The sequence below is a fragment of the Tachypleus tridentatus genome, chromosome 7, assembly GCF_004210375.1.
Source record: "Tachypleus tridentatus isolate NWPU-2018 chromosome 7, ASM421037v1, whole genome shotgun sequence".
In the NCBI taxonomy this organism is placed as follows: Eukaryota; Metazoa; Arthropoda; class Merostomata; order Xiphosura; family Limulidae; genus Tachypleus; species Tachypleus tridentatus.
Genome location: NC_134831.1, coordinates 171547575 through 171691753, shown reverse-complemented (window position 1 = coordinate 171691753; position 144179 = coordinate 171547575). Strand labels below are relative to the sequence as shown.

The 144179-nt window shown below is 34.5% G+C and overlaps 1 long non-coding RNA gene and 1 pseudogene across 2 annotated transcripts; both read left to right on the top strand.

Annotated features, from left to right (window-relative positions):
• The first annotated feature begins 5384 nt into the window (after positions 1 to 5384).
• On the top strand, positions 5385 to 10406 carry LOC143257226 (uncharacterized). The gene is made up of 5 exons (XR_013031739.1): positions 5385 to 5542; positions 7043 to 7125; positions 8555 to 8617; positions 9646 to 9687; positions 10117 to 10406. It is a non-coding gene; the product is annotated as an uncharacterized LOC143257226 (long non-coding RNA).
• A 38520-nt stretch (positions 10407 to 48926) lies between these two features.
• LOC143257224 (suppressor of lurcher protein 1-like) lies at positions 48927 to 137860 on the top strand (annotated as a pseudogene). The gene is made up of 15 exons (XR_013031738.1): positions 48927 to 49160; positions 93982 to 94105; positions 94555 to 94639; positions 98801 to 98981; positions 103133 to 103347; positions 106353 to 106568; positions 106976 to 107205; positions 108531 to 108578; positions 120832 to 121018; positions 124240 to 124433; positions 128593 to 128631; positions 130820 to 130988; positions 132163 to 132362; positions 133347 to 133382; positions 136403 to 137860. The product of XR_013031738.1 is annotated as a suppressor of lurcher protein 1-like (transcript).
• Positions 137861 to 144179: the final 6319 nt, after the last annotated feature.

The following is a 144179-nucleotide window of genomic DNA, read 5'->3' as shown; positions in this document are numbered from 1 at the left end:
TTATTCCAAGTTTACTCAGAAAAGTACCACGTGACATTGGAAACAGTAAATTCAGTTTCGTTATTGAGAAAACCTACAGATTTAACTAAGAAGAAATGTTTGGGTATCATAATATGTCATGTCAGCACATCTAACATGAACATGATACATTACATAGAAACATCTGATATGATAATTGAAAATGAAGTCTACAAATCATTGTAAGTTCTAAATGGTACTGCCGAAATAAACACTAAAACTGTGTAGGCTTATATGGCACGAGGCTATATATTACTGATACCTAGGATACACATTGATGTTCATTGATTCTTGGTGGAGCCGTAATTCTGTTTATACTAGTCTTAAAGGCAATGCACTCCTCCTGGAGGCTGTAAATCAATTTACTTATTCACAAGATATGCAATCGAGAAACTTTGTTATCATCTGTATTTTGAGTACGAGAAATTTACAACTTGTTCGAAAGCAATTCGAAAACGCGCTTTTATACATTGAAAAAGGTAAAATTTAACCGTGATAAATTCAGAGATCCAGTAAAGATTATTTAGTAGATGAATGGTTACTGCAGAAAACAAACCAACTGTGATAATTCCAATGACCAATCAGAGATGATTAAATATTTGAGCCGTAGCTATAGAAGACTATTGAAGATTATTTCTTCAACTCAGTTACAGAAGATTAAAGACAATAACTAGACAGAATCCAATTCTGAAGACCAATTAATCCGTTTTAGAGATTGTCTTGGCTATAAGTTTGGGGTAAAGACTGAATCAAATAAAGTGTAACGTATTGAAAACTGAGAGCTTATGGAGGTGAAATGATATTGTTTAGTGGAACGTGCACAATTAGTAAAAATGAAATTACCAAAGAATATTAGAAATATGCTAGATGTTAATGGTCTATCCTTAAACAAACCTCTTATCATTTAGATTGTTTATTTTGAATTTCGCGCAAAGATACATAATTTAGCAATGTAAGACTAGAGGGAAGGCAGCAAGTCATTAACACCCATGGCCAACTTTTAGCCTAACCTTTTACTAACGAATAATGGAATTGACCGTAACATTATAACGCCTCCACGGCTGAAATGGCGAGCATGTTCGGTGTAACGAAGATTCGAACCTACGACTGTGAATAAAGAAATTTTGGTATTGACGTAAACTACAAGGTTTATATTGCACCAGAAAAAAAAACGTTTTAATATTTTGATTTACCAAACCATCAGAGAAACTCTAAATCTAAAGAAGACGAAACATTTTAGTATCTTCCTTAACTGTATACGGTGTTAACTAAGGAGCTGTGTTCATAGTTCGTTACAAATTTATGATATATTTTTTTGTAGGCATTACGAACTTGCATCAACTTTAATTTAATACATTGAAGATTTGATATCTATTACGTGATGTCTGTTATTCAAGTTTACGAATAGTTTTTAGGTGTCAAGTTGATTCATAAAAACAAATATTCTATGCGTGTTTATTTTCTGTTAATGATGCTTTTCGTAAAATATATATTTTAAATGTAGGTCTTTTAAGAAAAATTAAATAGATTTAATAAATGGAGGCCAAAACAAGAGGGTTTCTTCCAAAATACAGAAGAAGAAAAACTAGAGTTATTTTTTCCTAGAATATAAAGGTTTCGCCCCACCCTCGGTAACTGACAACACACTCACTGATAAAAATAGCATGGCAACCGTTAGAAGAAACATCGTGTTGATTGATAGCGTTGAAGGGTATCCTATTCTGAGGAAGATATTAAAAGGTTCACTGAAGGTATTTGTTATTGTGTAATGACCTCTAGCGGCTCAGAGGCATGTCTAAAGGTGTATGACGCTTACAACCGGATTTCGATAGCCGTGGTGAGCACGGCACAGATAGCCTATTGGATAGATTTACGCTTAAATACAGACATGGTAATTTTTATTTTTTTAAAATTAATAGATACATTTGACTAAAAAAATATTTATTTATTACTGCATTTACACTTTTTTTTTTCATTTATTTTAGGTGGTACAGTTTCGTTTAAAAAATTTAAATAGTGGTAAATGAAAAATATTACTGTCATAATAATTGGTCGAAAATTTTCGAGGTTTAACCTGTGAAATAATACTTTAAAGATTTGAAACAGAAGTTCTTAAACACAGAATATTGTTCATCTGAAGAGGAAACATAATTAATGTTCATTGACAGTGGCGCCCCCAGTGGAGATCAGTATGTCTGCTAGAAAATAGGTTTCGATACCTGCAGTGGGCAGAGCAAAGATAGTCCTTTGTGTAGCTTCGTGCTTAATAAAGAACAACTGACAGTGGCTCTAGGTTTTATTTCAGATTCGAAGCAATGTACGAAAATATGAGAACAGTTGTGTTCCCCTAGCGATCAACTGTAAAGTTACGGACTTCTAATGTACAGAACTCAGATGTTGAATTAGACAAAACAAGGAAACGATATCTTAATTAGCAATAGGATAATCAAAAAGGGAAGTCTAGTGCCTCATATTTTATCCGTATTTTTGTATATCTCAACTCCCTCTATGAAGAAGTGGAATGTTATTTCAAAATATTGGGTATGTTTAAAAGTTCCAATTAAAATGACGACTATTCAGTTTCCTTTTGTTTATGATGAGTCATGTCTTCGCCTTTTACTTTTATCGCTAGAGAAATAAAAAAAGTAGCTTATTATATTTCATCGATTTATTTACATTGTCTTGAATTTGGAAGTAAGTCTCATCAATTTCAATATCATCACACCTGGAATAAAACTTAGTTTTAGTTTCCGGTGTAGGGGTTGAGATAAATCTCGCAGTCACTGTGGCATATTCTCAGGTCGCTGAGTTTACGTTAGCGCCACCTGTCAGTCGAATTTGTAGATAGAACACTAATCATCATCTGGAATTGAAAAGACTGTTTGACTGAATAGTTATTTAGAGCAAACGGATATTAGGCTATCTGCTGTGTCCATCGCGGAGAATCGGGCCAAGGATTTCACCTTGGCAAATTCTACTACTGTCCTACCGGTGAATCAATTGAAAATATATAAGTAATATAAAACTCTATTATTATCTAATTTCATCAACAGTTGATGTATAGATAGACTGACAATCAAATCTATAGAAAAAAATATATGCCGTTCATTTACTTAGTTGTATTAGATATGTTTTCTTTACAACATGTTTTGTTTTATTGTCTTTACAACTTCGTGCGTCCTCTCGAATGCACTCATAAAACTTACACATTTTCATCAATGTTAAAGGTAACAACATCCTAAACAACGATAATCTCATAAAAAAGGAGCTTTTGTAGTTTGTTCAAAAGTAACAATAATATTATATCTCTCTGTGCCTCATTATTTAGAACATCCTTATTTTATCTTTCCCTTGCAGCAAGCAGAAATATGTCGGCTGCTCTATCGGCTACTACTAGAATACTTTTCAACAGGAAGACGTCTTTCTAACTGACTATTACCAGAATACTTTACTGTAGGCAGAAGTCTGTATTACTGACTATTACCAGAATACTTTACTGTAGGCAGAAGTCTGTATTACTGACTATTACCAGAATACTCTGCTGTAGGCAGAAGTCTGTCTTACTGGCTATTAACAGAATACTTTACTGTAGACAGAAGAAGTCTGTCTTACTGGCTGTTACCAGAATACTTTACTGAATACTGTCTTACTGGTTATTTCCAGAATACTCTAAAACAGGCAGAAGTTTGTCTTACTGATTATTATCAGAATACTCTAAAACAGGCAGAAGTCTGTCTTACTGGTTATTACCATTACCAGAATACTCTAAAACAGACAGAAACCTGTTTTATTATCTTGTACTGCAATATTATAAAACAGGAAGAAGTCAACCAGTTTTACCAGTTTCTATCCGTATTATTGTCCGTGAAAAGTCAATTGAAATACAAATAACGATTTCTACTGCTGAGATAAACATGTACAATAAATATCACGGAGCGTTTGTAATTTAATAAATTATTGAATATATTTGTAGTCGTTATGACTAGTCGAGGGTATATAAAAATGGGACCAAGTAATTTTAGTATTGCTATTTGTATATTGAAAACTAACTATCTCTCTTTCTTCACAACCGTTACTGATTTGAGCTAATGGTCTAATAACCTTTCTTACTTCTGCTGTTCTTGTTTGAACATATCGAAAAATTAACCTTTGTCCACTAACAGTGTAAAAAAACAAATAAACAATAATTTCGTCTACCTTGAGGCATACTTACAAACTTGCTGATTTTAGTTGACGGTAGTCTCTTTTTGAAAATATTTTTCGACAGTGTACAACTACTAATAATTTTGTAACGTCTTTTATCGTTAAGTAAGATCTTTTGTATAGTTGATGAAAATGATGTGAGAATTAATCAAAATAACAATAATAAAATCTTATTTATTTTTTAACGTTTGCTACAGCCATTTTCACCTGTAGGCCTAATTCCAAATAAAAACTTCTCAACAAAATATACGACAGCAGCTACTGTAGACTTAATTCACTAAGATTATACAATAATATTTAATGGAAGTTTGTTTACTGATAACAAATGCTGAATAACTTATTGATTAGCTTACAGAAATACTAATATTTATCTATTAGTCTTTTCGCGATCATCAGTTACCCGATGATCATTTACTTGTATTTATATTGAACTCTCAGTTTTGTCGAGCATGTAAAGTGTCTAAATTCCAGGACTCTTTGGTGAGCTTTTCACATCTGTTAACATCATCTGTCATCTTTCTAACATCTGAATTAAAACACTGAAAATATAGCTCACAACGAAAAGAATTTCTGAGTGAAACTAAAGAAGAGTGTATAATAACATGACAACCACACTAAATATATGCTACAAATATAGTTAAAGCTGCATAGACGACGAAAATATCAAAATTAAATAAATGGTTGAACAATCGCCAATTCATGATGACGAGAAACCAACTTGAAGTAAAAATGTATTCTCAAGACGGCTGGTATGGGTATTAACACTTTAATTAAAATAAAGTACAGAAGAACGTTTCGACCTTCTTAGGTCATCTTCAGGTTGCAAGCTCTCTCTTTGTTAATCTGAATATGACCTAAGAAGGTCAAGACGTTGTTCTGTACTTTATTCTAATTGGAGTGCTAATACCCATACCAGCCATCAGAAGAACAATCCCCAAGTTTCTATATATACATTACATCAAGTGCCTACGAGGCCTTTTGTTCAATACCAAGATGGTATACCACGCATGATACTAGAAGTTCAACCTTGAATCCCGCCAGGTGGAAATTATTCCATAAACGATTGTTACAAAAGTTGCACCATTTGGATGTTTTCTCACAACAATCAGTTTTTATGTCATCACAGTTGAGCAGCGACGTCTTTTTAAGCCACTTCTGTAAGATAACAGAATCCTACATAAGACACTTCACAACAATGAAATTCCTGTACAATAGCTTTTACAAAGAATATCAGCAGTTACGTATCAGAATACTGCTGCCATGATGACCAAAATGTTTGTTAGTGTTTTGTGTCTTCTGCTGTATTATTATACCCTAACAGGTAAGTTTCTATCACAATCACTGATTATTGATGAGGAATACAGAACATTGATCCGTTGAAATATGTCGCATATGCCCCCACTAAAATAAATCATTCGTTATTCTTATAATTCCTTTTTGTTATTTATTATTAAATTGTTTGTTTGTTTTTGAATTTCGCGCAAAGCCACATGAGGGCTATCTTCGCTAGCCCCGTTAATTTAGCAGTGTAAGACTAGAGGGCAGGCAACTAGTCATCACCGCCCACCGCCAACTCTTGGGCTAATTTTTACCAACAAATACTGGGATTGACTGAAACATTATAACGCCCCCACAGCCGAAATGGCGAGCATGTTTGGTGCGACGGGGATTCGAACCCATGACCCCCAGGTTACGAGTCGAGTGCCTTAACCATCTGGCCGTACCAGGCCTCAGTAAATCGTAAACGTTATGCCGCTATCTGTATGCAAGATACATAAGGAATCAGTTAATTGCTTAATAATTGGCCCAGCATGGCCAGTTATTTTAAGACACTCGACTCGTAATCTAAGGGTCGCTGATTCGAATCTCCGTCGCACCAAACATGCTCGCCCTTTCAGCCGTGGGGGGTTATAATGTGACGATCAATCCCTCTATTCGTTGGCAAAAGAGTAGCCCAAGAGTTGTCGGTAGGTGGTGATGACTAGCTGCCTTCCCTCTAGCCTTACACTGCTAAATTAAGGACGGCTAGCGCAGATAGCCCTCGTGTAGCTTTGCGCGAAATTCTAACCAAACCAATGATTTGCTGCCACCTTTTGAGAAATATTTTGTGCATGTGAGTTATTATATAATATTATTATTCATTTAAGTATATATATCCTTATGAGAAATACAGATATGCATACTGAAAGTAATTCACGTATTTTTAAATCATCCTGCTTTCGAATCGTATAATATACCAACTTCGTTCTTTGCTAGTTTGCAAGTAGAACTGAGATTGTTTCTTTTTTAACTTGTTTATTAATCTTAATGCATAAGATTAAACGACTTTTGTTTGTCTATCTCTTCATTTAACTTTCAGTTTATAAGCTACTAGAATAATTAAAATGGAACTTATGTAACAAAATAAAATTATCCCCAATCTTTAATTGTTTCACGTTACATAAAAGTTTCGTTATTTTTTTATAAGGCAGTAAATTTAATTCCGAAACTGAAGTTAGTGTTAAATAACCTTCGAAAATCAGGTTAAAATGCTTTTAAACTCCTGGACGTTGCGTTGTCGGTGAGCGTGTGTTAAGGGTCGATCTACTAGTGGCAAATCTTCTTTGAATTACGTCTTCTTGAGCGTCAATACCGACTGTGATGCCACATATTGAGCAATATGTAAACCTCAGTAGAGAAAACACAAAATTTTCTGTATAAAAAGTCTCATCACGGAGAACGAAACGTCGTTCACTTTAAAACTTAATTTAATCCCAGTCCGTAGAAATACTATTAACTAAACAGAATAACTAAAATCAAATTAAATTCTCTTTTCTTCTAGACGCTAAATCGATACTAGATGGCGAGGAAGAGAAACCAGAAATGGTACAACACGATTGGGAAAAGATAATTTGCGTTGGTACGGTATGTAAGATAATGATGGTTATAGAACTGTTAACAAGGTATTAATCATTATTTTAAAATTCTGCACAGTCACGTGTCTTAGAAAATATTACAACAGTTTATCGCGTCTTTATGAATCGCTTCAAAAGTTGTGAACTATGTAATAGCTTCTACCAGAATAGGTGCTAAAATTAACTGAATACTATGAAGTACTGATACATATAGTTCGAATCACCATTTAACAAGTCTGTATGTGAATACACTTATAATCAGCAAATCACTAGACTAATATGAGGGTCACGGGTTCGAATTCCCGTCGCACCAAACATATTCGCTCTTTCAGCCGTGGTGGCAATATAACGTTACGATCAATCCCACTATTCGTTGTTAAAAGAGTAGCCCAGGAGCTGCCGGTGGATGGTGATGACTAGTTGCCTTCCCTCTAGTCTTACACTGCTTATTTAGGGACGGCTAGCGTAGATAGCCTTTGAGTAGCTTTGCGCGATATTCAAAAAACAAACACTAGACTGATTGTAGGGGATTAGTGTTCGGATCTGACATCCCTATGCCCTCCTCGTGTTTTTATTCTGTGTGTTAGCTAATATATTTGAATTTTAGGGGTATTCACGACTAAAATATACTTCAGTAACTCAGGTTTAAATGACTGGAAAACGTATTGTATTCTCATAACCTCACATCACTTACAAGTGTCACAAGAACGCAAAAAATAAAATAATTTTTATTTACACACTGTACATTTTTTATTGATTAACTTTTTATTAGATAATAGCTAAGATTAGAAGGCTTATAGTTTCCACTGGCTTTGTTTATTTGTTTTTGAATTTCGCACAAAGCTACTCGAGGGCTATCTGTGCTAGCCGTCCCTAATTTAGCAGTGTAAGACTAGAGGGAAGGCAGCTGGTCATCACCACCCACCGCCAACTCTTGGGCTACTCTTTTACCAACGAATAGTGGGATTGACCGTCACATTATAACGCCCTAACAGCTGAAAGAGCGAGCATGTTTGGCGCCACGGGGATTCGAACCCGTGACTCTCAGATTACGGGTCGCACGCCTTAACATGCTTGACCATGCCGGGCCAAAAAATGTACCTCCCAGGGATCGAATTTGAGGCTTTCTGGGTGGAAGGCGAATGTGATAATCACTACACCACAAACACCTACCAGTGGCTTTACTCTTATATCTCTAGACAGTGTTATAAAAGTTAAATTAGGCCAGGTAGCACAAGTTTTATTTTATATCTCTAGCCAGTGTAGTAAAGGTTAAATAAGGTCAGATACCACTGGTTTCAGATTATTATTTTCTGTCTCTTGTAGTTATACACCAATAAATGTTTTATAAAACATCTCATGTTTCTGTGAATGGTAAATATCACGTGTGTCAGGAAATGGTAATTTCATTTTGTTCTTTACTTTTTTATGTATTTCAGTGCAAAGAACTTTTCATGAAATGTCTGGCTACGTGCATTGAAAAGACAAACGAGAGTGAAAAAGTAAGATAATATTATTAATATTTTTAAATGTTATTAGACAGTTTATGAAAGTTAACTTTAATAAATGATTTTCTTGTCAAAACTGCCATAATTTTTTTCACCATGCCTTGTTTTAAATGTTGTTAATGTTCGATTTTCTACATTTTCAACTTGTTTAATCTATCTTATGCTATTTAAGATCAGGCTTTTCCTATTAGAAAAATAAACCTATCAAAAAAGTATCCCTAGTAAAAGTGTTTTATGTTGTTGTTTTCAAACGCAACGATACACAACGGACGTCATGTGCTGTACCAAAAGCCTTTATTAGACTCCGAATTTTAGGGTTATAAGCTCTCAAAGTTATCGCTGAATCACCAGATGGGGCACAGTGAGGGTGTTTGTTTTTTTGTGACAGCTTGCACCCTCAGTTTCGTTTCGTTTTTTTATTACAAAGCTAGAATTGTGTCTTTTTTGCTTTTTCCAGTTGGTCCTGTATGGTTTAAGTACAGAACTTTATATTAACGTAACTGAGCTACTGGTCAGGTAGAGAGGAGTTGTCCAAGTTTCGCTCATCCATAGAGAATTCTAGTAAAATAGAAACATGATACCAGGGGGCAATCTGGATTAGTAGCTTTGGACTTCTAGTTGGATTATCGCGAATTCGAGATTAGCCTGCATCATGACGTTGTGTTTTTAAACAAGACACTTGACACAATTATTCCAGTCCACTTACCAGTTTGATGGCTACCAGCTGTTACACGGAAGTTAATCTGTGATGGAATGATAGAATGTTTCGCCATTGTTATCCGCTTGAAACCGGAGATCAAAAGTACAGTCCTTAAGAGACACAGATATAATATTTTTTAAAACAGATATCAAGTTGTAATCGCGAGTCAAATAATATTGAACTAAACAGATATTATGCTGTATAATTTCTAAACAAAGGATAAGATAATAAAGAATCTTAGGACTAATGAAAAGTAACAAACATGCTGACTCAGAAAGTTAGGCTAAATATTTTGTTTAAAACAGGATTTTTTTTCTTCCAGGAGGATTGCATAATTTCCACGTGTTCTCCTGCTTTCAATCAGGTTTGTTAATAGTATTAATTATAGATAATATTTATAACTAACTGTGAATTTGAAACGTTGTGGTAATAATATTCCATTCGCTTATATTCGTTCTGGATGTAATTCAAGGTAACACAGTTTTATAGATTTTTCTTTAACAATCTAGAATAATACCTTATCGTCTGCTACGTTAATAATGTTTCTTATATCAGTTAACGACATTGAAATAGACAATTGATGGCGTTTGAAAGTTCAAAAACTACGTTAAATTGATATTTTATAAACGCTTTAAGTGTCATCATTTAAGGACCTAAGTTAGTATAAAACTTTATTCATGATCAAAAATCTAATATTTGTTGTTTTTTATTTCAGTTACACGATATTGAGTTGTTTTTGAAACCTACGATATATTTGATGTTTCTAGTGTTTTTATTGTTGTTTTTTTTACAGTGTATGAGTGAATGCTGACCAGCAAGTAATAGAGATTGTGGACAAGTTTCAAGTCGTTCTCTTTTGTACTAGAATTTATCAAATGACCACACATACAGGGGCATTTTGAAATGATCACGTCCACAGCATTTTCCTAGGCTACAACTTTAGAGATAATTGTGTTTATTAATTTTTCTATTAATGTTATGATAATATTTTGTGCAGGTTAATTGGTCTCATAGCTAGTAAGTTCATCAGGAAATCATTAATGTATTCATATACTAAACAATATAAATGCTTTAGTTAAACAGCGTTCGTGTTCAGACGAACTGAGAATCAGAAATTTTTTTAAACAAAACACGAGAACCTCAGAAAAAATACAACTAGAACGCACATGTAGCTACAGACCTTTACGGGTTGTAGTCTTTTTTCTTTATTTATGGGAACTATGCCAGCTGTACGTGATATGAGATGTTTTAGATCAGCCATTTTTACACAGTATTGTTATTGGTTTTATTTGAGTTAGACCCTCAGTGACACAGCGGCAAGTTTGGCAACTTATACCAAGAAACCGAAATTCGATATCATTGGTGGGCGCAACAAAGACAACCTATTGTGTAACTTTGAGCTTGGCTACAAAGAGATATATTAGCAGCCTTCCGTGATGATCCCAGATTGACTGAGCTATTGGATTCAAAGATGGACACGTTTCATACATCCACAGCAAAATCATCTTCGTGTCGAGGGTTCGAAACCTGTCATCGAACACTAAGAAACGTGTTTTATATACACTAAAACTAGTAAGAACTAAGTTAACAGATAACTAAAGGTGTGTTTTTTTTTCGTTTTTCTGATCAACAAATATATAACTGCAAGTGAAATAAGATTTTAAAACACAATTATGCATATAATTATTCAAATTAATTTATTTGTTTTATCATGAGGGAAGCTTGAGAGCTTAAAATGTTAACATTTGACGTTCGATTCATGTGATGGACAAAACGCAGATGGTTTACTGTGCAGCTAGCTTTACGATTAACACCAAAAAACCAATTCCATGCCAGTTTCAGGTCTGAGATTAACACAGACCATAAAATATTAAGAGATTCTACTATTTACCAGGGCTTGGCATGGCCAAGCGCGTAAGGCGTGCGACTCGTAATCCGAGGGTCGCGAGTTCGCGCCCGAGTCGCGCTAAACATGCTCGCCCTCCCAGCCGTGGGGGCGTATAATGTGATAATCAATCCCACTATTCGTTGGTAAAAGAGTAGCCCAAGAGTTGGCGGTGGGTGGTGATGACTAGCTGCCTTCCTTCTAGTCTTACACTACTAAATTAGGGACGGCTAGCACAGATAGCCCTCGAGTAGTTTTGTGCGAAATTCCAAAAAAACAAACAAACAAACTACTATTTACTTTGTTTAAGAAAGTCTGGAAAATATTTCTAATGCACATAGCATTATAGATAGGTATTATTAAGCAACAAAGGATCCTCAGTAACCGCGGATGTAATTTGATCTCAAATCGGTCAAGAGCTGAAGATATAAGCTAAAAGTTTGTAGGTGAAATAAACCTCGGAGTCACTCTACGAGCGTTTTACCGCAGCTAAAAATGATCTGTTCTAGCTTCATCCTTCTACTAGTTTATGAACTAGTGTGCATCTAGTGCGCAGAAAGTTTAACTGGGGTGAAAATGCAAACAACCGATGTTTATAATGCGAAACATCTAAGTTTAATTAAGTGAGTAGGAATATTTCATTTAAAAACGCGTTTGTTAAAGATAAAGGAATATGATGTTATGATTCAGTTAGTTTCTTATGTCGCTCTTTCTCTCTCTGGTTGTTTGGATATATATGTGTGTATTACCCAGGAGGGTCAGGTAAACTTGTCGCTTACGAGATGCTGTTTGTTTGTTGAATTTCGCGCAAAGCTAGCTTAGGGCTATCTACGATAGCCGTCCCTAATTTAGCACTCTAAGACTAGAAGGAAGACAACTAACCATCACCATCCATAGTTAACTCTTGGGCCACTCTTTTATCGACGAATAGTGGGATTGACCATCACATTATAACGACCCCACAGCTGAAAAGGCGAGCATGTTTGGCACGACGAGGATGCGAACCCGCGCCCCTCAGATTACGAGTCGCACGCCTTAACACGTTTGGCCATGCCTGGCCCAAAAGAGTAGCTCAAGAGATGGCGATGAGTGGTGATAACTATCTGTCTTCCCTCTTGTCTTTCACTCCTAAATTAAGGATGGCTAGTGTAGACATTCCTCTGTAACTTTTCGCGAAATTCAAAACAAAGAAACAAACTTTAGCGAAGCTAACGACAATAGATTAGTCCAAAAACTACTAATATATTACTAAGAAAAGACAATAAATATTAAGGCACTTTACCAAGAAGTCGACAAGAAATATCGGAAAAAGTTGTTTATAAAAGGTTTCTAATTTTTTAAAAATAGACTTAAAAATCCTTAAGTGAATTATTATCCTATGATATCAATGGAAATGTATTTTGATTGGTTGAAATTAATATGTTAATTCGTCATGGAGAGACAACTAATTCTACAACAACTCCCACTATGAATACACTAGATGGCGCTTTCAAGTTACCATCTCTGAATAATTTTAAGTAATTTGATATACTTGATGAAGGTTTCGTTTTTAGAAACATTATAATTAATTAGAGCTACGTTAACTAGAATTCTGGGGTGATGAGAGGTCAATTTGCTTCAAACTGTAGAAATAAGTTGATTAAAATATAAGACCTAAAATGTACTTTGAACAAAGTAATTTCAAAAACGGTTATTTTTTCTTTCGACTAATCTGAGGCTTAACTGTTTTCATAATAACTTGACATTATTAGAAATAAACATTTGTTCGAATTGTTATGTCAAGAACAAAAAAACTTCAATAGATCCAAATAAATTTCTTGAGCAAACAGATTGTCTTTGCGCGGCGCCATCTACCAAGAGGAATGATAATGAAATGTTTTTATAATTATTTGGTTAATTAGTTCTTAGAAGCAGTATACTAACATATTTACATAGTATACATTTTATTTCTTTTGTAACTTATGAATACCGTAAGGATGTTTGGTGTGTGTAGGATTAATCCGCACAACGAACTAACTATGTTTCGCTCAAGGTCTAAGTTTTAATATTATCAACATTCAAACTTACTGCTGACCCTAAAGACCCTACTAATTCCCTGTCTTTCGATACTGTCACCGGGGGGAGGGGGTAACCTTGAGGAAAATCAAAATTCGGTTCTTTACGAATAATAAGAGAATAAGACCAGAGTTACATAAATTTTACACTTATGATCTGATTGTCTTGTCTGTTTAAACTTTAAATTAATAAAAAACAAAGAAACTAGAAAATAAAAGAAAACGAAGAGAAACTTTGCTAAAAACATACAGTATTTTACCCAGTTTCTTTTTATCTTTCCCTTATAGTGATCTTTCAAAAACTATTTCAACGTACTAAAGAAAAAACACAATTTTTAATAGAAGAAACAACAAAGAACACGGAGTTATTGAACAGACAGATAAGTACACTAACGAGAAAAGAAGAGAAAATTAGTCTCCCTCGTCTTTGAAAAGCTCTAAAAAGATTTTTGTTAGACTAAGTTACTAATGAGTCAAAATAAGAATATTAACAATTGACAAATGTAATTATCCCGTGATAAGGAATTATATGACGAAATCGAGAATATTATATGTGATTTTCAAACAATTCCACTCTCACACCAGTGCCGACATCGCATAAAAGGCACAAAGTTAAGAAAGAAAAACGTTTTAAGTAAGGTCATTAAAAAAGGTTTAATGTTCCCCTTTAACAAAGGAGAAATAGTTTTTTAAATAACTTCTTCAAATAAATATTTCAGTCAAAATACTATAGTTTTTCTAAAAATACGTTGTTAAGCATAAACCTAAACAATTGGCTATCTGTGTTCTGCCACCGCGAGTATCGAAACGATATTTTTAGCGTTATAGATACTCAGATTTACCACAGGGTCTCTGGGAGACAAATACAAAGAAAACAATCCTTTTTTAAATGTGTGTTTCGAATCTCGCGATTTTGTCCATGGTTTCTGTTACGATAACTATGATACGATAATTTCTTTCTTTTTTTCGTGAAATTGCTTTCTTCCTACTTCTTTTCTTTTGTTATGGAACAATCTAAACTGTATTCTGTTGTATCATAAAATCGGTCTTCAGTCTTTGATTGGTAAAGGTATTTCGTTTCCATAGATAAATTAAAACACAGAAATAACTAACAAGTCCAATAATCTAACCTTAACGTTCATGAGCTTAAGTAGTTTAGATAAGAAATAAATAATTAACAAATAGGTTAGGAAAACAAAGACACGATTAACAAACGCAGTAATCTGGCCCTGACACAGTAAGAATCACGAGTTCCAAACGCTTAGTTAAAACAAATAAACATTTCACAAGTCTAATAATCTAACCTTAATACAGTAACAGTTAACAATCGTAATAATCTAACCGTAACATGGTAATGGTTATGAATTTCAGTAATTTATATAAAATAAAGAAATAATTAACCACAATTAATTTAGATAAAACAAAGTCACGACCAACAAACCCAGTAACAGTAACTGTTAAGTTCCAAAAGCTTGGGTAAAGTAAATAAACAATTAACAAGCCTAATAATCTAACCTTAATACAATAGTAGTTAACAAACGTAACAATTAACCCTAACATTGTAACAGTTAACAAACCAACTAATCAAATTGTTTGTTTTTTAATTTCGCGCAAAGCTACACGAGGGCTCCCACTAATCTAACCCTAACACATTAATAGTGACAAATTTCACTAGTTTGTGTAAAATAACCACACGATTAACAACAAATAGTTTAGATGTAATAAAGACACAATTTAAAACCTAGTAACGTAGCCCTGACACAGTAACAGGTAAGTCCAATAATCTAACCCTAACATAGTAACAGTTATCAAACAACCTAACCTTAACGTTGCAAGAATTCCAATAGTGTAGTTTAAACAGAGAAAGATTTAACAGTTACAGTAGCCTAATTGAAATACAGAAACATTTTAAATGAAGGATTTCAACTTTACCGATGGATCACTGGTCCGAGAAGAAAAAAATTAAGATGAATATTCTAGTATGTGAAAGCTTGGAATAAAATTCCGCCAATATTTCTGATGTGTAACAATGGATCTTGTCGTGATATAATTTATTAGACATCACAGTCAGATTAAAAAAAAATTGTTCTAAAGAAACTGGATTTAGGAAGTTAATATTTACCCTTGAAACAATGTTGATATTTTTTATTATTTTAATTTTCTTTTTTGAAGTCTACTAGGTCATGGAAAATTGTACTTCGTGTTGCAAAATCTCTCTGGAAATTATTTAAAAATCTTCTATAGTAACGTTACCTTTCGATGACGGTAAAATATTCATTGTAATATTTCAGACGTTTAGACATATGCTTTCATCGAAAAGTATTTTATGGTCAATAAATAAATATTTTAACGACTAAAATAAATATTATAATATTCGAAATATTTTTGTAAGATATTTTAAATTAATATTTTAAAAGGAAATATTTTATATATACAGCCTCTCAAGAAGGAAGAAGAAATTAATATTTTGTGAAATAAAATGACATCAGACAAAATGACGAAATCTAGTCTAAATTTGATGAATGGGCTAACTTTTGTTAAGCGCAAAACAACACAATAAGATAATTGTGCTTTGTCCACTACGGATATTCAAACCAGATTTTTAGGGCCATAAGCTTATAAACTTACTGCTGAGTCACTAGGGTCGATTTTCATGAATGAAAATACTTTAGTATCGACTAAAATGTAATGTTTTAATGGCCAACACGAATAACAGTCTTGTTATAATCATTCATAAAAAGGAATTGCAAATCACCAGTTTGAATGGTATCTTAAACACAAGGAGGATAAAGTCCACTTCTTTAGTCCACGTATTTAGGTTATAATCATATCTAATTTTGAACGACTCACTAGAGGAAAGATATACAACCAGCACCACCCTACACCTTTGATCACCTTTTAAAACCAAATCATGGAATTGTTTGTTTACTTTTATAATGTTCCTTGGTGAAGCATATAACGCTAAACCTGGAGTTCGATCCCCGTGGACAAAATGCGAACAGCTTATTGTGTTATGTTGTTAATTTTAATAGTATGCATGAACTAAGGTTTAGGTATCGGCTTTACATCAAAGTCTGTTTCGTATTATTATGGACGTATCAGACAACACTTCAATTAGTAGGCCATTAGCTGCCATCTCTGATTTTCTACTGCCAACCATAGAGAAGACAGTTTACTAGAAGCACTCACTACCAGCTCTTGGGCTGCTCTTTACCAACGAGTAATGGGACTGACTGGCACATTATAATACTCCAACTGCTGAAAGGATGGGAATGTGAGTATACTCGATGACAGATTTCAATCCTGCGACCCACAAATTGCGAGTCATGCGACTCATCCATCAGACTATACACACCAAGCTATTCACTGAATCGAACATGAAAATGACTTCGTGTATAGCATCCTCTACATTCATTGCACTGTATGATAACCTTGCTTGTCAACTTTATTTTCATATATATATATTTATTGAACGGGTTTTACTCTAAAGGTTTGTTAGCAACAAAAGGTCTTCTTCCAACTGATTACTGAGATAAAACTGGTAACACGCGTATGAGCAGATGATAAAAATAAACTATAACCATGCCAACAAACCTTATTTAGAAGTAACAGGAGTCATGGAGAGATAAAAAACATTGATAGTTAACACGAGACCTTAATCTTCGGACAATTAATTAGAATGTTGCTTGCTCATAAGGACGAGGGTATAATTGAGTAAAATGTTAGATATGTATATGTGCCCCCCAATGGCTCAGCGGAATATCTGCGGACTTACAACAATACGTATATGTGTTAAAAATACACTATTCGAATTAAGGAATTAAAGATCAAATTAACTCTTTCCTGGATACCTTAGCAGAAAGACTGAGGACCTGAACGCTAAAATTAGGGTTTCGCTAACCCTAACTTCAGGGGAGATACAGATAGCTGGATGTGTATAACAATTAAATAGTAATTTTACTTGTAATTCAGGTTTAAAATATATATATATTTGATATAAATTATTCTGTTCCAACTAAATATTTTTTTTTCTTTTCATCTTTATTAATTATAAATCTTTAAATAACAAAAAGAAATTATTAATAACAAAAATAAAAACAAGTTTTTGTGAGTACGGTTTATTAAATTAACCACTATTCTTCAGTAAACAAAATGTCTGGTTTCTGTAAGTACCGTTTATTATGTTAACAACTATTCTTCTTAATTTTAAAATGACAGACTACTGAGAAAGAAGCTAACAAATTGCACCCTCCGCCAAACATTCAGGTACTCTTGTCTGATGAAATACTGATAGTTTATTGTTGATCGTCAGTGACATAACGTACTCGCTGCTTCAAAAAGTGGGGCACACATTTAGAGGTAATAAGCCCTTAATTTTAGTATTTAGCCTTTTGTAAGCTAAGCACTTGACCACAACTGGCCCCATTCTTCAGTATACAAAGCATCTGATTTCATGTATTATAATGTTCATAATTCATTTGTAAAGAGTGTTCAATTTCGTTCATTATAACACTGAAACACTTTAGTAAACTCTATATTGTTTTAATAAGCCTTGTTTATAACATCACCCAAATTCTTTAGTGGAAAACTATCTAATTTTATGAGTTTTTATCAGTTTTGGCAGGTTTTGTTTGTTGTAATACCTAGTGTCAAAATATCACCCAACTCCAAATCTTTGATCGAGTAATGAGATTCGACCATCACTTTTACAGCACGTGAGGACCGGTTGTGGTCTAGAGGTTAGCATATCAGAATGTGTATCCGAGGACGACTAGTGTAGCTAGTCCTTGTATAGTTAGCAGAGACGGACGACTACTGTAGCTAGTCCTATTGTGTAGCTACTAAAGCAGAATGTGTTTTTGTCATGAATAATCACGAATTCTCAGATTTAGAGTCCAGCCAGGCTAACAAATAGGCCTCGTATTGTCTTTATCACATCTTGTTGTTTTAAAATGTATATTGTATTAAACACTTCATGATGAATAGCTAAAACATTTACTGCGTATGAATTATATTATTTAAGGGTTTATTTCATTGTAAGCCCCACAACGCCTCCTAGTGTCTATTTAACTGACATAATAGAACGTGCTAACCTCTCGGATCTTAAACAGGAAGCGATACATCGTTCTAACCTTCTTCGAAATAATCGCATGCACTTTATTAAAAACAGTATTCTATACGCCTCCTCTTACAGACTTCCCCTGGGCGCAAACCTTATGTACGCTATTACCCTCGAACTAGAATAACTTATTATGACGTATCCTTATGTAGAACTTTACAACATAGTGTGAACATTTTTTTCATTGTTTGTTTTGTTCTCGCATTTTTGATGACGATAATTTTGACGTCCACGAATATGCTGGTTTAACAAGGATCACTAGTAATTAAAGTTTCGATAAGCTTCGATGGTTTGTTTTGTTTGTTTGTTTTGGGAATTTCGCGCAAAGCTACGCGAGGGCTATCACGCTAGCCGTCCCTAATTTAGCAGTGTAAGACTAGAGGGAAGACAACTGGTCATCACCATCCAACGCCAACTATTGGGCTACTCTTTTACCAACAAATAGTGAGATTGACCGTCACATTATTACGTCCCCACGGCTGAAAGTGCAAGTATGTTTGGTGCTAAGGGGACTCGAACCTGCGACCCTCACATTACGAGTCGAACACGTTAACCCAACTGGCCATGCCGGGCCCAGTTTGGGTGGTAAACATTTTCATTTACTAGTGCCTTTGGCGAAGCTTTATTAACCTTCATACACTTAAGAAGGTCGAGAGAATCATATTTATTTGTTTGTAAGAGATTCAATCGATCCGAAACATAGGTGTTGTATGTTTAAGGGACTCTGATTTAAGCGCCCCCAAATGGCACAGTGGCATGTTTGCAGAGTTACAACGCTAGAATCCAAGTTTTCATACTCGTGATGGGCAGAGCACAAATAGCCCATTGCATTGCTTGGTGCTTAACATCAAACAAAAAACAAACCAAAATTGATTAGATAGTGCCCCTAACAGTGAGTTAATCAACTTCAGGGCCGCACACTTTATGTGAATTATTGCGGTTTATTAATATGCAAAAGCTAGGAAAATAATGTTAAACAAATTAATGAAAATGTAGTTTTATCAGTCATTTCTTCTTGTGACGTCATTTGTCGTTGTTCGCAAGCGTTTCAAAGACATTTGATTGATCGCTATGAAGCTGTACGTTCTCCTAACCAGCTGGTTTCCTGTTTCTATTACCATTTGCTGGAGAATTGATTAACAGTACTAGGCCTCGTAATGCAAATATTATGTATAAAAAGCACGAAGAATCTGTATGGCAACATGATTTTGTTTCAAAAGCCACCTAGCGGGAAATCAAATAATACACACATACATATGTATATATAGAATGTCATGTGTAATATTGGTGTGAGAATTGTCATTAACTGATCAAAGGAACAAATATTTTGTAGTTATGGATGAGGTCCCTGCTTTTAGTGACCCTAGTGGTGGTGAATGAATTCAGTGAAACCTACTTAGTTTATTTGCTTCTTTATTCAAATTATACAAAGCTACTTAAGAGTTGTCTGCGATAGCTGTTCATAATTTAACAGTGATATCGTAACTTTTTATCAGTGAATGGACCATCAAATCAGGGATGGACCATCAAATTATAATGCCGCCACGGCTGAAAGGGCAAGCATGTCCAGCAATAGGGTTTCGAACCTACGAACCGCACATTACGAATCGAGAACCTTAACCATCAACATACATACTTTGTAAAATTACGATAAGCCAAACTATTTTTTAACATGACGCTACTAGTGACATTTTCATGAACGTTTAGTTATCATTAATTTTCGACCTTCTACTTAATCAAAATATCACACTAGGTAACCTAAAAATGTGAGGTTTTTATGTTAGGTGATTTCTATAGTGACATTTAACTGTCTAAAATGTGCATTTTTTTCGAAGTGTTCGATTAATGTAGGCTTATCGTGGCCTAGAAGTAATTTGTTTTTCGTTTTAGAATAAAGCCATTTTAGGCTATCTGTTTTGTTCATTGGGGAAAATCGAACCCTTAATTATAGTTTTATAAGTGAATAAACTTATATTTGGACCACCAGAGAACGGGTTTTGAGTATAGTGTATTCAGGCTGTAAACTAAAAATTAATGTCTCATGGCCAAAACTTTGGAGTATTGGGTGTTCCATAAGATTGGTATTAAAATCCTTATACTCTGTTTAAAATAAAGGCATTGTCTTATGTATTACTACCCTCTAGCAAATTTTAATTTAATTTATTTTATTTTGACAACGTTTAATTTTTACACTACAATTCATATAAAGAATATTAAAGCCCTTATCCACTTGAATTACATTAGCGTATATCAAATTTTACCAGTAATGTTATTGAAGAATTAAGCGTAATCTTACAAATAAGTTCTGAGTTAATAATGTTTTTAGAACGTCAATTTTAAATAAAAGACAATAAATAGTCAATATCCATCGAACGCTAAATACAATTAATTATCAATAAAACAGAATAATAATTCATTTGAGAAAAATATTTTCTAAGCGACACCTGGTAGCAGAAACCTTAATCAACTATTGTAAATTCTAATTTCCTTGTGTGGAAAGCTCGTGTCTGGATAACCGACAATTTAAGTGAACGCTCTCATCCTATACAAACGTGTAGGTTGCAGTTCCCAATTACTAATTCCTGCCAAAACAAAGGAAAAATACACTGTGAAATAAAAACTGTCGTTACAGATACCATTCATTAATCGGTTTTCTTTGCTCTGTTTTAATGGTTTCTTTAGCTTATCCATTGGGGGAAAAATAATCGCATTTAAAAAAAAAAATCTCAATTTCTACTGATTACACCGAACTCTCGTTCACTAGTGTAGAGAGCCATCAGACTTGATTAGGCTTAACACCTACCTTTCAATTCCAGCACCATTATTAATATGAGACTTTCAGTTCTCTATTCTCTTTCTTGTAAAGAATAATAAAGTTTTAAACGTAGTAGATGCACTGCTGAAGAGAAGTCATGTTGAAAAAAAAGAAAATTATTTCGAAACACTAAAATAACGACCCATCTGTTTGATAATTGTATATAATTCAAAGAGAAGTCCGGCCCGGCATGGCCAAGCGTGTTAAGGCGTGCGACTCGCAACCTGAGGGTCGCGGGTTCGCATCCCCGTCGCGCCAAACATGCTCGCCCTCCCAGTCGTGGGGGCGTTATAATGTGACGGTCAATCCCACTATCTGTTGGTAAAAGAGTAGCCTAAGAGTTAGCAGTGGGTGGTGATGACTAGCTGCCTTCCCCCTAGTCTTACACTGCTAAACTAGGGACGGCTAGCATAGATAGCCCTGGAATAGCTTTGCGCGAAATTCAAAACAAACAAACAAACAAGCCATCCCTCTGGTGAGTGGATCAAAATTTAGGGACAGCGGAAAGAGCATTAGTAGCTCTGTCATGAAACTGAAATGCAAATATAAAAATATGTTGGCGAAACGATCTTCATTTGGTTATGAGAAAGAATAAATATGAACATATCGGCCAAACAGTCTTTATCAATTCAAGAGAAAGAAAAACATAAATGTTCCAATCAAACGTTCTTTCGCCATATCAGTAAAAAGACAAATATCAACATTTTGGCCGAACAATTTTTATTACGTAAGGAGAGGGAAAAATACGATCGTTTCTGCCGAATAACCTCCATAATAACCTCCTGAATAACTAATACCAATGTCAAAAGAAAGAAAAAATACCAACTATTCAGACAAACAAAATCTTTAAGTTCAGGAGAAAGAAGTGGTTAACGTTTCGCCCAAATAGAGCTCATCAGGTTATAATGAATCCAGTGAAGGTTTGGTGCCGAAACACTATTCACAATCTTTCTCTTTGGATTGGTTTTAATCAACTTTTATAGATTCCTTTAATGTGTGCTGAATGATTCATCAAGGCTCAGGCCTGATGGAGGAGCCCGAAACGTCGTCTCAAAATAAAAATAAACTGGGAGAGAAGTACATATGAAACAGGAACTGTAGTTTTTTCTCACGATGTAACTGTATTTGTTTTTTAGGTGTAGTGTTGTGCGAAGGAATTAATAGTTAGTGTAGAATATATCTTAAATCAGAAATATTCAGGATTTTTTTTTCTAAATTTTTTATGCTGTTCATGTCTTATCAATAGCCCGGATACCCAGAGGTCACAAACACACGCTAATCATGTTATTTAGTTAAAGATTACAACTATCTCTAAACCCTGAAATCTTCTTCTAATTTGGTCCTGTGTCTGCTCCTTGGAGATACTTGTGCAAGTTCACGAGAACTGGGGCACGTTTTCCAGAATGTTATTGGTAATAATCTTTGACTTATGTAATTTAAAAGATTGTGGAATAGCGCACTAGAACATCAGCCTGACATAAACTAGTTTACCGGATATCAGTGAACCCGAATATTGCACCTGCTCAAAACTTAGCTTTACCAGTTTACCAGATATCAGTGAACCTTTACCAGTTTTCATAGTATACTTCTGTATTGTTTTAAAAACTATTTAATCAGTGATGGTATGAATATCAAATCTGAATGTATACAAATAGTAAAAAAAGAATGAGTCATAATTTACCGAAATTCAATAAAATATTCTGTTTTTTTCCTTCCCTATAATTCAGTTGTGTCTTTACTTTATCGATTGGAAGAAGCGAACAGTGTAGTTCAGCTTCGTATGGTAACTACAGTAGCCAGTATTTCACTGTCTGCTTCATCTTATCACCGCCCTGTTCACTGTTGTGTGAGAAGCGTTCAACAGTACCTTTTAATTTGATTAGCAAAACCCAACCAGCCATAGACTGAGGGTAAAAGAGAATTGGTTGCGTGGATACCATTTTCTACGGAGGCTAAAAAGGAGCAAGCTCCATATCAATACATATTTCATCAAACTCTATGTATTATTTTATCTCAGATATTTTTGACATTTGATTTTTCTTTCATTTTCTTGGGTCTGGCTAACAACTTTCACTTTAGAAGAGGCTAAATCCTACGGAGGATAAAAAGGAACAAGCTTAACACTGCAACTTTTTTTTCCCCCCACGAAAAGCTCTGTATTGTTTTATTTTTATTGCAGTATATTTTATGGCTGTGTTTCTTGTTGTTGTTTTGAACCGATTAGCAAGACTAACGACAGAAAACAAAAGGAAAGTATTTTAACGTTACTGCTAAGATTGTTTTATTTTTGCCAATAATTTATAGTGTGGATAAATAACTGTAGTTATTGAAACACTTTCACCAAATATTCCAAGTACAGACTCGTGTTATAAACTGTTGAACAACCATTATTTTTCACACCAAGTAAAAAAATGTGTGTTTGTGTTTTCTTATAGCAAAGCCACATCGAGCTATCTGCTGAGCCCACCGAGAGGAATAGAACCACTGATTTTAGCATTATAAATCCGTAGACATACCTCTGTACTAGCGCGGGCCCGGGAAAGATAATTAATAGATAAAGGATTATCTAGTCTCAAAATAATAAAAAAAGAGTTATCCGTTGTGAAAGGAAATATTTATTATTTTTTTAAATTTTGTTTAAGTATAACAAAAGTTTCATGTATTATTTTATTTTTTCTGGAAATCCACGAAATCTCACACATAACAATCAGGCATTGCTTATGTTTGTTTAAGACACTGAAGTAGAATTTGTTGTTGGTAATGATGATGTAATATAACAATTATTTTGTCTCTCTTAATGAGCTCTACGTGCTTTGTTTCCCACAGTGAATCGAACCTCGAATTTTAGCATGTTGATTTCCTAAACATTCTAACTTTGTGGGGACTTTTTTTTTTCAAATTAGAAAGCATAATAGACTAGTTATGAAATTATTTTTTTGAATGAGTCATTGTGTTAATCATAGAGACACAATGAACCAAATAGCACGTGATTCTTATAAACAAATTTTAATAGTTATGATTGGAGGTTAGGTTTGGCTGTTTCTTTGTTTTAAATTTCACGAAAAGCTATTAAAATGCTATCTGCACGAGCAATCCCTAACTTGGCAATAATAGACAAGAGAGAAGGAAATTAATCAAAACCACCCACCTCTAACCGTTAAATTACTATTTTACCATGAATAGTAGGATTGGTCGTAACATTAAATCCCTCCACGGCTGAAACGACGATCATGTTTGGTGATGAGGTTCGAACCTGCGATCCGCGAGTTGCGACGTGACTGCTAACCTTTATATGTAAGCAGTCATTTTATTGCAAATTTTACTATAAATGCTAAAACTAGCTTCAGAATTGAGGGGTAAGTTAATCTGTTTGTCCATGTTAGATTAGTTCAAGACTTGACAGTGGGTGATGTTGGCTAGTTGTCTTTCCTTTAGTCTATCAATTTAAAATTAGCAGATAGGCTTAATGTAGCTTTACGTGCAGTTCTAACTGAATACATCACACATTAAAGATACAAGCTAATTTTTTATTAGGTTTTGACGACATGTTTTCACGTGATGTAAAATAAAACAATCAATTTAGTATTATATAAAAGTAGCACACATCTGCTATCCGGCTTCAAGTATGGAGTATTAACACGTTTCTGTGTCTCTTGCTAGTTTCCTTCATCTTTAAGTCCGAATGTGATGTAGCGGTAAGCCTGAAGGTATGGCAGGTTGAATTGTTAAGAATATCTTAATTACAAATTTTATCCGTTTTAACCCTTCAGTTTAGTTTGTAGAGTAGTCGCTTGGCATCCGAATATTCTAGTTTAACTCCTGCCCGCGAGAGGCGCAAAAGTAGGATTATCATTAGGGGCTTGCTACGGTTGAAGTTACCCCAAAATGTACCTTATTCTCTCCCCTATCTCCATCCACTTCATCATACAAACAATGCTTTCTTGTAAATATAGTTCGTTTCCTAAATACTTCAAGCTCATTTAAGGCCCGTCACCAGAAAATAGGCTTAAATAATGACAGGACTCGATCTGTGCGGGGGGCACAGCACTGATAGCTCATTGTGCAGCCTTGTGAACAGAAATAGACAAATTTTATTTTTTACAAATTAAAACATGAACAAAATAACTAAAATAATGCAAGAAGTTACGCTGAAGTTGCTTACGTGTAAAAACGCTTTTGTTTATTAATTCAAATCTCAGCAGTGGAAAAGACTAACGAAACGGGACTAGTGATTCAGCTAAGCCTATAATGTGATAAAGAAATGGTAGTAATGATGCAGTAACGAAACAGTATTAATGATCCAGTTAAGTCTATACTGTGGTAGCGAAACAACATTAATGATACGGCCAACATTATAATGTGATAACGAAACGGCAGTAATGAACCAGCTAAGGCTTAATGTGGTAACGAAACGACACTAATGATCCTGTTAAAGTTATAATGTGATAACAAAACGGCAGTAATGAACCAGCTAAGGCTTAATGTGGTAACGAAACGACACTAATGATCCGGTTAAAGTTATAATGTGATAACAAAACGGCAGTAATGAACCAGCTAAGGCTTAATGTGGTAACGAAACGACACTAATGATCCGGTTAAAGTTATAATGTGATAACAAAACAGCAGTAATGAACCAGCTAAGGCTTAATGTGGTAACGAAACGACACTAATGATCCGGTTAAAGTTATAATGTGATAACAAAACAGCAGTAATGATCCAGCGAAGGCTTAATGTGGTATGAGTTTAAAAGACAGCTTTAATATTTTTCAGATAGAAAACTTCGCGAGAACTAACGAGTTGGATCGAAAAAAAACTTAGACATTAGGATTTGTTTGTTTGTTTTTGAATTTCGCACAAAGCTACTCGAGGGCTATCTGTGCTAGCCGTCCCTAATTTAGCAGTGTAAGACTAGAGGGAAGGCAGCTAGTCATCCCCACCCACCGCCAACTCTTGGGCTACTCTTTTACCAACGAATAGTGGGATTGACTGTCACATTATAATCCCCCACGGCTGAAAGGGCGAGCATGTTTGTCGCGACGGGGATGCGAACCCGCGACCCTCAGATTACGAGTCGCATGCCTTAACACGCTTGGCCATGCCGGGCCAGACATTAGGAACTGGTTATTTTGCTGTGAATTACACACGTTCCTGTACGTTTGTTTTTCTTGGGGGAGGGGCTTATCTCTCTAACGAGCCAAGAGATGGCATTAAATTGAGCGACTTAACTGTGGCTTTTGTAGCATCCTCAGGTGTTAAATAAGTTGCGAATTTCAAAAGATAACGTCACGTGTTTTTTTTGTAACGGAGATTAACTCAAGCCTAGGAAATAACTTCAATTAAAAAAAAATTAAAATAGTTAACACCTGTTCTGGAATTCACCTGCACGTCCCCAAACTCACAATCAAACTTCTTTTGTATATTTATGTTACCGTGGAGAAAGACATGTTTTCACGGTGGGTTATATTCAGCCACACATCTAGAGCCACAGCTCGGAACGATACTCTTTGCACCACACCCTGTCTCATATTACTTTATTGAAAACAATTCAGACTACAAAAGATATCATAGAAATAAACTGACGTGTTATTTTGTCAGTAGGATTTATTCCACTGGCTTAGGCCTGGTATGGCCAGGCGGCTAGAGCGCTTAACTTGCAGTCCGAAGTTCATATCTCCATTCCACCAAACGTGCTCGTCCTTTCAGCTTTGGGGACGTTATAATGTTACAATCAATCCCACTATTCGTTGGTAAAATAGTTGGCGGTGAGTGGTGATGACTAGCTATCTTCTTTCTAGTATTACACTACTAAATTAGGGACGGTTGACGCAGATAGCCCTCGTGTAGCTTTGCGCGAAATTGAAAACAAACCCAGCCATTAGTCTTAGGTAGAAAAACAGCTTAAATATTGTTCGTTTCAGAACTGTCTCTTCACGTATCCCATCATGCTCTCAAGAGTACTGCTGAATCACAATGGAGACTCAATGATAAAAAAATCTTTATTTTCAAAGTTACTTCTTATGTTTCGGAATTAATTAGCTACTTTGTATTCTATTGAATCTTATCTGTTGTTTGTGCTAGTTCTATTCTCAGCCGAAATAAAAACAAAACCAAAACAAACTAGTATTTAACACACGTCATTATTCTCGCAATAGTAACAGAATTAACTGTAAACTTGACAATCTTAAAACACACAAGAGCAAATGATTTAAAAATTGAAATAAATTATATCATAAGATATCACTACTTTAAATCAACTTATTCTGTTACTCGCGTTTCCCTCTTTCTATCATCTGCATCATTTCGTCTCTCTATTATCCAATAAGTCGACACTTTAATTGCAATTTATTCGAAGTCGTTAATACATGACACTAATGATACCACCAGTTCAAAAATTTCTATGTAATGAAACACGGGTGCAGGGAGTAACAAAATGTTATTAGGGCTACAATCAGAACTAACTTAGAGTGATTAGAGTGGTTGGTTTTCTGGTGATGGTATTAATTAACATGCATGAATAGTACAAATTTTAGTTGGACTGTAATACGACAAGCTCCCATAGGCTCCTATCCCTAGGTAATGAGGTGAAATATTTCTTATTACGAGATAATGTTCAACTATTGCAAGGGGATCTTATCTGATGGCGCTTGAAGTGATGCTGATACCAATGTTAGTAAGAAATCATACGATTACACGTGTCACATTCTTTCTAGATAAACCAAATAAAACAATTTTTTTCGTAAATTAGTTCTTTAAAACTTGCTACTTTTATTTGTTTGTTGTTAAGCACAAAACGTTATAATGAACTATCTGTTCTGTGCCTAACTCGGTTCTCGAGCTTCAATTTTTTAGCCTTATAAATCCTGAGCGTAAAAGTGACTTAAAATCAACGTTAGTTATAAAATTATTCCTTTTAAAGAAATATCACTGCTATTCATACAACCGTTTCTTATAGGGGTTATTCTAAAGAGTTAGTTGTTGAAATTGTACAAAAAATAACAGGTTACTCCGTTCACTTAGATAAACTTGTTTATGTACATGTGTTTTTGTTCCAGTTCTGTCCTCAGTGTAATTAAGAATCCTTCTGTTAATTCAGTCTTGTGCTGAACATACGTTCTCACTCGCGCAGTCAAGTATTATAACGTTCCCTATTTTCTAATTGCGAATATTAAAACATAAAATAGTGACTGATCTAATGAAAAATCTTAGAACATAAAGTAGTAACTGGTCTAATGAAAAATCTTAAAACATAAAGTAGTAGCTGATCTTATGGTAACTCTAACAGTCTTAGAACATAAAGTAGTAACTGATCTAATGAAAAATCTTAGAACATAAAGTAGTAGCTGATCTTAAGGTAACTCTAACAGTCTTAGGACATAAGGTAGTAATTGATTTAATGGAAAAATCTAACAATCTTAGAACATAAAGCAGTTACCAATCTAATGGGAAATCTAACAGTCTTAGAATATAAAGTAGTAACTGATCTAATGGAAAATCTAACGATCTTAGAAGGTAGAAAATACAATAATAACTGATATAAAAATGAAGATAAATTATATTTGAAAAATTATTTTTAACCAGCTTATTTTATTATTTGTATTTACCCCTTCTATCATTTGCTGCCTTCCAGTAGCTCAACGGAATGTCTGCGAATTCACACTGTTAAAAACTGGCTTTCGATACCCGTGGTGGTCAAAGCCCAGATAGCCCATTATGCAACTTTGTGCTTAATTCCAAATAATCAACCAACCAAATAATCTATCATCTGCATCATTTAACCTCTCTATTATATACGACACTGATGTAATATTAAGACTACAATCACAAACAAGTTAAAATGATTAGGGTAGTGGAATTTCTAGTGATGGTATTAATTGAGCGAAATAAAGACATTCATGAAAAGCCTAAATGTTAACTGAGTTCTCGTCACGAAGAAAATAGATTCCCACCACTATAGGTAATGAAGTGAAATATTCCTTATTTACAGGGCCCAGCATGACGAGGTAGTTAAAGCACTCTACTCGTAATCCGATGGTCACGGGTTCGGATCCCCGTCACACCAAACATGCTCGCCCTTTCAGCTGTGGGGGGCGTCATAATGTGACGACTAATCTCACTATTCGTTTGTAAAAGAGTAGCCTAAGGGTTGGCGGTGGTTGGTGATGGCAAGATGCCTTTTCTCTAGTTCTTACAATGCAAAATTAGAGACGGCTAGCACAGATAGCCCTCATATAACTTTGCGCGAAATTCAAACCTTATTTACAGAATTTTTTGGTTTATTTTATTCGTTGCCCGGTAGGTCAACAGCAAGTTTATGGACTTAAAATGCTAAAACCCAGGGTCTGAATCCCCGCGCTGGACAGAGTGCAGCTAGCTCCGTGTGTTCCTTTGCGCTAGAACAAATAAACAATTATATCCTTCATTAGAGTAGTTATAGTGATAGGAATGAATGAACTTTGACCTCCTTACTTTATGGACATGATAATTAACGGATGAAAGAGGAAGGGATGTCAGTTACTCTCACAAGTTGCTCGATGTGTTCTTCCAAACGACTAGCCGAACCGTGCAGTAAATTAGAGCCATTAGTGGTCTAGTTATCTGTAAATATAAAACTCTGCCCAGGTGGGTGGAAGGTAACAAATTAGCACAGTTGTTTTAAGAATTTTCGCGAAAGCTGTATAAATTTTCGCGCTGAGTTGTCCTGATAGACAGCAAATTAATAACAAAGTGCGAAGTGCGTTTTTACGGTAACAAGCTGCAAACCACAAACTTTCGGATTCATAGACACAGAACGATAACCAATCAGCAGTTGTTGCCGCTAATGTGTGCAATCCTACAAAGGTTGAGGAACTGACTTTCATGATTATAACGACTCCGGTGGCGTATCGCAGTTCCGATCCACAACTAGATAGAATACTTTTATTTCTGACAAATCATATGAAGGTTTAATTTAACGGCCAATATACACTTTGTAGAGTCCTGATATTAAACATTCTAAGTTCGTTGATGAAGTGTACAATATTTTAAATGGTTGAGATTTGAACCCTGTTTCTGAACATACTCACACTTTCAAACTAGGTAGCGTTATAAAGTGACGGTCAATCACAAAAGAGTTGCCATAACGTTGGCGTGGGTGGTGTTGACCATCTGCTTTCTCTCTAATGTATTGCTTCTAAGTTAGGGACAGCTAGCCCTAGAGATAGCCCTCGAGTAGCGTTGGTTATAAATTGATTTTGAAATGGCTAAAAACATTGTTTATAACAGATAATGTTAAGTGCAAATAAACGAAAGTCAGAATTATATACTAATAGAAAGGAATTATTGCTTTTTTGTTTTTATGTCAGATTAGATCCTCGTATATTAAGTATAAATTTCTATTATTTAAAACAAAATACTCTCATAGTAAAATTCCATTCCATTCTTGTATGATTTTTATGTGGTAAATATTAAAAAAAAAAGATTATTGTTTTAGTGAATCAGCGAATAATAATTATCGAAACATTGAGTATTATTGATTTAATATATTAAGCCCCCTAACTGACTCAGCTAAAATTCGAGTTTCGATACCAGTAGTCGGTAAAGTACAGATAGCCCATTGTTCTGAATAAAAGTCAACACCTCAAACAACGCGCCATATTCGTAATAACTATATAAAATGATATGTATTATTCGATTATCTCTAGGTCCATGTTTAGAAGGATTTCTTGACAAATATTCTACTAAATATCTAAACAAGTAAAGTTCTGGGATGAAGCCGAATGATAAGGCCGGTTGTGGACAGCCTGAAACTAGGCCTAAATCTTTTCCGTTTCTTCCAACTAGCTAAAAATGATAAAATTACTGATTCACCAAGTTTACAATTTATCTCAAAACGGCATCACTTCTTTTTTAAAACAGTTACACCGACGAATGTTATTAAATTGTTTAAATCAGGATTTTTCAAACTTTTTCTAATGAGCAACCCCCATGTTGAAATTATTCCATGCTGTGACGGATTCCCCCCCTCCCCACGCAAAATGAAAGGAAATTATTGTAGATACTGTGAAATAACAATTATCGAAATAATTTCGTATGACATCGCGACCACTACAATAGTTTTGTGATCCACAGTTTGAGAAACGCCGGATTAGATTGTGACATTTCTGGTGAGTAAGTTTATTTATTTTTTTCTACATTTTGTTTCACTGTTAACAAAAGTTCTTTTTTTCTCATCTTTGTTTTTTTATCTTCTGACATTTTGACGAAGGTTACCTAAAATTTAAAGAATTTCAATATGAAATCTCTGTATCGTATCCATTGTTCTTATTGCAATATCTACAAGCCTAGTTACAATTTACTGTGATGTTAAAAGTTTTGGGACTCGTGAATCCCCAAACCATGCAATTGCTAGTGTAACTAAAGCAGTTTATGTAAATAATAAAACACGAACCAACTTCGAAGTAAAACTCCACGACACACGTTAAGATCGTTTGAAATCCATAACCGTATTTGTTTTCTGATATACGGAGATGAGGGCGCGTGTATTTTACTGGATTTTACCAAACGTAGAAATGTTCGATGTTTGTCAGAAGGTACGTGTGTCTGTGTAAAGGTAGGTGGGAAACTGTTCTTTACATTATATATATATATAACTTCAATATTATGAAATCACACACAAAGTATCTTGAAACTTGCTTTTCTTAATGCGACTGAAGATAAAACACAGGTAAACTTTAAGACTTAAAGAAATGTCAGTAAGAAACTTCTGAATGTTGGGTTTATACTGCCATGAATTCTACGAAGGTAAGTTACGAAAAACACTGTTAAAAGAAACCGCTAAATAGGGAAACACTAAAAACACAATAGCTCCAGTTCCATTACAACTTTTTTAGAAATAAAGAAAATGTCAGGTTCAGCTTCATACGATAAACTTTTGTTGAAAACGTCAATTATTCACTCATTTGTTTATATGAAATATTCATATTGAAATATGATTAAGTTAGACAACCAAGTATTATTTGCAGAATATAAAAACGATAAACCTCAACCAAGAAATATCTGCTTAAGTTACAATTTGGTGTAGACAAAACCAAGATGTCGTTTAAGCATTTTTGTTTTTCATATTGACTGCTATTGACAAAAAACGTATTTTTTGTTTCTTTTTTTATCAAGAGCATTTATTAGCATCAAGTTGAAACAACAACGCGGAAGAATAATCCGATAAAACAATTCCGTATTTTAGCTACATTAATATTTTAAAGAGCTCTTGCAAGTGGTTAGACAAATTCATAGTTTTACATCTGGTTTTGAGCGAATGCAATATTTTAGCATCCAATACACAACTGCCACTGTTCCTGTTAGTGGGGTTCCGTTGCTTCTACCGCTATAATATTGCTTCTGTTGCTCCTGAAATACAATACCAACCTTATTCTTCTCTGCTGTAGGAGTTGAACTAGAAAAGAGTAGGCCTATCAGACATCCAAAGAGCGTTAACAATTAAACTGTATGGAAGGATTATTATTTTTTCCTCCATTACGAACTTAAAGACTTAACATAAGTATGTACCAGAAAGTGCTTTTATTTTTTATTAATATATTATCCATTTATTAACATATCCCAATCCGACAGAAGGAGGGATACGTTTTTGTTTTCCTTGTACAGGTATTTTTAAAAACCTTTTAACAGGTAAGTGTTGAAACTTAAGCAGTTTTGCTTTTTTTTTAACATTAAATGACCCTACTATTAATGTGATTATATTAGCTGGTTTGGAGCCATTCCAACTGCTAGTTAGTTTTTGGCCGGACGGTATCAGTGTTGTAATACGATCTGAAAGATTAAAAACAAACAAACATTATTTTCTTGAATTTTTATTTACTATGCTACTTCCATTTTTGTGAGACAGAAAATTTAGTATATTGTAAAATACCCTGACACCTCGTGGAGAAACAATACATTACTCACTATTGAGCACACAGATACACTTTGTCAAAATCTACGTACAATCATGAAAGCACACAAATTATCTTCTATAGACTCCTAGATAATTCGCTAAATTATTTTGCGAAAATCTAGTACAAAAAGTACCTTCTGTGTAAATTAAATCTAGTGACTCTCATCAGTAATATACACGTTAAGAACATGCTTTTAATCACGCCCCCTAACGCCAGACTATGCATTAACTTTAAGCTGATACCACAGCAACAAATAAAGTATTTATGTAAATATTATCAGTTAATGTTACTACAAATGTGATATGATAAACACATATGAAGCTGTTCGCCATGTACAGGATATAGCAACACCGAGATCGTTGTTATGGTGATTTACGAATAATTTCTGTTAATATGATAATAAACTTTCACCTCGTTAATTTTCAAAGAAGGAATGGTTGACCTAGCCCGGCTATAGTTAGAACAACAGTGTGACTAAATATAATAACAAAAAAAAAAAAAACATTAAAAGTCGAACACAAACAATGTATTGATATAGTTATAATTGATAACATGTTTCGAATTTTGAATTTTGTTTTTCAACTAAAACTTCCCTCGCTGTGCACTTTGACTTATAGATAAAGTCCCGTGGTTATCCACAATGATTTTCTTCTTTGGCTGGGGTCTCAACCATGCGTAGTAACGTATATGACGTATTCACTATGAGATTGTTAGATGGAGTAACAAAGAGTTTTATTGAGTTATATCAGACCCAGCTGTTATGCTACTAGACCACTTCGTAAGTTATTTGTAGTAACGCATAAATTGGGAATTCGTGGTATTATAAACTGATTGGTTCCTCAACTTACAATGTTAACATCCGAGGTTCGATGCCCTGCAGTGGACAGAGCGTAGAACAAGTTGACGTCGTATAGTTCTCAGTGTAAGATGTCTTGTGACAAAGTTAACGGTTAAGTGAGAAATATTTATTACTGTTGTTGTTTTATGCGATAAAACGTAATGGTAATGGTATTTTCTTTACCCTTTATAGGGTCAATATAACAATCTTTAATCTTTAGCTACTGACCTTTGTCCGGTTTTTTATCTAATAACAAGAACGACCGTTACTTTATTAGTAGAAAATGTGTTCAGGGGTACCACGGTTCGAGCCTTAAACCCACTGATTCACAACCTATCTCCAAAGATAAATACAAAAAGTGTGTTTTTTTAAGATATGAAAATGAATGCTCGAACCTTAGATGTACTGATCCACAGCTTAGCACCAAACATAAATACAAAAAGTCCGTTCTTTTAGACATTAAAATAAAAGCTATTTACTTTTAACTTTTGCGATTTTTTTAATTCACCAGGTTTTAAGAAATAGCGAGATCCGTCATCGTTTTCATTGAATTCGTGCATATCTTAAGTGTTGGAAATAATTATAAACCAAGCCGTTCTATTCAGTTCAATATCAGTCTTTCCCTGATGGTTCAGAGGTAAGATTAGCAGCTTATGACGTACAGGTTTCTATCAGGCATTATTCTTTCTCGTAGAAAGAAGTTGCACAGATGTAACACGTCAGAACAAACACAGACAATATACATATATATATTGATATTAAAAAAAAAAACAGTCAGAGAGTAACCTACTTTTCCATTGTATATTATGAACACCAGAGGGTAGCACAGAACGTATACGACTACCTGTAAATTTTCGCATCAAACTTCAGTCATATCAGATTCATTACAGGGCTATGCTTCATTTTCCACTTAGCGTGTGCCATTCCAAACCCCGGGGGTCTGTGAGGGCAATTGTTACCCCCTTGATAAACATACAAATAAAGTTACAGCTTGAACAGCAAAGGCCTATGAATTTAAACTTCATAAAAGTTGTTTTGGTTTTAATAACTGATTTTCCATAATTCAGCAAATTTCGAAAATAATATTCTTTTTTTATACCACGTAAAGATTTTTTTACAAGTCGGGAAGAAAAATCAGATTTTTACTTATATCACATTATTATTTCCTTTCCCACAGGCCCGGCATGGCTAAGCGTATTAAGGCGTGCGACTCGTAATCTGAGGGTCGCGGGTTCGCATCCCCGTCGCCCCAAGCATGCTCGCCATTTCAGCCGTGAGGGCGTTATAATGTTACGGCTAATCCCACTATTCGTTGGTAAAAGAGTAGCCCAAGAGTTGGTGCTGGGTGGTGATCACTAGCTGCCTTCCCTTCTTACACTGCTAAATTAGGGACGGCTAGCAAAGATAGCCTTCAAGTAGCTTTGTGCGAAATTCAAAACAAACCTTTCCCACAATGAACGTTTTTTTATAACTATATTTGTTAACAAAAGTACAAACAAATTGAAGAAAATGAAAGAACAGTTATGTCAAACTGATATGTATCCTCATTCAACCTGACTTTATTTGTGAAATATACGTTTTTAAGTCTCAAAACTACGTGTTGTGGTCTTTGGTATATGTTTAGTGTCTGGAACATCTCGTTTCAATGACTAACAGTAACCAGCCATCATGCTGATGTTCTGACTTCCCCGATACATCCTCTCCATTGATAAATTCTGTGAGGTTTTGTCTTTGTTTCTTTGCAACAAATTTACCACAAATATAACAGAATATGTTTAGATCAATTACACAACCTGTTGTTGCCTTAGCGACGAATAAATAATATTGAAAAGACAAAATAATGTTAAAGTTCATCCGTAAGTAAACACTATTTACAAATGACACGTCATGGGACTTGTTAAACGTGTATATAGTAGCGGTGTGTTTCTCGTGGGCTTTAGAACGATGGATAAGTCACGATTGGTCTAGAGAAATCTATAGCCAGTGGTTGTTAACATTTAAAGAATAACTGAATGTGACCCAATTTCAATAAAAATGATTCACTTATGTAAAAGTACATATAGCGGTTTGTGAAAACTTTGTACGTGAGGGTAAAAAATGGATATCATTTGGGATTCAGCGTACAGTAATTACTGTAGAACATGTAAAAATGTCAAGGCAACAACACCATTGTAGGTTTGTGTTATTCATCAATTTAAATTTTAATCTTATGACTTGTGCAAAATTAATAATAATAAGAAATTATTTAAAGAAAAATACAACAGAAATAATAAGTTGTGAAGAAGTGAATAATTGTCAACATTTGTAAAAAAATCAGAAAAAGTCTTCATACATCAAGTTTCTAGCATCATGCTTTTATATAAAGATTGGACCTCTTGAACATCTACTAGTTTCAGATAGGGCGCTAGACTCTTAATCTGAGGGGCATGGGTTCGAATATCCGTCACACCAAATGTGTTTGCCCTTTAAACCATGGGGGCGTTATAATGTTACGGTCATTTTCGCAATTTGTTGGTAAAAGAGAACCCCAAGAGTTGGCGGGAGGTGGTGATAAACTAGCTGCCTTTCCTTTAATCTCACACGGCTAAATTAGGGAAGACTAACGCAGATAGCTCTCGTGTAGCTTTGCGCGAATTTCCAAAACCAAAAACGAACAGTTTCAGATAATCTTTTCTCACACATATCGATTTTTGATCAAGCCAAAACGTTTCGCTATCAGGAAACCAGCAGAACTGTTTAAAATGAGAGACACAGCTTGGAAACTAACAACAGTATATTTCATGAAAGAAGATACTAAGCCTTTTTACAATCTCAGAAATATACTTGATGAAAAAATTAAAAGGGGGTTTGCTGATGAAGAAGATGGACACTGATGAATTATTTTTATGTTGAGGAATAGTGTGGCATTTTTAACTGTAGGAATATATTCACGATATTCATAAAACATGTGGTGTCTCATCTGTTGGTTTCAGTTTTGTTCATCAATATTTCAGGTTGGTGTCCAGTATACATTTCGTATTTTATTTTCTTTCTCCAGCGTTAGATTTCAGCTCATTTTTTTCATTTCTTCTGATATATTTCGGGCTTCAAGTAGTGATATAGTGAGAGATAGAATATTAATATACAACTTTTAAAGATAGACAGTTGTTTCGTTGATATACAGCTAGTTCAAAAATAACTGACAGTTTAACATACGCAGGTCCATTGTTTGTATTAATGAGTTTGTTTAGAATGTGTGATTTATTTAAATTTCAAAATAAGTCTCTGTTTTTAACGTAATTCCAACAAAGTTAAATGTATTCTATTTGTATTTGTTTTCATGTATTTATATGCATATTAATTTGTTTTGTGTAACACTACCTTAAAGAATCACACACGGACTCATTTTAAACCGGTATTTATAATGATACGATGTAAACCTAACTAAAACTTGCTAAACAGTCTGAGGTATCAAAGTTTTTGTGTTTTGGAGCGTAAACTAAATTTTCAATTCTTGAATTATATCTGCGCATATGAACAGCCCTTCAGTCAGTTTATTTCATCAACCAATTATTATTTAAGCTGACATAAAGAACTGGTATACCTGAGGTAAGATTTCTAATCTACAGTCCGTCCATGTCATAAAAATCATTAAATTATTTGCATCTCTTTCTATATATTTAATTTATAAGTCGTTCTTTCAACAGTTTCACGTGAAGTTTCTCTTAAACTTGCAAATTCGTTAACCGTATCGTGTGTTTAATTTTTGTTTTTACAAACACGTGTACATATTTTAATTACAAGTACTACCGGTGAATATGTTAAAATTTCATTATTAAACATTTTGTTATTATTTCCAAGATAAATCCAATTTTAGTCTACTCGCTCAACTGCTAAGAATACTCAGTAAGAAAATTCACTAACTATGGTTGAATGAATGATTCTATACAGGAATAATCAAAGGTAACAGCACTGGAAAATCAGCAGTGGTGTTTGAATGAATAATTTGTTTGTTTTGAATTTCACGCAAAGCTACACGAGAGCTATGTGCGCTAGCTGTCCCTAATTTAGCAGTGTAAGACTAGAGAGAAGGCAGCTAATCATCACCACACACCGCCAACGTATGGGCTACTCTTTTACCAACTAATAGTGAAATTGATCTTCATATTATAACACCCCCACGACTGAAGGGGCGAGCATGTTTGGTGCGACGGGGATTTAAACCTGTGCCCCTCACATTACGAGTCGAACGTCTTAACCCACCTTGCCATGCCGGACCTGAATGAATATTTCTTTTCAAATATAGACATCAGTAACAATACTATAAAGTTATTCAACTGAAAGCCATCTAAGAGTTGATGGGGACGTTGCTGATTGGCTACTTTCTCTCTGGTCAGTATCTCAGAGTTAGTGACCTGAGCCCTAGAAACACAGAGTGTCTTTAAGTTGAAATATGAGTATATTATTTGACAAGCAATATTTCTGGACATTATTATTTCAATAGTTATGTCATCAGAGGTAAAGTCATAGAAGTCGCCCTTGACGTCGGGAAGATTTGGAAGTGTGTCCTTGGTTCGTTTAACGAAGATAATACATTCTCATTTCTGAAAATAATACAATTACGTCAATAATGACGTTATCGATAGGGTGTGACCTGGTTTAAATCTATAGGGCACTCATCCAAAACAATATGAAATCGTTTATATTGTGAAAAGTATTTTATTAAATCAACGTTTACTAGAGATTGCAATTATTATAGGCTAAAGGTCTCAGCAATAGGAATTTTTAAGCATGAGCATCCGCAGGTGGAGTAAGCCTAAATTTTATACTTCCTGTAGATGCCGCTGAGTTGTTCTAGTAACATAAGCTGAATAATATTAAAGGAGTGGAGAATAATTTATCCAAATTTTCTAAGAAATTTCAAATCAAGATTTCTACAGAAAAGTGAAAAACTTGAGTTAAAAATAATGAGTAAAAAAGAAGTGTAATAATTACAAACTATATGATGTATGTATATATATATACATAGAAAACTACAAACAAAAGTAATATTGACAGTACAAAATATCTTAACAGTAGGACTTCGTTTGGTTTATTATGCGTAAAACTACACGAGGGCCATCTGTATTAGCCGTCTATAATTTAAAGCGATAAACTAGAGGGAAGGCAGCTAGATAAAAATACTCACCGCCAACTAAATTTTGAGATACTCCAGTCAAACTGTTGGATTAGACCGTCACACTTATATCGCTTCTATGGACTCAAAGTAAAAACGAAATGTTTTTTTTTTTTTTTTGTGGCAACGAGATGCGAACTATGGACCGAGAATAGATTACTTACATATGTTGGAAAATTTTATACTGAGCGGCTATGGACAATATAACGTTCCTGAGATTAAATTAACAAAAATGTAGCACAGCAGCGTAAAGGAAATATATTATATACACAAGGAACTTTCACAATACCAAAGATGCTCACAATATAAGTTAACATGTTTTAGATAGTGACTGTTTTTTGTTTCTATTGTCAGTAATTCGTTCAACCAGAGAAAATCAACACATGAATATAATTAATTCCCCTTTGTTTCAAAAATGGAACTAAAATATAATTTCACGTGCACCTTCTTCCGTAAGTTAACATTATTTCAGCTTTTAACGACACACTTCTATGACTACGCTTAAATAAAAATCCACTGATAATTATGCTTGGAAGTCAGGTACAATTAAAATAATTGAAATCTAAGCGAAATTTAAATGATGTCAAAACTCCGTGAGTTTTAACTTCAGTTGTATTTCGTTTTCCTTCAAATGACTTTTCATTCTGAGGCTGATTTTTATGAGATAAAACTTCTGAATTCAGTGTTTTAATGTCAAAACCTCGTGGACCGTGATGATCGTTTCTGAGTAGGTGGACAAAGCTACACGAACGGTGATTCACCCATTGTTGTATCCAGATTTCGAATTAGTAGACTATAGGTAAGCCAACTAGTTAACAGCACTCACCGCCAACTCTTGGACTACTCTTGTCTGATCGAATAATGGGAATTTAGTCTTACTCCTATAGCGCAATCTTGGTACCAAAGTGCAGAAAGTGTTTTGAACCAAGGAGACGCGAACCATGAACCCTATAACGTAAAGTCCAAGGTTACCTAGTGTAATCAAAGATAATGAACTGAATCAAATAAAATCTTGAACATTGTATACTCTGACACATATGTTTAATTTTTACTTCCTCGACTTTTCATCATGTGGTCTGTTAGAGCTCCACGAATACAGACCAAATAAACACAAAATGCACCAGAACTGGGTGTGCATCTGCCAGAGTCCCCTGGTGTGAAACAAAAGGATTATTCGCAACTTTTGATTAATACGTTTTATCATACTAATAACAAAATACATACTTCTATCATATACAGGAATTACAGTTGTGTTGAAGGACCTTATTTGTTTCACAGATGAATATTTCCATTTGTTCATGCAACTGCTTTGGTACTTAGATTCACGACTTTGGTACTTAGATTCACAACTTTGGTACTTAGATTCACAACTTTAAGCTTAAAAAATCTGTGAAAGTAATCTATCTTTTCTATTGTTTGTTACTATTTCACGAACTATTTTTAGAAGCCTAGATATCTTAAGTCATTTGAGAGGAGGAGACGCCACACGTGTCTGAAACATTTTATTTTTCGCAAAGCTACATAAGGGCTATCTTCGCTAGCCTTCCCTAATTTAGCAGTTTAAGACTAGCGGGAAGGCTGCTAGTCATTACCAAATATCGCCAACTGTAGGGCTACTCTTTTACCAACGAACAGTAGGATTTACCGTCACGTTATAACGCCCTCACGGCTGAAAGGGCGAGCATTTTGGTGCGACGGGGATTAGAACCCTCGACCTTTAGATTACAAGTTGAGCGCCTTAATCACCTGGCTATGCCGGTCCCGCACAATCAATACATCCACAACACCTGCATCTAATTATAGTCAGCTTCTATGAGTTTGGAAGGGTGTACAATACTAGTAGAAAGAAATTAGGCTTAAGGTTATTGTAATATTTCTTTGTAAGATCTTCTATATTATAAAATTTCAAGAAAGACAACGAAAATAGCCGATTTCAGGATTTTTGCTCTACCGTGAAACCAATATCGGATAATTATGGTTCTTGGTCCCGTGAGGGATCACAGCAGGAGTCCGAAGTGGAAATGATTGGATCTTCCACAGGTTTTAAAATATCAACTTTAAACCTGATGAAAAGAATCTTCGTTGTAACGTATAATCACATGTATTTATAACTATACGAAATGTTGAGAGATAAAAAAGGTACTTCAGTGTGTCTTTCGAGAGAACATTAAAGGATCTCGTGTTTTAGAGGTTTTATGTTGGTTGAATAAAGCAAAGTTAGCAAGTATTAGAGCGAATATGTTTGTGACCAGTTTTGGAAGAATTTGGATGTTGGTAGGATGTATTGGTTGTTAGTGTTAGCATCGTGTGGATGAAAATATAATACATAATACCTAACAAAGACATCCTAATGGTTGAGGATAAACATGAAGACTTGTATGGCTAGAATTCAGGATTTGATACAAGCGATAAAATACAAGCTACTCGAGGGCTATCTACACTAGCCGTCCCTAATTTAGCAGTGTAAGACTAGAAGGAAAGCAACTAGTCATCACCACCCACCGCCAACTCTTGGGCTACTCTTTTACCAACGAATAGTGGATTGACCGTACCATTATAACGCCCTCACGGCTGAAAGGGCGAGCATGTTTAGCGCGACGAGGATGCGAACCTGCGACCCTCAGATTACGAGTCGCACGCCTTAACACGTTTGGCCATGCCGGGCCTAATAAAAGAAATGAACACGTATTACTCAACACCAATAATATCCCTTGTTAAATAATTAATTTTGAACATAAATAATTCATTAGAAATTTTATTTTCTCTGTACGAAACACTTGGGCTCCAACATGGCCAGGTGGTTAGGGCACTCGACTCGTAATCTGAGGGTCACATCAAACATGCTCGTTCTTTCAGCTGTGGGTACATTATAATGTTCGATCAATCCCACTATTTGTTAGCAAAAGAGTAGCCCTAGAATTGACAGTAGGTGATGATGACTAGCTGCCTTCCTCTAGTCTCACACTGCTAAATTAGGGACAGATAGCACTTTAAGCTTTGCGCGAAATTCAAAAACAAAGAAAAAAAGGAACAAAACATTTATAATGTTTATTTGAACGCTTGCAAGATTTCGTGAAGACACATAAGTTGTGTCGTATCAGACGACGTATCGATACAATGTTAGCTTATGTTACTCGAATCGTTGTATCGCCAAACCTTTATTAATGTATTTACTTTATCTGTCAATTCTCGTGCGACTAAATCATGTTATTTTTTCGTTATTGTTTTTTTAACTATTATTTATGGCAACTTTATTGATGTAATCTTCATTAATTGAATTGATATTTCCTAACTAATTAGTTCAAAATAGAAAAAGAAACGTCTGGTCCGTCACATTAAAAGGAAGTATTAGCTAATAAGACTACAGATATGCTGTGACGAAGGTAAGACCGTCGCTTCGTTAATTACATAGTGACCCTTAACACTAACTAGTTTCTATCAGCACACTCTGAATTGTAATCTCGTTTGGTTACTTCACCCATGTTATTTCAGAATGTAATATAATCCTTGATAATATCCAATACGAATGAAGTCCTTAATTATGAAAAAAACACGCCCCGGTCGGTTGACTTTTCGAAAATTAATTGATTTTAAATTAGATAACATGCTTCTAAAAATAAGTCAGTAGTCCGCACAGGTCTCTCTTTATCTAAAGATAAAAGACGAGACGTCGCTCGTTCTGAGGTTTCCCTTTGACATCTTTGAGAATGATCTTCTGTAATCCTTTTTGCGATAATAAGCATGAATTAGGAAGGAGGCCACACAGTTGGGGGTAACATGTTCTCAATTATTCACCCCTTCGTGAAGAAAGGTCTCGGGTTGTAAGGTTTTTTATTTTTGTCTGTCATATTAGCAGTCAAGATGTTTAAAACAAATAAAGAGAACTTTTTTTAAAAAACGCTCGGTATTGGAGGGATTACAGAAAAAAAACTTGTAACTGCATCTCAAATTCCAGGTAAATAGCTACCTATTTTAAGCTGACGATGATAGAGGGCGCTACATATTATTAAATGGTGAAGGTTAAGCCTTTTTATTTTTAAGTTCAAAGCCATACAATTAGCTATCTGCGTAGTATCCACCACAGGGAATGAAAACTCGAATTTTAGTGTAAAACTCGAGTGGATCAGTGTACACTTTATACGTAAAAATTTCGGGGCTCGACACCCGTAGTGGACACAGTCCAGAGAGCCCATTAGTCAGCGTTGTGCTTAAATACGACAAAAAAAACAACAACATAAACATCTCTCTTTGTTTAGGATGCCCTCCCTGGTGAGATTGTGGACTTCAATTTCTAAAGTCCGAGGTTCGATTCCCCGCAGTAAACATAACTTTGTTCTAAAATAACATTATTCATTTAACGTTTACTTTAACGGCGATACTTCATGTATTATATCAACCACCATAAGTATGTAATGATATTTCTATTACAAATTCTGTTATTCAAATATACATTAAGTTTCGATTTAATTTTTAGATGATTCAACTCTGTAATTTATCAGATGGAATGAAGAAACAAACATTGGCGTGATTCTAAACAGCTGCTGCCTATATAAATCACCAGCACGTGTCTAAATACTGTTTCTCGTACTTGACCTAAGTACATCAATAGAAATCTAGACAGACAGCTGGACATAAAGTATTAATAACTATCATAAAGAAAAATTATTATAATTACGCCCTCTTTTGGTGAATTAAAATTGAAAAAAATAGCACCTTAATTTAAAAATTATAAAACGTGTATTATTATAACCATTTCTATTGTAAAAAAAAATCTTCATCAATATATTACCTTAATATGTGGGGAGCGAGAGAAAAAATGGATGCGAAATAGTAAGATTTATGAGTTTAGGGTGAATATTATGGTTTATTATGGATACCTCGTGCCAATCAGAAGAAAAATCAAAGATATCTTATATGAAAATAATAATGTCCAAAGGCTGATTAACTAACTTTGAAATAACGTTTTTTTTTTAGCTTGTAATAATTGTGTTGTGAAAGTTGAGATACACAAGTCCTTTATCAGGTAAATTTAATTACACCACTCAATAGACAATTGTAAATTTCTCGCTGGACCTACAATACGTGAATATGTCATGTCAAAGGTCCCTAGAATTCAGAAATAGACATCCCTGGTTTTGAAATATTGTTAATATAAACTAACTAGCATCACTCGTCCCAAAGACGTATTTTCTCTAAGTTATGAAACGAATGCACCCGCAACCGAATGTTCGAAACTTGTTCAGTGGTATCATGCACCGAACACTGTATCGTTTGATTCATGGCTGCCCCCCGCTAGTACAGCGGTAAGTCTCCGGATTTACAACGCTAAAATCAGGGGTTCGATTCCCCTTGGTGGGCTCAGCAGATAGTCCGATGTTGCTTTGCTATAAGAAAACACATGATTCAGGGCTCGACGCGTTAACCACGCAGATCCGATTTTAAATGCTCGTTGAACTAAAACATCAAAGTTTGAATGCGAGAGACATAAAAGTGACCCCAATGAAATAGCGGTGTTTCTAAGGGCTTAAAACTCTAGAAACTTAGTTTAGATACTCGTAGTGGGCAAAAACAGACAGCACATGGTTTAACTTTGCACTTAACTACAAACAAGTGCTTCAAAAAAACACACTTTCATCTCTTTAAATGGAGAAAAGTGTTTCATGTTAAACACAAAGCTACACAATGTCTTATTTCTGCTCTGCCCACTATGGGTATGGAAACTCTGTCTTTAGCATTATAATCCCTCATACTCACGTTTAATCAATTCCTCTGGTTTTGAATAAAACTGGCTAAAAATTATCCTTAACTTCTGTTTAAATCAAACTGTTTACACAGATCTGAACTAAAAGTATCCTAGAAGTTAATAAAATGTGGTCCTCTGGTGAATGATAGTTGTCAAAGCAGTGTATGAAAATACTAAGGAAAAAGGCTTATGAAACATTGATACTCATGAAATCTCATTAAATAGACAATATCATTTTGATGAATCAGAAATATGACTGAAACATAAAGAAAATAGTAAACGAAATTTAGTATTCGAAATAGTGGAGAAAAATAGTGAACAAAATAGGAAGAACGTTTAAAATACGTGTGAGATAGCGTTTGAAGGTAATCATAGAAACTTACTTAAGAGTACTCGTGGAATATGAGAAAAGTATTCAAGAAATTTCATGGAAGAGAAACAGAAAACATTAACCTTAAGAAAGATCGTCATGTTACATGATCTCAACCAAATTTTGTTTTTCAAAAAACAACCCATCAACATTTGTTAAAACGTTGATATATCTTCTCCTAAAGTTTTATTTACTCGGGGCATGATTTGAAAATAGGGTGAAAGCAAGTTTCATAGTTGTTTGTTTTCTTTCAGATTATCAAATTCAAAGACGATTGTTTATAAGAACCCGACCGACAGTGAACTAGGTTGTCTTACGAAATTATGTGAAATACCACAGAGAAATGTAACTGTAATTTATCGACGAACACACATGAAGAGTGAAACATTTTCTGCAGCGTTTACAAGGGTAGTTGTTAACCCGGCGAGTTATATCTTATCAACGAAGTAGGGAATAATTGAGATATTTTATGATACACTTATTAAGAGATAAAAGGATTTCAACCTTCAATAAAACTACGCTACTCTATCCGTAACGTTATTGAAGTTTCATGAGCATGTCGTAATGTCGTCAGTGGTTTATTTTTCAATACTTAGTTTGTACAAACATCGGGAAAATCGCTTACAGAGATTGTGTTTTATAATAATAACATTATAAATATTTATAAAAGATTCGTACTTGAGAGAAACACGAAATAAATCATTGTTAGGTGACAATCTCGTCTCATCTTGTGAGAGAACTTAATTTTATGTAATTATACATTTTTCCATTTTCTTTCGAAGTTAAATTAATTTGTTTCCCCCGTGAATCAGCGTTAAGCTTACTCAATAATTCGAAGTTTGATTCTCTTCAAACGACACAGAGCTGATAGCTTATTGTTTGTGCAAAATGCGACAACGTAGCTACAATTAAAACAAATCCATTTATTCATAGATAATATTTTTCAATGTTATCATAGATTCCTAGTGAAACCGTGGGTTTATAGCAGTACCACAGTTTCACATAGTTTCATAGTTTTCTAGTAAAACTGTAGGTTTTTATTGGTAACAATGTTTTCCTATTTTGTCGTACTTTTCCAGGGGTGCCAGAGTTTTTCAGTGATTGCTATTCCATCACTAAAAATGACTCCCCTTTCGGCCTTGGGGGGTATATAATGTGACGATCAACCTCACTATTCGTTTCTAAAATAATATTCCAAGAGTTAGCGGTTTGTGGTGCTCACTAGTTGATTTTTCTCTTGCCCATTACTGTTAAATTATAAACACTTAGCGCAGGTAGTCCTCGAGTAGCTTTAGGCAAAATTATAATAAACACATAACAAAAAACAAACAGACGAGGCTGTTTGCACTATTTTAACCGTGGGGAATCGAAACTCGGATTTTAGTATTGCAAGTCCGTAAACTTATCACTGACCCAGTAGAGGACAATAGTTAGGCTTAAAAGATTCAGCTTTTTCATCAGAGCAGGTAGAATGAATAAGATTAATTGGGCCTATTAGTGAGAATGATAATGTTCAAAAGAGAAATTAAAACTTAATTATAATATAATCACAAGCCCCTAATATAATAAAGCCTCATAACTACCTCTAACTTCTGATCAAAGCTCGGAACTAAAACATAAAAATTAAACAATTAATTAATAAAGCTAATTCAACTCACTAATCACTGACAAATTATGGAATAAAATTAATTTCCTTTTATTAATTTCATTCCATAATTTATCAGTGATTTAGCGCCATCTTGCGGCAATAGGAACTAATTAACCAGGCCATTAAGTATTTTTCAATACTTAAATATATGTTAGTAAAATGAACTTTTTACGTACTAAATTAACTAATAAAATTCTAAATGAATAAAAAATATAATTTTAGACTTTAAATGTTTCCTAGTTTACAAATATTTAATCAAATTTTTCCATTTATGACGTATACAGGTTGGATCAAAAGTTACTAAACAGTTGTTATCATACAATTAGCACTGAATAAAATTCTACGAAGATAAATGAAAAGAATTTAGTTAATGTTTTTTTCAAGGCAACAGTTAAAATTAAAAACTATTCTAAAGTGAACAAACTCTACCGTTATTTTTTACTTTTTACTTCCCAGTTTATGAATTAACTAAAACTAAGAAGTCTTGTTTACTTTGATAATCTCAGGTCCAATGGTTCCTTTAAGTAAGAAGAGAAAAGAAAAAGAACTTTAATGAAAGGTTTGGCACCTGAAAGTAAATTAAAAAACAACAAAATCATGTTGTCTTTGAACGATTTCTGAAAAATCATGTACTAAAATACGTTTAAGGTTTTTACCCACTTTCACACGCGCCTGTTTATCTCTCTATTAGTATTATGACGATATTACTGAACAATTGTTCTATGTTTGTACATAAAAACGACAGTACAAGTGGTTGAAACGTTGTACGTATTATAAAATGTTAAAAATTCCTAACTACTTCGTGTAAGCTGTCAACGAACTCGTACCAAAGGAACCGTTGTACAAACTCACATAGCTGTAGTGTCTGTTGGACGAAATTACAACACCCGGGTATCCCATATGCAAACTCGCACAACTGTAGTGTCATTTGACAAACTTACATAGCTATGAAATCTGTTCCAATTCCTTCAATGTCCGATCAGTAGAAATAAGTGTAAGTTTATTTCTCGATAAAAAAAACTAACACGCGATCTTCATTTAACGTTTTAAAAATACGATACATTACTTTTGTTAATAAGTAGAAAAACATATCTCGACTTCTGATTCAATAATTCAAGAGATAAGAAAGTACACACAAGAGTTAGTACGGAAGTAGCTGTGTTGGACTTTCAATTGTAAACTACCTACTCTGCCTTAGTGGACTTGAAAGTTTGCCTCAAATCTAGCTTTATTTATTTTTTATGTTTTTCTAGTTGCTAGGTTAATTTCCCAGGTGAATTCTTAAGCAAGCTTCTAGTTTCAGACTCAATAGTAACCTTGTGACTTGATCTGGCACGATAACCTAATGTTTCACTTGTATATCTTCCTCTCTTACCCATAAAAACAACAACAAGAAAAAAATATTAATTTGGGGAGAGAAGAACGGCCACCATCTTTATCTTTGGTGGAAAAATGACACCTAAGTAACAGAATAAAGACTCATACGTATGCCGTAGAAACGTGTAATAGTCACATTACTTGTGTCTCTATGGTCGGTCGTGTATCAGTCACATTACTTGTGGCTCAATGGTCGGTCGTGTAATAGTAATTTTACTTGTGACTCTTTGGTTGGTCTATATCAGTTACTTTACATGTGTCTCTGCGGTTGGTCTATATCAGTTATTTTACTTGTGTCTCTATGGCTGGTCTATATCAGTTACTTTACATGTGTCTCTGTGGTTGATCGCATATCAATTACTTTACGTGTATTTCTATGGTCGGTCGTATAACAGTTATTTCTCTTGTGTCTCTATGGTTGGTCTTGTATCTGTTACTTTACGTGTGTCTCTACGATTGAAAGCTCTAAATATTAAGATATGTATATGACTCCTCCAGTCAATCTTGCCCTATTATCTGTAAAGTTTATTGGATTTGCATTTACAGTTACAACTCCAGCTAGCTCTTTTACAAGATAACTCCTGACACAGAGATTAAGTTCCCTGCCGACGAGATTGCAACAGGAAGGCCCACGGCCATTGGCTTCGCTGAACTTACCAGTCACATTGCGTGGTCCTAACAAGCTGACGTAATAACATCCTCTAGGCGTCGGTTGTACCTCCGCGATCGCGTGCACGCGCGAATAAAACCAAGCGACATATCGATTAGAGATCTTCCACTGCACAATGTCACAAGAGGAAGGCAACTACTAGAAGCTAGAAGCGTTTCTTCTGCACCTCACCTTGAGTCTCTTCACCAAATATCAACGTTTTCCACTTCTGTGAACTACCAGAATAGGAAAACATAGTAAGATAAACCTAACCTTGTTCGTAGCATAAACGATGGCAAGTTAAGTAAACCATAACCATGGAATCATCTCTCGGGGTATTTCCAACTTCTTCTAATCATTTAAGCCTAACCATTCTCAAAGGCCGTGGTTCTCAACCTGTAGTACGGTAAGGAGCCCTAACGGCCCGTAATCATTTAAAGGTGGTCGAATGTTAAAGATAAGGTTAACATAACAGTAGCGTCGGACTAAGTGACAACACTGTCTTGACTTGATAAGTTCCTTACATTACATATTGATTTACCTTAATTAACTGTGGGATCAGCTTGTGCGTATAGATCTATATCTGTAGAATCAGTTTATGTTTACATATATATGTGGGATCAGCTTATGTGTATAGATCTATAACTGTGGGATCACTTTATGTATATATATATATCTATAACTAGTATCAGCTGATGTGTATAGATCAGTTCTTTTTCTGTGGGATTAGTTTATGTATATATATATCTGTGGCATCAGCTTATGTGTATAGATTTATAACTGTAGGATCAGTTTATGTATATGAATATATACACATATATAAATGAGATCAGCTTGTATGTATAGATCTATATCTGTGGGATCAGGTTATGTATATAGATCTATAACTGTGGGGTCAGTTTACGTATATATATATAACTGGGATCAGCTATGTGTATGGATCTATAACTGTGGGATCACCGTATGTCGGTCTGTGGTTTGTGAAAAGTTCATCTTCACCATGGTATTCTTTATTTATAATTAGATATCGACTTGATGTCCTGTCTCCCGGTCTTTATATTCTGTTTTATAATCCAATTACGTCACATCGTAAAGTTTACGCTGTCAGTTAGTGCAGTTTGGTTTTTTCTAGTCCGGTAGAGTTTAGTGTTTTTTATGTATCAACCTGTGTACCATATAGTTCGGTAGAATGTAGTGTTTCTTGTTGACCGCTCTGTGTACACTATAGTGCGGTAGAGTGTAGTGTTTTTATGGACCACAGTGTGTCCACTATATTGCAGTAGAGTGTAGTGTTTCTTATGGACCACCGTGTGCATACTGTAGTCCAGCAGATTGTAGTGTTTCTTTTGGATCACCTTATGTCCACTACAGTTCGGTAGATTGCAGCGTTTCTTATGGACCAGTCTGGATTTACTTATTGTACAAGTTTCTATGACAACCAGTAATAGTGAGTTGATTTATTTATTTGAAATCACCAGAAAAATGTTACTTTATTGGTTCCCATTACAACTAATTGTAGTCATTTACCTTACGTAATGAAAGTAAAGTTTGTAACACAAACTGAACAGTTGCATTCATCATTGAAATTTTAAGTAAAACACGATTTATTAGTCCAGAAAACAGAGCCGGTTTTATTTAAGACAGCATTTCGCAATTACGATATGCTCTTTATTTCCATGACAACGAAGGATACTCGACACATCAGTTCTGTGGTACGTAATAAATTATAAGTGAGGCAGGCAAGAATTGTTAATTGTTGAGGGAAGGAAGTTTAAACTTTAATAAAAAAAATAACACGGTGGACGTGTAAGTTAGCCCAGTGTGGCGTTAATATGGAAATAACAAACGTAATCCGGTGAGCTTTTTTTTTGTTTAATTTCGCGCAAAGCTACATGAGGGCTATCTCTGCTAGCCGTCCCTAATTTAGCAATGTAAGACTAAAGGGAAGGCAGCTAGTCATCACCACCCACTGCCAACTCTTGGACTACTCTTTTATCAACGAATAGTGGGATTGACCGTCACATTATAACGACCCCACGGCTGAGAGGGCGAGCACATTTGGTGCGACGGGAATTCAAACCGGCGACCCTCAGATTACGAGTCGAACCCCTTAACCCTCCTGGCCATGCCGGGCCATCTGGTAAGCAGGGGGCGTTCTCCAGATCCGGAAGGGCATAGTTATTGTACGTTATTGTGTTGAAGATTGTTTCACGAGGAATGATCAGCTACAGGTATGAGAACCCCTGGTGGCATAGTTTGTTGTTCCAACAAATAAATAATGTCGTAAAATAAACATAAGAAGTCATATTCAATTCAGTTTGAAAATGATTCCATGAATATACGGATAATTAATTATTTTTAAAAACCAGATACTACGTTTCTCCATAGTAAGCATCTCCATTACGGAACATTTAAAAGTTTTATTGCATCAAATGTAATCGGTGGGAATTGTATCAAATAATTGAGGTTACAAAGTTTGTACTAGTTGTGCGTTATAAGGCTCATAATTGTTTAATGTTATAAGGTACGTACTGGTTGCTTGTTATACGGTTAATAGCTGGATTATGTTATAGGCTTTGTACTCGCTGCGTGTTATAAAGTTCATATTACCAGAACAACATATTTTGATCATTAGAAGTGTTAATAGAACATAAACAACGACCACGACCCCACACCTGGTCCTTATGGTAGAATGAGGTAATGGATTTTTTAGGAAATACTTTTTGCTGTTCCAACTTATACGTCAACTCACAATCTGCAAGTCGCAGGTTCGAATCCTCCTCATCGAGCATGCTCTGCTAGCCATTTCAGCTAACGGGGTGTTATAATATGACAGGCAATACAACTATTCGTTGTTAAAAGAGCAGCCCAAGAGTTAACAGTTGGTAATGTTCACTACTGTCTTTTCTGTAATTTATCACTGCTAAATTATAGACGGCTAGTTGAGATAGCCTTCTTGTAGCTTTGAGCAAAATTCAAACCAAACCCAGCACTTTTGATATAGCAATCGAGATTAAGAGAAAGAATGTTGTCATAGCGGTTTTATCATATTTTAGTTACTCAACTACTAGTTTAGCAATAATGGTAGACTAAAAGTTGTGTTAGGCCTAATGTTGTCGTAATTGGAAGCCAGTTCTCCATAATTGCTCACCATTAAGACTTGCTAGCAGAGAACCGAATCAATACCAATCTCAGCTTTGTACATCTCGATATTCACAAACCTTTCAGCTTAGAAGAAAAATTAAGTTGTACACGAGAAGAACGTCGTACAGGCTTGTGTTAGAACCTACGGTGTACTAAAAGCACCACTACAATCGTCATAAACTAATTACTAAAGAGCGTATATGATAGTGAGAACACAGATAAGTTAGATAATGTCTGATCGATCTTACAGCTTAACTGTAATTATAAATGAGTGTTTTATTAGAGATATATTAGATGGATTTGTGTTTCACCCAGAGGATCATGTTCTAAAATAATTTTTTGGACATATTTACATTCTTAGGAATGTTACTGGTATCCAGAAAGGTATACAGAATATTAATCAATATAGCAATTAATTGATTTAAGACATTTCATTACAAAAAAATATGCTTTGCATAAAAACAATAAAGAGTCTATTTCAAACCCCCTCCCCTCGAAATATAATCTAATGGCGTAGGTACGAGTTTTCAATCATTAAAATATTGCTTTTGTTAATATGGAATAGACTGTGGTAATCTCATGTGCACTGATGTGTCTGGTGTAGTTACCGCCAATAACAGGAGAAATGGACAGAAAATGTATTGCGGAGTTGAAAGAAAGTAACAACTTATAACAACACATGAAACAATAACCGATTCAAAAACAATGAAACCGACGGGTACACAGGTCTAATGGATAGCGTTTTTACTGGATATTTTATTGTTCTGTCTCAGAATGTGAGAGCACAACATTATATACCAGATATTATGATGCCAGCCTTCACTTTCTTCGAATGTAACTTCTCATTTCATCCACCAGAGGCCCTTGTGTCCCCCCCATCGTTGAACGGATATGTTACTAATTCGCAATTTGATTTCCAGTAACAAAAACACAAGAAGAATAAATATATAAATGGTATTGTCCTATAAATTCTGACTTACTATTTATTTTTTAAAGTAATACAAATTCTCTAAAGTTTTTATAGACTTTGAACATTTTGTAGAAAACAATTAAAGATATATGGAAGCTTTTCATTTGTTTTCTGTAATTATTATTATTATTACAATTAAATATATAATACTAATATACATTCACTGTTGTTGTGTTTTGTAAGTATAATCTAGATAAAATATGTTATAACCATACGAGATATATACAAGTTTTAAACGTTTCTTGAAGAAATACTTCATAAAATGTCCTTAATTTATCTTTTATGTAAAACGTTATTTAATAATTATGCCTACTTTCATGTAGCATAATTCCATAATTAATCTTAGATTCATAACTAAGTATGAAGATATTCAGTCGTTTGTTTTGAATTAAGCACAAAGCTACACAATGGGCTGTCTGTGCTCTGCCATCCACGGGTATAGAAATCCGATTTTTAGCGGTGTGAGTCCGCTGTGCCGCTGGGTGCAAACCAGTCGTAACTAACACTAAAGTTGTAAATTAAAAACATACAACATCTTATATTATTAGGAACGTATTATGTTTGATTTCTTCATTTCAAAACGTTCATCAAGTTGCACATTAAAATATCTAATTTTCTTAACTCTTTTCATAAAATTTGATAACCCGATAATTTTTTTCTACCAGTCATGTATATGAAAGATTAATTAATTATATTTCAGGTTTTTATTGTGTGAGTTATTTTAGAGTTCTCGTAACACTCCAATTTTATTTTAATAATATTAATAAATATATTATTTATATTACACTATTTATTTATTTTACCGAATTTCATCTGTAGTTTGGATATAAATTACTAATTCAAAAATAACTAAACATAATCATACTGTTATCTGCATAGGGATATAATAAACAGTTTAAATATAACACTACAATATTATTATTGCTTTTATAAATAGAACCATGTGGTACATAATATTTTATTAATATAATATCGTCATGTGTTCCATTTATTTTAGTTATTGTGTGTCTGTTCGATAAATAATATTAAGTCATCTTAAATGGGGCTCTATAATTTCTTATTAGCTGTAGTACCAACTGTCTCAAAAAATAAAAACGCCAGTAAATTTACTCATGTTGGTGTGCTTCATCCTAGAAGTGTCTTCTGATAACACGACTCTGATTTCATTTTTTTCTGTACCCATAACGACAGGGCATAATTATATTTAAATTTGCCGATAGTTTATTTACACATATTTAACATTCATTTTATTAACAGTTGGAGTAATAACTGTAATTAATACATCTGATCTTTACTATGTGGTATATAAATAGAACTAACGATAAGTTTATTTATTAGAAATGATAAAACCTTGACAAAGAGATCACTACATTAATGTTAAAACCTTGACAAAAGGATCACTACATTATTGTTAACACCTTGGCAAAAGGATCGTTACATTAATGTTAACACCTCGAAAAAATGATCGTTACATTAATGTTAAGCCTTGACAAAAGGATCACTATATTAATGTTAAGTCTTGACAAAAGGATCGTTACATTAATGTTTAAACCTTGATGAAAAATTACAAAATTAATTTTAAAACTTTTACAACTTTATTAGTTACCTTTACTAGCTGTCCCTAATTTAATTTTGTTTATTTAGAACTAAGTACAAAGCTACACAATGGGTTATGTCTGCTCTGCTCACGACAGGTATCGAATCCCGATTTCTTGTGGCGCGAGTTCGCAGACTTACCGCTGTGCCACTTGGGGCATCTCTAATTTAGGAGTAATAGACTGGAGAAATCACTACCCACCGCCAGCTCTTGAGCTAAATGTTTCGAAAGAATAATAGGTCTCATTATAAAATCTCCAAGTCTGAAAGAGCAAGCATGTTCGGTTATGGGATTCGAACTCGTGACTCACAACTCTGTTATCATCCGAAATGGAGAGGTCATGAGATGTGAAATGTTATATATAAATTATGATGTTTAGCTATAAAATTCTACATTTTAAAACCAATTGTAACTGCATTTCTTTGGTCACTATTTTAATATCTACAGACCTCTACTTTTAGGCTGCCTTTGCTGATTTTAATACATTTTTTCCTGCTAGCATATATATATATATAAAAGTCTGATATATGTTTTGTGCGTTTTTCTTCTTACATTATATCCGCATTCTACTTAAATATATATTTCAGAGAAGTAATTTTGCGTAGGAATATCGATTATGAATTTATAGCTTTGCGTGGTCCTTGTAAGCATGAATCTTTCTAAGCCTAAAAATAAAAATCCACGGAGAGCTTCAATTAGAGTTCCAGGTGAACGCGAAACACATTATGTAGAAAAGATAATACAAAAGAAAATATGAATTCTTCATTTCGAAACATCAAAGTTGCAGTTTTTGTATTTAACAGAAATGTTTGGTTAATATTGCCAAATAAACTGTTGTTAATTTGCAATAGAAGAATAAACAGTCAGAAGAAAATCAGTGAGGAAAGTTAGTGAACAGAGAGGTAAAAGTAGTTCTTTGTTTATCTATAAAATCTACCTGTAAACTTCCTTCGGCAAAGTGAAATTCTTCCTCTACTTTTAATAATTAAGGTTACAAAATGAGTTCTCTCTTAAGAGTTATTGTCAAATAACAAAATAATCTGACATCTGTAGTTACACCATAAAGGATCACCGGTTCATACGTGTGTTTACCGCCGCCGTACCTTATTCTAAACTACTTACAGGTGTAACGACAACCAATCAACGTCACTATACTACTCTGAGGGTAAAGGTTTCGAATCCCGTCCCAACAAACATACTCGCTCTTTCAGCCGTGGGGGTAGTGTAATGTGACGGTTAGTCCCACTATTCGCTGGTGAAAGAGTAGCCGAAGACTTGGCCTTCCCTTTAGCCTTTTACAGCTTAATTAGGGGTGGCTACTATTCCCGATGAATAACTCTACCACTGAGCCAACAAGCGGCCATTTTATTTTAGAACATACTGAAATGTATTGTTTACAAATGCTTGGATATTACTGTTGTTGACGTTCACATTTGTCTCTTGGTTACGTTTTTTACGTCATGGTTTTAATTGGTTTATTTTTTCCACGTTTTGAAAGGGAATTTCCTTACTTTATAATTTAAATTAGTTTTTAATTTTCTTTAAAAGAATTTTTACACGACCTCTATATTGCATATTCAAGCACGAAACTCTACAAACATCAAATTACAAGATCGGAATAAAAGAAATGAACTGTCTTCTGATCAACAAACATATGTAATTGAATGTGTTATGTTACAACGATTTGGAGCCTCGTTACGTGAGATAAAGCTTTATGTGACAAGCGTGAATCTTGACAATAGCCCTACAAAGGGCTTTCTGTTGCAAAATTGTCCTGGTCAAAAGTTACCATTCATCCATGCACGCTCTCCGTACTCAGTCTAGTCTATATGGAAAATGATTTCCTAGCGCTAGTTTTGATAGTTAGATTTCAAAAACAAAACATAGGTTCTGTGTCCGATGATTTAACAATTATGTGTTTTTAGAATAGCATGAATACTTGTTTCATTCTTTATCTGCATGAGATATGCAGTGGTTGAAATTGAAATATGAAAGGATAGCTTAACTTAGCGAACTCATATCATAGTAGCCTATTCCTTGACGAAGATCATTCTTGATTATATTGTTTACTGTTGTTTGGAGTACGTAGGCAGATTTTTCTCCTAAGCTTTGTTTTCTTGAATTTTACACGTTATAAGATGCTGCTCTTTGTTCACCGTTGCTGAGGCGCGTCTTGTTAAAGGTCTTTTTTTCTGGACGGTCATGATATCCCAAGATGATCCATATTCTTTCATTTTTCAAAACCATTAAGAACAAAAGGACACACCTGCGTTTGAAATTCTAAATTCACAATCAGAATGCCTATTTATGATCTGAGTATATGTCTGTGTTTTGAATTTCGCGTAAAGCTACACGAGGGCTATCTGCTATATTTCAAAATGTAAAATGGCGAATTAATAGTCGAAACTTCAGAGAACATTTTTTTCTCAAAGAACCTTTTATAAATGTGTTTTTATATTTTATTAATTAATTCATAATAACAAAGAAACTACTTCATGACCAAAATACGTAAAAGTGTGATACCAAATAATAACGAATTTTATTAATTATAGCTTTATTATACTGAGTTAAATCATTAAATATAAGTGTTTTACGTCATTACAATTTGCATAATGAAATTGGAAAACATCAAATACTGGCCCTCATGTCCCTAACTTGAAAATTTAAGACCGCATAAAGATAAGAAAATATAAGGGAAAGAAAACTAGTATATTTTCCAAAATGTCTTTAATAATTTTGTTGAATTAAATTTTTTATTATTTATATATAAAAAAGAAAAACTTATTCGTATATTGCCACACGCACTAGAAAATGTAAGATGGTTAGTGATTGGTCAAACGAGATGTGATGTGTGATGTGGGTAAGGGTTCTTTTAGGTTTAAGGTTTAAAATGTTTTCGACGCCACACGGTTTGAACTATCTTAACATTCAATGTAAAAGCACTCAATGACGTTTCGTAATGCAGTTCGATCTTGAGTCTACACAAAGTTATAAGCCGACCTTGATCAACTAGTCAGCAAGACGGACTTTGAATCCACGGGCCTATGATGTTCGTGGATCCGCAATGTCCGTTCATTTGCCATAAAATCGCTTTCCTCATTTTATAACGATGAACTCTAATTATTCGATTAGAGTAGTCCAAGATTTGGCGGAGAGTGTTTTTTCTACAACCTTAAATATTCATGAATTTTCCAAGCATATAAAAATATAGATATATTGTAACTATGCTTACAAAAACGTGTTTTGAAAAAAATGTCTTCAGATTCGTGGATCGAATCAGTCACCAAGCATGCTCGCCTGTTCCAGCTGTTGAAGCGGTGTGATGTTACGATCAATTGCATTATTCGTTGGTAAAAGTTTGTTTGTTTGTTTGTTTTGAATTTCGCGCAAAGCTACGCGAGGGCTATCTGCGCTAGCCGTCCCTAATTTTGCAGTGTGGAACTAGAGGGAAGACAACTAGTCATCACCACCCATCGCCAACTCTTAGGCTACTCTTTTACCAACGTATAGTGGGATTAACCGTCACATTATAATACACCCACGGCTGGAAAGGTGAACATGTTTGGTAAGACAGGGATTCGAACCCGCGACCTTCAGATTACGAGCCGAGTGCCTTAACGAACTGGCCGTGCCGGGCCGTTGATAAAAGTGTAGTTCAACAGTTGGCGGTGTGTGGTGTCGACTAGCTGCCTTTCTTCTGCTCTATCACTGCTAAGTTAGAGACAGCTGGCGCAGATAACCTTTGCGCGGAATCACAACAATCTAAACTAAACAATAATGATAAAAAAACCAAGTGAATCAATTTATTTCTTCTTTATGGTATTATTATCTATATACCATATAGTAGCTCAGCACTTGAGAGTTTTTAACTGTTAATATTGTTTCTCTAAGGCTTCCCACTGTGGAATTATCTACGTAAAAATGTTCTATTTTACACATTTTTCATTAGATCTAAAATAAAATCCTGTTTAGTACAAACCGTTACAGTTTAAGTTGGATTTGAAAATACTAAACAAAAGAAAATGTTATTTTTAATTGGCTTATTGATTGTATCTCAACGTTGGAATAGAAAGTGAGTTTCGATCCAATGGTTTGCAATACGTAATTAATTAAATTGGACTTCGACTTAGGTGACGCATGTTATCAGTGTTCAACTCTAGATAATACAGGTTCTGAATACTCACATATTGTTAGTATACATTATTGTGTGTTTGTTTTTTGTTTGTTTTTGGAATTTCGAGCAAAGCTACATGAGGGTCATCTGCGCTAGCCGTTCCTAATTTAGCAGTGTAAGGCTAGAGGGAAGGCAGCTAGTCATCACTGCCCACCGACAACTCTTGGGCTACTCTTTTGCCAACAAATAGTGGGATTGACCGTACATTATAATGCCTCCATGGCTGAAAGGGTGAGCATGATTGGTGCGACGGGGATTCGAACCCGCGACCGTCAGATTAGAAGTCGAACGCCTTAACCCACCAGGCCATGCCGGGCCCTACACATTATCAACACTCGTATATAAATAGCGTAGATTATTACTACCTAAATATATTGTTAGCACAATTAGCACTAACGCAAATAGCGTAGGCTATTAACTAGCAGCACAGAGGTGCATCGGGGAACCGATATCACTAGAAATGCCATTTCGATACCCTGGTGAGAAAACACAGACAACTCATTGCGTTGCTTTGTTATAAATATTTATTTATTTTTTAATAAAGAAACTATTGAATCTCCAACGTTTACGCTGTTTTATGTATTCATTTTTATTAAATTTAAAATTTGAATTCATTTATTGTTTTATAAATGCATACCTGGTGTCATGGTAACAAATTCCAATGTTAAAATGCAGTTTTATCTTATCATACCATACACTATATATAACTCTATGCAGCAAAACTGTTCGTTTGGTTGGTTTTTAAATTTTGTGCAAAGCTACACGACGACTATCCGCACTAGCTGTCCCTAATTTAGTAGTGTAAGACAAGAGGGAAAGCAGCTAGTCATCACCACCTACCACCAACTATTGAGTTTCTATTTTACCAATAAATAGTGGGATTAACCATAACTTTATAACACCCTCACTGTTAAAATGGCGAGAACATTGGGTGTGACGAGGATTCGAATCCGAGACCTCCAGATTACGAGTCGAATTTTCTAACCCACCTGGCCATGCCGGGCCAGCAAAACTGTTATATTAACACCTAGAGTTTCTCTAAGCCTCACATGAGCGGGTTTAAAATTGTTACAAATCTTCCTAAGTTGGGTGTGTTCCAGTGGCTAATGTAATGCACCCTAATCCCGATTTGTGGCTAGTTCCCACTGCCACAAAACTGTTCCGCATTTTCGGACCTAGAGTGGTCTGCAAAAGTGGCAGCTAAATCTCACCCTTCGATTAGAGTAGCCAAAGAGACGGTGGTAGGTGCTGTGAATTATCTGCTTTCACTCTAATATATAATTTCCAACACTAAAATTGTAGTCAAAATCATAAAGGAACACGGGTGCGTTATAAGTGTAAAGGTCAAATTCCCCTATTTGATCAGAGTATCTTTCGAAATGGCGGAGGGCGATGCTAACTATCTGCCTTCCAGCTAGCACATAGCTCTAGTGTAGATCTGAGGAAAGTTCTATAAACAGGAACGCGCCATCTGTCGGTACTTCATTGTAATAAACGACGGATAATTCCTTTATTAAAAGAATATGTCATACATATACCGTGGTAATTACCATTTTCACCAGTTTCGGTGAAATGTTTTATCTGTATAAATAAAGTAAATCTTCACGCATCACGGTTTCTAGTTATTATACGTTTTCCAACACTTCATATTCAGTTCTCGTACTCGTAACAACAGATAGTATGTTTCAAAACGTTAGATACCCAAAGGACCATAAAAACGTGACATAAAAAACGTTTTTTTTAGCGATTTTAATACTCCATCTTCTCGTGCGTTCGTGTGTAAATATACAGATATAATAATGTATATATAGAGAGACAGACAACAGTTACAAGACAGGCGGGAGATAACAACACTAATAATAATTATAATTGTATGTTTGTTTTTAAGCACAAATTGTGCAATGGGCAACCTCTACTGTGCTGACAAAGTGTATTGAAACCTGGTTTTTAGCGTTATGAGTCAGAATAATTACCGCTGTGCCACTGAGAGAGAGGGGGAGAGGGGGCTCATTAAAGTACCAATGCTTGTTATTCGCTAAACTTTTTTGACCGTTTTCATTTCACATACTAACTCCCTCGCGAGTGAAAGGCCCAGCATATTCTGTGACGAGAATTCGAGCCTGAACCCCTCAAGACCCCTAACCACTAGCCCATGTCAAACCTTGTTCCAATCTGAGTATCTGATTGTGTTCTATAGTTTTCATCAGTTTCTCTCTGAGTTTTTGTCTTTTTCAAGTTCGAGCAAACCTAAACGAGGGCTATCTACGTTAGTCGTCCCTAAGTTAGGAGTGTAAGACTAGAGAGAAGACAGCTAGTCATCACGACCCACCGCCAACTCTTGGGCTACTCTTTCACCAACGAATAGTGGGATTGATCGTCACATTATAACGCCCCCACGGCTATAAGGGCGAACATGTTTGGTGTGGCGGGGATTCAAACCTGCAACCCACGGATTACGAGTCGATCGTCCCAACCACACAAGTTTTTGATTACGTTCTGTAGTTTACAATAACTTTTTCCCTGAGTTTCTGATTATGTTATGTTACTTCCATTAGTATCACCCTGAGTTTCTGTTTATATTCCACAACTAGTTGAGTTCCTTCTGCCCGAGTCCTTGTTTATGTATGGCAGGTTTCTCTGTACATTGAGTCCGTTCCACTCAGGTCTTTTCATTGTTTCATAAACCAATATCTTTACGTTGAGTTCGTTCCACTCAGGTCTTTTCATTGTTTCATAAACCAATATCTTTACGTTGAGTCCGTTCCACTCAGGTCTTTTCATTGTTTCATAAACCAATATCTTTACGTTGAGTCCGTTCCACTCAGGTCTTTTCATTGTTTCATAAACCAATATCTTTACGTTGAGTCCGTTCCACTCAGGTCTTTTCATTGTCTTATAAACCATTATCTTTACGTTGAGTCCGTTCCATTCAAGTCTTTTCATTGTTTCATAAACCTATATTTTTACGTTGCGTCCGTTTCACTCAGGTCTTTCCATTGTTTCATAAACCAATATCTTTACATTAAGTCCGTTCCACTCAGGTCTTTTCATTGTTTCATAAACCAATATCTTGACGTTGAGTCCGTTACACACAGGTCTTTTTATTGTTTCATAAACCAATATCTTTACGTTGAGTCCGTTCCATTCAGGTCTTTTCATTGTTTCATAAACCAATATCTTTACGTTGAGTCCGTTACACTCAGGTCTTTTCATTGTTTCATAAACCAATATCTTGACGTTGAGTCCGTTCCACTCAGGTCTATTCATTGTTTCATAAACCAATATCTTGACGTTGAGTCCGTTCCACTCAGGTTTTTTCATTGTTTCATAAACCAATATCTTTACGTTGAGTCCATTCCATTCAGGTCTTTTCATTGTTTCATAAACCAGTATATTTATGTTGAGTCCATTATATCAAATCTTCTGTTTCAAGTTTTAGCCGTTAGGTGCATATTGTAAACTGAAATTATCTTTAAGTGAAACTCAATTTATATTAATTTCTATCAGGAAAATGTTGAGTTCAAGAATGTAATTCATGGTTAGTTACACACATGTAATTTGTCCATTTGTATTATATTCCTGGTTAGTTATTTACTTACACACATATGTAATTTGTTCATTTGTATTATGTTTTTGGGTAGTTATTTACTTACACACATGTGTAATTTGTCCATTTGTATTATGTTTCTGGGTAGTTATTTACTTACACATATGTGTAATTTGTCCATTTGTATTATGTTCCTGGTTAGTTACTTACTTACACATATGTGTAATTTGTCCATTTGTACTTGGTTCTTTTGATCAAATTTAATAACATATAACCACTGCGCTATCCGACTTCATTAAACCCGTTACCTCAATGCTCTGAAATTACCTTTTTACGAATAACCTGCAATACATTTCGTAAACAATATGTTTTACTATTTTGGATTTGGTTTAACATTGAAATATCAAAACTTAACATAGCTATCCTAAACAGGTGGCGGGTAGTTTCTTGGTTTCTCACCGAGTTGCAATATATTTTAGAATATCCAGTAGTACTCAAATGCATCAAAAAGTCACAGTACATACACAGTCATAAGACAAGCAACATAACACGTTAGACGAATTCACGTTAATTTCCATAATCAGCGACCCCAACGTTTAGCAGCAAAGTAAATTGTAATAACTTGGTTCACGTGTTTGTATGTTTGTCTATTTACAATTATACGCAAAGATACATGAGAGCTGCTTCCGCTAGTCGTCCCTAATTATGCTTGTAAGGCTAGAGGAAAGGCAACTAGTAATCACCATTCACTGTCAACTCTTGAGCTATTCTTTTACTAACGAACAGTGGAATTGACCGTAACATATAATGCCCATACGGCTTAAAGGGTGAGCATGCTCGGTGTGTCAAGGATTAGATCGCAAGGCTCTCAGATCAGTACCCTAACTACCTAGCCATGCCGGGCTGAAGTTCATATGTATTGTATCGAAGGAGCAATTACGGTTATTTATTATAGAAGTAGTAGAATGAAAGTAGACTAGTGGAGAAAAAATGAATTACTAGTATCTTATCATACACTTCTCTCATCTTATCATACACTTCTCTCAACTTATCATAAACTTCTCTCAACTTATCATACACTTCTCTCATCTTATCATACACACGTATCGTCTTATCATACGCTTGTATCACAAGTGACTCGCATCTTATCATACACTTGTATCATCTTATCATACAGTTGCATCACTAGTATTTAACATCTTATCATACACTTGTATCATCTTAGCATACAGTTGCATCACTAGTATTTAACATCTTATCATACACTTGTATCATCTTATCGTACAGTTGCATCACTAGTATTTAATATCTTATCATACACTTGTATCATCTTATCGTACAGTTGCATCACTAGTATTTAACATCTTATCATACACTTGTATCATCTTAGCATACAGTTGCATCACTAGTATTTAACATCTTATCATACACTTGTATCATCTTAGCATACAGTTGCATCACTAGTATTTAACATCTTATCATACACTTGTATCATCTTATCGTACAGTTGCATCACTAGTATTTAATATCTTATCATACACTTGTTTCACCTTATCATACGCTTGTATCACTAGTGACTAACATATTATACACTTGTATCACTAGTGACCAACATCTTATCATACAGTTGTATCACCTTATCATACAGTTGTATCATCTTAACATAAGTTCTATCATCTTATCACACAGTTGTATCACTAGGATTTAACATCTCATCATACACTTGTATCACAAGTATTTAACATCTTATCATACATTTGTATCAACGTATCATACACAAGTATCATCTTATTATACTTTTGTATCACTAGTGACTAACATCTTATCATACACTTCTATCATCTTATCATGCACTTGTATCGCTAGTGACGAACATCTCATCATACACTTGTATCGCTAGTGACAAACATCTCATCATACACTTGTATCGCTAGTGACAAACATCTCATCATACACTTGTATCGCTAGTGACGAACATCTCCTCATACACTTGTATCGCTAGTGACGAACATCTCCTCATACACTTGTATCACTAGTGACGAACATCTCCTCATACACTTGTATCGCTAGTGACTAACATCTCCTCATACACTTGTATCGCTAGTGAGGAACATCTCCTCATACACTTGTATCGCTAGTGACGAACATCTCCTCATACACTTGTATCGCTAGTGACTAACATCTCCTCATACACTTGTATCGCTAGTGACTAACATCTCCTCATACACTTGTATCGCTAGTGACGAACATCTCCTCATACACTTGTATCGCTAGTGACTAACATCTCCTCATACACTTGTATCGCTAGTGACTAACATCTCCTCATACACTTGTATCATTAGTGACGAACATCTCCTCATACACTTGTATCGCTAGTGACGAACATCTCCTCATACACTTGTATCACTAGTGACGAACATCTCCTCATAAACTTGTATCACTAGTGACGAACATCTCCTCATACACTTGTATCACTAGTGACGAACATCTTATCATACACTTGTATCGCTAGTGACGAATATCTCATCATACACTTGTATCGCTAGTGACTAACATCTCCTCATACACTTGTATCGCTAGTGACTAACATCTCCTCATACACTTGTATCGCTAGTGACTAACATCTCCTCATACACTTGTATCGCTAGTGACGAACATCTCCTCATACACTTGTATCGCTAGTGACTAACATCTCCTCATACACTTGTATCGCTAGTGACTAACATCTCCTCATACACTTGTATCATTAGTGACGAACATCTCCTCATACACTTGTATCGCTAGTGACGAACATCTCCTCATACACTTGTATCACTAGTGACGAACATCTCCTCATAAACTTGTATCACTAGTGACGAACATCTCCTCATACACTTGTATCACTAGTGACGAACATCTTATCATACACTTGTATCGCTAGTGACGAATATCTCATCATACACTTGTATCGCTAGTGACTAACATCTCCTCATACACTTGTATCGCTAGCGACTAACATCTCATCGTACACTTGTATCACTAGTGACTGAAATATCATCATGCACCTCTATCATCTTATCATACACTTGTATCTCTAGTGACTAACATCTGATCATACACTTGTATCTCTAGTGACTAACATCTTATGGTACACTTGTATCATTAGTCACTAACATCTCATCATACACGTGTATAACTAGTGACTAACATCTCATCATACACGTGTATAACTAGTGACTAACATCTCATCATACGCTTGTATCACTAGTGACTAACATCTCATCATACGCTTGTATCACCAGTGACTAAAACATCATCATACACTTGTATCACTAGTGACTAAAATATCATCATATACCTCTATCATCTTATCATACACTTGTATCGCTAGTGACTAACATCTCATCGTACATTTGTATCACTAGTGACTAACATCTTATCATACACTTGTATCACTAGTGACTAAAATATCATCATACACTTGTATCACTAGTGACTAACATCAAATCATACACTTCTATCACTAGTGATTAACATCTTATTATACACTTGTATGACAAGTGGTTAACATATTATCATACACTTCTATCATCTTATTATACACTTGTATGACAAGTGGTTAACATATTATCATACACTTCTATCATCTTATCATACCCTTGTATCACTAATGACTAACATCTTATCGTATATCACTCGTGCTAACATATTATTATACACTTGTACCACTAGTGACTGACATCTTATTATACGAAAGTATCACTAGTGACTAACGTCTTATTATACACTTTATCACTGGTGACTGACATCCTGTCATACATTTGTACAAATAGTGATTAACATCTTATTATACACTTCTATCACTAGTGACTAATATCTTATCATATACTTGTATCACTAGTGACTAACATTTTGTCATATTCTTGTATCAATAGTGATTAACTTCCCTTTCTGTCTTATTAATAATCGAGAAATCTAAAGTTCGAGCCACTCGATGTTGTGACACGTTATTTCAGTTGTCATGGTGTTAAAATAGTGACAATTATTCTCACTTTTCGTGATACTTAGGTTGTAGCTGGTTCTGGATGATTGTCCTTCTAGTCAAAAGTCTTAAATTAATAACAACTCTATATTATCTATAGGGGTCTCTGACGTGAGTGTTTAACCTTATTTGAAATATTAGAAAACTAGTATCTTCCACAAATTGAAATAAATATGCAGAATACACACTATTCACGAAATTTAATCAATTATCTGGATACTACGCCATTAAATAATTTTAGTGAAAGACTGCACTCAGAGCTAGGATCATTAAGGGTCATCTATTGGTCAAGATAATCTGTTTTATGAACATAATTTTCTTGTCTTTATTTTTTTGAAAGATTTCTTAGACTCCCTTGACATTTAATTATGTTTTAGATGATTTCATTTATCACCAGGTGGCGTATAACACACGTAAGTATCGTAGCTTGAAATTGATCTAACTTTATCTCGTGCTGCTCGTGAACATAACGTGATGATACACTAAACAACGTTTAAAATTGTTTCAGAGTAATGAGGAGAGGAACCTGCACATACAATAAACTCTTTTTTGTCAATATATCAACACCACAGTGTAATTAGCTTAAATCTGTGGTTGATCTGTTACTGGTGCTACGATCGCATGCTGTTAATAATCCAACAAATGAACTAACCTTCATGTCTTTCATCAATCATTGCTAAAACGTAGAATTGTAACGAATCTATGCCTTACAATTTATTTTTACAACTGACAAATTTCGGTTATTGCAGATAAATATACTTCATGTTCTGCGCATGCTCAATCTAGATGCTTTTTTTTTTGTCTTTACATTTTTTTCTTCCTGTACATGTTCACTTAATAAGATACGCCACAATTTTTTTTCTACTGGGTTTTTCTCAAAGAGTTTTCAAATAATCTTTCTAAAGCTTATAAACCATGTGAAGACACCAGAAAACGGCGGCACCTTCATCTATCTGTAATAAATGTTCAATTTATTTTCTCACAAATATTTTTCATATCCCCTCCTATAAAACATGGAATTTCTCTACTTTTTGTTTCGTCAGGTAGACGAACGCAAGTAATAAAAGAACAATATATATAATATGTACGAGTATGTATGTATGTGCGCGTGCGTGTATCATTATAAGACGCATAGATAGCAGTTTATGTTACGGATACCGTTAAAATTTTGTGACTGATACAGTTTGCATTTTTGGAACAGTGGGTGGAGAATATTTGAGTAGCAAAAAATATAAAACGAATTTTAAAAACGTAAAAAGAGCAAGAAAAAACTATTGAAGAAATCCAAGGTGTTCTTAAGGTCCATTGATCTAATTATTATGTCAAAAACTGCTTTAATTACGTTTTTATTATCCGAGCGACGCAACGCTAGAGAGCGCATAACCTTACGAAGCAATTGAAATTAACAGAGATACTTTGAAATGCGATTAGCACTAAGGATTCCAATGAAGAAAATGAGTACATTCAATGTAAATAAATACTCCAACTGTTATCTGTATATTACAGCTGCTTTTTTATATGCAATTCTGAAATTAATTTTACTGAAAAAATTACTTACGTGTATAAAATGCAAACGTAAAAGTAGCCAACAGTAGAATGGCCTAATCTTATGATCCTTAATTTTTTGTTTTGTTGTGCTAACAGATATGATGTGTTCAGTGTGTATTTTATGGTTTTCTTTTATTTTACACAAAATCCAAAATTGTACTTTTACAAATGATTTTCTTACCCAGTTGCTACATAATTCACAGGGTTCTTCCTTTAGAAACGACCTGTGAAGTATAAGTAAAATATGTTGTTTGGAGTTCCAGCCACCATGAGGATACTAGATTCCTACAGATGGATAAACAACGTCAACAACCCCTTCCCCAACAAAAGTATTGGGAGGTGTAAGTGAAGCACTTCATCCTATAACTCAATTGCTGAATTGAGTCACTAGTGATACAAGTTGATACAGTCAACACACCGAGTAGCGTCATCTGTCGGATTTTAGTAGCAGGTTGAATCAATTCTTTAGTGATACAGGGTATTGAGTATTTCACTGGAGAAGTAAAAGTTAGTTTTACTAATCAGGTCATTATATTAATATTGTCGTGGGTAGTATTCAAAACACTATTATCCACTACTAATCAGGTCTTATTTAGATTAATTTTTCACTATTAATCAGGTCTTACGTAGATTAATTTTCCACTATTAATCAGGTTTTAAGTAGATTAATTTCTATTACGAAAAAAACAACACATTGATTTCGTCACTCGGTCGATAGATCACCGATGGGCATTGTGTTCGTTCCATATAATTGTATTTCACTGTTCAGAATTAATTTTTCACAGAAGTTTAATAAGGTTTGTAAACGGCCGAAACACAATATGATTTCATAGAAATTTCTAGAATTTAGTTTTTCTGGAAAATAGTGTTTGTTCGATAGCAGAATGATGAATTTTTATGTAGTATTTCCAATAACGAAGGAGCTAGAAACATATATCTATATTTGTTCTGTAATTGAAACTTGGTATGAAAATTTAACTTTATGAAGCTTAAAAGGCGTTGGTTAATTAGAGAAATCTACAGGCGTAGACTTAATTGTTTACATCGGCCCTAGCATGGCAGGTGGTTAAAGTGCTCAACTCGTGATATGAGGGTCGCAGGTTTGAATCCCTCTCATCGAACATGTTCGCCCTTTCAGTCATAAGGGCGTGATAATTTTACGGTCGATTCCTTTATATTTGATGACAAAAGAATAGCCAGTGAGTTAGCGGTTGATGGTGATGACCAGCTAGCTGCCTTCCCTCTAGTCTTTCACTACTACGTTAGGGACGACTAGCCCTTGCGTGGCTTTGCTCTAAATTCAAAACCAAATAAATTGTTTAGACAAGGTATAAGAAAATTATTTTTTTATTAGACCGTTTTAGTTTAAATTGAAATGTGTATTAAGAGCTAATACTTGCCAAATAAGCAACATGAAACGAAACCTGTTCTGAAGTTATTACGTCCGTGTTGATAATCTGATAAAAAACATATAAACTGAATGATTTGCGCGTGTAAAAAAAAAAGAATCAGATTTCGTACAGGTAAAGAAAGTTCTACAGAGTTTGACAACCAGAAGACAAAACAAAATATTTGTTTGTTGTAAATCGCAAAGCTACGCAATGGTCTCTCTTTACTTTAACCACAGGTATCGAAACTCGATTTTAAGACAATAAACTGTCGTTAATTTTTTATATTCCATTCATCACACGTTGCAAGTCCGTAAACTTGGTGTTGATTCATTCGTAGATCAAAATATCAGAAGAAGGTAATATGTGAATCAAGTTTCACACTTGCTGAGACCGTAATCTTCGAAAGCCATAAATAATGTTAATCATTCTCTTTAGGAGATTAAAGTTCGTTATTATCGTGAATTAACTGGATCAGAATTGATCATACTTTAATAGATCCATAACTACACCTTCCATAAATGTGGCGAGTGAAGAAGTTTGTTTATACCACTCGTCTTAAGCTAGCCTAATCCGGTCTTGATTCTGCTCGATTCGACATTCTGTTGTCGTCCGTGAAGCTCCGGATTTCGTAACTGTCGAACCTCGTTTGAATCTATGCAATACTACAAAATATGTGGGCGCATAAAAAGAATGACAGTTAGTCGCTCAGCGTAGGGGTGTATATGGTAGAGTGCTGCCTTTTCTCTCTGATCAGCAGTTCAAAGTTATGGACGGCAGACAAACAGACAGTCTAGTTAATAACTGTCTCTTGCATATATAAATACCCGATGAAATTGTAATCATTGTCAACTTCCGTATAAAGCAATTTTATTTATGCTAAGGAGCGAAATTATGGCACGAAAAAGTGAGTTTATAAAAAGAGTGTCATTTGGATATTTATGTTTAGAACATCTTGGAAGGAATAAAAAACACCTCTCTTTGAAAGACGTTAGAAGTTGGAAACTTTGCAATGCTAAGAGAGAAGAAAAAAGTGGTCAGTCGAACAAGATATAATGGATGTTTCTTTTTACGTCTAATCTTTTTTCTTGCTCTCTAAGAGAACAAAAACTAGACAGTGATATGTTCTATTGTCTACCAGCTCAAGTCACGCGTGACCAGTCCGAAGTATCAACAGCAGAAAGTTTTCGTTAGACAGGCAAAGATTTTTCTTTAAGTCAGTTTAAAAACAACTAATTTGAGTACATTTTTATTCAAACGGTACTTCATACTGCAAATATAATTTACGCTGGGGATACCAATAGCTTCCATAAACAAGTATATTTATTTTTTGTTGTTTATATCACGATCCCTTTCGGGTTATGTCGTCACTTATAACAGTTGATTGTTATTTTAAATTGCTTTTGTTTTGTTTTCATACTGAAAAGTTTTATTATTAATTGTAACCCATACTTAGATTATACCGAATAATTGAAGGACAACCTAAATCGTTAATTCTATATACTTACACTATAGGTTTATCGTAAACAAAAACATGTAACTTCATATAGGACTAGTAACTCCTATTTGAGAGTTACGGAATTGTGCGCAAGGCCTCATAGGAAGTAAACCGTACATAATACAGTATTTTGTTGAATTGTTCTAAATAAATGCTTTACTTTTCTCTGATAATCAGAATGGATCAGTTAAGTAGAAAGTGTTTAAAACAAGAAGAGTTACTTTGAGTCTTGTTGTTGTGTTTCTCTGAGTTTGTTATGTTTTTTGTGTCTTATTGTTGTGTGTCTCTGTGGCTTGTTGTATTTTCTACAATAGTAACATGAAAATAATTTTGTCTCACGAACTTACGAAGCGAATAGTCTCCCCAACTTGGTTTAGTATGTTTTGAAATAGACGAAAGTTTCCTAATAACGCAAATTATGTAAATCACCGAAGTCATTGGTCTGACGTAAATAGGTATTGATATGCTATAAATGGCTTTTTAATATCTGGCGAAGCATGATTATAATCAACATATGCATGTCATAAAATATTATTACTAGGCCTATCATAGTTTAGAACTCTAGATTCTTTATCTTGTGTCTTAAGGATTTTCAATTATTAGAAGTATATAATAACATGTATTCCAACCACACTATAATCACGATATCCATTGACGACGACATGAATGTAGTATTTGAATAATTTAATTGGTCTAATTTAGTGTTTTATGAGAAGTAAATACTAGACTCCTGGTGTTAATTTAATGTATACTTGAAACAAAAATCTAATAAAAGGAATATTGTTCACCCATAGATTCTAATAACAGTCCCTTATAAACTTTCTTAAAATATGCAAATGATAAAAATATATACCCACGACTTCTATATTGGAGAAACAAGTAGAAAAATAGAAACCAGATTCAAAGAACATAAAAAGTCACCTTCACACGTTTTCGAACACTGCAAGTCAAATAAACACAAAATAACCATAAAAAACACTCAAATACTAAATAAAGAAACAAACATAAACAAACGCAAAATTAAAGAAGCCTTACTTATACAACAACTCAAGCCCAAAATAAACCAATACAAAGGAACAACTTTATACCTATATTAAAAATAATAAATAATAATAATATAATAAATAATAATAATATAATAAATAATAATAATATAATAAATAATAATAATAAAACAAATAATATAAAATTATATTTTCAAACATCTAAGCACGCCCTCTACATTCCGACACTCAGTTACACAACCCTTTCAAACATGTGGTCAGCTTCCGGTCAGTTACCTCTTTCTTTCTTTGTGAACCTGACGATGACCGAAGAAGGTCGAAACGTTGTTCGCTCTTCTACGTAAAAAATTTTCTCAACCCAAACGAGCTATTTTTACATATATATTTTTCTCTACAAGTTGGTTTTCTCGACATCACTGATAAAAATATATTGTTTTGTGCGTTAAGACGTTTTGTTTTAAAATGATAGTTAAGGATAACCTAAGCATGTGTCTTTTATTTAAATTGGATAATCCGTTGATAGCACAGGTATTGAGAGTATAAAGCGGTACTTCACCGCCACCTATGAATCTCCACTAAACAACAGTTGAAGCGACAACAAATTACAAATATTTCAAACGTTTAACAATCAAAAAAGCCGTTTCTGGATTTTAAACAGGCTTTTAAGAAATGAAAATATTACTTGAAACTGACGATGTCAATTGTCCGCAAAATTAAAGGTGGAAACACGATGCTAATGTAGGTTACACACAATACTTCAACTGATTGGGCCTTCTTAGGTTCTCTATATTTTAGGACGATAAAATATAACAGTACCTTTGCCTTTGCTCCACAAAAGATATTAATTAGGGTGAAAGAACGTTTAGTAAACAAGGTATTTTTTCTGCATCCAAATAAAGTGAGAGAATATATTTGTTAAACATAAAACAAGATTCAGTAGGAGTCGCTACTGTACTAAATATAAGTGTCGTTACGTTGCACTAGGAATACACTGAGTCACAGCCTGAGACTATTGTCGTCACGTTACTGACGTAACTAGAATTTAATGTTTTTTATGAGCCTTATTTTTTGTTTTTTTTATAATTTCGCCCAAAGCTAGTCAAGAGCTATCTGCGCTAGCCGATTCTAATTTAGCAGAATAAGACTAGAGGGAAGGCAGCTAGTCATCACCACCCACCGCTAACTCTTGGGCTACTCTTTTACCACTGAATAATTGAATTGACCGTCACATTATAACGCCCCTGCGGCTGAAAGGACGAGCATGTTTGGTGCGACGGGGATTCGAACCCTTGGCCCTCAGATTACGAGTCGAATGCCTTAACCCACCTGGCCTTGTCGGGCCTTTCTAAGCCTAAATGCTAACTTTGATTTTCAACACCATAGTTTTGAAATTAAAAAGAGTATTGATAATTAATACTCATTAATTAATAATTTGTTTTCAAGTACAAATTTAGTACTGAGCTCAAGCTTAAATTTAAAAATCTACAAAAACGCCGTTTAATAATTTTTAACTTTTGGCTGTAAAATTTATTTAAGATCTAAACCATATATGTCAACACAATATTGCTAAAATAATTTTAACTTTGAATTAAAACACTTATACTCTATTGTTTGATAATTGCTAGTATTCTCTTCTTTTCACAAATTATTTGTGAAAGAAATATATGACTTTAGAATTTGGTTTATTTTTAATTTTTCGCAAAGCTACACGAGGACTACCTTAGCCCACCTACGATAGCCGTCTTTAATTTAGCAGTTTAAGACTAAAGGGAAGACAGCTAGTCAGTCATCATCATCCACTGTTAACTCTTGGGCTACTCTTTTACCAACGAATAGTGGGATTGGTCGTAACGTTATAACCGCCCCCACGGCTGAAAAAGGGCGAACATTTTTGGAGTGAAGAGGATTCGAACCCACAATCTCCAGATTATGAGTTGAATGTCTGAACCTAACCACCTGGCCATGACTTGAGAAAGTAAAATATGTCTCTTTTGCACGAGCAATTTAAGTGTTCTAACACTAAGTCACGTGACTTAAGTGTTTTTTATGAACTTTTGGAATATCACATTCAGATTTTAGCACCCGTTATTTTATATTTCCGACCTTAATGACGTTTCAACGAGTTAAGTGACCACATCAAAAGGTCTAGCTTTAACTACTTCGTCTCGCGTGTGTTTTTGTGTTCTTCTTATAGCAAAGCCACATAGGGCTATCTGCTCAGCCCACCAAAAGGAATCGAACCCCTGATTTTATCGTTGTAATTCCGGATACATATCGCTGAACTAGCGGGGGACACTTCGTCTCGCTTTGTGCTAAGTAACGCGATCGGTTATCCTACTTATAGAATCTTACGGTACGCAGTCCGCCATGATAACTCTCAACAGAAATAAAGATATTGTAATTAATTTCAAACACAGATAGAGAGAAATATTTTCTTTTCTATGGATGTAGCAGGCTGTTATCCACCAATCTCACAACAACATAGCTGTTATCCAACCCTCTGTTGTCCAACCCTCTTTTATGCATCTTTAAATCTAATGATGTTTTAAAACATAACAATTAAAAAAAACTGGAAGTGTCAGACATCACTCACGATTCATCGAAGGTCGAGATTGTGACTTGATCTTATTTTTCATTAATTATAGGTCACAAGACTTACTCGCTAATATATCATAGCATAACACATTCCTTTAATTTCGTTCTAAAATTATTTGATCTGAAATAATGTCATGTACTCACATCTCATTGTCAATATGTTGGAGACGTCACTTTATTTGTGCGTTTGTCAGTTTCATTCGCCATGACCACAACTTAACGACACGTGCACGCATCTCACGTGGACAAAGAATGATTATATATGGAATAAAATTCAAATACTTTAGAAACTGAAAGAAGACTGTAGAGGAAAAAAATTATATAAAAATATGTTTTACTTTCAAATCACCGACTAGTTCTTATACAGTTCAGTTCCGGTAGCTGTACATCGAGTTCATCACTACCAGTGGTTTTGTACATTACTTTCGGTGGTTGTACATCACGTTCGTCATTTCCGGTGGTTGTTTGCACACCATGTTCATCATTTCCGGTGGTTGGTTGTACACCACGTTTATCACTTCCGGTGGCTGTGCATCGTGTTCATCACATCCTTTAGTTTAGTGCTGTTTTCATCCCTTTCGGTGTTTGTGCATCATGTTCAATAATTTTACGCTTTTTTACCTGTACAAAAGTAAATGCGCTGGGTCAAAGTTCAACAGTACTAATAAGAGAAATTCATTATAATTTTTATTGCTCTTGTACCCGATGGCAAAGCAGCAAGACTGATTATTTATAACGCCCAAAATCAGAGTTCGATGCCTGCGGAGGACAGTTGTTTGAATAATTTTGTGCTTAACAATAAGAAAAGCCGTAGGCTTACATCAATTCTCATACATAAATAGTTTAACTGAATGATGCGTTTTGAAGGAATGGAGTAGAATGCTTAACAGATATAGGTGTTAATATTATGATAATTCACACACAGAAATGTTGAAAAATTGACATATAAACAACGTGACTTAGTATCATATCTCTGCTACAACAAGGAAACTTTGACCAGAATCTTGAAACTTCTGAAGAGACAGCAGGCATTATTATATTAATTCTACATTTTAAAACCCAATTCATATACGCTAACAAATATTGTTTTTTACCTAGACCTAGCGTAGCTTGATGGTTAAGACCGTAGCATGGAGTAGTAGCTAGGGCTCTGGCATAGTATGGTGGTTATGGTGCTCATGGATTCCAACTCCTTCACAAAATATGCTCTCCCTTTCAGCTGTGGGTACGTTACAATGTGACGGTCAACCTCACTATTCGTTGGTGAAAGAGTAGATCCAGAGTTGGAGGTGGGTGGTGATGACTAGCTGCCTTCCCTCTAGTCTTACATTGCTAAATTAGGGATAGCTGGTACAGATAGCCTTCTTGTAGGTTTACCCGAAATTCGACAAACAAACAAAGCGAGTGACATTCTTTTAAGAAGCATTAGATTTAATGCTCTAGGTATTCAAGTATTTTGATGTACTTTGATTATTTATTGTTTTTATATGCCCAGAAAATTCCTACTTACAAATCTTGACTTTCATCCCTGACGTCAGTTGCCCCGTTGGGGCGTTATAATGGTACGGTCAATCCCACTATTCGTTGGTAAAAGAGTAGCCCAAGAGTTGGCGGTGGGTGATCACTAGTTGCTTTCCCTCTAGTCTTACACTGCTAAATTAGGGACGGCTAGCACAGATAGCCCTCGAGTAGCTTTGTGCGAAATTCAAAAAACAAAAATAAACTGACGTCAGTTGTACTATGATAGAACATCACTTGGCGGCGCTGTCAGTTAAAGAAGATCTGGTAAAGTCGATCGAGTTAAATGGCTGTTTAATTGATAGTTGTTTACTTGCCCCTGTCTTGGTGTGTTCTCTGTAAGTATCATTGTGCATGCTCAACGTATAGTTACTATACATACTGTGTTACATGTACTATACAATCTTGTTTTGTGTTCTAACAAGGATAATATATGCTTAATTGTATTCTAGACTAAATTACGAGGTATCCTCTTATAACTGTATGTAACCCACGAATTCCACACTATATCGTAGCGTCACATTATCAGCAATAAACAACACTGAGCATAAGTCTTCTCCCCCAGTATTTATTCTGAATCAAGAAGGTGAAACAATGAATTAAACTCTATAATATTCAAGGTCAAAACAATAAACTTGTCACATCTATTAATATTCCATTAAGGAATGTTCATGATCTAAAAACACGCAGATCCAAGAAGTCTTGATAAAAATGAAATAGAAACCTTATAACCCGAGTGCTTTCGAAAAGAGGGCCCTTCTTTTTCAGGAGCAAACTGAAGAAGAAGAATCCATCTTTCGAAAGCACTCGGGTTATAGGGTTTCTATTTCATTTCCATGAAGGAATGTTATAGTGTGAAACGCCTACATTGTGGAAAATATTAAACCTAATATCTGTGAACAAAGATCACACCTGACGCTTCTGCAATGCAACAGTTATTTGTATGTTTTGTCTGTATGCATAAGAACCACCTGCGTTTTGAACTGACAAATTTGAGGAAAACCAAACAACAGCGCCCATCACTAACTCATGGACTATCCTAACGGAAGAGTGGGATTTGAACGTGACATTTATAACGTATCCTGGCTTGAAAATGTGTAGCACAATGCTTGAGTCAAAGAGATGTGAACACAGACCTACTAATCCATAGTCCTAGTCAAGATTCTCTGGTTATATTGTGTATGAAGTTTTAATGAGGTTTCGTAAACCTGAAAGGGCTATTCTGTTCTTCAGTATGAGTCTATCGTATTTATTCAAATATTTTTAATCGTGTCTCTACTTTCTGCTGCTTAATTTCACAATTAAAAAGCGGGTATTCGTTAATAAAATTGTTAGATGTTTCCTTATGGATTTTACTTTTGTTTGAAAAGTATACTAAACAATGACGTCACATATTTGATGCGAGGCCTGCACCAGCAGGGATAGATAAAATAGTTATGAACCAAGTATCTACCCATCAAATATTTTAATTTTTGTTTGCTTTATTTCTTATTTCTCTTGAAACTGAGAAGGACCGTGGAACAAGAAAACATTATCAGCTACACGTGCTGATACACAAGTGATAACGTGCAATGATTCCGTGACTGAAGCCGGATTTTCCTTCATTTTCTTCTTTTCATGTTTCGCTCAGCTTGAGGCTATCAGATGATATTCTGCTCTTTTATTGTTGAACAGGTATTTTAAACTGAAGCCACCAGACGAAGGAAGCGACATCTGACTGCCAAGTAATTAAAACCGAAACTAAAACCATTTAGCTACTTACAGAGTTATGTATGGCATAGTGATCAAACTAGTCAAAAATTGGCCTAACGCATGTGTGAAACAACTGTAGATTATTTGTAAACTCACGTGTGAATTACTGGGTTACTTGTGGAAAGTCAGATGTGAATTACTGAAATATGTTTTAAGTTATGTGTGAAATACTGGAGTTTGCGTCAAAATGTGTGGATGTGAAACTACTAGAATATACGTCACATGTGTGTATAAAACTATCAGACCGTGTGCTAAGATGTACATGGGAAACTGTAAGATCGTGTTTCAAGATTGTACATGTTAATCTATCAAACTGTGTGTCACGATGTACGTGTGAAACCACCAGAATATATCTTAAAGTAAGGCAATAATTCACATAAACCTTTTCAGTCAATAGGTAACATCAATACTTACAGAGCTTATCAAACATACTGAGCAAAATCCCCAGTTTTCTGTCTAAGAAACAACAGCAGTCGGTCACATTGCTTAACGTATCACTCACTTCATGGTGTTACCTTCTCTGCCCAAATCATTAACACTATTGATAATGTTGAACGCTACGAGTAAAATAAAACGTCAGAAAGAGACAGAAGACAGCTCAAAGTTGTATTTTTCACTCGCATAGCTTTACGATACTAGTATTTCAGCACCAACATCTATTTCAGCTCTCTCCTCAAAAAGTAGGTTTAACTTCCATAATTTTAACTGCCCCAACAGTTAAAATTGCGGGCCATTTCCATCGTTATATTTCGACTCGAACCTCGGACCTACCGATACCTAGCCTGGCACGCTAATCACTATGAAAACTAATTAATACATATTTAATACATATAAAAAGAGCTCGGCATGTCCTGGTTGGTTAAGACGTTCGAGTCGTAATCTGTGGTTCGCGGGTCCGCATCCCCATCGCGCCAAACATGCTCACCCTTTCAGCCGTGGGGGCCTTATAATGTGACGGTCAATCCCACTATTCGTTGGTAAAAGAGTAGCCCAAGAGTTGGCGGTGGGTAGTGATGACTAGTTGCCTTCCATCTAGTCTTACACTGCTAAATTAGGGACGGCTAGCACAGATAGTCCTTAAGTAGCTTTGCGCGAAATAAAAAAAAATAAAAAACAAACATATAAATAAATATAGAGTAACAGACAACATTCATGCTACTGATCTATTCCTGTTAATTATTCAGCCAGACAAGCAAGTTCAAAATAACGAAATGTTTATTGCTAATTTTTTTCGTTATGCGGAAAACTAGATTGTTGTTGCTGTCGAAGACAAGGATCGAACCTCAAATTTCAGATCTTTAACTTATAAACTTACAGCTACTCCACCAGCGACTAATATATAAACAAAATGAGCTTTCAGAAAACCAAAACGAGGCTAACTACGGCAGAACTAGTTATTAGAATGATTTTTATACAGAAATAAAATTCTGATTAGTCAAGAGAAAAAAAAATACTTTGGTAAATCAATAACTGTTTTTCCTCTTCAACTCGATCTGCGCTTTTCTTTATTTTTTTCTCAAGCCTGCCTTATATTATATAACAGAAAATTGATCGTTTCTTTAATAATAGAAGTTATTATTGGTGTTTTCTATAGCAAAGCTGGTAATTTGTTTTAACCCCCTAGCAGCACAGCGATAAATCTGGAGATTTATAACACCAGAAAAGGTTTCGATACCTGTATTGAGCACAGCATGGATAGTCGGTTGGGTAGATTTGTACTTAAGTACAAACATACATTTGTTGTTGTTGTTCGTTTAACTTATTGCAAACTAATACAAATATATTTCTGAAACCGTTCCAAGAAAGAAAACAACTTTTCTTAAATCGTATCAGTAACATTTGTCATTTTGACCATCTGTTTAAAGTAGTTAATGTGTGTGTGTGAACCGTGAATCCGAATATTCGTGGTTCCTGACCCGTTAACGTAAAGTAACCGTGAATACTATTCAGTGAGACGAAGGTAACTCGAGGGTTAGCTGTGAGTGCTTTCGTTTAATGAGCACAACTAGCTCTTCTTGAAGTTTGTGTGAAGGTCTGAAATAAACAAAAACTAGAAGAGAAATTTTCTACATCTTCAGGATAGCGGTGACACAGCGGTACGTCTGCAGGTTTACAACTCTAAAAAACCGGGCTTCAATAGCCGTGGTGAACAGATCATAGATAGCCCATTGTGTAGCTGTATGTCGAACAGCAAACAAACAAACAATCTTTATTATTATTTCTATCAAACTGACCTACGGTTCGAATCCCGTCAGTTTCTAATAATCTCTTAATCCATTTTGAATCCATTTCTCAGATTCCCTTGTTCTAGTTTCTTTCTCTTTTTACCAATTTAGTAAGAGATTTTGTGTTAACGATATAGGCGTAATAATTGATTTTTCGATTACAAATTCGCTGTTTTCTGTTTGAAGATTAAGTAAAATACATTTCTATATTTTTAGTAGTAAATTTATCCTATTCGCCTATATTTGAACTACTTGATAAATCTCATTAGCGCCTTCTCGATCTTTATATCGACATTAAATAAACTTATCATGGATGAAGAAACCGAAATAAGGGCCTATTAGAAAGGTAATTTGGTGATGCAAAAACAGTGTTTCTCCTTGGTGACGCCAGTTGTATATTAACGAAACTTCGAGTCGTATCGACTTTGTTATTTCCACCCTCTATTGGTGATTTTCTATTTTTGTTAAACATATTTTGTTAAATTCATAGACTGCCCCCAGTGTCGCAAGTTCCTGCTGACGAAATCAGTATTGTTTGTTTGTTTTTTTAACGTAATGGAAAACAGATGCTGTCCAATAAACCCATCAGTTGAAGTTATAATGAGGTGTGAGGTTCTGCTACATGCTCAGGTTAAAAATAGGCAAGTTAGTTTTTGTTTCTAAGTTTCAGAAAAACAATTTTGATGCCACGAGACAAGACTAGTCGTGAGTAAATAAGTAAATTGCGATAAATGATAAAACGGGGAGATCTGGTAAAATTTAGAAAATAGAGTATTTCCTACCCAGGATCGGTAGCCTCCTGAAAAATAAGAAAACAATAAAAAGGGAAAAATATAACAAAACTTAACTATCGTGTTAGGAACATGAAAGGAAAAAATACTAGAAGTATAAATTGACATTTAAGGTTGAGGATCCACAGAACTAGAAGGGAATTATGAATACGGTTAGAAGAAAAGGGTTATGAAATCAGAAAGAGGTTAACAGGAAGAATTGGCTGACAATTTTATTGTTGGAATAATGTCAAGACTAAGAGTGAGGGTTAAGTACATTAAAGAAGGTTAGAAGGTTAGCATTTTGATTAAGACTGTACAGGAAGCTAATAAAATTTTTTTTCGAAGATCGAGAGATGAAAGAACCAATAATAAGAGAAGATGTTAAGATATTCCTGACTCCGAGACTGACTTCTTGACCTATTGATGGTGAAAAGTAAGTTTAGAAAATGAAGCACCAGGATCAGAAAATGTTTATCCCATGGCTTTATTTAAACGATGTCAAAAACTGCATATTGCTAGGTCAACAGATAATGGACATTGGATGGTGTTACCTCTATCTTTGAACAAGATAACAAGAGTTGGCCACGAAGTTATGGGCCTTTTGCTATTAGTTCTGCAATGGAAAACATTGTAATACGTCTGATAACAGAAGTCTCTCATAATTACTTTATGAAATGTGAAATCCTGTGCCTAAAACGTGGCCAAATGAACAAAATGGTCGTTAGTTTGAGAAAAGGAACTTTTAAATTCTGCTGGTTTAAGGTTAGCTTCACATTATACAGGTACAAGACTTTAACCAAACTTCGTCCACTCTAGTCTTGTTCTACTTACAGTAAAACCAAAAAGTGTCTTTTCAAATTGAAACATTGCACTCCGTCTGCACGTAATCATTTGGTTGTCTTCACTGGTCAGTCTTATAGGATCGTGTTCTTTTATTTTCGCGAAAACTTGCTTAGCGATGGATTCAATTTATTATTTCTTTCGTAGCAAGGATGTGAAAAGTTATGAACGTTAAGGGTTAAATCTAAAATATTTTAATGTAGAAAAATATTTCAAGATAAGAATTAATTTGTTTGTTGTTACGTACAAGTCTGTATAGTGGGCTACCCGTACTGTGCCCACCGACCCCCAATTTTGTCACACAGTAAAAGTTACCTGAAAGAGAGCTAACCTGCTTAACTTTGACATAACATTAAAACTTTCAGTTTATTCGGCGGCAAATTACACCATATACGGTTAACAACTTTGTTTAAGTTCACAAAATTCATTCAATTTCAAAGTTGTGTTAATCTTTTCGACGTGTAATAAATTATAGTTGTTTACACTCTGTAAGCCTTATTTGTTAACAAACTATATTTTTTCATAGTCCTGTAACCCTAATTTGTTAACAAAATACATTTGTTCACAGTTCTGTAAGCCTAGTTAGTTAAAAAACAAAGCAAGTATATTTGTTCCCAATTCTATAAGGCTAATTAATTAACAAACTATATTTATTCACAGTTCTATAAGACTAATTAGTTAACAAACTGTAATTTTCACAGTTTTATAAGCCTAGTTAATTAATAAACTCTATTTGTTCATAGTTCTGTAAGCCTAATTAGTTAAAAACTACATTTGTTTATAGCTCTGTAAGCTTGGTTAATTAACAAACTGTATCTGTTCACAGCCCGTGATTGGCTGATAATGTTGAATCAACAGCTCAATTCTTCGGTCAAATCCACTTGCTTTTGATGTTTTTCATCTTGGAACATCTATAGAAACAAAACGTAACTTAAAAGATAAACTACTTTACATTGGACATGAAACTCTGAGCGAATTCTATTTGACATTTCATTCAAACCTAGAACTGGCTAAGTCCTCATTGACGTATGTTAATATTTCTTTTATTCATGGTTCTTATTAGCTGCCCCCTTCAGTGATACATCTTTAAGTTTGAAGGCTTATAACACTAAATACCGGGTTTCGTTACTCGTGATGGGCAGAATTCAGACAGCACATTGTATAACTTTGTGCTTAACTAACCAGCCAACAAACAGATTCTTGTCTGCCTCTTAAGCAATTTTTTTATATAGATACAAGTCAGAAGCGCAGAAGATTATTTTAGGTCAAGTGGTTAAATCGGTCAGCTCGCAATCTGTTGGTCTCAAGTTCGAATCCGCGTAACCGAAAACGCTCGCCCTTTCAGCCGTGAAGGTGTTATAATTTCATGGTCAATGCCATTGTTCGTTGATAAAAGAGTTGCCTAAAAGTTGACAGTGGGTCGGTGTTGACTAGCTGCCTTCCTTCTAGTCTATCATTAGTGCATTATGTCCTCGAGTAGCTTTGTAAGAAATTCAAAACAAGCCAAGAGTCGGTCTAGACATGTTTATTTTTCTTAAGTTTTACCCATGGATCAATAGTTTCAACGTATTTAGATTCTTTAGAACTATTACTAATCATTATAAACTATAAACACGAAGATCAAGAAATATAAACAAGGAAAACATAAACAATGCTATTTATGCGTCCTCAGTCAACCAGTACAATGGAACCTTCACCGGGTGCGAAGTGAATAATTCTGTGATATGCGTTCACGTAAGTAAAGTATTTCATTTCTCTGTTGTCTACCTACAAGTCGAATGTCCTCGTTATTTGCTAAGGGGCACTGTTCGTAGCAGTTAGCAATGAAGAACTGGTGGATTAGTTGTTTTCACTGCAACACGTGGAAAACGTATGTTGTAATCAGTGCACCGACTAGCTTCGATATTTCATTTTGACCAGAGTAAACCAATAACATTTCCATCCATTTAGGATTCTGTGAAACCATGGACTCTAAAGACTGTTTTTAGGTGGACGGCTGGATAGCATTTACTTTGATGTTTTACTGGTAATCTGAATTATGAGAGACAAGGAAAACAGTTTTTACAAAATGTTCTGGTATTGGTGTATTCGTCCGTAGATGTCATGTCTAGCTGTCCAATTTACTGTTTTAACACACTGGTTAAATATACTTTATGTTAATATTAAATAAATCTATTTATAAAGGTTGTACCTATATTCAGCGCACGAAAATCGATAAATTATATGGCCTCGAGAGAAGAAGTTAGAATCTGAGAGACGCAAACTCTCGTGCGGAGAAAAAAAAATTAACATAACGCGAATATCTGGTTCCCATGTCGCTCATATTCTGTTGACGTGTTGTCACCAGTTTGTACGATCGTCGATCGCTTGAAAAAACGGGAATTTGAAATGACTAGTGAATTTACTTAAGGTTATAATATGTTATGGCTAAAATGAAAAGGAAATACGTTCAGATTGGTGGTTTAAGAACCATAAGAACCTCGGATTATATGCTACTACTCCACTAGATGGCGTGGAATAGATATCTCTTAGCCTGCATATTTCCTTTTCAACATTCTATTTTCTTATAAGATAGCGAAACGGAAAAAAAAATTACAGATTAGGATAAGAGTCTAGTTTCATATTGTCAGTAATATTTAACAAGTATTATGTACCTTCAATGTGATGTAATAAATAATACACTCGTCGAATATCATGTGCACGTACTACATACCAGGTTTTGTGTTTCTCCATTTTGCATACAATTACATGGCACGTGTTCTTTTCATGGGATATGAAAAGTCTTCAACGGTATTTATTTTTAGTCCTTTGAGTTAATAAACTGCAGCGGAATTTTAATAATCTTGAAATGCTTTAATTACAATCGTTAGAGTAAAACCAAAATCACACAAACAGGTATGTTGATAGTCTTGAAATGCTTTTATTACAATCGTTAGAGTAAAACCAAAACTACACTAACAGGTATGTTAATAGTTTTGAAATACACTGTGTTTTTTGTTAAGCACAAAGCTACACTACGAATTGGATATCTGTACTGTGCCTAGCAGGGGTAATGAGCCCCAATTATTTGGGGATTTGTAGTACATATTTTATTCACTCAGTGCACTTTGGAAAATTCTTATTGGATGACTGTGTTTAGAAAGGAGCCAATCCTGGTATATAAATTCAGTTTTAGTATCAATGAGTTTAAGCGAAGAACCTCGGCGTCAAAACTGGGAACAGTGTCTCAAGATTTTGGCCCGGCATGGCCAAACGTGTTAAGGCGTGCGACTCTTAATCTGAGGGTCGCGGGTTCGCATCCCCATCGCGCCAAACATGCTCGCCCTTTCAGCCGTGAGGCCGTTATAATGTGACGGTCAATTCCACTATTCGTTGGTAAAAGAGTAGCCCAGGAGTCGGCGGTGGGTGGTGATGACTAACTTAGTTGCCTTCCCTCTAGTCTTACACTAATAAATTAGGGACGGCTAGCACAGATAGCCCTTAAGTAACTTTCTGCGAAATTCAAAAACAAAACAAACAGTCTTAAGATTTAGTTTTTGTCTTTTTTTATGCTTTGTTCAAACTGAAAAATTCCTCATGGTCAAATAACTTTTATTTGTTTACGTTTATTAAATCTTTCGGAGACGATAAGTAACAGAAGTTTTAGGGAAACAGTTAGTCCAATAAGTGACTTTTATGTTTCTCCCTTACCCTCCTGTTATTCTCTCAGATTATGAGACTCCTGTCGAACACGGCGAATAATTAATATTCATAATTAAACAAACAAACTTGAAGATATTTTGTAATAATAGCAAAAACATCCAGTTTTTTATTACCATTAAAACGGTCATACGAAACACTCGCGTCGCGTAACGAGAAATTTAGCATTTATTAAAAATATACAGGCCCTGCATGGCCAGGTGGGTAATCCTAGGGTCGCGGGTTCGAATCCCGGTTGCACCAAACATGCTCGCCTTTCATCCTTGGGGGCGTTATAATGTTACGGTCAATCCCACTATTCGATGGTAAAAGAGTAGCCCAAGAGTTGACGGTGGGTGGTGAAGACTAGCTGCCTTCCCTCTAATCTTACACTTCTAAAGTTGGGATGGCTAGCGCAAATAGCGCTTGTGTAGCTCTTCGCACAATTGAAAAAAAAACAAAAACAAAAATATATAGCCATTTTTAACACGTGTGTTTCACTATCGCTGAGCCACGCCCAGCTATCTGCTGTCAACAAAGAGAAGAATCGAACCCCTGATTGTAACGGTATAAATCAGTAGACTTACTGCTGTGCAAGCGGGGAAATTTTTTAACGCGAATCAACCCTTTTCTCCTTTTATGGAAATTATTATCTATTCTCCATCTGTTTCGGGTTTCAGATTTAAAGTATTCAAGCATTAAAAGACCAGTGGTTATAAAAGATGACCGTAAACTGCTGTCAGTCGTTCTATGAATATAAGGAAAACGGAAGTTGGTAACAATTAATAGATTTATATTTAACATAATATACATCAGTGATGTCCAATATTTTCTATTTATTTGGAAAATTATTTGAGCAATTTTACATGAAATTACTTCTGGTGAGATTTTTTATTTTAGGACATTATTAATTTTTGGTAAAAACAAAGAAACTACTTCATACTAAACCATTCTTCTGTGAGTTGAAATTGCCAATAAATTAGTGATTTAGTCTACGGTGTAAAATCATAAATGATTTTCTGAAATATTTCCTTCTTAGCTCATTTATTCGGCTTATTTTTCTTTTTAGTTTCGAGACGTACTAATTTTGCTAGAAGTTAATCACCAGGGGTAAAATATCTGAAAAATATTTAAAAATTAGGTCATATATTTTCTGTTATTCTTGTTCTTGACAATGAGCTATCTGCGTTGGACCGACTGCAGGAATGAAATATCGAATTTTAGCTTTATAAGCTCACGAGCTTGTCTCGAGATGGGAAGGATATGTTTCAGAATAGAGTAGCAAGAAAAACAAAAATTAGTGTCTACGTAGTGTACGGGATTTTATTTTTCTGTCGGAAATCAAGTTTAATTTGTATCGGTTTCTAGTGTCGAAGCTACTAAAAGTGAGGACTGGTTGATTTCCTATAGGACTGAGTGAAACAAAGTATAGAACACCCATACTCAGATACAATGGAAACCGTAACATATCTTAGTCTTAACAGCTTACGGGATGAATTTTATTTTCGTTACATTTGTCTCATCCTATATGATGATTATCCATCTTTTATTTCAGTTTCCAAATATTATTCACTGTTTGTCGTTTCGTTTATAGTCTTCTGGGACACCACAGTTTGAAATTACGAAGCTCGCGAATTATAATTTTATATATTTTTTTTTTAATTATTTTAATTTATAAGTTAGCAAATGCGACTATTGTTACGAAGTTTGTTTTTGCTATTCGAAATAAATGTTTTGTTTACTCTAAATACTATTTCAAGTTAGCTGTATTAGTTTTATGACTGTTCCCATTTATTGTTTTTTTTTTATTGCGCACAAAACTACACGAGGGTTATCTACGCTGGCTGTCCATAATTTAGCAGTGTAGAGGGAAAACAGCTAGTCATCACCACCCACCGTCAACAACTCTTTTACCAACGAATAGTGGTATTGACCGAACTATATAACGCCCCCACGGCTGAAAGAGCGTGCGTGTTTTGTGTGACGGTGAGTCGAACGTCCTAACCACCTGACCATGGTAGGCCTGCGTGTGTCAGAACTATATTTCGTTATTGTTTGGAGCTTCATAGGTGCCTTTTAACCCCTTTTGATTTGACCGATGTACTTCGGACGTTCTACATGTTTCAAAAAATATTTGCCCGAGTTAATTTGAGTAAACTGTTTTTTTCTCGCCGTGTTTTTCATGTATATATCAGGCTATACAAGAACGTTTATTTCGTTAATGTATAAGTATAGGCTAAGAAAAAGCGAAATACAAAAAAAAACCTCATTTATTTATTTCATTATAAAACGACAACAACATTATTAAATATAACTTCAATATTTCTATATTTTTCTCTAATGTTACTAAACATACAGGTTTTAAAGTTTTCTTTACCTTTCTGATGCCTCACGATGGGACTTGACAGTTTGTAACGAAACAAATTCTGTGTGATAACTGCAACCTCACCCAATCCACCCATATACACAATAAGAGGTGGTAGAGAACACATTGTGTCTAACTTTATCCACCCATATACACGATAAGAGGTGGAGGAGAACACATTGTGTCTAACTTTATCCACCCATATACACGATAAGAGGTGGTAGAGAACACATTGTGTCTAACTTTATTTTCTTCTTTTAATGAGTGTGTTGTAAAAGTGACATTCGATTATTACAAATCGACTTAGCGGTGAGTTCTGTTGATAGATGTCATTCTTCTAGTCTAACAATTTAAAATTAGAGAAGGCTAGCTCATATTACACTCGTGTAGCTTTGCACGAATATCTGAATCAAAACAAATCTATCTTCTTGTTTTTCTTGTAGTTATACAATCAAGTTATTGACGGAAAACTAAATGTTATTAATACGATCTTTAACGTTGAGTTACCAGTAGAATTCGCTCTATTAAACAAACAGTAGAAAATATATTTAGTTAGTTACTTGTCATATGTAGGATTGTCTACCTGTTGTTAGCAGGAACTGTATGAACAAGTTTCGATAAAATATGGTAACGGAATTCAGATGGACCACCTAAAGAGAGTCTATATGGGTTTGCAGGAACTGTACTAATTTGAATGCCATTTTCACTTAACCATCTTAATGACGCAAATAAGGGCTTATTTGAAGGACTGATTGGGAGCAAAATACGTGAAGCCGATGTCGAACGAACGTGACGTTAAATGCCCCGCGTGCACGTGATTTTTCTACTTATTATTTAAATCATTTTGCCATCACGACCTACTAAAATGTGATAAGTACAACACTTCATATTATATAATATTCACAGTTTTCTCTTTTCCACTAATACGGTGTACTTAATCGTTTCAAACTGATCTGGTTTCAGTGATTGAAGTACAGCTGGCTCGTTAGGAGATTGATAGGAAATCCGAACTGGTGGGCGGCTGTATGTTGCAAAATGAAATTCATCACTACCATGTGTAACTAATACAAACACCTCTAACAACTTCCACTGGCCACATAACAAGCGCAGGTTTAATGAAATAAAGCGATTCTTCGTAAAGTCAGAATTGAGAAGCCTAGAAGGTGATCAGATTGGCAGACTTTGTTTATTTTCACAAGAAATTTAGACCAATAACTTCTCCAAAGCATAACTGAACCCACAAAGGTATTTTAAAACTTATACGTGATCAGGGCCTGTAATTGTAGCTGTAACTTTACACACATACAAGATTGATAAATGTAGTTGTGAACTTGTACATTTGCAGGGCCTGTAATTGTAGATGTAACGTCGTGCACGTGCAGGGATTGTAAGTGTAATAACTAGCTAATCAACAATAAATATTATAAATAAGTAAATAAAAGATAGCGTCGAAATAATGGGTCTGAGTGTGGCACATTTGTATTTATTTGACGCTCATATTTTTGATGTAGAACATTCATATTACCTTTCATATATGTGCTCCCTAAATAAGGTGTAATATATCATTTAGTTATAGTTACTTTCATTAAAACTATTCGTTCTATTCTTTAATTTATCGAATCTCATCACGTTTTAGTTTACTTTTTTAGTATTATACTTTCATTATAGAGGTAATTTTGCATTATTAATATGATATATAAAATGAGGACTAACCTAAATCTTTTTAAGCTGGCCAAATCTTATTAGATAATAGTGGGATTATGACCGAAAATACCGAACTAATGAAACAGAACGTTCTAATCTTTATAAGTGGAAACATAAAACCTGATGGTCAGGTTAATATCTAATTTGTTCTTGACGTATCTTATTCTCACTAAAAGATAATATTTAACTGTCTATTTTTGTGTTCATATTTCTAATGTTGAACATTTTTAATATTCCTTATATAATGTTCTGAGAAAAAACGCAGAAAATGTTCCCCAGTTCGATACTCGTGGTGGGCAGAACACAGATAGCTCATTATACAGCTTTGTGCGTGACTTCAAATAAACAAAGCGCAGAAAAAAATTCAGTGGCGTACCGTTTGTCCGATGAAGTGTTAAAAACCATAAGTTTGAGGATGTAGCTTGTCCGTCCCGACTTAATCTCTCTTCCCCCGAATGAACAACGACTGGTTTTATTTAACCAGCCTTCCCACGTATGAGACAGAAGAACCTTCGTGTTTCAGTAATAGATATCGATTCAGTTTTACGTGTCGTATCACAAACTGGCACAACATAATATTAAGGATTCATCGTCTACAAAAATAACACAAGTTATATTAGTCGTTAAATCAACCAATATTATGTTCACTGAATAGTAAGCTACTCGGAAATCTGTCGTTATTGTTCACTCAACCGGTCAGCTGTGGTTGATAAGGTCTGTAATAGGTAAGCATGCAGATTTCTATACACGTGCAGGGTAAATGTAATCTTATACATGTGCTGGGCTTAAAGCGTAGGTTTGAATGACCAAGGTACGTTCCAACTTAAAACAAACTGTGTCTCGCTTCTGCTGCTATAAATACTATTCACTATATTTTATACAATACTCTGATTACAACTACAGAAATGGGAGTTTTAGCATTACAAGATGTTTTAGCTGTCGTACAACTTTTTAATAATAGCTCTAAAAATGGAGATTGTTTGTTTGTTTTGGAATTTCGCACAAAGCTACTCGAGGGCTATCTGTGCTAGCCGTCCCTAATTTAGCAGTGTAAGACTAGAGGGAAGGCAGCTCGTCATCACCACTCATCGCCAACTCTTGGACTACTCTTTTACCAACTAATAGTGGGATTGACAGTCACATTATAACGCCCCCACGGCTGGGAGGACGAGCATGTTTGGCGTGACGCGGGCGCGAACCCGCGACTCTCGGAGTACGAGTCGCACGCCTTACGCGCTAGGCCATGCCAGGCCCAAAAATGGAGATTTAAAATAAAATGATCCCATTCTGTAAGATTGCGACAGTGATAAAATTCAGGGTTCGACTCTCCGCTGTGAAGATATCGTATATGAGCTCATTATGAAAGTTTATGCTAAACAACAACATAATTCATTCGACCTTTCATAGTTCTAGCAGTGTGGATATAGGAGGATATACATAGCGTATATTGAGACCTAGATGGCGGCCAGTTGGACGCTGGTTATACTGTGTTTTATCTTTCATGGTTCTCAGGGTACAAACATCCAACAACATGATATAAGCTGTATTTGTTAAAGAATTACAGAGCATTTATTATTGTCGTGTCAACAGAAAAAAAAAATGTTAATAGCTTGTTTGGATCCTATTGATTTCTGAAGCAGTGGATTCATGGTTCATATTCCATTATCGTGTAATTTCGCTAAAAGGTTTAGGGTAGAATAGCAGTTAAATCGTACTATTCAACAAGGATAGCCCAAGAGTTGACTGTGGGTGCTATTAAACTAGTAGTCCTTTCTGTAATTTATCAGCTCAAAAATTGTAGATGGCTAGCGCAGATAGTCCCCGCGTAGCTTTGCACGCATATTTAAAACAAATAAAGAATTAACAACAAAAATGTTTCAAAACGCTGTTCGTATTCCTGATGCTTTTATTTTCTTCTTCTTTGGTTTGGTTTTTGAATTTCGCACAAAGCTACACGAGGGCTATCTGCGCTAGTCGTCCTTCATTTAGCAGTGTAAGACTAGAGGGAAAGCAGCTAGTCATCACCACCCACTGCCAACTCTTGGGCTACTCTTTTACCAACGAATAGTGTGATTGACCGTCACATTATAACGCCCCCATGGCCGAAAGGACGAGCACGTTTGGTGCGACGGGGATTTTCTTGTTGCTCTGTGTAACTTCTCCAATTTCCTTCCCACTCCAATCTTTCCTTTTCCACCCCTTAATTTATATCAACTTGTTTCTGCCCAACTTTCGGTAATTGATGTTACAAAATTATTTTTTTCTTCTTTACCATTTCATTTAACTGCGTGGGTATAACTTTACAGCAACGGTAAAAACTTGTACTTCTTAACCATTCCGTACAGTTTCATGAGCGTTTCGGATAGAAACGAGGATGAGTGTTAACCTTTCTTGCTGTTCTCTTCCTGTTTATTGTTTCCATGATCTTAGTGAGGCAGACTAGAGTTTGAACTACATGTTACAGACGTTGTGTTCCGTCGCTGAAAACATAACCGTCCACGTCAAGGTAAGTACTCTTGACACCAGGATACAGTGGTATCACGTGACACCGGTTACTATGGGAAAAAAACGTATATAGAGAGATGATAAGAATAACGGATGTAAACAAGTAGATAGATAAGCTGAGATATAAAAATAGTCAGAAATAGGTAATCAGACAGAGATAGATCGATAAATATGTGATAGAGATAGATAGAAATAGATAGACAAAGACGGATAGATAAGCAAACGGAGATCTTGATAGATAGACAGAGAGACAGATATACAAACAGATATTTAGATAGGCAGACAAAGATAGACAGACAGACAGAGATACAAGTAGACAGACATTTAAATAGGTAGACAGAGATAGACAGACAAACAGAAATACAGATAGACAGACAGAGATTTAGATAGGTAAACAGATAGAGATACAAATAAACAGAGATTTAAATAAGTAAACAGAAATAGACAGACGGAAATACATATAGACATAGACACACAGGTAAGTAAATAGATAAATGACAGTTAACTAGAACCTTGTGTTTCTACCAACTGAATAGATTTTTCATCTCGCATTACTAACATTTCTATCACGTTTAGTGATGGTCGCATCTAGGTGAAATGGTTTTAGAAAAGCTGTTTTGCTTATAAACATCACAGTTGACCGTAATGACTCTGTAACTCTACAACCTTAGCATAATACCACCAGCAAGTTTTCCTAAAGCCGGCACTGCATCGATTATTGATGACGAGCGAAGTACTTATCATTCTTTACCACAATGCCTTGCGACGGCACACTGTGAAATCACTAAGGGAATATTGGTTTATCGTATAAATTTGGCATTTTCACACAAAGGGTGACACATGGACCAAGTGGCCAGTTCAACAGCTCCGAGGAGCAAGACGGAGATTTCTCTAATATGGAGCTGTTAAACGGGGTGAGGGTGGGTGGAAGAACAAAATGTCAACACCACCTTTCGTCTACACAGCTACTCCTCGGCGAATAACGTTACTGGCTGCCACTTTTATTAACGCACCCACAGCTGAAGGTACGTTTAACGTGATATTGCAAGTTCGAATCTTGGACCTTTCGATGAGCACCTAGACACGTTAACTATGATATCACGTTTCTAGAGGAGTAAATTAATGCATGTTTTAGCTTGTAAGACGAACTAAACATTTTTTTCTAAACTCTACACTTCGTGAAACTGGACTAACATTTTATATGTTTTGTCTAAATTAGGCCTAACCTTGTGTGTGTGTATATATATTAATTTTTCCACCTTGTAGAATAGGCCTAAAGTTTTATACGTATTAATGTATCCACCTTTTGGAACAATCTTCTGGCGTCATATCAGACATCATGAAGTTAAAATGGGAAAGTTGACGTTTCAGAGCTGATGAGTAGTTATATTTCAGTTGCGATTGTGTTTTCTTATAGCAAAGCCACATCGAGCTATCTGCTGAACCCACCGAGGTGAATCGAACCCCTGATTTTAGCGTTATAAATCCATAGACTTACTGCTGTACTAGCGTGGGGCGTTTTAGTAGCACTAATAGTAATATAAAACTGTATCAATTTCAGTTAAAACATACCATATACTTTTTACAATTTCCAATTTTTGTGGTGTTGATGCGCCACTTAATATAAGTTTACCAGGTCATTTCAGGGGGACTACCCCCCTCATGATGGCTAACTTACTGACATAAATACGTATATGCATAAAAGTGTGATTTTTAATACGAAATTTACTAAAACCTTTTCATTAATAGTTTTATAGCGGAATTTAACTGTTAAAATGATACCTGTAAAATACTCCAAAACGCTGAGCGCAATTTATTTTTACGGAAGTGGGATGTGAACCTTGGATTCACAGTTCAACACACTAACTTTCGTTCCTTATCTTTAAAAACTGTCGATAAAAATCGACTTTATCTCATTATTGAGCTACAGTTAAAACATACATTTATTTCTTGGAAGGCTCTGTTAAAGCCCATGTTTATTTTCAGAACAAAATATTTAATTTTCTCTTTATTTCTTTATCACTTTATCACGAGACCATGGCTAACCTTTTCACGCGTTGATTTTTAATAATCTGAGATCGTCTCTCTGGGTTAATGAACAGGAACTTAAGAAATCCCTGACACCTTATATTTTTTATTTCATATTTTATATATCGAATAAAATTGGTTTAATGTATGCAAATCATAATGTGAAACAGATTTCTTTTGTGTGTGTGTTCATTAATTTAACAGGGATTGCATAAAGATGGGATTGGAAGTTTTAATACAGAGGAGATTCTTTGGATGCTAAATTCAAGGTTAATTATACAGTGTCTGGTTGTTCCAAACCAAGATCATGGAAATTCGAAAAAAACAGGTTGGTGACATATCTTATCTTCTAAACAGCTTAGAATAAAATACACTCATTTAACACTTGATCTGATGAAAAGAAATGTTTTCAAATTGAAAACAAAAAAATATCTAAATCTATATATAAAACTGAAAACAAAACTTTGTAAAACAAAACCATTCAGATCTATATAAAACTGAAAACAAAACCTTGGAGAACTGTATATAAAACTGAAATACACCGCTAGAAATAGAAACGTATTTAAAGTAATTTTGTGCTGAAAAAGTTTCCGTCTGCCACGTATCTATTAGTCCCCTTTTGAGTCATTAATATAAAAAAATATACGAAATCTAAGTTGAAGCTCTTCTTATACAAAGCTATGAGGTGTTGTAAAAGTCTTACTTATATATAAATATATACCATAATCCTCAGTTTACTGAGTGAGAAAAAATTATTTTCCTATTATTCTTTTTCAGTTCATATCACAATCAGTGTTGTTCTTCACCAAAATGCTAAGCCTACTTTCTTCCAGATCTACTCTCGTTTCGGCTGTCTCCGCAGGTAAAATACAGTTGTTTTGCCCTAATCTTAAACATTTTTATATGAAAATAAAATAAAGTGCTAAGCCTACTTTCAGCTGGTCTACTTCCTTTTACCTGTCTTTGCAGTTTTGCTCTAGTTTTTCATAGAAAGTTCGATTCGCTCCCTCGGTGGGTTCAGCAGATCGCCCGATGTGGCTTGGCTATAAGAAAAACACAGTGTTAAGCCTACCCTCTGTTCAGATTATTTCATTTAACAATTTTTTGTAAATAAAATACTTGATTTTATTAATCTTAAATAATCCTATAAGAAAGGAACGGAAATTCTAAGTTTATTCTTTCTTCGATATACTTTCGTTCCGGCTGTATTTGAAGGTAAATCACAATATTTGGTTCTAAACATGAAAATTTTGGTATCATAAGATAAAACTTAAAATATGTAAAATCTGAATTCTGATCATTTTAAGGTACGAAAACATCTATCAAGTGTTTCAAGTTTTCCAAAATTCAGTACTAAATTAACAAAAACAGAAACGAAAAGGAAGAACGCCATCTATGGCAGAAGTTAGTGAAGTTCTAAACAGCTTCTCAAAGTTTAAAACTTCCACAAAATTTAACTCACCGACCTTTGTTTCAGTTCCTTTTGTCTAACCATTATCATTTACCAGAATGTAGATCAATTTAACTTAAATAAATAGTGTGTGATGCTTTTAAGGGTTTCTAACATTAAAAGAAAAATTCGGAACAAATATACGTTTTAAAGGCGGAGAAAAATTAGAGGGTTGTTAGTTCAGGCCTAAGAAATTAATCTTTTATAATTTTTGAGGTTATATTTTAATTTTCAGAGTTTTTAATTGTTTTTTTTAATCAAGCTCAAAACTATGATTTTAGCGTGAAAAGCTAAAACGTATTTTACGTTTTACTCAGATTTACTGCTGAGCCACAAGGGGGCCACCAGAGTAAACCCACATTATATAGGATTTTTAAAAAAATGCAGTATACTGATTTATTTTCTAGAATCATCCATCTTACAAACTCTTTAAGGTATTTTTCACAGATATGTAGCAGTTCCTAGGAATTTCTCCCTTTATTATAAATTTGGCTTCAGATATGCTTAAAATTATCAAGGGTAAGTTCAACAGATAGGAAAGAAACCCTTACCTAAGAAGTTGTGTGTAAGACCGTTAAAATCACTTTGGTCAGAGAAGAATTTCTTAAGGTCAGTGATAATGTCGGAAATTACTTTTGCTTTGAGATTAAGGAATACTCTGGAATTTTGTTTGCATAATTCGAGGAATAGTCAAGGATTATGTTTGCTTTGAGATTAAGGAATACTCTGGAATTTTGTTTGCATAATTCGAGGAATAGTCAAGGATTATATTTGCTTTGAGATTAAGGAATACTCTGGAATTTTGTTTGCATAATTCGAGGAATAGTCAAGGATTATGTTTGCTTTGAGATTAAGGAATACTCTGGAATTTTGTTTGTATAATTCGAGGAATAGTCAAGGATTATATTTGCTTTGAGATTAAGGAATACTCTGGAATTTTGTTTGCATAATTCGAGGAATAGTCAAGGATATATTTGCTTTGAGATTAAGGAATACTCTGGAATTTTGTTTGTATAATTCGAGGAATAGTCAAGGATTATGTTTGCTTTGAGATTAAGAAATGTTCTGGAATTTTGTTTGCATAATTCGAGGAATAGTCAAGGATTATGTTTGCTTTGAGATTAAGAAATATTCTGGAATTTTGTTTGCATAATTCGAGGAATAGTCAAGGATTATGTTTGCTTTGAGATTAAGGAGTACTCTGGAATTTTGTTTGCATAATTCGAGGAATAGTCAAGGATTATATTTGCTTTGAGATTAAGGAATACTCTGGAATTTTGTTTGCATAATTCGAGGAATAGTCAAGGATTATATTTGCTTTGAGATTAAGGAATACTCTGGAATTTTGTTTGTATAATTCGAGGAATAGTCAAGGATTATGTTTGCTTTGAGATTAAGGAATACTCTGGAATTTTGTTTGTATAATTCGAGGAATAGTCAAGGATTATGTTTGCTTTGAGATTAAGGAATACTCTGGAATTTTGTTTGCATAATTCGAGGAATAGTCAAGGATTATATTTGCTTTGAGATTAAGGAATGCTCTGGAATTTTGTTTGTATAATTCGAGGAATAGTCAAGGATTATATTTGCTTTGAGATTAAGGAATACTCTGGAATTTTGTTTGCATAATTCGAGGAATAGTCAAGGATTATTTTTGCTTTGAGATTAAGGAATACTCTGGAATTTTGTTTGCATAATTCGAGGAATAGTTAAGGATATAATTGCTTTGAGATTAAGGAATACTCTGGAATTTTGTTTGTATAATTCGAGGAATAGTCAAGGATTATATTTGCTTTGAGATTAAGGAATACTCTGGAATTTTGATTGTATAATTCGAGGAATAGTCAAGGATTATATTTGCTTTGAGATTAAGGAATACTTTGGAATTTTGTTTGCATAATTCGAGGAATAGTCAAGGATTATGTTTGCTTTGAGATTAAGGAATACTCTGGAATTTTGTTTGCCACAAGACCAGGAAATAGATCAGGTTGATGATTAGACGGGATTTTTTTTTATCTAAGGACGAGAACCCTGGTGACGAATGCTAGAAAGTGTATTTAAAATCATTGGCCATTTGTAATTCTTTTCTGAAGACATGAAACACTTTTATAAAACGCAAACCATCTTTCCAGCATTTCTCTGTTTCTATCAGTTCATTTTCTAGCTCATAGGGCTGTAACCTAGGATATCGATAGCTTTTCTTTTTTAAAGCCCAGAAAACTTTTAACCAGCATTTTTAATATGTTACTTGTGTAGGGTGTAACTGCGACAACGTTTTATATTTTTATTTATAAAATGAAATATTGTTCATGTGTATTAGGTTTTGTGGGTGATAATTAAGTGGTTCACTAGAAATAACTTAATTTTAAAACTACAGAATGGAACAGTTTTCTATACTTGACGATATCAGACTGGTTTGGTTTTTGAATTTTGCGCAAAGCTACACGAAAGTTATCTGTTCTATACGTTCATAATTTAGCAGTGAAAGATCAGGGGGAAGGTAGCTGATCAACAGCATTCATTATCAACTGACCAAATAGTGAGATTTGACCGTTAGGGTTAGAGCATGTTCTCCGGTGGGACAGGGATAAGTTTACAGAATAACAACGTTAAATCTGGAGGTTAATTCCCTGCAGGTAGCCCAACGTGGCTCTGCTCTAAACCAAACAACTTTTAATTAACCGAGTTGTTTCTATAACTTTCATTTCTTAGCAGTAATTAGTGAGATTAATCGATTTGTGAATGTTTATGTCAGTAAAAATTCTATGACATGAAAATAATAAACCCATAAACAATTTGGTTTATACTATAAAAAAAGACAAGATGTGGGAAAGAATTACCAAGGAATTTGGCTCCTTCGTAGCCTGTTTCGAAGAATTTATTACGAAAAATACTGTACTCACAGGGCATGAACTGAAAGTGAGTAATATCACGCAATAAAGGGCATTACATTCCAGAGATCGCACGTGTGTAGAAGGTTAATAGAGGTTCATTAAGAAGACGAAACAAGAGGTACCGAAAGCATTATAATAAAACAAAATGCACAGTGTCTCTTTGTGGTAAAATAAAATGCGGAGTGTTTTATTGTGGTAAAACAAAATGCGCAGTGTATTATCTTATTAACTGAGAACTTTATTATGATAAAATAAAATTCACACTATCTCATTCTGGTAAACAAAACAAGCAGTGTCTTATTGTGATAAAATGAAGTGAGAAGTTTTGGTTTTTTTTCAGAGGTTTATAATAATTATCCGTTATTTAGCTAGACTATCGATAAATGGAACCTTATATTTGTGATGACTAGAAACTTACTTGAAGTAAATATGTATCTCAAGATGGCCGGTATGGGTATCAAAACTTTTATTAAAATAAAGTAGAGAACAACTTTTGACCTCCTCATGACATCTTCAGGTTAACAACGATGTTGTTATTCTATTTTATTTATTTTGAATAGCTTAGCTCTTGTGCTAATCTTTAATCGAATATAACCAGCAATATGAAGTATTAGCTATAACTAACATGTCCTCTGTGGTTTTTGTATTTTGATACTTATGACTGTATTTTTACCGACAGATTGCAAGTGCATTGTATTTGACAGTACGTTTGGGAAGGATTACGGTATTTTCACGTCACCAAATTGGCCTGTCTCCTACGAGGATAACATTAGATGTCTCCTATACACCTTCATCTCAGGAGAAAATTACATCATTAACATCGTCTTCGAAGAGTTTGACCTGGGCCAAACTAACCTAGAGTCAGTGTGAAATCATTGAAGATATTTATTTGTTATCAAGAATTCTTGTCATTAGATTAACTTAGAATAACTTAGACCAATACAGGGTAAGTATATTCTTAGCTACAGGGTAGAATTTCAATGCTATTCTGGGAAGGAAGGTAACAAAAATGTTATGTTATTGTGGAGTGGTATCTCGGCAGACATAATTAAAAATCGACCTCAAAAATGGATATTTGATTTTTCTCTCGTATAAAATTTCAATTATTTCCACTTAATTATGCTCCATTTGATCAATTACTTTCAATATTTTTTGTCCAGCTCCATCATAAGGATTATTTAGTTCCAGTCTTTTCCATTATTCCCTCTTGTGGCTCAGCAGCAAATTTGAGGGGTTATAATATTAAAAGTTAGATTTCAATACCTGTGGTGAGTAGATCATATAAAGTTCATTAAGTAGTTTCGATTTTTACGACAAATAAAGATTATTTGGTTCGAATTTCGCGCAAAGCCAGAGACTATCTACGATAGCCGTTCTAAATTTAGCAAACTTAAGGTCGCAAACTCGAATCCCCCTAACCAAACATGCTAACCCTTTCAGCCGAGGGGACAATATAAAGTTGCTGTCAATCGCACTATTCATTAGTAAAAGAGTAGCCCAAGAATGACCTAAATGTTTGCATATTAGACTGTAAATTTTTTAGGTTTACCTCCCGTTACCACAAACTTTTGCTCTACATTTTGGGGCTTAGGCTGCTTTGTAAAATCAACGATAAAATTACACTATTCAATTAGAGAAGCTCGAGAATTGATGGTAGGTGCTGTTGACTAGCTGCTTTACCTCTAGTCTATCACTTCAAAATTAGGAATGGCTAGTGAACGTAATCTAAACTTTTAAACTGATGTTTTAGAAATTAATTATACAAGCATAGCCTAACGACAATGTTAGTAAAAATGGTGATTTCTGATCTGAGAGAGAACGGCCAGTCGGGAACATCTGTCGTCACAAGGGCCTTCCCTGGTTGTCTTGGTAACAAAACTGTCATTTCTAAAGCATATCCAACTAAAAGGGCGTCATGATACTTGGGATCGAGCCTCCAATCTGCACGCCGCTGTACTAAACACTAGGTCATGCCCAGTTGCTCAAAACAAGTACAATTTTAAATAAAAAAAAACACCTGTTAACATATATTATAGCTACCTGTTTAAGCCTAAAATATTAACTTGACCTTAAAAAACATTTCTCGAGGTTTTCAAATTTTTAGGAACATGTTAAAAGCCTCCAAACCATTAAACCATCTGGCTGGGGTGGGAAATTAAAAGAAAAAGATACAGAGGTGTGTGGTATTCGATATTCTATTGAGTTATCAGGCTTGGGCGGAGGGTTTAGAAAAACAGAAAGGAAGAATGTAGTGTTTTATACTTTTAACTTAAAAGGCACCTTATACACATCATAGATTGAATCAGCAGAAACCTTTAGGGTTCCGATATAACTATCCCTAATTTTGACCTACTGAACAGAGAGATAGCATCCAGTCTACCAAAATAAAAACAGTATTGATTGTAACTTTTATAACGTACTCACGGAAGAAAGTGCGGAAGTTCGTCAATAATATCGCGACGCAAAACACGGACTTTTCGATAAGCAGAGCGATTGACAAACGACCAACACGTTTTATAATCAATGTTATTTTAATACATCTTGGTTTGTCAATTACTCACAAAGTTTAGGAGGACCAAAAGGGGTTTTACTTTGCACAAAAACAAAGGGGACAGGTTAAAAGCCTAAACAGTGCACCATGTTTTAGTACACACTTAAAGCGATGGATAACCAAATTCATATTATATCTATTTGAACAGTTAAAAGAATGCAGAATGCGTAAAAGAACGAAAAATATCAATATAAAGTTATTGGTTTAAAGTTTCATAACTGGTTATCTGTGCTCTGTTCAACACAAGTAATCAAAACCCATATTTTAGCATTGTAGTTCTTAAATTAACTTAGCGCGACCTGCTGGGATGGAAATGAAACATTGTTTGAATAATGCAGTTTCAAGATGAAATAAATCTGTTCTGTTGGTGTTTGCTACAAGAAGACAACTAACTGACTGTAAATTTTTTAGCAAGAGATAAATTCATAGATAACAAGTAGGACTGTTTCTGGAACATTCTGTAGTAAAACGGTAGTAATTGTTCTTTTCTTTTTTATTGGCTGTTAGATGTTTCCATATTATACATACACACAATGTACTCTTTCCATCTTGGTGGAACTTTACATGTTTTTAAATTGTCTCCACGTGGCACATTCGATTTCCAGCATTAATCGGTTTCTAAGAACGTGTACTGTAACTTTCTACAAGAACATCTTAAGAATATAATCTCCTCTCGTTGTGCATGTAAAGCTACATCTACAAACGAGGGTAGCATAAGATATATTCCAGTGTCTAATAACGCAACAGAACTCAGGACTAGCGTTTAGCACTCGCGCGTTTCCATAATTAAAAAAAAAATCTTCTTTTAAAATGAATATTGAATTACAGTTTTATTACCGACACGTGATTTTAGTGTTGTCACTAAAGAAAGAAGAGCACGTGCCAAGATAGAATAGAGACTGATATCCGTTATAAACCACACAGCTAAGCGTTGCTTTCTGTGGTTCGTTTATTTTGTAGTAAAGTTCTATCGCGCTATCTTCTGTGTCCGCCGCGGTGAATCAATCCCCCGGATTTGAACGTTGTAACTCCATAGTCTTGTAATGGGCGTCCACAGAAATTTTTCCAGGGGGAAAAGTAGTGTGAAATTGTGAAGTGACTAAAAGAATGGATATGCTGAATGAATAAAGCAAGAATTATGTTTCTCATTTCTCAGGAGGGCAAATCCCCTTACGGAATTACTGATGTCTCAGCGGGGGACAGTAAGTGAAAGACATTTTTCTTAAGCTTTAGGCGTGTGAATATTAGGTGTACTTTCTATATTAGCTCATCTATTTAATCTAAAGGCATTTCAGATGTTGTTACAAACTAAATAAGATTAATATATAAACTATCCCTTTCTTCTGAATTATCATCAACAGTTTAACTAAACTACCACCTGGCGAAGATTACTTGAACTTAGGCGTGAAACATTTGAGTGAGAGTGTATTTCTTGTTAGATGCTAATGGTTTATTTAATTTTGGAGTTAGGTTAAGTTTTTTATTTGATTTTGTGTCATCAAATCAATTGCGTCTTTGATTTAACGGCTATATATATATATTAATTTTAATGTGTTTTGTTTTGGCTTTTAAAAAATAATGGTTATAATATAATAAATCAGAGGTTTGTATTTACTGTTTCTAACTCAGTCCTTCCTCATATATTTTTTTTTTACTTATTTAGCTTCATTTAAATGTATTTATTTAATTTCACTAAAATATATATACAGATTTTTTTAGAGGGTTGTAAAATTCACGGGTTCAGATCCATTTCCTTCTAAACATAGTTACGTTTTCATCCATAAAAACGTTATATGTAGTGGTCAATCCCAATATTTGTTGGTAATAGAGTAGCCCAATAGTTGCTAAATTACGAACGGCCATGTCAGATAGCTCTCGTGTAGCTTTGTTTAAAATTCAAACCAGAAAAACTTAACCTGTTGACTGCCAAGTATTTCAGCTGCTACACTACAACTCTAATGCTTCTTCATTTTGTAACTTTTTCATGACGCCATTTTGGATCGAAAGTGAAACAATTTGTAAGTAGGTCAAATACATGTATAGTGCTGGCATCTAGCGTTGAAGTTAGGTATTATTGAGAACAAATTAACTCGTCTGTGTTACCGATCGGCTTGGACGAATTATCTCGTCTACGGCACTGAACAGGTTAAAAGTTCTGCCCTTATCTCAAAACTTCATCACGTGAAGATTGCGTTATTAGCTAGAAACCTTGTCCGAAACCAACTAGACTTATGTGGTCCATTAAAAACGCTTTTGAACTGTATTTTCTCCTTTCTATTGATTCTCTAAATAAAATTCAGTCGTTGCTATAGTCCACAATTTCTACAGATATATTTTATGTGATTTAACAGCAGATCTATTAATTAACCCTTACTATAGTGTCAGTTTTCATATTATCATTTTTTAAGTTTGAAGATTATATAAAGCTCTACTTACATTTAAAAAGATTTTCTGTTACAGGTGTAAGTTTGGGGATTATGTAAAGCTCTACCTACATTTAAAAGAGCCTCTAATAAACCAGAATACCACCCACAACACCTTCCTCTGTGGGAAGCTGTCAGACATCCAACAGACCCACTATTCCTCTGGAAACGCCTTGGTTTTTGAATTCCACACAGATTGGCGCCATGGAAACAACACAGGTTTTCGAGGCACTTTCCGGTTTATCAAAAAATGTAAGTGGCTTACTAAGTGTACTGTGGGTCGCGGGATCAAAACCCATCGCCGAACATGCTCCCTTTTTCAGGTTTATAAGCTTTATACTATGACGGCCAATCCCTCTGTTTACTAGTAAAGAGTTGGCGACGGGTGATGCCGGCTGATAGCTTTCTCTGTGATAGATAAGTAAAAATTCGGGATATCACAGGTATAAATGGCTGTCATATTTTAGATATGATAATGCATTTTAATGTGCTGTAAATATATATATATATATATATATATATACACTACCAGAAGTGCGCCACGAATGGTTTCATAATATTGTTTGTTTTTACGAAATATGTCAGTGGTAATACAAATATTGTGAGTTAATAAGAATAAACTTATTCCTGTCTACTCAATTTGAGTAGGCTAGGCATGGCCAGGTGGTTAGAGCGATCGACTTTTAATCCGAGGGTCGTGGGTTCGAATTCCCGTCACACCAAACATGCTCACCCTTTCAGGGGGGGTCAACCCAACTATTCGTTGGTAAAAGAGTAGCCTAAGAGTTAGCGATCGGTAGTGATGACCAGCTGCCTTCCCTCTAGTCTTATACTGCTAAATTAGGGACGGCTACCAACAGGTTACATCCATTCAAAAACTCTACTTGAGTGACCGTATGAAAGTGTGATAAACGATGTGTGAAAAATCAATCAATCAAATGGCTAATGTAATTGTATGATTAATGTTTTATCGGTTAGTGTTTTTGTATTAAATATGCCAGTAACGGTTGAAAGTACAGAGACTGTATGTTTACACCAAGTAACGAAAGAAGAAATTGGAGATATTCCATCAGCACCCCTAGTGGCCATCCTCACTGACTGCTCTTTATTTAGTCAGCACTAGAACTATGAAATTTGTGAACTTCGAAAGAAAAATAGCTAGTCGATTAAACTGTGTTTAAGAGGTCCAAACATAAAGATCCAGAGGAAGTTAAGAGGCAGATAAGCTCCAATCAGATTATAGTAGAATATATATATATATATTCCCGCAATCCCCAGCAAATTTATAATAAATGTACTGTGGCACCACCTATTGATCGACTCTGAAACAACACTTTGGTTTCTCAGGTACTTCAGGCTCTTATGACCGTTTATTGTAAAGAACAAAGTTGCACTCTTGTTATCGCGGGTGTCGAAACCTGAATTTGAACATTATCAGCTTAACGACCATTTTTTTTATAACAAAAAGTGTAAACTTCGCTGCAGGTGTTAATTTCAACTTTATACCGGAACACCTTATTCAATTAAAAAAAAAAACTGTCTTAAGTGTCACCTTGAGTGACTAGAAACTTTTCGTGATGATAAGAAACCAAACTGAAGTTAAAACGTATTCTCAAGACAGCTGGTATGGGTATTAAAACGTCTATTGAAAATAAAGTACAGAACAACGTTTCGACCTTCTTAGGTCATCTTTACGTTAACAAAGAGAGAGTTTGCAAATGACCGTTGCTAAGCACATGCCTTAGGGACGAGAGTATAAACGGGTACGGAATTGTAGGGTACGATGCATTTAGATGTTAGGTTGTTAATTAGTACAGATTTGTTTCTTAGTTTCACGCAAAGTTTCACGAGACCTATTTGCGCTAGCCGTTCCTAATTTAGCAGTGTAAGACAAGAGGGAATGCAGCTAGTCATCGCCACCCACCGCCAACAACTCTTTTACCAACAAATAGTGGTATTGACCGCACTATATAACGCCCCTACGACTGAAAGGGCGAGCATGTTTTGTGTGACGGTGAGTCGAACGTCCTAACCACCTGACCATGATAGGCCTGCGTGTGTCAGAACTATATTTCGTTATTGTTTGGAGTTTCATAGGTGTCTTTTAACCCCTTTTGATTTGCGCGATGTACTTCGGACGTTCTACATGTTTCAAAAAATATTTGTCCGAGTTAATTTGAGTAAACTGTTTTTTTTTTGCCGTGTTTTCCATGTATATATTAGGCTATACAAGAACGTTTATTTCGTTGATGTATAAGTATAGGCTAAGAAAAAGCGAAATACAAAATATTATAAAACGACAACAAATTATTAAATATAACTTCAATATTTCTATATTTTTCTCTAATGTTACTAAACATACAGGTTTTAAAGTTTTCTTTATTATGATGCCTAAATATTTGTAACGAAACAAATTCTGTGTGATATATTATCTATATTGTTCTCCCCCATATACACGATAAGAGGTGGAGTTGTGTCTAACTTTATTCTCTTTTAAAGTGACAGTCGATTGTTACAAATCGACTTAGCGGTGAGTTCTATTGATAGCTGTCATTCTTCTAGCCTATAGTTTTTACGTAATATGGACTTTAGTTTTGTACCTGGTTTTCGAATAAATTTGGTGTTTACTGGAATGTTGTGTTTTGTTAAAAATGTTTTCCAAATGTTCGTGTTTTTTTTTCTCTGATATCGGGAATATATTATATGCAGCAGTGTAATGTTTTGTAGTTTGATGTTTCTTGAAATTTATTTTCGTTTGTTTGTTGTTGACTGTGTTGTTGATCTAGGTGTGACTTGGGTGGTGTTAACTAGTTTTGAATTTAAGAACAAGAGATATCTCCGAAAAGCAGAAAGAATAATCTGGAATTGTCAGAAGTTTCAAAGGATTAAATCTAGGCTAGCGAAATATAACTAATAAAATCTAGATTTAATATATGTAAGTAGTAATTAATCAAAGAAAAGCTTTTCAGAAATAACAACCAACCATAGTTAGGTCGTTATAATAATAACTAATTAAATTTGTTTTCTCAAAATAATAGCTAATCAAATCTACGCTTGTCACAAATATTAACCAATCAAATCTGAGGTTTTCGCAAATCTAGGCTTGAGTTTGAGTTTGCAAAAAATAATAACCAATCAAATTTGGATTGCATCAAATAACGACCAATCAAATGATAAAAGGTTATCAGAAGGTTGTTTAATAATATTGTCTGAATTCTTTGAGCACTAAAATAAAAATATTTATTTTTTATTTTCAGCTCTATTTAAGACATCTGGAGAACTAGTAAGCGAAAATACGTGTGACTACAGATTTGTTAGTGGGAGAATTAACCAAAGTAGAGGGCGCTTTTTTCTCCACAGTACCCGAGCACCTACCCTAAAAATGTGGACTGTAGCTACCAGTTTATGGGGAAACAGAACGAAAGTGTTAAAATCATATTTGAGCAAGTTCGTCTCCAGTCAAATGATTTGAGGTAATAGAGAAGCCATATTTCTATAAAAAGGATAACAAATATGAGTCAATTGTAATGTCTTTCGGCAAATTCCGAATCCAATTTCGCTGTATAAGATTTATAAGAATAGAAAAAAGTGGAGAAATGCAGCATTTTAAAGACAGATGGCGTTTTAATAAGATTTATAAGTTTTTATTTATGGTTGTAAAGCATGTAAAAAATACATTTTTTTATTGTCACTTAGATTTAGTAAACTTGTAGTTTTTCTTCTTAAAATGTAAGGGTTCGGCTCTCCTATACACTAATACTCTTATGTCTCTGTTCACTTATCTGTCTGTCTATCTTTCTGGCTATCATTTTCACATCTATTTGTTTTTCTACTTGGAATATCATTCTCAAAATTTACAAGCGTCTTGTATTGATTGCAGTTGCTTGAACAACCCCGATAAGATAGAAATTCACGACGGTGATAGCCCTAAGGACCCTGTGATTGGAGAGCTTTGTAACTCCAACACATTTAAGGAGATTGTCTCTACTGGGCCAAATCTATATATCCTGTTTCAAAGTCGTAGTCATTTTCCATCGCAAGGATTCAAAGCCACGTTTTCATTCCAAGCGGATTCCAAGTTTGGAGTGGATATGGAAGCGCCATCTATGGGTGAGCATAGTGACTTTTAATAGCGCTTAAAATTGCCTGATATTTTAACATTCTTTACTGGAAACTTCAGAGCTCCCTTGAAGGCTTTTGTAATCATGTTTTTTATATATAAGTATGACTCTTCTGTTTATATAAATAATCTGGTTTGGTAAAGCTATGGGTCTAAATGAGGGATATGATTTATAATTACGTAAAACCCCTTACTAATGTGTTTCTGTATTTATACTAACTGTTTAGTGTAAAATTTCTGAAAAACCGGATATAAACTGTTAACAAGTTAACATCGTTTGTGTCAACTGTGATGATATTATGTCATTTATACCTTTCTTGGGGCATGCAGAAAATCCTTCTATTTCAATGTGCTCAACAGAGGGCACTACTAGTCATTACGTTCTGACAGGTACGATTAGTGAGTTTTGATTGGTTTAGCAACAAGGATACGAAATTTCTTTTGTTGTTTCTGAATGTTGGATTTTATGTTAATAAATACATTTATATATAAAAAAATTTAAAAGTGTGATTTTAAATTCAAGTACTGACAACAGTTGTTAGCATAAAAAATCTGTTTCTTGTGTGTGTGTGTGTTTTTTTTTATTGCAAAGCCACATTGGGCTCTCTGCTGCGTCCATCGAGGGCAATCGAATCCCCCGTTTTAGCGTTGCAAATCTGTTGTTTCTTGTTGAAAACAAAGTTTCACGATAGGGTATCAGTGTTATGCCTGTTGCGAGGATCGAAATAGGAATTTTAGTGTTATAAACTCTTAAACACCTCACTGAAGTACTGAAGGAGAGACAACAAAGTTGGAATATATAGGATATGCTTTAAATATATTATATCTTTTTTTTAGAACACCATTTGTTATCCTTATCTTCGATTATACATTATCTAAAGTGTTCCCCTCTTTCGTTTAAAACTGTAACTCGAAGTTCTTTAAAAAATTAAATGCATGATTTAAAATAATATTTCACAGAAAAGACACTGGTTACTGACATCTAACCTTCAGGCTAAAACCTGGTGTTAACTTTTCAAGGAAGATCGAGCTACATTTAACTAATTTTCAGTTCTGTAGGATTCTGAAATTTAAAATACTGAAATCCAAGATTCGATTCCCTCGCGACGGAAGTAGCGATACATAGTCCATTATGTAGGCTAGTACTAAAATATCTAACAATATTAAGTACAGCAACGACACTCCTGTAAACACTGTTTACATTGATGTTATCGAATCAATGTTTTCCAACAAAATTAATGATAATTTAGGTTTCTATGTAAATATTTTTATTTAAGCTATACGTTACATTACGTTTTCTCATCTTTCTTGCAAGAACCAGACCGAAGGAAATTGTTTGAAGATAGTACAACAGCTGGTCCAAGTAAGTTTTTCTGATATAAAGAACAATACAGAAAATAAGAATAATATTTATAGGTTTATATAGAAAGAAATAAGGAATAACAATTTATGGTAATAGACGGCGACACTAAAAATAAAGGTTACGTAATTGAAATACTGATAGGTTTATTTTGAATTTAAATTCTTATTTTACATTTATTATATTTAGAAAAAAAGAAACATCCAAATAATTTATTTAGGTAATTATTATTTATTTCACGTTATTCTTTGAACCTAGTTATACAAGTTATTCTGAGAAGCCATCAGTTTTCTTAATAGTTTATCATAATAGAATTGTTTCTTTGGCCCGGCATGGCCAAGCGTGTTTAGGCGTGCGACTCGTAATCTGAGGGTCGCGGGTTTCGTATCTCCGTCGCGTTAAACGTGCTCACCCTTTCAGCTGTGGGGTCGTTATAATGTGACGGTTAATCCCAATATTCGTTGATAAAAGAGTAGCCCAAGAATTGGCGGTGGATGGTGATAACTAGCTGCCTTTCCTCTAGTGTAACACTTCTCAATTAGGGACGGCTAGCGCAGATAGGCCTCGAGTAGCTTTGCGCGAAACTCAAAACAAACAAACTTGTTTGTTTTTTCGTAGCGTAAAGCTAAACAATGGATCTCTGTTCATAATGTTTATAACATAATAAAGACAACAATGAGCTATTTCATCCAGAGATACATTTTTCAAGTAAAATATTTATTTTCAACTTGATTTGCCTTTATTACAACGTTTGGACTATTCATATGGCCATCATCAGGTAACTGTCGTTTATCATGTAAAATAATGCGCGATCATTATTTTTTCCAATCTAGTAGACATATAAAGCGACACCTACGACTTTTTTTAATTTGCAGATAATTAATACTTCTTTTTTTTCTTCTATTAATGTTGTTCTCATTACATGATATTTTAAAGTCGCTAATGTTAATTTGGCGTTAATGCTTTGTGTTGTGTTCGTAAATGTGACGGGTATGTGATGTTCTTTTATCTTAATATTTATGTTGCGAACCTTTTTCGTCTGTACAGGTGTTATAGCATCGATTGTATTGATTATTGTAGGTGCTTCCATCGTTGAAATTACTAGAAAAAAGATTCCTTAGATGACCTTTGATTTAGTGCTAGTTTTTTGAAGAGGAGTAACACTGTGAGATGTTTTGGTTACCTGTGATGGATTTCATGCCCTAACAACAAGTTATTCAGTGTGTTACAAAAATAAAACTCTCTTTAGCTAAGTTTAGTTTGAGTTTCTTAAGTTTTAAACTAATGACTTCTTCTCTTATTATCTTGAGAATACAACATAAAAAATCAATGACCTTAATTCTGACACACAACTCAAAAGAGGAGGGTTGTGTGTCAGGATTAAGGTCATTGGACTAGTTCTCTGTCATTGGACTAATTCTCTATTTCTCTGACAGAGAACTAGTCTAATAAGAGAGAACTAATCCAATGACAGAGAACTAGTCTAATGAGAGAGAACTATTTCAATGACAGAGAACTAGTCGAGTAATAGAGAATTAGTCAAATGGCATATAACTAGTCCAGTGACAGAGTACTAATCTAATGACAGAGAACTCTTCCAATGACAGATAACTAGTCTAATAACAGAGAATTAGTCTAATGACAGAGAACTATTCTAATGAAATATAACTAGTCCAAGGTAAGAGAACTGGTCCAATGATATAGAACTAGTCCAGTAACAGAGAATTAGTCCAATGGCATATGTTTAGTCCTGTAACAGAGTACTAATCTATTGACAGAGAACTAATTCAATGGCAAAGAACTAGTCCAATAACAGAGAAGGAGTCCAATGACAGAGAACTAATCCAATGACCTACTCCTCACTATGTCCAGGTACCTTATACAGTAAACATGCGGTTGAAGATATGCTGATGTATTTGTATCACCTTACACCCACTGTAATAGATCTTCAACTAACCAATCAATCCAAGTTGCTAGGTAACATTTTACATACAGTCAGAAATACCAGAGTTCGATGACACTAGAAATCTTTATTAATTTGCCAATTATTAGTGCCATTAGTGTAAGGATGATAAGCCTAAGGTCAAAGCTCTGACTTCTGTGACCACTCTGCTAGTAACAGATGTCCAGTTTCATTGGACTCTGTCAATAACAACCTTTTGTTTTGAGTAATCCAACATCATCCTACAGTCCACTTATTACATTGTGTTTCCTCAACCACTTACAGTATTTTATCAGCTAAGCTTTTGTTTGGCACGTTGTCAAAAGCTAAAAGATTGCTATAGTGACTCCATATATATTTTGTTTATAATATATTTCGTGTAAATATTAAATATGACTTTTGAACTTATGTGTAAGTATTAAACATGACTTGTGTAACGTGTATGTAAATATTAAACATGACTTGGTAACAGCACAAATATTCAACATTACTAGTGTAACGTACGTATATAAATAGAAATTTCGTAGCGTTCACGTAACTATTCAATATGAATATTTGAGTACTATATGTGTTAGTATAAAACATGAACAAATTATGTATTGCCTAATATACCTGCTTTTAAAGATTCATTTTTATGGAAGTATTAGACCAGGAAATAACAGATTCCCATCAAGTAAGCCCCTCGTATTTTGTTGGACTTGAAGACTGTAGTAACTATAGCAGGTTGAATACAGAGTAATTAGGTATTATTATGATCCACTAACTTCCAGCTTCATTTTTGTTCCCTGTTTCATCAGAGTTAATACAAAACATGTTTCAAATCTCTCCTTCGTGGATAAACCTAAAAAAACCTTTACAAGATGAGTTGAGTTATGTATTCGATCAACTTCCTACAGATCCATCCACAATATTCGCTGTTTCGGAAATAAACCAATCTAAATAAACCAAACGAAACTATTTATATTTTTACAGCTAAAACTGCGGTAGGAATTCAACCAATTAAACATCTGTAGGAAACGTTGTTTGGGTATAGAATACATTTCACTATTTTTGTCTACAAACAACACATCTGTCGAAGTTTTGAACGTTTATACCGGATATTGGAACCAAAATACGTGTTAATGAGTTTGTTTTGTTGTTTTATTCAGGGTATTTTAATCTGTATTTAAAAATATACTTATGGAATACAACAATGCAGGACCTAAGAGAAACTTTGTTCCGGATTACTGCTTTTCGAAACTGCTGTGAACACCATGGCAACGTGACTCTGTAAGTAAAGGATCCCTGTGTACGTAAAGCCTATACTGGCAATCGATTGATCGAAAGTTTGTTGTGAGCCTTTTTAGAGAATCTAAAGCATCTTAAACCGTATCCTTCTCATGGTAACCAAACTGTACAGACTGTTAATGAATAATTTATTTAATTTACTATTTTCTAAGTATTGTATACCCCCCGAAAAATTGCGACATACTGATTAGTACGCCGGACAATGGGCCATACTTGGGGTACCGTGGATGGGCTATAAGGGTGACAGTCAAATCCCACTATCCGATTAGTGTAGTCCAAGAGTTCGCGGTAAACTGGTATTGCCTAATTTCTTTCTCCTATTCTATCATTTCAAAATTATGGACACTGAGATAGTCACCGATAATCTCTAGAAAAATTCTACCAACAAGCACAAAAACAACACATTTAAATTTTGTTGTGAGAAAATAATCGAATTAAGGTTTTATTTTGAAAGAAAATTCTTATCTTGAATTTTTAATGTTTTCTACGGGCGTATTCCTAAACTTTTTAAACTGTGTTAATGTAGTCACACGATACCATGATGAATAGCTCGTATCATTAGGCCTAATTGAAACGTTTAAGCTATCTTATTGTGGTTATAAAACGATACGTGAAACTACTCTCTTCACGATACTTTCACCAATAGGCCTAATAGAACTGTGTTATAACGACACAAAGATACGCTCTTGTTTCAGATTATTTTGCATCATTAGGCCTAATGGAAATATTTAAGCTGTCTTATTGTAGTTACATATAATGAATTAATGATACGCAGAAAACCTTATCTCACCGGTATACCTTCCGTCATTAGGCCTAAAAGAAGTATGTTATAATGATATCTTGAGATACTTTAACGATTTTTTTGTATCATTAGGCCTAACAGATGTTTTTGATCTGTATTATTGAGGTCATATAACAATACATTAAAAACAATCCCTTGCATCATTAGGCATAACGAAAGTGTTTAAACTGTATAAGGAAAGTTTGTTTAATGACACACCTTACCATAATACCTTGCATAATTAATGTTAAGCTTAACGGAATTTTAAATTTAAATTGTTTAAATTTTATTATTGTGGTTTTTACGATAACACATAAAAGACGCTCTCATTTCTAAAACACCTCGTTTTCTTAAACCTAAAATTAGTGCTCGCAATTTGTAATAAATATTATTCATCATCATACTTACTGCTTTATAAATAGATGTGGTAAAATACGTTATTAACTTTGGATATTGGTTATATGTTGTCAAACTTCTAGAAGATTTTATTTCTAACTTTCGGTTTGCTCTTTTTCTTCATTTTGTTCATTTTTGTTTTATGTATCAAAGCGAGAGTAGATTATTAAGTAATTCGATTTACACTTGAAGAGAAAGAACTTCAAAACCGACCTGGAACTGTTGTGGGATATGTCAAATTAACTTTAAATTACTACTAGCTGATTGTAATATTATATTGTGTGGAAGGGTAAATATATACCTCTTACTACAAGTTAAAGTGTCTGACACAACGAAACTGTTTTTATTGTTTAACTAGTGTTTTCTGGATCTTTTCGCTTGGGTGAAGTTGGGAACGACGTAATCCATGATTTAAATATAAGTTTATTTGATTTTGTTTTATTTACTTTCTCGGCAGTTCTATTGTAAACCTTTATCTACAGATTGTACACTACTGTAATAACCCTGTTTTGGTTTTTTATATCTTCATGCTACTACAACCTAAAGAAACGTTCCGATTCAAACACCATTATCAAGAGACTTTACACTACTCTAATAACCCTGCTTTGGTTTATACATTTTTATTTTACTATTACTACAAAAACGTTTCGGTTTAAACACCTTTATCAAAAGACTGTATACTTTAGAAACGTTTCCAGTAAGATAATATACGCCACTGTAATAATATCGGAAACGTTACGCTTTTTATATCTTTTCTTATGGACTGTAGGCCAAAGTAATAACTCTAGAAACGTTTCGGTTATACATTTTTATCAAGAGATTGTGTAATAACATAATGATTTTTTTTTTTTTCTGTTTTCACACTTTTATCTAGAAATACATGTCAATATGATAACTATAGGAACGCCCCCTCATCAAGAGACTATAGCTTTGAATTCTCCGTTTTCACAACTTTATTAGAAATATATATAATTGTGATAGCTCTAGAAACGTTTTGGTTGTATATACATCTTTATCTACAAACTATGATAACTATCGAAACGCCTCGTTTAGATATACACCTTTATCTATAAACTGTGATAATTGTAGAAACATTTTGGTGTATATATATATAAAAATACACCTTTATCTATAAACTGTGATAATTGTAGAAACATTTTGGTATATATATATATATATAAAATACACCTTTATCTATAAACTGTGATAATTGTAGAAACATTTTGGTATATATATATATAAAATACATCTTTATCTACAAACGAATGTGTAAACCTGTTGAAGTTAATACATAATCGATAAAGTAATAAAAATGTAAATAAATATTTTTGTTTTTGTGTATTTTGAAATGAATTTTTCACAAATATATTGTTACATCTTACTGTTTCCTGTATTTTGTCGGCGACGTTTTGTATATCATGTGTTCTGTATTTTGGCTATGAAGAAAAACTTACCAGCCTTGAGATTAGCCCTAATCTTTATATTACACTTTTAATGCTATTTGTGAGCCTTCACAATTTCCTCCTTGTTTCAGCTCAAGACTTGAAATTTTCCCATTTTTCATATTTCTATACAAGTTTTATTTTTCTTATGAGACTCGTCTACATGGATGACGTCAGCCACACTTTGGATTAAAGTATTTAGTTTCTCCTACACTCTGCCGTTGCTATGGAATCTAACTGATAGAAAGAGAGCCACTATTGATCTATCGAGCACGTGCATTCATGTATGACGCAGGATTATAGCGCCCTCGTATTCTATAGAGGTAACGGTAACTGTATAGTAATTCTCCGTACTGCAATATATAGGATTTGAGACGTTATAGGAAAACGAACAAAAGAGGGATAATAAACACAAGAAGCTTGGCAGAGCAAATGAGTGGAAATGAAGAAACCAAAGAGTGTATCTATTTAAACATTAAAGTTGTTAGAAATATACCATACATGTTTCATAGATTTTTCACCCCTCTGCGCAAACTTGTCGTGTTGGATATGAATGGCCCGAATGACCATTTGCTGAAATGGCTTCACAAATGTCTTGGAGTGTGTTAAAATTTACAAATTTTCGTTGGTTTCTAGGTCTCAAGGACTAGAAGCTTGGCGTGAAATGAGGCACTGATTTACCAAACGTCTGGTGAAACAGCATTGGTTGTTATTTGGTGAAAAATAAGCCATCGTTGAAAAGGAGCTGAGAAAGAACACCCTTACAGTTTTCCATTTTCAGATATTATGTGTGTGATGGCAATAAGGTTCAGAGCAGTTTCCTTTCTTGTAAGATTTATCTTTGAGAGTTTGTCAAGAAATTAAAATCCTGACATCCACCTGAGCCATTAATTTATAATTTATATATTGCACTCGTTCATCTCTATCTGTTACTTCGCTCTGTTTGATGACTATGTCATAATTATAGTCATCATTATTTCGTTGTTTCATTTTATTTTGTGTCAACTTATGTTTTAATAAAAGGTTAAATTAAACGCTTTGCACTCTTCGTCTCTGGTTTCCAAGACAGCACAGTAGCGACTTTCCTCGTGGCAGTATATAATGTTTCACTCTCGAAATATTGATGTGATTGAACAAAGGTTTACGCATGCGCATTCGAAGCAAACCAACCAGCTTCTTCCTTCCTCCTGGTACCCTGTACTGGAAGACTGTTGTTTCAAGTGTAGCTCGAAAGGTCGTTCTTAATAGAGACATGATAACCGCTCTGACTTCATACCAAATGTGACTGTTCCTCTTCCCCCAGATCTGGTTTATTAATTAACTTTCCGCGATAACGTTTTCAATCCCCGAAGTCTAGAGATGACTCTCTGTATAAACTTAGTTCTTCTATTGACATTCATTGTGGAGTTCAGTACAACAAGTGGAGAATACCTGCTTTGGAAGAAGGAGGAAAATGGTATGTTGTTAAGTTTATCGAGGATAATTCCAAATTTATTTATCAGTGAATAAAAACAACAACAATGAATATTTCAAAAATAATTGATGTATCGTTTCCCTCTAGAAACATAACACATACATAATGGAAAAATTATCGTATTATCAAAATGTATGATATTTAGTGTGTGTGTGTGTTTTTCTTATAGCAAAGCCACATCGGGCTATCTGCTGTGCCCATCTAAGGGAATCGAACCCCTAATTTTAGTGTTGTAAGTCCATCCACTTACCACTGTACTAGCGGGGGCAGATATTTAGTCCCTTGCGCTAATAGGTTTGTTCCTTAATGAAGCTATACATTTAATACACTTCTTTGTGGGGACAAGTTCCCCCTAGACTTCTGCTAGCGTTAATCCAATTAGTTAGCTGATTAACTTACTGCTAAGGCAAAAATTATAAAAATAAGCTGAGTATGTAAGTCACAACTAACAGAGATGAAGTTTATATCCCAGTTTAACAATAAAAGTAATGAAGATTATTCTGGTTCGAAAATAAAGGCAATGAAGATTACTTTGATTTAACAATAAAAGTAATGAAAGTATCCTTGTTTAACAATTAAAGTAATGAAGATTATCCTTGTTTAACAGTAAAGGTAATGTGCCTTATTCTGGTTCAACAATAAAATTAATATGCTTTATCCTGGTTCAACAATAAAAGTGATAAAGATTATCCTAGTGTAACAACAAAAGTAACGAAGATTATTTTGAGTTGAAGGAAAGATTTAATTTCGCGTTTTCAGATTTTTGCGATAAAACTAGTATTTTAGCTTATTTTGATTTAATTTTGTAACAAATTAAAAAGGAAAATGTATGTAATCCAATAAGTAGTGGCTATACTATCTGAAAAAAACAACAACAATTAACGGATAATTGGACTTTATAATTTTTTAAGAAATTAAGGCAAGACAAAACTAATATTTTAAGATAATGTGCTCACTTCAATTCATGTTTATTTAATTCAAGAATTTCATCTTTTGGCAGATGTGTCTTTACCACTTCTCAAATGGTGACATTGCATTATAATGTAGAGTGTGGTCATCACAAATAGCACCATTAAAGTTAGAGGTTGATAAGGTTTTGTAGCCTTGATGATCTCCCTATTTCCAGGACATTTTTTAGTTTCTGAAGTCACTTGGAAGGATTAGAGTATTCTCGACTAATCTTCTGGAATAGTCTATAGTGCGTGGAGACACTTGAATAGATGTGACGCATTTCTTTAAGAAATTGTAATACGGTAACATGAAGATCACTTGATTTGATATTAGTCCAACAATGTGTCAATCGAGTTAGCACGTGAAGACGTGTGTTGTGGTCCATCACAGTGAAATAGGACCTAATTCGATAAACGTATGTTCACACACACAGCATTGTAGGATGTGCTTCTGTAATGCGAGGTGGAATTTCTGACTACACTCTACTTCCATTGTCGCGATTATGCCCCGTTCCTACACAATGATGGGTCAGTTCTAATTATGGATTCTCTCCGTATTTGGTTTTGTTAAAAGAGAACCAGGAATTTTCTTTTAATATTCTAAAACGCCACCTGTGCCAACTTTTCATTTCGATCGTAGGCTGAGTGGTAAAGCTTTTACATTTTGGACACGTAAGGAACTATAGTCACTATTTGACAACTTTGGTTTTGTCTTATCATTGCTGTAATATCCGATCATCCATTAATGGTTTAGTACATAAAGTATATTGATATAATTCGATATTTAGACTTTGTTTGGAAGCTACTTCGGTGTTGCCAGTAGCGACTAGAACGTTGGTTATTTGTAAATATACAAAATTATATTCTTATGAATCAAGTTAACACGAGATGCTAAAAGAGCTAGTTTGTTTTGATTATTGTTAAGCACATAAAATCACACTGGGCAAACTACGGTATCGATTTCCAAATTTTAGCGCTGTAAGTTTGCAGACTCACCGCTAATGCATTTAGTTAATTGTCTCTAAATTTCAAACAACATCTATGATAATCAGAAGTGTGGTTATCGACATTCTTTTACGTTATTTGTTTCACTAGATATGTTGGGTTGGACATGCCTTAGCAGCTGTTGTGTCGGGCTGTGGATTGAAGGTCTAAGGTTCTAGGGTTGATGCTGTTGGATACTTCCTGTAGTTTTAACCGTGGAAGAAGCGACAGTTGATCTAATTTTTAGTTTGGTAGATCGAAAAGTGTCTTCGTGGTAGCGAGTGATATAGACTAACAACATTCTCTTGGGCCAGTGGTTCAAAATTTGGAACGGTATTTTTACCCTAATCCTTGGAATCTGTGACCAGACCATGAAACTCTCGTACTCATAAAGCTCATTCACATGGGAAAAGTATAACCGGTGCAGTAATACTGTGCGGGCTTCGAAATTAGAATAAAATGTTCCAAATATTTTAATATCGTGCTGTTTTTCTTTACTTTCGTTACGTTTTTTGGTTTTTTTTTTACTTTTTATTGAAGGCGAAGTTATAATATAATATTTATTATGTTATTTTTATATAAAATATAAATAAAATATATTTTATATAAAATATAAAGTTTTTATTATAAAAGTTATATTTTTATATTACTATTATGCTCGGTTTGTTTCGAAGTTTGTGCAAAGCTTCACGAGGGCTATCTGCGCTGGCAGTTTCTAATTTAATAATGATTAAATAGAGAAAAGGCAGCTTGCTAGCTATAACTAATCAATACCACCCACCAAACTAATTTTGCCCTGTATATCTGTTTTCTTTGCAATACTTACATGTTTAACACAAAACACAAACATGCAGTTTTCATTACAAATCAACGTATTGAAGAGCCACCTACTCTAGTTTTGATTATTAGTTTTTGTATTTCTAACGAATAGTGGGATTTACTGTCATAATACCCTCACAGCTGAAAAGGCAGGTATGTTTGGTGACTGTGGTTCAAATCTTTAGATTGTGAGTCGAACGCCTTAACCACCAAGCCTTATTGATTAATAAACAGCTTTGAGTTTGAAATAGAAATTATATTATTTTATGGCGGTTTTTCTAAATGTCTTAATTATCCTGTATTGTCTTTAAAACCTCAAATCTCTCTATATGTGCTTACACTTTTGATTGGTAGATCTGAAAACTAAATTTCAAACTGTTATAACTAGCCGAAAGAATTTGTTTTCAATCAAAATCCAGATCTTTTTACGCTCGTAACTAAAGTAAGAGTCACATTAATAAAAGTATTATAACAATATTTCCCCTTTAAACTACCGGTTACCACACGATTCCTGCCCCTTTAAACTACCGATTTCCATACGATTTCTGCCCCTTTAAATTACAGGTTACCACACGATTCCTGGGAGGTCCATATTTTACATAATATGGAGTAGTTATGTGTTTTTGCTCGTTTCAATACTCAACATGACAAACAAACTGGGTCACTTGTTGTCTATATTCATGTACACAGAGGATTTCCATGGTGTTATTTCTGTTATTCATGTGTTTTCAAGTTAATCGAAAAATGTTGTGAACATACAATAAATTAGATATAATAAATGATTTATAAAAATGTATTTAAGTATTTTATTTTTCTGCCCCTGAGGGTGTAGTGAGAATGGTTTAGAAAACATCGCCATATCAGTACCAACTAACTACTTACCCTGTATATCCGTTTTCTCCGTAATACCTATTAGTTCCACGGAAAAACACAAGTGCCGTTAACGTTACTCATGTATTTAAAAGCGACCTACTCGAGTTGTGATTATTAATTATTCAGTTCATACAGACTTATTAAGAAACTTTTCAGAAAATATTTTAAAAATTTCAAATATAACAGATAATATTCATAAATTGGCCCTATGGTGGAATTCTGTACTTCTACGTTGGAGATCCAGGTTCGATTTCGTGACATATCATAAAATATTCCCCACTTTAATTAAGCTGTGTGTTTATCCATTGACATAAGTAATGGACAATAGGTTATTGCCTTTCCTCTGGTCAGTAAGTCAAAACTAGGGACAGTGTCTAATATTCTTTGTATCTTTACCATAAATACAAATAAATAATGGATAGTAAGAAATGTTAGCGTTTCTCTTAAGCTACCTGATAAAACAGGGCCCTCAGTGGCACAGCGATAAGCCTGAGGGATTATATCGCTAGAAATCGGATATTGATACCCGTGGAAAACACATCACAGATAACCTATTATGTCGTTTTGTGCTTAACTACAAACAAACAAACAAACTATTAAGCAAATAATATTTTCAAATGAAATTTACCGCTCAGATAATGCTATGAACGACTTTAAACCAGAAAAGATAACATTTTGTCCAGAATGTTCGAGCCTCAGTTGTTTCCTGCTGTTTCTAGTTCCCGCTTTGTTTAACAAATGTCACGGATGTTTAGCTATTGTAGTATCTAGAATTAAATTCCGGGTCGTGAGAGGTTAGTGATGTATGAAACGCAATTTGTCTTCTCTTTTCTCCTTCCGTTTCTATCTTCACGAAACCAGTGAAACAGATGACTTTACTAATTAATGGAAAAACGTAATGCGCAAGCTCTCCATTGAATCAATCGACACTGTCTTCCCGCCCATCCTCGTGTTACCAAGGCAGTAACTTTTTTTTATTCATCATCAGTACGTGCGATAAACGTGCTAACGTCTTCCATCTTTGTTCCTTGTCGTGTTTGTTACAACTCAGATATAAACATGGGAGTGATTCATTTACAGCTTCCTTTTGTACTTGCGTTGAAATTTACATGAAAATCAAACCTCAGTTGATGTTATGTTTTTCTTTCAGAAACATAATATATTCCCTGATTAATGTCATTATATATGGCTGCCTTTTGTAGTTACGATATTATTCATGGTACACGTTTACAAGTTTCTTTAGTTCAAATGATTTTTCATTGTTATGATTGGTCTTCAAACTCAGCACATTTTTTTTTCTCATTACAGCACCTCCGTGTTGGAAGTTTTTTGATAGCGACACTTCCAAGAACGATACTTTCGCTAGCCCTAGATATCCAGAACCTTACCCTACCGACATCCACTGTGTTTACCATTTCACCGGTAGAGGACGAGAAAGAGTCCAGATTCTTTTCACCGATTTTGATCTCAGCGTTCCAAGCGAGGGCGTTAAAGAGTGAGTAAAACAACACTAGATGTTGCCCATTCTACAACATGTCAAACTGTTAATACAAGAGTCCATGGTTCGAATCCGTGGACCGAAACTGCTCTCCGCAATTTGGAGCAGTATAAAAGTGAAAGTCAAACCACACTCTTCGATTAGAATAGCCTACGAGTTAGTGGTGGGTGCTGTTTGCGTTCTGTCTGATGCAGTTTTTTAAATTAGGGGTCCAGACCCAAAATAGAGTCACAGGGGTATTATAAAGGCGCACGAGGTCTTAGAAAATATTGAAATGATAGATATTTAAGAATATGTACAATAATTTGCTATCGTTTTTATGTGCGTGAGCGTGGGGGTGTTTTTTCAGCCTGAAATGTTTTGGAAACGGGGCAAGCAAAAAGTTTGAGAACCCTGTTTTAATGTAACAGCTCAAAATTAGGAGCTTGTAACACATATAAACCTATATAAGACAACGTTGTAGCCATCTGGAATAAGTGAGTGTTCAAGATCGAAGGTTAAATACCTAACAGATTGGAGCATTTATCTCATTGAAAGGGTTTAGTATATTTATTTTTTTTGTAACGTTTGTTTCGGATATCCTCACACGACAGCTAAACTGACATACTACGGAAGAGACAAACAGTCAACAGCATTGGGGCTACTCTAATTGAATACTGGGATTTGACGGTCACTCTTGTAACACACGTATAGCCCATCAGCTCTTGGGCAACTCTAACAGTATAATGGGATTTGACAGTCACACTTATGACAGACCTGACGCACATCAACATTTTGGCTACTCTAATAATGTAGTGGGATTTGACGATCACACTTATAACGCACCTGAGGCCCATCAATACTTGGGGGCTACTCTAATGGTATAGTAGGATTTATAATGCGCTCACAGTCTGAAAGACCGAGACGCAAGTTTGTGGTAATGTGATGTGAATCTTGACCTTTCATATTTACCTCCCAGCACACTAACTAGGCCACCCAGGTGTTTCGTAGAGGCAACGTTTTAAGATAACTGATTTAGTTAGTTTTAGATAAGATACGTTAGATGAGATTTAGTAAGTGATTTGATTCCCTATATTCATATAATAACGAGATATATTTTCTAATACTTCAAAATCCGTGTTCGAGTTTTGTTTCAACTTACAGACAGTCACACTTATAACACTCGCTACCCTATCCTTAAAACATTATATATTATTCTTTTACCTGTACTTCAAAGGTGCGGGCCTTTTCTGTTGAACGCCACATTTTAATTTTGGTTAATGTCGTTATTGTTTGTTGTTGTTTTGAATTAAGCACAAAGCTACTCAATGGGCTGTCTGTGCTCTGCTCACCACGGGTATCGAAACCTGGGTTTTAGCGTTGTAAGTCCGCAGACATACCGCTGAGCCACTGGGGATCCGGTTGATGTCACAATAGTATATGTTAATAGATAAGTCCCGCGGTGGGTCAGCGCTAAGTTCACGGACTTACAGCGCTAAACTCCGGGGCTCAATTCTCCGCTGTGGACATAGCAGATAATCCAATAAAACAAGCAAACAAGTTAATAAATAATTAAATACGTTGATAACTCGCCAAAACTTCCATCTAGTCTTGAGGCGAGAGATTTATTTTATTTCTCAGTGGTTTTTCGGATATTCATGCGTACCTATAGTGTGGTAACCACTGACGATAAATTATACGTTTTACGTACACTCGGCCTTCTAACGCCAACTTCTGTTGTTGCTTCTGAAACTCATTTGAAAGAATTTCTGGCTTTTCTTGATTTTTTCCATGGGAGGAAAGAGAGTCTTTCTAGCTTCGAAACCATTCATTTGTCAGTATCAGTTGGAATTCTTTCCCTGATAACTGAGCGTTCTCTTGTTTTGTTTTCTCTTCTGTCTCCTGCTTGGTCTAAGATATATTAACCCACTAAGAAATTGAGAAAGTAGATTTGTTAGAAGAAAACACTAACGCTTTTTCCCCCTTCTTAACCGTCCTACTATTTCTTTCTGGAATTGTCAAATCTTGTTTTCAGCAACTGAATGATAATGTTAGTAGTACTGGTAAAAGAAAACCGAAGCACATAACTCAGAGTGGCACTATAGCCACAAGGGTGCGCTGCTGCTCAACACCCTTATGATCCTAATGTAAAAAGTTATTTTTTAAGCATATTTCGGAAAGGGAAAGAAAGGTTAGTTATTTCTAAACTTATTTGATACGTTATACATAAATTTACAACTTCGCGAGTACTGCGTTATTGAAAGTTGTCACGTGGTCTTACAGGGCCGGATAATATTTAGTGATGGTGCTGGAAAACGTTTGTTGGATTTATTATATTTTAACAGCCGGAGTAATTCATAAGATGTTTAACTTATCAAGAATCCAAATATAAAAGAAGCTAAAGACTTACCACTGAGCCACTTGTTTAACTTTAATATTGGGGATTAATAATTAACAGTGGTGCTAATATAAACTGGTGCAACAAGAATACAAATTAACAGTCGTGCTAATATAAACTGGTGCAACAGAATAGTGGTTAAAATGCCAATATAAACTGGTGAAACAATAATACTGGTTAACAGTAATACCAATATAAACTGGTGAAACAATAATACTGGTAAACCGTCATGTTAATATAAACTGGTGCAACAAAATACTATTTAACAGTCATGCTAATATAAACTGGTAAAACAATAATACTGGTTAACAGTCATGCTAATATAAACTGATGCAACAGAATACTGGTTAACAGTCATGCCAATACAAAACGCTAGACATTCATAATTTAGCAATGAAAGAAAGCTAGTAATCACAGTCTCCCGCCAACTCTTGGGGTACTCTTTTACCAACAAATAATGGGAGTGATCGTAACATTAAGACACCCTAATAGCTGAAAGGGCGATCATGTTTGGTGGGACGGGGACTCGAACCTGTGACCCTCATATTGCGAGTCAATCGTCCGTAACCTCTTGGCCAAGTGTGTTCTGGAGGGATCTAACTTGTTGTTGGAGAACTGTTAGAGTGACAATTTTTGAATACTCTATACATGTGTGAGATGACTTTTAACAAATTTTGAAACTTAAAACTATTTATATTAAACAAACGTCTCTGTTTTGTCCTCTTAAACAGAGTTTAAAACAATAATTTTGTTTTTATGTAGGCGTTTAGAACGAGCCGATATAACGAGAGATTTGATATATAACCAAAGTTTATTCCTTTTTATTTCCGATTCCATGCAGATGTGAAGGTCCTGTTGATATGGTGATGGTTTTTATTACCATCAACGGCCAGAAAGAACGGCTCAACAATTTCTGTGGTATCAACCTTCCCCCCCAGTTGATGTCTAACGGACCTTCTATGACAGTCGAGTTCAGGAGCTATCAGTCTCCATCGAGAGTGAAGGGTTTTCGAGCTATTTACCGTTTTGTCACTAGTAAGAGCCGTTTGGTTTGGATTTTCTTACAACATTAAATGTACTTACATCGTTCTGTGTTCTCGCATACTTTAAAATTCTATGATAATATATTTATAATGTGAAGTTTTTCACTAAGTTCTTTAAACATTTACAGATTTTTTTTTCATATATCCCTTTTTTACCGTGTGTAGTCTAGTTTACATTCAAGGCTACGGATGGAAAAGTTCAAGACACGAACCGTGATATATCCCACTACTAACTCGGAACTTCCAGTTGTGTGTCTGATATAACAATAAAAGTCAAGTTTTTTTCAGTTAAGAATAGTTGAGGGAGCGACAGTTCAGGAGCTTTAAATTAAAGTTGACTGTATCAGAACACTAGGGGTTTCCGACTAAACCATTCTTGACTGTAGCAGAACACTAGGGGTTTCCGACTAAACCATTGTTGGCTATACCAGAACACTAGGGGTTTCCGACTAAACCATTGTTGGCTATACCAGAACACTAGGGGTTTCCGACTAAACCATTGTTGGCTATACCAGAACACTAGGGGTTTCCGACTAAACCATTGTTAGCTATACCAGAACACTAGGGGTTTCCGACTAAACCATTGTTGGCTATACCAGAACACTAGGGGTTTCCGACTTAACCATTGTTGGCTATACCAGAACACTAGGGGTTTCCGACTTAACCATTGTTGGCTATACCAGAACACTAGGGGTTTCCGACTAAACCATTGTTGGCTATACCAGAACACTAGGGGTTTCCGACTAAACCATTGTTGGCTATACCAGAACACTAGGGTTTCCGACTAAACCATTGTTGACTGTATCAGAACACTAGGGGTTTCTGACTAAACCATTGTTGGTTATACCAGAACACTAGGAGTTTCCGACTAAACCGTTGTTGGCTATACCAGAACACTAGGAGTTTCCGACTAAACCATTGTTGGCTATACCAGAACACTAGGGGAACACTTTCCGACTAAACCATTGTTGGCTATACCAGAACACTAGGGGTTTCCGACTAAACCATTGTTGGCTATACCAGAACACTAGGGGTTTCCGACTAAACCATTGTTGGCTATACCAGAACACTAGGGGTTTCCGACTAAACCATTGTTGGCTATACCAGAACACTAGGGGTTTCCGACTTAACCATTGTTGGCTATACCAGAACACTAGTGGTTTCCGACTAAACCATTGCTGGCTATACCAGAACACTAGGGGTTTCCGACTAAACCATTGTTGGCTATATCAGAACACTAGGGGTTTCCGACTAAACCATTGTTGGCTATACCAGAGCACTAGGGGTTTCCGACTAAACCATTGTTGGGTATACCAGAACACTATCGATTTCCGACTAAACCATTGTTGGCTATACCAGAACACTAGGGGTTTCCGACTAAACCATTGTTGGCTATACCAGAACACTAGGGGTTTCCGACTTCACCATTGTTGACTGTGTCAGAACACTAGGGGTTTCCGACTAAACCATTGTTGACTGTATCAGAACACTAGGGGTTTCTGACTAAACCATTGTTGACTGTATCAGAACACTAGTGTTTTCCGACTAAACCATTGTTGGCTATACCAGAACACTAGGGGTTTCCGACTAAACCATTGTTGGCTATACCAGAACACTAGGGTTTCCGACTAAACCATTGTTGACTGTATCAGAACACTAGGGGTCTCCGACTTCACCATTGTTGACTGTATCAGAACACTAGGGGTTTCCGAATAAACCATTGTTGACTGTATCAGAACACTAGGGGTTCCGACTAAACCATTGTTGACTGTATCAGAACACTAGGGGTTTCTGACTAAACAATTGTTGGCTATACCAGAACACTAGGTGTTTCTGACTAAACAATTGTTGGCTATACCAGAACACTAGGTGTTTCTGACTTAACCATTGTTGGCTATACCAGAACACTAGGGGTTTCTGACTTAACCATTGTTGGCTATACCAGAACACTAGGGGTTTCCGACTTAATCATTGTTGGCTATACCAAAACACTAGGGGTTTCCGACTTAACCATTGTTGACTGTATCAGAACACTAGGGGTTTCCGACTAAACCATTGTTGGTTATACCAGAACACTAGGGGTTTCTGACTAAACCATTGTTGGCTATACCAGAACACTAGGGGTTTCCGACTAAACCATTGTTGGCTATACCAGAACACTAGGGGTTTCCGACTAAACCATTGTTGGCTATACCAGAACACTAGGGGTTTCCGACTAAACCATTGTTGGCTATACCAGAACACTAGGGGTTTCCGACTAAACCATTGTTGGCTATACCAGAACACTAGGGGTTTCCGACTAAACCGTTGTTGACTGTATCAGAACACTAGGGGTTTCTGACTAAACCATTGTTGGTTATACCAGAACACTAGGGGTTTCCGACTAAACCATTGTTGGTTATACCAGAACACTAGGGGTTTCCGACTAAACCATTGTTGGCTATACCAGAACACTAGGGGTTTCCGACTAAACCATTGTTGGCTATACCAGAACACTAGGGGTTTCCGACTAAACCATTGTTGGCTATACCAGAACACTAGGGGTTTCTGACTAAACCATTGTTGGCTATACCAGAACACTAGGGGTTTCCGACTAAACCATTGTTGGCTATACCAGAACACTAGGGGTTTCCGACTAAACCATTGTTGGCTATACCAGAACACTAGGGGTTTCCGACTTAACCATTGTTGGCTATACCAGAACACTAGGGGTTTCCGACTTAACCATTGCTGGCTATACCAGAACACTAGGGGTTTCCGACTAAACCATTGTTGGCTATATCAGAGCACTAGGGGTTTCCGACTAAACCATTGTTGGCTATACCAGAGCACTAGGGGTTTCCGACTAAACCATTGTTGGGTATACCAGAACACTATCGATTTCCGACTAAACCATTGTTGGCTATACCAGAACACTAGGGGTTTCCGACTAAACCATTGTTGGCTATACCAGAACACTAGGGGTTTCCGACTTCACCATTGTTGACTGTGTCAGAACACTAGGGGTTTCCGACTAAACCATTGTTGACTGTATCAGAACACTAGGGGTTTCTGACTAAACCATTGTTGACTGTATCAGAACACTAGTGTTTTCCGACTAAACCATTGTTGGCTATACCAGAACACTAGGGGTTTCCGACTAAACCATTGTTGGCTATACCAGAACACTAGGGTTTTCCGACTAAACCATTGTTGGCTATACCAGAACACTAGGGGTTTCTGACTAAACCATTGTTGGCTATACCAGAACACTAGGGTTTCTGACTAAACCATTGTTGGCTATACCAGAACACTAGGTGTTTCTGACTTAACCATTGTTGGCTGTTCCAGAACTCTAATAAAGGACTCTAACTTAGCCATTCATCCCATCGGTTGCAGCAGTTGTCCTTCCAGTTGAAAATGTTAAACATCTTATTTCAATATTTCTAACTTCCATTGCTCGTTCTATAACGCTTTTAACAAACCATCGTTTCTAACGTTTTTTTAATATTCCAAATCTGTGAAATCGCGCGAAACGTTTACGAGGAATACATTACTTTGTCAAGTAGACCAATCACTTCGCATTTCAAATCAGAATAATTTAATTATTTCAAAAGAAACAATTGTTTTCTTAACCCTCGAATCACTAACATATTTTTATATCCTTCACGGTGGTTTCCACATATTACATAATATTATGTAAAAAAGAAATCACTAATTTTCGTGGTAAAATATACAGTAAATCTTGGTAAAAATCTGTATAACTGATTAAAACATTTGGGATATTTTTGTTGACGTATCATATGTGACTGATATTTTACTTAAGACCCAGTCACAGACCTACAACTTATCTGTGATTAAACCTTCACAAAATGTAAGTATTAACCAGATGGAATTCATGCCTCCTCTGGAAATCATTGGATTGTACTTAACATGCCCTAGGAGTTTCCAAAACCATGTTAACTTAAGTTTTGTTAAAATTAACCACTCGTGAAAACTAACTTTAATTATCAATGGTATAAAACCGTCGTATACTACTATATTGTCAAATTAAGTCAATTGGTGGCTTTTCTGACACCTTAAACTACTTTTGAAACTTTAGTTTGATATTATAAAGCCTTCAATATATTTTTAATTTTATTATGTAATCTTTCTTTTCACATTTTGAATAGACTTTGGAATAACTGCAGGAGTACAGGACCCTCAACAAGGTACTATTTGGTTTTCTTTATATGATCAAACGTATTTGGAAAACTAATATCTGTGCTAATTTTCTTATTATATGTGTATAGAACAAACAACTTAGAACGTATTTCTTTATGAGAATAGAATATTGATTTTATACATTCAATTTATGAATATTTCTTTGTTAACATCACATTGTTAACTCAATCCCTAGTATAACAGGCCTAACATAATTTCTTATGGCAAGTATAATTAATTGTAATCATGCTATGCCAGATGAGAAAAAGGCGTTACCACCGTAAAATCGTACGTAATTGATGGATCGAATCCCCCATCCCATTGGCACAACGGTATGCCTGTAGACTTCCAATGCTAGAAACCTAGTTTCGATACCCGTTCGAGGCAGAACGCAGATAGCTAATTATTCAACTTTGAACTTACCTCAAACAAACAAAACATTCATTGAATGCAAACAGTTAAACTCTATAAAAACAACACTTGAAGATATATAAAGTATTTTTGTGTGTTCACACCAATATCCACGTTGAAATGCAAAAAACGTTTAAAACAATACAATATTTAATTGAGTGAAAACATATACACAAAGTTCCCCTCGGCTCGCCCGGCATGGCCTAGCGCGTTAAGGCGTGCGCTTCGTAATCTGAGGGTCGCGGGTTCGCGCCCGAGTCGCGCCAAACATGCTCGCCCTCCCAGCCGTGGGAGCGTTATAATGTGTGATGGTCAATCCCACTTTTCGTTGGTAAAAGAGTAGGCCAAGAGTTGGCGGTGGGTGGTGATGACTAGCTGCCTTCCCTCTAGTCTTACACTGCTAAATTAGGGACGGCTAGCACAGATAGCTCTCGAGTAGCTTTGCGCGAAATTCCAAAACAAACAAACAATCCCCTCGGCTCGCATTGCGTCATTTCATTACTAGTGCGTCCGCCTGTTGCATACTTCCGTTACCAGAGTGTTTAAATGTCGTCCACTACTTTTCCAGGTGTACCATTTAACAATTACAACCAATATTTTTGAAACATTGTCACCTTCTCTCATTACTAGTGTTAGAATAGTGTCGGACTGTTTTTTTAAGCGTAGTATTCACTAGTTATTGTGCAGTACTGTACTGCCAACGTGTGTGCGAAGCAACTTTGCTCTGTTCAGTTACTTAAGTGCGCCAATGTTGTCGAATGTCTTTATTATGTAGAGTGCCAAAACGCAGAATATATAAATATGTTGTGTTAACGCGCCATTTTCTGAGAACGTTCTTTAAGAAAGTTATTCAAGAATGTACCTAAATGTTTCAGGACCGCATCTCTTTCTAAGACAAGTAAACATTTGTTGTTTATCGTCATTTCAGACACAAGTACTACTTTTGAGAAACGCATCACGACGTAAAACGGGCGCCTCCTGTACTTTAATATTATTACCATTCCAATAATGTTGATTTAGTAAATTAATTAACTAAATGCAAATTTCAATATTACATTCGTAATTAAATATAATGTAGGGGGCGTTACTGCTACTAGTTATTAAAAACAATTGTTTTTTTCTTTCTGTTAGAGACAGAGACAGTCAAAGAAAGCTAAGCAATTTAATATTCTGAGTTTTTTGTGGAAGCGGGTGGTTATCTAACAGTCTTGGAGTTTAAATCAAGCAGGTCGCAGCTCGCGACACGGTGTTACAGGAACACTTTCCGCCTTTTGGGGCTAATAATGGATTCTGAGCGTAACAGTTGAAATTCCATTCTGCTATTCGATTAGACAGTAGTTGGCGGTTGGTGTTGTTGACTAGCTACCTTTCGTCTAGTCTTTCAGCTCAAAATATAGTAAAATTTATGTGTAGATAACCCTCTGTGTAGCTTTCCGTAAAATTATAAAGCGAACTATAAGCTCTGAGAAAGAATCTTCTAACGCTATTACAGTGAATTTTACCAACACGTGCTTGTTATTATTAAAAACAATTACAAAACACACACTGTATCAATTAAGTGATTAAACTGCATTAGCTTTAGTTTGTTTTAAGCATGAAGCTTATAAGCCCACCAATGGGTATCGAAACCCCAAAGTTACCGTCGTCAGTCAATTGCCTTACCGCTGAGCCACTGAGGTTTGAATTACATACCTTAAAACAATAATAATAAACCTAAGTGTCCCATCTCCATGTGGTGAGTTCGAAACGTCGCGTGTTATTATGTTTCACTCGTTTTCTTTTCAGTTTGTGGTTTCATCTTCAACAGTACTCACAGAACCAACGGCACGTTCACGTCACCAAACTATCCTGGGCTTTATCCTCGCGCTACAGAGTGTCACTATTTCTTTTACGGACGAGGAAGCGAGAGAGTCACTTTGACGTTTGCATATTTTGATGTAGAGGGCGTTTCACCGTAAGTTTCGGTAATTAGCTGTAAAGGGCGCCCTATCGTAAATTTTGTATACTTTTATAAGGATTTTCACCTTACATTTTTTATATTTAGATATAGAGAGTGTTTCACACTAAATTTTGTTTTGTTTTCTAGTTAAAGGGCGTTTCATGGTAAGATCTTGATGTTTAGGTATAGAGGGAGTTTCACCATAAGTTTTGGATAATTAGCTATAGAGGGCGTTTTATCGTAAATTTTGCTTATTTTTACATGGAGTTTCACCATTTGTATAGAGAACGTTTCAGTATAATTTCACTACTCCATACATAGTTCGAATAAATAAATAAAGAAATGAATAAAACTTTAGATAATTTTGCAAGATAAATAAAACATCCCTTGAAAAGCAATTTTATCTTATTAATGTGTGGTTAAGTCTCAGTTTTACGGTTATTTTCCATACAGTTTACTTGCACTGTATCTACTGCCATATTTAGTAGTTTATAATATTTGACCTGTTGGAGTAATTAAGTATATGAGGCCTGGCATGGCCTAGCGCGTTAAGGCGTGCGCTTCGTAATCTGAGGGTCGCGGGTTCGCACCCGAGTCGCGCCAAACATGCTCGCCCTCCAGCCGTGGGGGCGTTATAATGTGACGGTCAATCCCACTTTTCGTTGGTAAAAGAGTAGCCCAAGAGTTGGCAGTGGGTGGTAATGACTAGCTGCCTTCTCTCTAGTCTTACACTGCTAAATTAGGGACGGCTAGCACAGATAGCCCTCGAGTAGCTTTGTGCGAAATTTCAAAAACAAACAATTAAATATATGAATTACAATATTTTTTGTTTACACTTTGTGAGACTCCGCGTGTTTAGGAAACTAGTGACCAGCAACCATAAACACTTTGATGCAAAAGCTGTTTAAATCTATTTTAATTAAACCAACAGAGTCGTGAGATAGTCCTATAATTCATTTATGGAAAACAGCGCGTTTCTACAGGGTGAACCATAGTTGTGTGCCATTAGGCTTAGCGTAGAATCTCAGTAAACGTTATTATACGAAAAGTTTCATTTTATACTGAAAAATAACACTTTTTTGTCATTTTAGTGAAGCATTTAGGGTTAAGGCCTAATTCTTGTCCTGATGAGACTAGTTTTATATATAAAAGCAGTGAAGCCATCTTAAATGATATTTCACTGCATTAGGTGCACTACTGACCTGGCCAGCGACTTCGTAGAATTTTCGAACTTTCGGACAGTGGACAGGAAGATTCCGAGGCACTGCGGTGGAAAAAAACCCAAAATAATCGAATCCGACGGAGACTTCTTCCGTGTTGCTTTTAAATCCAATGGCAAATTCGACGGAACAGGGTTTGAAGCTTTCTACCAGTTCCGGAACTATGTTGGTGAGTTTCAGTTAACGGATGTTCCTGCCTTTAACTAATTTTTATGGCTAAAGAACTAACAAAAGTTTGAGATTATTTTGTAGATCTGGTTACAAAATGTTGAGATTATTGTGTAGATCTGGTTACAAAAGGTTGGAGTTATTGTGTAAATCTGGTATTTTGATATCAGTGGAAACGTTTTTAACACCACTGGCCCTTTTCCTGGTAAGTTACGTTTCGCAAAAATCGAGATTAACTATTAGTAACTTTCACGGCACTTTGAAAAATATAAAACGCAAACTTACGACGTGAAACCACAAATCCTGGAGGAGCAAAGACGTCAATGGCCTAATGTATATTATTAAAATATCTTAGAGTTATGGCGTTTAACATCCTTAAAAACACACCCTTCCTTCTACATCAAAAATGGCATTTGGAATTATACAATTGTCTCTCATGAAGTTCTGCTTAGTAAACGAGTTCTGGTATGGAAAGAAAAGCCTTCTGAGCAACCACATATGGCAAACAAAAGAGAGATTTAAAATTCTGTTTTTGTGCACTTTATTAGGATCCGTAATTAATTAATTAAGAGAAATATCAAAAATCAAAAAAGATCTGAAATCTAATGGAATATCACAAATATTAAGTGAGAACTTCTATTTGATTTGATTTCCATCATTTAATCTAAAGTAATATTTATTATTATTTTAGAAAATGCTTTTGATATCAAAATATTAACACAATGTTCCTGTTATATCGTATATTTTTCACTTAACTGAATTTTAGTGTTACAAATTCTCAAACTTAAAGTTAAGCTAAAGTGGAGGGGTAAGCTATTTACCAAATTTTGCTAGTTATGATAGAAGATACATCTTCCCTCCTCACGTAGTTTTAAATCATCAAATTAATAATGTGTATTTTGGAAATAATTAGTATTATATTAAATAATTTACAATTTAAAATCAATGTATTTTATTTCTCAATTTTTATGCATATATATTTCAGATCCTCTTACAGTTAAGAGAATTTCTGGAGCAGAAAGTGAGTCTTAATTCTTATTAAAACAATTTAATTTCCTTTTCTATTACACATCAATGTTTCTTATCAAATCAGTTTAATTTCCATTTCTATTAAACATTAATGATTCTTAGTAAATCAGTTTAATTTCCATTTCTATTAAACATCAATGTTTCTTAGTAGATCAGTTTAATTTTCATTTCTCTTAAACATCAATGTTTCTTAGTAGATCAGTTTAGTTTTCATTTCTGTTAAACATTAATGTTTCTTAGTAAATCAGTTTAGTTTTCATTTCTGTTAAACATCAATGTTTCTTAGTAAATCAGTTTAGTTTTCATTTCTGTTAAACATCAATGTTTCTTAGTAAATCAGTTTAATTTCCATTTCTCTTAAACATCAATGTTTCTTAGCAGATCAGTTTAATTTCCATTTCTGTTAAACATTAATGTTTCTTAGTAAATCAGTTTAGTTTTCATTTCTGTTAAACATCAATGTTTCTTATTAAATCAGTTTAATTCCCATTTCTTTTAAACATCAATGTTTCTTAGTAGATCAGTTTAATTTTCATTTCTCTTAAACATCAATGTTTCTTAGTAAATCAGTTTAGTTTTCATTTCTGTTAAACATTAATGTTTCTTAGTAAATCAGTTTAGTTTTCATTTCTGTTAAACATCAATGTTTCTTAGTAAATCAGTTTAGTTTTCAATTCTGTTAAACATCAATGATTCTTAGTAAATCAGTTTAATTTCCATTTCTATTAAACATCAATGTTTCTTATTAAATCAGTTTAATTTCCATTTCTCTTAAACATCAATGTTTCTTAGTAGATCAGTTTAATTTTCATTTCTCTTAAACATCAATGTTTCTTAGTAAATCAGTTTAATTTCCATTTCTCTTAAACATCAATGTTTCTTAGTAGATCAGTTTAATTTTCATTTCTCTTAAACATCAATGTTTCTTAGTAAATCAGTTTAGTTTTCATTTCTGTTAAACATTTCTGTTAAACATTAATGTTTCTGTAGTAAATCAGTTTAGTTTTCATTTCTGTTAAACATCAATGTTTCTTAGTAAATCAGTTTAGTTTTCATTTCTGTTAAACATCAATGTTTCTTAGTAAATCAGTTTAATTTCCATTTCTATTAAACATCAATGTTTCTTATTAAATCAGTTTAATTTCCATTTCTATTAAACATCAATGTTTTTTATTAAATCAGTTTAATTTTCATTTCTCTTAAACATCAATGTTTCTTAGTAAATCAGTTTAGTTTTCATTTCTGTTAAACATTAATGTTTCTTAGTAAATCAGTTTAGTTTTCATTTCTGTTAAACATCAATGTTTCTTATTAAATCAGTTTAATTTCCATTTCTATTAAACATCAATGTTTCTTATTAAATCAGTTTAATTTCCATTTCTCTTAAACATCAATGTTTCTTAGTAGATCAGTTTAATTTTCATTTCTCTTAAACATCAATGTTTCTTAGTAAATCAGTTTAGTTTTCATTTCTGTTAAACATTAATGTTTCTTTGTAAATCAGTTTAGTTTTCATTTCTGTTAAACATCAATGTTTCTTATTAAATCAGTTTAATTTTCATTTCTGTTAAACATCAATGTTTCTTATTAAATCAGTTTAATTTCCATTTCTGTTAAACATCAATGTTTCTTATTAAATCAGTTTAATTTCCATTTCTATGAAACATCAATGTTTTTATTAAATCACTTTAAATTTCATTTCTATTAAACATCAATGTTTTTTATTAAATCAGTTTAATTTCCATTTCTATGAAACATCAATGTTTCTTATTAAATCAGTTTAATTTCCATTTCTGTTAAACATCAATGTTTCTTAGTAGATCAGTTTAATTTTCATTTTCTTAAACATCAATGTTTCTTAGTAAATCAGTTTAGTTTTCATTTCTGTTAAACATTAATGTTTCTTAGTAAATCAGTTTAGTTTTCATTTCTGTTAAACATCAATGTTTCTTATTAAATCAGTTTAATTTCCATTTCTATTAAACATCAATGTTTCTTATTAAATCAGTTTAATTTCCATTTCTGTTAAACATCAATGTTTCTTAGTAGATCAGTTTAATTTTCATTTTTCTTAAACATCAATGTTTCTTATTAAATCAGTTTAATTTCCATTTCTATTAAACATCAATGTTTCATATTAAATCAGTTTAATTTCCATTTCTATGAAACATCAATGTTTCTTAGTAAATCAGTTTAGTTTTCATTTCTGTTAAACATCAATGTTTCTTATTAAATCAGTTTAATTTCCATTTCTCTTAAACATCAATGTTTCTTAGTAAATCAGTTTAGTTTTCATTTCTGTTAAACATTAATGTTTCTTAGTAAATCAGTTTAGTTTTCATTTCTGTTAAACATTAATGTTTCTTATTAAATCAGTTTAATTTCCATTTCTATGAAACATCAATGTTTCTTATTAAATCAGTTTAATTTCCATTTCTGTTAAACATCAATGTTTCTTATTAACTCAGGTTAATTTCCATTTCTGTTAAACATCAATGTTTCTTAGTATATCAGTTTAATTTTCATTTTTCTTAAACATCAATGTTTCTTATTAAATCAGTTTAATTTCCATTTCTATTAAACATCAATGTTTCATATTAAATCAGTTTAATTTCCATTTCTATGAAACATCAATGTTTTTATTAAATCACTTTAAATTTCATTTCTATTAAACATCAATGTTTTTTATTAAATCAATTTAATTTCCATTTCTTTTAAACATCTATAAATCCCAATCTATAAAAATAAGTTAAGTGTGTTTCAATTATTTTATCTGTTTGTTTTTAGTTGTAAAGTTACATAGGATAAACTTTTTTGAACACCTGAGCTTCACAGCCTTGCACTAACAATCGCACCTGTTATTTTTAAAATAAATAAATTTTCTTATTCATATTTTGACACTCAACATTTTAGTAATTAAATCTTAAAGCGACAAATTTAACTTTGTACAGATCTACACTACTGGGAATTTCATCTATATATGTTAATTCTTTTGTTTTGTTCTCTGTACAGATGTAATCTGCTCGAAACTTCACACCCAGTTATTGTTATTATTCATACCCTTGTGGCTGATGACACTCTTAACTCATCAAACAAACGGGAAAATTTTGATATAAATGTACGAAACAAGTTAAGACAATTTTTAACCACAGTTCTTTGCAACCAAATATGAACATTGAACTGATTTCGTTGAAATTCGTCTTTGGAATCTGATATTGTACTTCTAAGAAAACAGAAGTGGATGGTCAGGGAATTTGATGTTGATCTTCTAGACATGTAACTGGAGTTATGGCAAACAAGATGCTTCATAACCAAAACTATTTAGGCTTAATAAGTGTCATGTTTTGTGGATAAGTTTTAAACTACTGAAGGTATGCGAACTATACTCAAAAACAGCTCAATCCAAGCCATGACCCATCACATTAGTGCATATATACTATGTGTCAGTCGGTGAAATAGGAATATATATACATATATATTTAGTATTTCCCCTTTAGTTTTCATAGTTGTATGTTATATGGTACCTTTAAATAACTTTATTATTTTAAAACTAAATCCTAGGGAGTTTAAACAAGTTGTAATTAGTGCCAACTTACATAAGAAATAAGCAAGGGCTTCCAGGCTGAGAATGGAGGTTGCAGTAGAAAAATTTAGAAAAATAATGGTTCAAAATCAACTCATGAAATCGTGTTTAGACGATGACAGTAAACTGCTACAAGTTGTTTGTTTTACATAAAGAGAAACGTTGATAGTTCTATAGTATTTGTAGTTACGTACCTGTTTAAAGGATTAATATAAATACTAATAAACTTCTTTCTAAGTATTGGACAACAAAAACATGTATCAGATCTTTGGGAAGATTAGAAAAGCACGGAGAGAACAACGAGAGACAACAGCTCCCCTGTGGTGATATATAAAAATAAAATTGATTAACAAATGATGTTGTTCATATAAGACTTCAAAATCTGATGGTCGTAACTCTCAAGTAGCTAGAATTATCTTTTTTTTCAAAGTATCATGAACATTGTTTTGCTTTCTTCATGAGATTATTCATCTCAAATGTGATCCTAAAAAGTGCAGTTTAGATCGTCACCAAAGAACATCACAAACCCAACGACTATTTAAACGACGTGATTGTTCCATGTGATGAGTAGAATAGGACAGAACGGCTCAAAGTTATAACGCAAAATAATTCATATCTTATTGATTTTAAGAGGAGTGTTTGAAATTTCCGATTGTAATTCACGAAATGTTATTTAAAATCGTCTTTTTTTTTAATACGAGAAATAAACAGAGTTCATCAGCAAGTGTTAACATGAAGAAAGTTCACGTAACCTCCTGAACAGAATAAACTACTTCACAAAGCTGTATATTAATGAAACGTTCACCTAAGCCTAATGTAGTAATGTAAATAGTATGATACTTTTATTAGGACCATTCTTCAAAATAAATCTTTAGCTTTTAACGAAATGTGGTATTCCATTCCTTACTTCCTTTCTTATTCATGTCACCTAGTCAAGCAACAGACTGAAATTCTTATAATGGCGTTATCTATTGATAAAAATATAACTAAAACACCACCCAATAAACAAACAAACAGTTAATGGGCATATTGTTTATTATATTTTCCGACAATATAAAACGAAATTATATATTTAAAGACCAATGTAAAAGTTCTATTAGAAGAAAGGCAGCTTCTAGAACGTTTTCTTAACGGGAATATTTCCTGCTTAGCAAAAATAAAGATCGAAGCAAATTTTCTTTATTTTTGTTTACCTTAAGCCTACAAAATGAGCTGTCCATCAGATTTACTACTGAGACGTCTTTATATTTATTTTGTAATTGTAATATTTTATCATAATCAAACCTTGGCGCTTGGGAGTTTTGAATGTACTTTTATCCCTTAGGAGTGTAGTAATCATGTAGATCACATGAGGGAAGAAAGTTTGTTACTGTCTAATATACATGTAGATCACGTGAGAGAAGAAAGTTTGTTACTGTCTAGTATACATGTAGATCACGTGAGAGAAGAAAGTTTGTTTCTGTCTAGTATACATGTAGATCACGTGAGAGAAGAAAGTTTGTTACTGTCTAGTATACATGTAGATCACGTGAGAGAAGAAAGTTTGTTACTGTCCAGTAAACATGTAGATCACGTGAGAGAAGAAAGTTTGTTACTGTCTAGTATACATGTAGATCACGTGAGAGAAGAAAGTTTGTTACTGTCTAGTAAACATGTAGATCACGTGAGAGAAGAAAGTTTGTTACTGTCTAGTAAACATGTAGATCACGTGAGAGAAGAAAGTTTGTTACTGTCCAGTAAACATGTAGATCACGTGAGAGAAGAAAGTTTGTTAGTGTCTAGTAAACATGTAGATCACGTGAGAGAAGAAAGTTTGTTACTGTCTAGTAAACATGTAGATCACGTGAGAGAAGACAGTTTGCTACTGTCTGGTAACCAAATGCATCACATGAGAGAAAAAAGTTTGTTATTTCATTGTTAACGAGTGATTATTTTGTCTTTTGTTTTGGTCTAGCTAATCAAAATTGGGATTATTTTAATAGTGCCAACAGCGACATCAACGGAGATTAAAAGAACTAAAAACCATTTGGTTAGAACACGTAGCAAGATTTGTGAAAGACTTGTATATGAATCTGGAACTGTTAAAGTCTTAAGCAAGAAAAATTTAACTAAGGTTCGTTTATAGAAACCTTAAAATATCGATAGAAGATTTAAAAAGAAATTACATTGGTCAATTCTCTATTGACAATCTCGTGTTCGAAAATAAATCCAATCATTTTATTATAAATTTAAAACAATATCCTTTACCGGTTCCTTTTACCTAATTCACTGAGTAACGTGAACTAGGTTTTAAACCGCATTTATCTGTAAGAAAATAATTTGAAACAGTAAATTTTACTTCCAAAGTTAAAGTTTATATTTGTCGTGGCTTTTGAAATAAATAAATTACCTCGTTTCACTTCTATAAGGCTATCTTTCAGTTTGATTCTCACTATAACATAGTGTTGGAATCGTATTCAAACTGTTGGATTCCCCATCTATGTAGTTAATTGGTCAGTTTATATATTTGTTGTTTAGCGTTAAGTGATACAACGTGCTATCTATGTTGTGCACACCTTGGATTCGAGACACTGTGTTTAACGTCATAAGCCTTCAGAGTTACCTTTGAGCCACCAGGGGACGTTAGTTTGTTGTATTTTTCCTTTTAGCGTAAAATGGACAATCGGTGAATTGAATCCCGGATTTTCGCCCCTGGTCAAACTTTTAAGTTAAGAAAAGGTTACTTTTTATTAAAACGTTTTTCGCTTTTTATTTCACCTTAAACTTCTAAACAGTCTCATTGTATAACCTACATTCTCGCACAAGCATTCTTTTTAATTTTTAGCCGCGGCATATTGGCTCATAGAATGGTTCTGAGTTATTTTTTGTTCTTTTAAGTACAAAATTTTAGCTTATAGGTTCGTCATCTCTTGACCACTTTGAAATATAGTTACAGCTTTGGACTCAGGACGTCAAAGCCCTTGAAATAGTGTATTTGACCCAAAGTCTTATAAGCTAATTTACTATAATCCTGACTGAAAGTATTTCAGTTTGAGAATAGGCTGATAGAGATCTTAATAACTAATAAAATCAAACTGAGGATACGCTTTCCTCATGTTTGGTATTAGTGGGGTAAAAATGTAGCTAATGAAAAAGTTGTTTGTTGTTAAGCACAAAGCTATGCAATGAGTTATCTGTGTTCCGCCACCAGGGCTATCGAAAGTCAATTTCTAGCATTTTAAGTCCGCAGACGTAACTTGTGTCACCAGGAAGCTAATATGACAAAACAAAGGTCTCATAAATTAATTTACTCTAATCCTGCCTAAAATTAGCAACCCTCATAGAATTCACCACGATGAAGACAAACTTCATGTTCAACAACCACAACCATATACAAACAAATGGCCTAAGCATGGGCAACCCAGTATAACCAGTTCTAGCCAATATTTTTATGACACAAGTTGAAACACAAGCAATTAACACAGCATTACATCCACCACTATACTGGTACAGATATGTTGATGATACGGTTGTGGGATTCACATCTACAGAACACATACTTAATTTTTTTCAATCACATTAACTCTATACATCCCAACATTAACTTCACATGTGAACAGAAAGAAAGCAATCAAATATCATTTCTTAACCTGAAAATTACAAGAACCGACACACAATTCAAAACAGAAATCCACCGAAAAATCACTCATACTGGACTACACATTTAGTGGGACTCAACACATGAAACAAAACAAAAACTCAACATACTAAGAAACCAAATAAACACAGCCATAAAACTATGCTCACCAGATAAAATTAACGATGAATTAGACAAAATTAAACAATACTTCATCAACATCAATAAGTTTCCTCCACAAACCGTAGAAAACATTATACGTAGACAACCCAAGACAGAAAGCAAAATCAACCAACAAAAGGAAATATATCTCACAAATCAAAAAATCACGAAACCATATACTGCTGCATACCATGTATTCCCGACATCAGCAAAAAAAAAAAGCAAACAAACCAACATTTGGCAAAAACTAGTAACAAAATATGACATTCCAGTTAATATCAAATTTATTCAAAAACCAGGCACAAAACTAAGGTCTATACTATGTAAAAACTACACTGACAAACACAACACAAACATTATTTATCAAGTACAATGTGATAACTGCTACGACTTCTATATTGGAGAAACAAGTAGAAAAATGGGAACCAGATTCAAAGAACACAAAAGTCACCTTCACACGTTTTCGAACACTGCAAATCAAATAAATATAACATAACCATAAAAACACCCAAATAATAAATAAAGAAACAAATATAAACAAACGCAAAATTAAAGAAGTCTTACTTATACAACAACTCAAGCCCAAAATAAACCAATACAAAGGAACACCTTTATACCTATATTAATAAATATAATCAAACATCTAAGCACGCCCTCTACATCCCTACACTCAATTACACAACCCCCTTCAAACATGTGGTCAGCTATCGGTCAGTTACCTCTTTCTCTCTTTGTGAACCTGATGATGACCGAAGAAGGTCGAAATGTTGTTCGCTCCTCTACATAAATATTTTATCTATTCATACGAGCCGTTGTTACATATATATTTTATTTCTACAAGTGGGTTTTCTCGTCATCACAGTCTCCCATCATGTTTTCGTTATACGCTTCCAGGTCATAAAAGCAAAGTTTGAAGAGAAAATAGGTCTCTACATAAAAGTTTTCTCAACCCATACCAAATGTTTTTACATATATATAATGGGAGACTATATTTGGGGCTGATACGTGAAAGTGATTTACATTACAGTCGCAAGCCTCGAAAAACTACTCACTTCTAAACATTTTTGTATAACTTTAGTATAAATACATGTAAATCTTGATTCATATGTTGTTTTATTTAGAACTTATGTAAATAAAAATGTGCAAATTAGTCCGTTTTTACATAGAAAATAGGTTAATTTCTAAATTTCATTATCCAGTTCACAAAAGCAAGGTTTGAAGGGAATAATGGCCATTTTCTGTACTTTTACAACATAATAAATTAAGAAATAACACATACTATCCAGAAACAAAATTTGTGTTACATAGTGTTATTCATAAATTAAGGAGATATTCAGCCCCCTGGTGCTTGAACGCTAGATTTACGGACTTACAATATTAAATTCCAGAGTGAAATGGAGCAGACAACAAGTTGTGTAACTTTGCGCGACAATTCTATCAACAAACTGATATTCAAAAGTTTTTCGTGTTTGTTTTTTTTAATAAAAGAGCTTGTGTCAGTTACTTGCATAATTGCTACGTGAGAGGTTTGAGACAGCGCTTTCAAAGACGTCTATCTCAACTAAGGCTTTCGAATGCCCTCAAAAAACAAAGATTATTTTATTTTATTCGTAAAATCAGTGAATGACTAATTTCTGAAAAGTGTTGGTAAGAATTAGCGTTTTTATTAGAAATAAAAAATATCGAATCTTAAGATGTCCAGTGAGCTTTGTGCCACCATGTCTTTTTTCTAATCCTGTTCACATTAACGCGCAGCAACAGTAAATTTACATTTCACTAATTCAAATTTTCTGTTCTTTTCACCACATTTATCAGTAAGTAAAGACTCAAATATCAACCGGTAATAAAAATCAAGAATACAGAAAGGATTAATTAATCTAACGTTCTGTGGAGAGACTGAGCGAGTTGAGTGACGAGTAGAAAAGAAAAAGATGGAACCTGACATGTTATGAGAGTCGATACACTGTATCACTGAATGACTGTAGTACAAGTCATTCTAGTCAGAGGTTAGCGGGCTATCAGAGGGTAATCAGTCACAAAATACGACTAGAAAAAGTAGAAATTAATATATGATGGATGAGACGAAACAAAGTAACTTACGTAAGTGGAGACATTAAAGTAAAGCGGAAAAAATAGGAGAAGAGAGTCCAGCTGTTTGTCATTAATGGTATTAATGTGCGTCCAGTAGATTGTCATTAATGATATTAATGTGAGTCCAGTTGTTTGTAATTAATGATATTAATGTGAGTCCAGTTGTTTGTCATTAATGATATTAATGTGAGTCCAGTTGTTTGAGTCCAGTTGTTTGTCATTAATGATATTAATGTGAGTCCAGTTGTTTGTAATTAATGATATTAATGTGAGTCCAGTTGTTTGTCATTAATGATATTAATGTGAGTCCAGTTGTTTGTCATTAATGATAATAATGTGAGTCCAGTTGTTTGTCATTAATGATAATAATGTGAGTCCAGTTGTCTGTCATTAATGATAATAATGTGAGTCCAGTTGTTTGTCATTAATGATGTTAATGTGAGTCCAGTTGTTTGTCATTAATGATATTAATGTGAGTCCAGTTGTTTGTCATTAATGATATTAATGTGAGTCCAGTTGTTTGTAATTAATGATATTAATGTGAGTCCAGTTGTTTGTAATTAATGATATTAATGTGAGTCCAGTTGGTTGTCATTAATGATATTAATATTAGTCCAGTTGTTTGTCATTAATGATAATAATGTGAGTCCAGTTGTTTGTCATTAATGATAATAATGTGAGTCCAGTTGTCTGTCATTAATGATAATAATGTGAGTCCAGTTGTTTGCAATTGATGATATTAATGTGAGTCCAGCTCTTTGTCATTAATAATATTTATTTGAGTCCTGTTGTTTATCATTAGTGGTATTAATGTGAGTTCAGTTGTTTGTAATTAATGGTATTAATGTGCGTTCAGTTGTTTGTCATTAATGGTATTAATGTGAGTCCAGTTGATTGTCATTAATGACATTAATGTGAGTCCAGTTGTTTGTCATTGATGTATTAATGTGAGGTTCTTATGATGTTGGTAATGATGTATATTCGTGGTCATCATCATCTGTTGTACATTATAGTTGATGAATCTTCAGGGAACAAATAATCTGGGATATGTGGCATTAGATGGACAACATGACCAAAAGGAAGTGACAGACGGAGAGGCTAGTGGAATATGTGGTCAAACATATAACAGGAGTATGAAAACACCAGTGGACGAACGAGACCGAAGATTCTGAAGATGAGCGGCTCTAGCCTAACGTAAAATGTTAATCAGATAACATGAATGAACACAGTTATTTTATATTATTTTAACACTTTGATCATAACCCAACGGCCCAGAAGAAGTAAGGATACATGCTTCTCAGAGTTGCTGTTATGCTTGATTCGAAGTCGTATTATGG